General features: G+C 35.8%; 1 non-coding gene and 2 pseudogenes across 1 annotated transcript; 2 read left to right on the top strand and 1 right to left on the bottom strand.

Annotated features, from left to right (window-relative positions):
- Positions 1-5779: 5779 nt before the first annotated feature.
- On the bottom strand, positions 5780-98754 carry LOC123634843 (annotated as a pseudogene).
- Positions 87010-87171, top strand: LOC123636055. Its single transcript, XR_006734297.1, has one exon. It is a non-coding gene; the product is annotated as a U1 spliceosomal RNA (small nuclear RNA).
- Positions 98755-103166: 4412 nt separating the features above from the next.
- LOC123634844 lies at positions 103167-109397 on the top strand (annotated as a pseudogene).
- The last annotated feature ends 34782 nt before the right edge of the window (positions 109398-144179 follow it).

Below are 144179 nucleotides of genomic sequence, written 5' to 3' on the forward strand. Positions count from 1 at the left end.
TCCCTTAGCAAGGCTGTGCTATGAAGTTACCCACAATATTCCAATAACAAAATCAATTACAATGCTATAGTGTAGTGTTTAGAGCAGTGTTTCTTGAACCACCTGTGATGAAAGACAACTTGTTATTTTTTCAATCCATTGTAGATCAATATTTTGTAAAATACAGTAAACACAAATTACTATAAAAATGATCATATACTTGGATGTTGAGACAATATAAAAAAGCTATAAAAGTTTTCAAACACTTGTGCTCAATTTCCACACTTACCTTGTGGACAGGTACCAGTTGATGGAACACTCTCTGAGTGCCATTGCTTTAGAGTATAGTCTTGTGTATTTGATTGCTTGAGTTCAAATTCCATCTCTGCCATATTCCATTTGCCTTGTAATCTTGTTCAAGTTAAATGTAAAATGAAAATAATAATTGTGCCTTCTTCAAAGTTTGCCTTGAGGATTTAATGAGGTACTATACGTGAAACATAGAGAAGAGTGTCTAGCACACACTACGGAGTCAATAAAAGTAAGTCATTATATTATAATTACTGCATGCAGTTTTACAATACACAAAGTACTTTCCCATATATCATGCCATTTATTTTCTACAAAAATCTCTGTAGGGGTAGGTTAAAGAAGGTATGATTATCCTGTACTGCACAGTTGAGAAAACCAAGGGTCAAGTGTTTACATTGTTGCTCAAGTGTTTAAATGCTTGCACAGCTGGTAAATGGTAAAGCCAGGAGTTAAATGTGATGCTAGTTCTCCCTTATTCCATCCTCCCTCTCAAAGCATGTCAAAGGCTACATGAAGTAGTTCCTTTCATCCAGAACAAAGTCTTCCTGCTCATTTCCTGAGCCTCTTGGTCCCATGACATAGCTTGACAAAAAACAGGACCATCTCAGCAATAGCAGGATCTCTGATCCCCTCTCAATTAGTAGACTTCTTCCATAGGAGGGGTTCTTGTTGACCTTGCACTATGTTTCCTTTTCACAGCTACTGAAGAGCAAGGTGTGTACAATTTATGCTTTCAGCTCAGAGTGCTGTATATCTGGTTAATGTGATGGCAGCTATATTTCAGATGTTAGAAATGTCAGTTGGAAAAGTAATTCCCAGCCATAAGATGAGAGAAATGACAGTCTCTTTTCATGTGTTGGTGGATGGTCAGACTTACATTTTCTTCTTGAACATGCCCAGATGATATGAATGTTTCTTTGGTTGAGGTTTGAATATTTTACTTCTTATAAATCCAAAGAAATGTTTATTTCTTCCTGCGGTTAAATCATGCATATGAATTCTCTGAGAGTAAGGCACATAAGAAATTCATAAGGGGCATTAAATGTTCTAGTAATTATGATCTCTATTTGATTCAGAGACAAAAGAACGAACCAGTCCCAAGATGTGTTAAGAGTATAAAATTTCCCTGTGTTAGTAAATTTAAAAGGAGTTACAAAAAGCAAATACTGCAGTTGCATTTTCTCCAATAATGCCTTCAGGGAAACTTACATTCAGAAAAGAAAACTCTTCAATTACACTGCAGCACAAAATGAGCTTAGTGTAAACAAACCATCGTCCACTACTCTAAATAAGTAAATGAACATCCCATTAGCTATCTTAACAAACAAATGATAAAATGAGTTAAAAAAATTCTGTAGAATAAAGAAACGTAAACCTGAGGCATTCACAATTATGTCTAAGAGCTACACTGTGTACAGGCACACCTCATTTTATTGTACTTCATTTTATTGCATTTCCCAGATATTGCAATTTTTACAAGTTGAAGAATTGTAGAAACCTTGTATCCAGCAAGCCTATACACACCATTTTTTCAACAACATATGCTCACTTTGTGTTAATTTTCACAATATTTCAAACTTATTCATTGTTATTATATGTATTATGGTGATCTGTGCACATATAAGGTGGTAAATTTTGGGCCGGGCACGGTGGCTCATGCCTGTAATCCTAGCCCTCTGGGAGGCAGAGGTGGGTGAATCGCTCGAGGTCAGGAGTTCGAGACCAGCCTGAGTGAGACCCCGTCTCTACTAATAGAAATAAATTATCTAGACAGCTAAAAATATATATAGAAAAAATTAGCCGGGCATGATGGTGCATGCCTGTAGTCCCAGCTACTCGGGAGGCTGAGGCAGTAGGATTGCTTAAGCCCAGGAGTTTGAGGTTGCTGTGAGCTAGGCTGACTCCACGGCACTCACTCTAGCCCAGGCAACAAAGTGAGACTCTGTCTCAAAAAAAAAAAAAAAGATGATGAATTTAATCAATGCGTTGTGTGTTTTGACTGCTTCCCCAATTGGCTATTCCTCTATCTCTCACCTCTTCAGGCCTCCCTATTCCCTGAGACACAAAAATGTTGAAATTAGGCCAATTTTTTTTATTAGTAATCCTACAATAGTCTCTAAGTTTTCAAGTGAAAGGAAAGGTTGCATACCTCTTGGTTTAAATCAAAAGCTAGAAATAATTAAACTTACTGAGGAAGGCATGTCAAAAGCCGAGTTAGGCCAAAAGCTAGGCCTCTTGTGCCAAACAGTCAGCCAAAATGTGAATACATAGGAAAAGTTCTTGAAGGAAATTAAGAGTTCTGCTCAGTGAACACATCAATGATAAGAAAGCAAAACATCCCTATTGCAGATATGGAGAAAGTTTTAGTGATTTGGAGAGAACATAAAATCAGCCACAACATTCCCTTCAGCCAAAGCCCAATCCAGAGCAAAGCCTTAATATTCTTCAATTCTGTGAGGGCTGAGAGAAGTGAAGAAGCTACACAAGAAAAGTGGGACGCTAGCACAGTTTGGTTCATGAGGTTTAAGAAACCAAACCACTTTCATTGCACAAAAAAAAAGTGCAAGGTGAAGCAGCAAGTGTGGATGCAAAAACTGTACGAAGTTATCCAGAAGATCTAGCTAAGATAATTGATGAAGGTGGCTACACTAAACAAGAGATTTCAATATAGACAAAACAGTCATATACTAGGAGAAGATATATCTTTCATAGTTAGAGAGGAGAAGTCAATGCCTGGCTCCAAAAATTCAAAGGACAGGCTGACTCTCTTGTTAGAGACTAATAAAGCTAGTGACTTTAAGTTGACGCCAATGCTCATTTACCATTCTGAAAATCCTAGAGCCCTGAAGCATTGTCCTATATCTACTCTGCCTGTGCTCTATAAATGGAACAATAAAGCCTGGATGACAGCACATCTGTTTATCGCATGGTTTACTAAATATTTTAAGCCCACTGTTGAGACCTACTGTTCAGAAAAAATGATTGCTTTCAAAATGATACTGCTCTTTGGCAATGCACCTAGTCACCCAAGAGCTCTGATGGAGATGTATAGGGAATTAATGTTGTTTTCATGCCTGCTAACATAACATCCATTTTGCAGCCCATGGATAAAGAAGTAATTTTGACTTTCAAGTCTTATTTAAGAAATATATTTTATAAGGCTATAGCTGTACATTGTTTTTATAGACATAATGCCATTGCACACTCAGTAGACTACAGTATAGCATAAACATAACTTTTACATGCATTGGGAAGCCAAAAAAATTTGTGTCACTCACTTTATTGAGATATTCACTTTATTGCATTGGGAAAGTAAATTGAAAGCCTTTTGGAAAGGATTCATTGTTCTGGATGCCATTAAGAACATTTGTGATTCATGGGAAGAAGCCAAAATATAAACATTAACAAGAGTTTGAAAGAAGTTGATTTCAACCCTCATGGATGACTTTGAAGGGTTCAAGGCTTCAGTGGTGGAAGTCACTGCACATGCGGTAGAAACAGCAAGAGAACTGAATTGTAAGTGGAGCCTGAAGATGTGACTGACTTGTTGCAGTCTCATGATAAAACTTGAATAGATGAGGATTTGCTTCTTAGGCATAGCAAAATAAATATCTTTTTTAGATGGAATTTACTCCTGGTGAAGATGCTATGAACATTGTTGAAATGACAAAATTTTTTAAGAATATTCCATAAACTTAGTTGATTAAACAGTGTTTGAGAGGATTGACTCCAGTTTCGAAAGAATTTCTGTGGTGCACAATATTCTATCAAATAGCATTGCATGCTACAGAGAAACCATTCATGAATGGAAGAGTCAATTGATATGACAAACTTCATTGTTGCCTTATTTTCAGAAATTACCACAGCCCCTCTAACCTTGAGCAAGTACCACACTGATCAGTCATCCACATTAAAGACCCTTCCACCAGCAAAAAGATTACAACTGACTGAGAGCTTAAATGATTATTAGCATTGTTTATCAATAAAGTATTTTAAACTAAGCTATGTGCATTTTTTGGACATAATTCCATTCCACACTTAATAGACTACAGTATAGTGTAAACATAACTTTTACATGCAATGGGAAGCCAAAAATATTTGTGTCACTTGCTTTATAGAGATATTTGCTTTATTGCGGTGGTCCGGAACTGAACTTGCAATATCTCCGAGGTATGCCTGTATATCAAACCTCTACAGGAATGAGCCCTTTAGGACAAAACACTCTGTCTTCTGCCACAAGAGTCAAGTAAACAAAATAATTCAACCACACTTGTTTGGGAGCAGCCCTGTGCACTCAAAATTCTAGGCTGGGGTCAGGAGTGCTATAGCAACCATGATGAAATGTGAAATTCCATCGTGTCCTAGACTCTTGTTTACTGCACATAAAGGACTTTGCACTAGACAAATATAGAGAGTTCCAGGCAGTGCACTGTTAGTGGCCAAAAAACAAATAACTTTTAGTTGAAAGCCTAATAGATAGGGATTGAGAGCTGACTGCAGCGAACATAGTGGAAACTCTATTTCTTTAAAGAGAGAGTACCAAGGTGGATATAATATTGCCTGCAATCTGCTTAATAAATATCTTTGCTATACACTCTCCATAGGTGATCCAAAATTTTGAAGCCAGAATAAATGCATGGACATTTATGAAAAAGAAGAAATCCATGATTCATTTGAGTTCCTTTGGAAGTAGACCCTGAGGCTGAGGCTAGGACTTGAACAGTAGTAGTTTATTTGGCAAGTGATCACAGAAAACACCATATGGAGAGTGTAGAAGTGAGGCAGAGAAGGAAAGATACAAGATAAAGAGTACATTTTCAAACCATTACCACAGGGGCAAACTGGATGGTAACCTCAAGTGGAAACTCTGGGGTCCCTATTGCACAAGTGCTTCAAAATTAGCTCATCCCAGGGACTAAGGAACTGGGGATTTGTGTACTAAATCTATCATTGGTTCAGAGATACCATGGGGGTGGGGGTGGAGAGTGTATTTTAATACTTCTGATCTGATGTATTGACATCTTCAGGCAGTTACATGTCCAGTAGTGCTTCAAAATGGTGAGGACTCATGGATATAATTAGGGCATCTGCTACAATTTGTGAAGTCAGATTTCCTTTTGATTTATACAGCAATTGGCTCTATATTCTCAGAAATATAAACACACATATACACACATTTAACTTAGGAAATATCTTCATTTGCTTTTAAACATAGAAATATGAGTAACATAAAGACAAAGAACCTAAGTAGATTGATGCACAAGATGATAAAGTGTAAAGAATAAATGCTCTGGAGTTAGATAGATCAATATTTGGATACTGGTCTTACCAGCCAAGTGAATTTGAGCAAGTAATTTAATCTGTTTCATCTTCATTTTCTTTATCTGCAAAATAAGTAAATAATTGGCATTTTGCTGAATTCTGATAGCACAGTTCAAGCCCCTATCTCAATATTTAGAATTTATTAAGAGTAGTATCCCAATGAAGATTAGCTATGATCACCAACAGCCCCACCAGGACTAACACCACCACCACCAACATCATCATCATTATCATCTTTTGCTTGCACAAATGCTTGAAGTTTTCTCTGCAAAAAAGGAAATATACCTCTTTCAATGTAATAGGAAGTAAATCAGAACAATCTAAAATCTTCAAAAATAGGTAAGAAGGACTCAGGTCTTCTCTGAAATGAGATGTGTCATAGTCATATTTTTATTGCACTTAGCATTGAGTGTGCAGTTGCTGTGTTAGAACATTTAAGACAGGCACTAACAGCTTCAAGGGAAAAGAGTGATGTAAATACTTATTTAGGAAATATTTAAGGTACTCATTACAGAGATTCTTCAAATTACCACATATTTCATGGCAATCTCTTTTCTAAAGTGAATCAACAGGACTAAGCCATTCTGTTAAAAAGCCATTTAGTAACACCCCCATACAACTGGCTATACCATTGTATGGCTCCGGATACAGATTTAACACAGTCATTCCTTTTCCTCTTTTCTGAAAATTATAGTATTAAAGAAAATACTAGTCACTTGCATAAAGGAAATTACACTAACTGGGTATCACTGACTGGGCTTACAAACATGAAGAATTTTGGATAATTTAGGTTCTTAAAGGTGCAGTGACTTAAACATATTGCTAACTGAGGAGGCCATGTTTTGTTTTGATAACTTAATGCTTCAGATGCAAAACCCCCAGGAATTGTTCTACCTTAACTGAAAAAGCCAAAGAGTCTCATATTATTGATTGTAACTAAATTCTTGCCTTTATTGATCTCATTTAATTCCATGATTTTAAATACCATTGATGTGTTAAGTCCTCATTTTTATTGCCAGGCCTAAGTTGTTTATACAATTTCTCTCCTCAACCCATGCCCAACTTTGACTACTTATCTGGATGACTAATAGGATCTCAATATTATGCAAACAAAAAACAGTGAGGTTTAGTTCCCCTCTTCTACTACCAACTTGCTCTTTCTCAAGGCAAATCTTTGAGAACCATCTCTGATTTTTCACGCTCTCTCTCTCCTTGTTTTTAAACCATCAGCAAGTTCTAAAAGTTTTGCCTCCAAAATATTTCTGGACCCTGTCTATATGTTGTCGTACCATTGCTCCCATTTATTCCAAACCATCATCTTTTTTTGCTTGAACTGCCACAATGATCTACTCATTGGATTCCCTGCTTCATGCCCTAGAATCAGTTATCAACCAAGACAGAAAGCCATCTTTTTAACAACTTGAATCAAATCCTATCACTTTTCTGCTTCAAATTTTCCAGTGGTTTTAGCTCATATTCCAAATCAAATTTAAAATTTCTACCCAAACATACAAGGCCCTCCGACCCTTCACCTCTTGGAACGCTTTTCCCAGTGCTCTCCCATTGACTTTCAAGGCACGTACCTTCCTGTTTCGGGGACATATCAAGCTTCTTCCTGACTGTGAACTTGCCTTTTTGCCATCTGGAATATTCTTTTCCCAAATCCTTTTTATGACTAGCTCCTTATAATCCATCTCTGAGCTCAAATATCATCTTTTAAAGGGGCCTGCTTTAACAATCCTATTTAATATCTCCCACACACCCTCTTCAGTCACTCTCTAGCCATAACCCATTTTTTTCTTCATAACACTCACAACTCCTTCAAATGGTTTTGTATTTTATTGTCAGCATCATCTACTAAAATATAAGATCTGTAAGAGCATCCAGTGACTGGAACTGCATGACTATAACTGGCATAGTCTGGATGGGGCAATGTGCCCCTACCGTGTAGTTCTTTCTGTGTAGATAAACGATGTTCCCCTGTCTGCCTCAGGGGACTCTGGTATGATGCCTGGAATTGGTTATCTGGCAAATCTGAGTTTTCAAGATCTTGTTTCCTGGCCTCTATAGTTCAAGTAAGCTACCTTCCTGAAGGAGACTGTGGTGATAGTGAAAATCAAAATATTCTATAATCTCAGATATATTTCATTTCCAGGTAGAGGTGACTGGTCTTACTACAGTATAGAATTTGTAAGTCATGCTAAGTCAAATGCCCATTTAGATAGATAGTCTGGGACTTGAAGGCACAGTGGACTAGCTAAGACTCTTTGGCAAAAGTAGTTTTATATAATGTAAGGACTTTTCACTATGGCCACCCAAGGGGTGCTACCCCCAACCAGTATTATGTTTTATCTAGGTTATCCTCAAGTGGGAAAGCAGAACAATCATTGTTCTGCATGTCATAACTGGCAGGATGTTTATTTAAAGCACCCCAGTAAGAATCCTGGGGTCTTTTCTCTTGTCTGGGTGAGGGGTCCCATGGTCTGATGTATAGGAGGCCTTCAGGTATTATTCTTTGAATTGTTTCTTCTGCTGTTTACTCTCCTATTCATCCTCCAGAGTCTACCACAGTCATCTCTGTGACTAGCATTTCAACTATTATGGATTGAAATAGTACAAGTTGCTGACATATTAGTGTATGATCTATAAAGTCCCCCTTTTATGATCAGTGGGAAGGTATAAACTGAGAATCAAAGATTGGTTTAAAACTTCTTTGCAAGTTGCCTTCTACAAATGCCATGAAAAAATGGCCATAGCTGAGTGTTTAAGGCAATAAATTTTAGCAGAAAGCTGAGGGGGTAAATAAGCTCACCCACCCACCTTGCCATATACACTGTACCTACAAGGCTTGAACCTTAGCTCTCTGATTACACTAGGTATATTAGTTATCTATTACTGCATAAAAATTAATCCAGGACTTAGCAACTATAAACAACAAAGACTTATTGTTTCTCCATTACTGTGAGGCACAAATCTAGGAGTAGTTGAGTTGAGTGGTTATGCACGGTTCAGTGTCCTGTGAAGATGTAATCAAGGAATCATACTATGCTAGTAATTTCAAGCTTTATTGGGGGTGGATTCACTTCCAAGCTCATTCATATGGCCCTTGGTGGGATTCAGAAGATCTGTTTCCAAGTTCACTTATGTAGGCTTCTCAACAGGGCTGACCCATGACATGGATGCTAACTTCCCCCAGGGCAAGCACTCCAAAACAGAGTGAGAGGGAGAAACGAAGATGGGAGCCACAGTCTTTTTATAAGCTAATAGACGAAGTTACATTCTACAGTATTCTATTCTTTAAAAGTCAGCCAATGCGTCCAGCCTACACTCAAAGAACAGAGATTAAACAAAGATACCAGCACCAGAAAGTACAGATCATTGATGGCCATCTCAGAGGCTGCCTGTAATACTTTAGAGGGGTAGGCAATCCCCATCCATAAACAGTGTGCTTAGAAAGCAGGAGTGGTTTCCATATTATTTTGCTGCTGGAAGCTAGTCTGGTAATGCAATTAAGGGCCAGTATCTCTTTAAATTGCATTGATCAATCCTGCAATTTAAAAGTCGCTCACCCAGAGTCTGACTTCCAGCTCAATTAGATCCCTGTGTTCTATCCCATAATGCAATGAACAGTGAGGAATCGAAATTTCTGCTACTGCTTCTGTCTCCATAATTTTCATGATTTCTCCTTGTTAACTAGCTTCATTGCTAAGAGTGGCTTGTTGATATTTTAGCAGCCATGGCATGTGTTTTGTCTGGTCATTTGCCTTTTTTAGTACACCTCTGTATTAGCTTATAAAAAGACTGTGGCTCCCATGTTTGGTTTTCTCTCACTCATTACCCCTGAAGATGGCACCAAGCCATTCATGAGGGATCCACCCCCATGACCCAAATACCTCGCATTAGGCCTTACCTCCAACATGGGGGAACAAATTTCAACATATTTGGAGGGGTCAAACAAACCAAACTGTAGCATCCAGGCACTATGCTATTTATTTACATTTTATAGTTTAGTTGTCACCACAGTGCAAATCATATTGATTTCAACATTAAAGAGGAATAAGAGAGTACAGTGAGCTACAAGTGTACTTTAGTCAGGGCTGTGGCACCATGTGTCTGTGATTCTCTTGGCTCTGCCCTGCTTGATGTGTCAGCATTGTCCTCAGGAGAGCTTACTTTACAGGCTCATGAAGGCTAATGAAATTCCAGGCTTCATATCCACTGTCATGAAGATGAGAGCATTAGTGTCTCAGAATTCTTTTATAAAGTCTTTATAAATGTGCTGATTAAGTCATCCCTTAGCTAATTCCTTAAATAAGATAATACATGTAATGAGCTTAGTTTAGTACTTGGCACATTATTAACACGTTAGCAGTTGGTACCATTGTTTCTTTCCCTTCTAACTCCTTCCACATTCAGGTCACTATTTTTTACTCTGTTCTCCCAAAGCAGGTGAATCAGGATCTTGATTTCTCCGGTATTTTAGTGTGAATGTATTTTACCTGTTTTCTCTGCCAGAAGTAATTGGTTGGGAATGGAACCAACTTATGATAGTAGTGATGCTGATGAAGGTTGTAATCAGTTTCATTTGTTGAGTGAATAACGGATTACAAAGTTTTTGTATCTGCGATCTTATGTAACCCCTATACCAAATATGGAAAAATGAATTTCTCTTGGTGGAATGCAGGGCATTTTGGAGCCTGACTATTTATGGAAATACAGGGATTGCACAGCACCTGAGCCAAATCATATATAGGCAGTTGCTTATTCTGCATGTCTAGAGAACAGCCTGCTCAGGACTCCATGAACCTTAGAATCCCAAAAGCTATCCCATCTACCTGTGATTGTCTCAGAATCAACTCACTCTCTGAGTGGATACTCTGGATTAAATTTTGTTCAAGAATGTTGTGGATATTCCTGCTTTGTAACTGGAAATCTATCCCTGAACTGTCTTCCAAACTTAAGATGAATCACAATTCAATTGTTTGTTCTTAGGTAAAAGTTAATGGGCACTCGTATTTTTTGGATACTACAATAAAAATTAGGTATATTTTATCTCATTTATAAAAAGTTCATTCATATATACTGTCTCATTTGATCTTCACAATTCCATCACACAGGAGGAGGGAGTGGGATAAATATTTGTTAACTGCATAATATGTGCCAGGTACTAGACATTAAAAATATAAATATAAATAACTCTGTAACTCATATATATTCATCATATCAAATGTGTGACTTATAAATTCTTTATTTAGGCTTTAGAAATTAGGAAGTTAAGGCTCAGAGAGGTTAAGTGACTTGCTCCATAGCATGAAGCTAGGAACAGGTGGAGCTACAACTCAATCTGGGTCTTTATCTTAAAATTCCTATGGAATTTGCATTATCACAATGCTGCCTCTGATACTAATAGTGCACATTAGAAATGAATTTCCTCAGCTTCTTCTATTGGTTAGCATGTTGACAGAGACCCAGAGAATAATGTAATGTCTTCTTCTGTGCGTGGGGTGTATGTGTGTGGAAAGTCTCCATTTACATATGCTTCTATTTGCAGATTCACAGTCTAGACAGCCATGACTGTGAGTATTCACTGGTGGGCCATTATGATGATGTTTACTCTGTCTCACGAATATCATAAATGGGTGTAAGGTTTGATAACTCTAAGAGACAAGAAATATTTTTATAGGTATAGCAGATACCCATGTCTTTGTAATTAAGCTTGCCTGAAACGAGACCAAATGCATCAACACATTTATGCCTTGTATTGTGCAGCATCTTTTCATGTTATTTTATTAACATAAAGGTGCCTTTAATTATACAGAGCTACAAACTATATTATTGATATTCTCTAAACGTTACAACTGTGTCTAATGAAGCAAAAACAAAATTCGGTCTCTTATTTTTCAAGATTCTTAGAAAGACAGAAAGTCTGGGGTATAAAATGAAAGGATTTGGAGGTATTATCCTAGTTGAACCATTACTATGTATAGCCAGGGTGTACAGTAGTCCCTTCATCCACTGTTTCACTTGTCATGGTTTCAGTTACCTACAGTACAGTATGATCTGATATCTTGAGAGACAGAGACCACATTCACATAACTTTTATTGCAATATTGTTCTATTGCTCTATTTGCTTATTAGTTGTTAACATAGGTATGCATGTACAGGAAAAATCATAGTATATATAAAGTTCTGTAGTATTCATGGTCTCAGGCATCTATCAGAGATCTTGGAACCTATATCCCTCAGATAAGGGGAGACTACTGTAGTCATTTTTACTGTTAAAATTTCCCAGCTCCATGCCTTTAGTTCAAATGTTCCTGAATTGTAGTAGTATATTTTTTAAAATATATTGGATTCTGGAGATTTTTCCTCTGATTCCACTTGGCACAATTTTATTTTTTAACATAACTTATTCCATCTAGTCTACTGGTAGATCTAAAAGAATATTTCAAAAGGGTTGACTTCTACTTGGGATTTGATTTGGGACTCTGAAACCTATCAGTCATTAAATTCTTAATTGATTTGAAGGAAATAGCCAGTTTCCAGGATCAGGTGCCTTTAATAGGTTCACTGATATTTGTATTGCTTTGTGTTGCTTTACCAGTTATGAGAGAGACAGAGAGAGAAAATAATTGGCCAATTGCAGTTACATACTCTTAACATTAATATTCTACTATAGATAAGTCATATGAGCTGTATTACCATTAGAAAATATTGGAGATGTTTATGAATAAGAGAATCATATAAAAATAATGAATACTCTCTTCCAAGCTTAAAGAAATTATAAGAATCTAAAAATCAAGAGGCTTTGTCTTGCATCATTTTGCTCCATCTATGGAACTACCAGCCAAAAGCTCCTTCTATATTGAGATCAACTATAAAAAATTAGAAATAGCTGGAACTAAATGACTTCCATTACTATCAGTCTAGTAGTGAAAAATATATATGCCATTAGAACCATATTTATATTTGGGGCTTTGTCTAAAACTTTGTTACAAGTGTATTTATGAGCATTTTTTATGACACTGCTCTTGTAAATCTTATGGTACTTAGGTGGTCTGATCCTTTGTTCATTCTATCACCCAACAAATCCATATTAGATATTTTCTCTCTAGGTAATGAAGAGAACCAGCCATAGAGCCATCTCTGTGTTCTAAAATTTATGGTTTATTTGCATAGAAAGACATTTTAGAGAAAGCTGCAAAAACAATTACAGATATTGTGATTAGCAGGAAGGAACTTTAAAATAATGAAAAAGCTAATCAAATATATTTAAATAATCTTTAAGAAAAGATGTATATAATGGGTAAAGAGATGAAGAATTCTGGAGAGAGATGAAAATTGAAAAAAAGAGAACAAAATGGAAATTCTGAAAAATACAAATCATTCAAGGAGGTTAAAAGTAGATTGAATGCTTCAGAGAAAAGGATTAATGAACTTGAAGACACAACAAGAGATACTCAACTAAAGTGCAGACAGCAGAGGGATAAACAAGAAATAACAAACAGAGCCTGAATGACCTATGAAGGCAAAACAAGCCATTGTACATATGCAATTGGAGTGCTAGAAGGAAAAGAGAGAAAATGGCGTAGAAAGAATATATAGAGGAAAACAATGGCTGAAAAATTTTTAAATTTAGTTAAAAATTTCAAAGCACAGATACAAGTGATCCAACAAACCCTAGGTAAAATAAATACAAAAAAACCCATACCTACATCCATCATAGTCAAAGTGCTGAAAATCAATATGGGTGTACCTTGGAGATACTGTAAGTTCAGTTTCAGACTGTCACTGTGAAGTAAGTCTCAAGAATTTTTTGGATTCCCATTGCATATAAAAGTTATGTTTACACTATATTGTAGTCTATTAAGTGTGCAATACCATTATATGTAAACAAAAAGTACAAGCCTTAATTTAAAACTACTTTATTGATAAAAAATGATAATGATCACCTGAGCCTTCAGGGAGTCATAATCTTTTCACTGGTAGAAAGTCTTGTTTCAATGTTGATGGCTGCTGATAATCAGGGTGGTGGTTACTTAGAGATTGGGGTGGCTGAGGCACTTTTTTTAAAAAATGTCAGCAATGAAGTTTGTTGCATCAATTGACTCGTTCTTATCATGAAAGATTTCTCTTTAGCACGCGATGCTGTTTGACAGCTTTTTACCCACAGTAGAACTTCTTTAAAAATCGGAGTCAATCCTCTCAAACCTTGCTGCTGTTTTATCAACTATTCATAGAATATTATAAATCTTTTATTGTAATTTCAACAATGTTCACAGCATCTTCACCAGTAGTAGATTCCATCTCCAGAAACCACTTTCTTTGCTCATCCATAAAAAGCAACTTCTCATCTGTTCAAGTTTTATCATGAAATAGCAGCAAGTCAGTCATATCTTCAGGCTCCACTTCTAATTCTCCTTCTCTCGCTTTTTCCACCACTTCTGCAGTGACATTGTCCACTGAAGTATTGAACCCTTCAAAGTCAATCATGAGAGTTGGAATCCATTTCTTCCAAACTCCTGTTAATGTTGATATTTTGGCCTCCTCTCACAAATCATCAATATCCTTAGTAGTATCTAGAATGGTGAATTCTTTCCAGTAAGTTTTCAATTTACTCTGTCCAGATCCATCAGAGAAATCACATTCTATGGAAGCTATAGCCTGACACAATGTATTTCTTTAAAAAATAAGGCTTGAAAGTCAAAATTATTCCTTGATCTGGCTCCAGAATAGATGTTGTGTCAGCAGGCATGAAAACAACATTAATTTCCTTATACATCTCCCTCAGAGCTCTTCCATCACTCAACAAATCCATATTAGATATTTTCTCTGTGGATAATGAATAGAACCAGCCAGAGAGCCATCTCTGAGTTCTACAGTTTATGGTTTATTTGCATAGAAAGACATTTTAGAGAAAGCTGCAAAAACAATTACAGATACTGTGCTTAGCAGGAAGAAACTTTAAAATAAAAATAAAATAATAAAAAAGCTAATAAAATATATTAAATAAGCTTTAAGAAAAGATGTATATAATGGGTACAGAGATGAAGAATTCTGGAGAGAAATGAAAATTCAAAAAAAGAGGTGCATCTTCAATAAGCAGTATTATTTTGAAAGCAATCAATTTTTCTGAACAGTAGGTCTCAACAGTGGGCTTAAAATATTCAGTAAACTAATATGTAAACTGATGTGCTGTCATCCAGGCTTCATTGTTCCATTTATAGAGCACAGGCAGAGTAGATATAGCACAATGCTTAAGGGCCCTAGGATTTTCAGAATGGTAAATGAGCATTGGCTTCAACTTAAAGTCACCAGCTTTATCAGCCTCTGACAAGAGTCAGCCTGTCCTTTGAAGCTTTGAAGTCAGGTATTGACTTCTCCTCTCTAGCTACTAAGTCCTAGATGGCAGCTTATTCTAATAGAAGGCTGTTTTACCTACACTGAAAGTCTGTTGTTTAGTGTAGCCACCTTCATCAATTACCTTAGGTAGATCTTGATAACTTGCTGCAGCTTCTACATTAGCACCTGCCACTTCATCTTGTACTTTTAAGTTATGGAAAAGATACTTTTCTTAAACCTCATAAACCAACCTCTACAGCTTCAAATTTTTTCCTATAGCTTCCTCAGTTCTCTCAGCCTTCATAGAATTGGAGACTATTAGGGCCTTGCTCTGGATTGGGCTTTGGCTCAAGGGAATGTTGTGGCTAGTTTGATTTATCCAGATCACTGAAACTTTCTCCATATCAACAATAAGGCTGTTTCACTTCCTTATAATTCATCTGTTCACTGGAGTAGCACTTTCAATTTCCTTCACAAACTTTTCCTTTGCATTTACAATTTGACTAAATGTTTGGCACAAGAGGCTTAGCTTTTGGCGTGTGTTGGCTTTCAGCATCTCTTCCTCACTAACCTTAATCATTTCTAGTTTTCAATTTAAAGGGAGTGACATGTAACTTTTCCTTTCACTTGAACACTTAGAGACAATTGTAGGATTATCAAATGGCCTAATTTAAATATTGTTGTATCTAGGGAAATAGAGATGCCAGGGGAAAGGGAGAGAGACAGGGTAGTGGAGCAGTCAGAACACGCACAACATTTATCCATTAAGTTTACTGTCTCTTAGGGGCATAGTGCCCCCAAAACAATTACAATAGTAACATCAAAAATTAACGATCATGGCTCACCATAACAGATATAATAATAATGAAAAAATTCTAAATATTGTAAGAATTACCAAAATGTGACAGAGACATGAAGTGAGCACGTGCTGTTGGAGAAATGGTGCCTCTAATAGACTTGTTTGATGCAGGGTTGCCCCAAACCTTCAATTTATAAAAAGCAGAATGCCTATGAAGCATAATAAAGTGAAACACAATAAAAGGAGTTATGCCTGAAATCAGACAAGGAAGAGTAGGAGGAGGGAGAAAAATGTTAGTGGGCATGCTCTCTGTCCAATTCAGATATAATTAATTGTAACAATTACCCCAGCCCCCACAAAAAGTACAGTTAAAATAAGAATAACTAAAATAATATCAACTAATATATATATATATAATTCATACATGACCTGAGTTGGATAACTATAAGCCAAGAAGACTCAATTTCATTACTTTTGACTGTGTTACTAGGGAGGCAGAAATTTTCTTCTCTGCAGGATTTGAATCTAGAATTATGTTCCTCCTGGAGCAATCAGTTTTGAAACATAAAATCTGTTGCCCAGTGCAAAAGAAATCCATAGAGCAGAGAAAGAAATTTTGTTTCACTTGTATCACTTGAGCTACTGATGCACACCTAACTTGGAGCAATATTCCTTTGTTTGAGCTAGACCTATTAAATTTGCTTTAAAGCCATCACAAGGTTACGTATTTTACTTTCATTCAAAAGCATCCAAACTGATAGACTTCCTTAGAATAATGTCTATTCATAGAATTTTTTTTTAAGTTAAGGATGATATAAGTTTAAAATTTTGATAAATAATTATTACAAACAGCTCTTAAGTGCTGTTTGTAAAATATTTTGTCCCAACGATAGCACATTGGACAGTTAATTTCTCTACAGCTTCATATAATAGAGTTGTTATTTTTATAATTATTGAAACTCTGAGATTTGTATTTTATTATTGATTTGATTAAAATATGTGGTTACTATTGAAGCTGAACATTTTTTTTTTCTGAAACTTATTGGAAATGTAAATGTTTTCTTGTGAAACTATTCTGTCAGCCCTTTGTCTCATGTGTGCATTGAGCCAGGAAAAAAAATAGGGCTTTGCCCTCCCACAGAAGATTATTAAATATTAAGGATTTTGATCCATTATATCACATTTGTGCTTACTATAATTTACCAGTTTTCTGTCTGCATTTCTGTCTGCATGTTTGTAGTGTGAGATTTGTATTACAATTGTTTGTTATTTTGCTTTTGTCAACTAGAAGTTGTTTTGAGGTAGATTTTCTATCAATTTAGTATTCATAGACTACTCTTCACCATCTAAAACTCTAGTGCTTTGATTATTTCTTTTGTGAGTATTTAAATTCTAATATAAATTTATTTTGAAATATAGTACAAGCTAGGAGTTTAACAATTTCCCAAGAACATTTATTGAGCAATTTGATCTTTTCTTATTTGGAAATAAAACTTTCCAAAACACTTATTTGGAATAAAATTCTTAAAGTATGTTACATTTCCATTTATTCTGGTCTGTTTCTATAATTGTATTCTGTTCCATTTGCCTGAGTGCCTATTTTGTGCCAGACTCACATTGCTGTAATTACTGTTTCCTTACAAGCAGGGCGTCTCTCTCTCTCTCTCCCCCCCTCCCTTTACTTTTACAAATTTACTCTTTCTGAACAACTGCCAAATATTTAGTCACTCCTCCACCAAAGTACTGAGATTTCGATTGGAAGGGTGTTAAATTTATAGATCAATTTGGGGAAAATCAAAATCTTTACTTCCTATCCAGTAACATGCCTTTGCACTTGATTTAATCTAATTTTACGGTAGTGGTCCATAAACTTCTTTGCCAATATATTTATGGTATGTCAAAAGAACATACCATAGTGTAGTGATTAATGAGGGTTCAAGTCCAAGTTTGTCTGCCTACTATATTTTGAGATTGTAAATTATTCTTTATCTAGTAAACAGAATTTTTTTAGGGCTGCCCATATGCCAGGCAAAGCTCTAAGGACTTTGCACTGATAATATTGTTTAATTCAACAGAATTCCATAAAGCAGGTATTAATAATTCCATTTTACTGGACAAAATGAGATTTATATAGGATAAGTGATTTTTTCCAGATTCATATAGGTAGTAAAGAGTGCAGTCAAGATACAATTTTAAATCTAATTCAAAAGTCTTCATTCATTTTCAATTGGCTTTTTGGGTTCTGAGCTTAGTTAATTGATTTATAAGATGAGGGCAACATTAATATCGAATGCATAAGGTTTTGGGAAGTTCATTGTCTTCTGACTCTACCAATAATTTCCAATCTTTATTTGAAATAAAGTAAGTTTGTATGAATTTTCCTTTGAATATTGCTTTAGCTGCATTATGTAGTTTTTATTATGTAGATTTATTATAATGCCTAATTTAAGCAGTCTGCAATTTCAGTTTCTATTTTTTTGTAAATCAAGAGTAAATTAAAGTGCTAATTTAGATTTTAACTTACTAGATTTTTGGTTAATAAGTGGTTAGCACTTTATTAATTTAGCTGTAGTTTTAATTCCTTATGGTCAAAGAACCCTATTCCAAGATCAATTTTTATATAATGTGAATTTGTTTTTGTTAAGTATAAATGAATTCATTCAAATCAAATTATTGATTATATTATTTAATTATTCAATATTAGTATAATTTATTTCTTGCCCACTTAGTCTAGAATATTCAGAGAGAAATTTTTAAAGTCGTTAAGTATGATAATGGTTCAGTTAAATTCTCCTTACATATCTAATGTATTCTACTTGATTTATGTTTAATACTATATTTTCTGTACACTAGTATTATATTGGTCATGTAAGTTTTGTGGATTTACTTTATTTAGCATTAAAAATTCTTCTTCTTTTTCCCATTTAGCAGATTTTTTTCATAAATTCTGCTTTGATTTGTACTGAATCTACTATTAATATTTCTGCTTCCTTTCATTTACAATTCCCTATTACATGGTTGTTTCACTTTTTACTTTAAAATTTTTGTTTAATTTTTTTCAGCTACACCTCCATGTAAATAGCATAGGGCTCAAATTTTCTGTTTGACTTCTGTGACAGTCTTTCTCTTTTAATGAACAAATAAAACCCTTTCACTTTTTAAAAATAATTATTGATATGTGTAGTCTTATTCCTGACATATTACTTAGTTTTCATTCTAGCAAAATATTTTGTTATGCCTTTTAAGAGCTCACCCATGCCTATTGCTTTATGATTATCTCCACATCAATGTCTATCACCAGCCCTGATATCTATCTTGAGTTCTATTTCTAGTAATAATAATTTGTCACTCAAACAGTATATCTTTGATATTAAAAACTAAAAGCATCTTTTTTTGGTCCAAATCTCTTTTCTTTCCTGAATATCTTCCAGTAATGAATGACAACACATTATGACAATCATTCAGGCTAAAAAAGTCATTTATCCTCAATTCTTATCCTTCATAGCCCATTTGTAATCATTCCCCAAAACATTCTATATATTTCTCATATCCATCTACTATCCCCATTGTCAGGCATCCATGTCTTCTCACTTAAACAATCATCTCTCCAACCTTTTTTTTTGTTAATTGTTGCAAATTATCTTTATATAGTATACATCTGATTATCTAATTATATAATATATGTCTAATTATGTCACTCTTGTAACTTAAAAAATCTTTAATAGTGCATTGCAAAGAATAGGGACCATGGATTCAAATATACCTTGGTTTTAACACCAGTTCTGTGATTTGTGAGCAGGGTAATGTTGGGCAGGTTTTTCTGACCTCTCTAAGCCTCAATTCCCTCAACTGCAAATGGGAATAATAATGCTCTTTGAAGGGGCTTGACATGAGGACTAAATGAGTTTCTTCATTCAAAGATGATGGATGTGGGTGTTCAAGAACTGTTGTTATACCTTTTCCTCCCTCCAACACATACATACACATGTGCGCACATGCACTGCATAATATAATTTAGACTACTCATCTACGCATGTTAGCTTGTCAAGCCCACATAATCTGGTTCTATTATACTACGTCTATAAGCTCCTGTTATATTGCTGATCTCACTCCCTGCTATTTAGATGATTTTTCTAGCCTCATCCTTTTACAAATACCCCATCAGAGATTTTGGTGGTGACTTTGCACATGCTATTGGTCCTACTAGGAATGCCTTCTTTATCCTTACTACCTGACAAACTATACAAATCCCTAAGACCTAACTGAGTCCTAAAGATGTATTTCTTGCCTCAGACAAGCATGGTTCCTCTTTCCTCTATTCTTCCACATCTGGGACACTTGTAGAACATACACTGTGTTCTAATCTAGTTTGGTTTAAATATATATATGTCATGGACTACACTGTAAGTTCCAGGAGAATAGAGACCAGGTTTTTCATGTTGCCCCCCACTCAAAGCTTACTATGAGCTTGACACATAATATGTGTCCAACAAATACTCTCTGAAAGCATGAATAAATGGATGAATGAATACTATTGATGAGACATAGAACGAGTTGAGGGATCAGCTATGATTTCAGCTCAGAGGACCTAATTTCAAGTTTGGGATTTGTGAATTCCTAACTGTGTGATGCCTTTGCCATGTTACCTTATCTCTGTACTATAGTTTTCTCAACCGAAGAAGGGCAATATCTTCTTTCCTGGATTGTTAGAATTAAATGACACTCGATACATAGAGGTAGTTCATAAGCTTTAAAATAGTGTGTATATTTACATTACATTATGTTACTTCTTTATTGAGGATTAGTAAAATAAATTATTTAAATGATTTTTAAAAAGGATTTCCCAAAGCTAGATTTGAAGATAGCATCTTTATGTAACCCAACATTCTGTTCATCATGGTTCTTGGGACATACCTTGAGCGTACAGTGTTTCACCCATGGTCTCTGCTCTTGAATGAGTGAGTAAGTGGGTTAGGAGCAGCCTTGAAAGGAGGATAAAGTTCGAGATTTCTGTGAAACATCTTTAACAAAGTGAATAAAGATTTGGGACAAAAAAAAAAAAAGACAAAACAGAAGAAAAAGAATGTCCAAAGATGAAGAAACTTTTTTGTTTCATTTTTCTGGCAGAGAATTTAAGTGAACACTTGTTTAACCATATATGTGTGTTTTAATTGTGTGCCACAAACACATACACATACACACAAACACACTCACACTTTCACATACATTTTTCTATTTAATTCTTAGGCAGAAAAACCTTGGGTTAGATATTCTTCCATTTTTCCAAGTATCCAGGCCCCAGTTCTCTCATCTTTAAAATGAGAGATGATACATTAATATGACATCAATCTCCTAATGCTTTTGTGTGTATTAAATGAAATAATTCATGAATGTGCCTAGATTCATGATAAAGGCTGCAGCAAATAATTTCTGTTTTGTTATATCAAAAAGATAAATATTTTATTTTTTTATTTATTTTTTTTTTATTATATATATATTTTTTTTTATTTCAGCTCATCATGGGGGTACATAAGTTTAGGTTATATACATTTTCCATGTCCCACCCATCCCCCCGAGTCAGAGTCCCAAGCGCGTCCGTTCTCATTCTCCCGACAGTGCACCTGGCACTCATCATGTAGTCATACCTCCATCCCTTCCCCCCCCCACCTCCCCGGGTCTGCACCTTCAAGCATGACCATTCCCCAGAGGGTGTGCAACGCACTCATCATGTAGGCATACACCCATCCCCTCCCCCCACCCCCCCATCCCAGTCTGATATCCAATTGGTATCCTTCCCTGATGTACATTTAGGTGATGATCAGGGAAACCAGTTTTCTGGTGAGTACATGTGATGCTTGTTTTTCCATTCTTTGGATACTTCACTTAGTATAATGGGTTCCAGCTCTCTCCAGGAGAACCAAAGAGATGTCGTATCATTGTTATTTCTTATAGCTGAGTAGTACTCCATGGTATACATATACCACAGTTTACTAATCCATTCGTGGATTGATGGGCACTTGGGTTGTTTCCACATCCTTGCGATTGTAAATTGTGCTGCTATAAACATTCGGGTACAGGTGTTTTTGTTAAAGAATGACTTTTGTTCTTCTGGGTATATGCCCAATAATGGGATTGCTGGATCAAATGGTAGGTCTACTTGAATCTGTTTAAGGTATCTCCATATTGCTTTCCATAGGGGTTGCACTAGTTTGCATTCCCACCAGCAGTGTATGAGTGTTCCTGTCTCTCCGCATCCACGCCAACATGTGTTGTTTTGGGATTTTTTGATAAAGGCCATTCTCACCAGAGTTAAGTGGTATCTCATTGTGGTTTTGATTTGCATTTCCCTGATGATTAGGGATGTTGAGCATTTTTTGATATGTTTTTTGGCCATTCTTATGTCTTCTTTTGAAAAATTTCTATTCATGTCCTTTGCCCATTTTTTGATAGGATTGTTTGATTTTTTCCTGCTGATTTTCCTGAGTTCTAAATAGATTCTTGTTATCAGTCTTTTATCTGATGTGTAGTATGCGAAAATTTTTTCCCATTCTGTAGGCTGTCTGTTTATTTTCATGACTATTTCTTTGGCTGTGCAGAAGCTTTTTAATTTAATCAGGTCCCAGTCGTTTATTTTTGTTGTTGCTGCGATTGCCTTAGGGGTTTTCTTCATAAATTCTTTGCCTAGACCAATGTCTGTAAGAGTCTTTCCTACATTTTCTTCTAGAATTCTAATTGTTTCCCATTTAAGGTTTAAATCTGTTATCCACCGTGATTTAATTTTTGTGAGAGGTGAAATCTGTGGGTCCTGTTTCAGTCTTCTACATGTGGCTATCCAGTTTTCCCAGCACCATTTATTGAATAGGGACTCTTGTCCCCAGAGTATGTTTTTGTCTATTTTGTCAAAGATTAGATAGTTATATGAGGATGATTTTATATTTGGGTTTTCTGTTCTGTTCCACTGGTCTGTGTCCCTGCCCTTGTGCCAATACCAAGCAGTTTTAAGGACCACAGCTTTGTAGTATAGTTTGAAGTCTGGCAAATCAATACCTCCCATTTTGTTTTTATTGCTTAAGATTGCTTTTGCTATACGGGGTCTTCTCTGATTCCATACAAAGTGTATAATTATTTTTTCTAAATCTGTGAAAAATGATGTTGGTATTTTAATAGGAATTGCATTGAATCTATAGATTACTTTGGGTAGTATAGACATTTTAACGATGTTAATTCTTCCAATCCATGAGCATGGTATGGATTTCCACTTATTTACGTGTTCTGCAATTTCCTTCCTTAGCGTTTCATAGTTCTCTTTATAGAGGTCCTTTACCTCTTTAGTTAAATATATTCCTAGATATTTTATTTTCTTTGTTGCTATTTTGAAAGGTATTGAGTCCTTAATTTGGTTCTCCGATTGAATGGTATTGGCATATATGAATGCCTCTGATTTGTGTGTATTGACTTTGTAACCTGAGACATTACTGAATTCGTTAATTAATTCCAGGAGTCTCTTGGTTGAGTCCTTGGGGTTTTCCAGATACAACATCATGTCATCAGCAAAGAGTGAGAGTTTGATCTCTTCTGTCCCTATTTGGACACCTTTGATTCTGCTCTCTTGTCTGATAGCTCTCGCAAGGACTTCCAATACTATGTTGAAAAGTAATGGGGACAGTGGGCAGCCTTGTCTGGTTCCAGTTCTGAGTGGGAATGCTTTCAGTTTTTCCCCATTCAGTATGATGTTGGCTGTGGGTTTGTCATATATGGCTTGTATTATTTTTAGGTAGGTCCCATTTATGCCTATGTTGTTAAGTGTTTTTATCATAAAAGGGTGTTGAATTTTGTCAAATGCTTTTTCTGCATCTATTGAGAGGATCATATGGTCTTTATTTTTGCTTCTATTTACGTGGTTAATTACATTTATAGGTTTTCGTATGTTAAACCACCCCTGCATCTCTGGGATGAAGCCTACTTGGTCATGATGAATTATTTTTTTAATCAGCACTTGGATACGATTTGCTAGGATTTTATTGAGAATTTTTGGTCTACGTTCATGAGAGAAATTGGTCTGTAGTTTTCTTTTTTTGTTGCATCCTTTCCTGGTTTTGGTATTAATGTTATATTGGCGTGGTAGAATGTGTTGGGGAGAATTCCATCCTTCTCAATATTGAAGAATAGTTTATGTAGGATGGGCACCAGTTCATCTTTGTATGTATGGTAAAATTCAGGTGTGAACCCATCTGGACCAGGGCTTTTCTTTTTGGGAAGGTTTTTTATTGCTGTTTCAATTTCAGTTGTTGATATTGGTCTATTCAGGAATTCTATTTCTTCCTGATTGAGCTTGGGAAGGCTGTGTGATTCTAAAAATTTGTCCATTTCCTCCTCATTCTCCAATTTGTGTGCATAAAGATTTTTGTAATATTCATAGATAATGTCACGTATCTCTGTGGCTTCGGTTGTGATTTCTCCTTTCATGTTCCTGATGGAAGTTATTAAAGATTTTTCTTTTCTGCTCTTGGTTAGTCTAGCCAGTGGTGTGTCTATTTTATTTATCTTTTCAAAGAACCAACTTTTTGTTTTATTAATTTCCCTTATAGTATTTTTGTTGTCTTTTTCATTTAATTCTGATTTGATCTTAATAATTTCTCGCCTTCTGCTGGGTTTGGGGTCAGTCTGTTCTTCTTTCTCCAGCTCTTTGAGTCTATTCATTAAGTTGTCTAGTTGTAAATTGTCTGTCTTTTTGAAATAGGCATTTATGGAAATGAATTTTCCTCTCAGGACTGCTTTAGCTGCATCCCATAGATTTTGATAAGTTGTGTCACCTTTGTCATTTAATTCAAAGAATGTTTTGATTTCTGACTTAATTTCTTCCTTTACAAAATTGTTATTCAGGAGAAGGTTGTTTAGCTTCCATGACTTTGCGTAGGAATGAGAGTTCCTGTTAAGGTTCATTATTATTTTTATTCCATTGTGATCTGAGAAGATGCAGGGTATGATTTCTATTTTTTTAATTTTTTTAAGACTTGCTTTATGACCTAGGATATGGTCAATCTTAGAGAATGTCCCGTGAGCTGATGAGAAGAATGTATATTCAGTGGTTTTCGGGTAGAATGTCCTGTAGATGTCAGTCAGGCCCATTTGTTCTAGCATTCTGTTTAAGTCTACTATGTCTTTACTTATTTTCTGCTTGGAGGATCTGTCCTGTGCTGTCAGTGGGGTATTAAAATCTCCAACTATTAAAGTGTTGTTGCCTATGATTTGGTTTAGATCGAGTAGGATTTGCTTTATGAATCTGGGTGCACCTAGATTGGGTGCATATATATTAAGTATGGTTATGTCTTCTTGTTGAATTGTGCCTTTCACCAGTATGTAGTAACCGTCTTTGTCTTTTATTACTTTTGTTGGTTTGAAGACTAAGTTATTGGAAATTAAAACTGCCACACCAGCTTTCTTTTGGCTACCATTTGCTTGAAATATCAGGTTCCATCCTTTTATTTTCAGTCTAAATGCATCTTTGCCGGTTAAGTGAGTTTCCTGAAGGCAGCAGACACTTGGTTTGTGTTTTTTTATCCATTGGCCCAGTCTATGTCTCTTGAGTGGGGAATTCAGGCCATTGACATTTAGTGAGAGAACTGATAATTGGGATAGATTTCTGTTTATCTTATTGGGTAGAACTTCATTGCTATGTTTTCTCTCTTGAGCCATTGTGGTGGCTAGAATTTGATCTTTAGCTCTTGGGTGGTTTTACATTCGTGGGTCTTTGTTGTGATGATCCATGTGTAACTCTCTTTTGAGTACTTCTTGGAGGGGTGGCCTTGTCTTGGTGAATTCCCTCAGTCCTTGTTTATCCGAGAATGTCTTAATTTCTCCTTCATATAGAAAGCTTAGCTTAGCTGGGTACAAGATTCTAGGCTGGGCATTATTCTGTTTCAGAAGAGTGAGAATGGGGCCCCAACTTCTTCTTGCTTGTAAAGTTTCAGTTGAGAAATCTGGCGTAATTCTAATGGGCCTCCCTTTGTATGTTACTTGTTTCTTTCTCCTTACAGCTCGAAGAAGGGTCTCTTTAGTGGATATTTTGGTCAGTCTGACGACTACGTGGCGTGGTGTTTTCCTATTTGCTATGAATCTACCAGGGGTTCTTTGAGCTTCTTGAACCTGTATATCTAAAGTTTTAGCAAGGCCTGGGAAATTTTCTTCTATTATGTCTTCAAATAGTTTATCCAGCCCTTGCTTATTATCTTCTTCACCTTCAGGGATGCCTATAACTCTCACGTTAGGTTTCTTCACATAATCCCACATTTCTTGAAGACTCTGGTCTTTTTTCTTATTTCTTTGCTCTATCTCTGTGACTGTCTTATTTAATTGGAAAGAGTTATCTTCGATTTCTGAGATTCTGTCTTCTATTTGATCTACCCTGTTCTTGAGACTTTCCACTGTGTTTTGTAGCTCCCTGAATAAATCCCTCATTTCTAGGAGTTCAGTTTGGTTTTTTTTCAATACGTCTATTTCTTTAGTGAATTTTTCTTCCAAATCCTGGAATTTTTTTGCGGTTTCTTTGCGGTGGATATCAATTTTTTCTTGTATATCATTCAGCTTATTTATAACCCAAGACTGAAATTCTTCTGGTAACATATTGGTATTCTGAAACTGGCTTGTGCCAATTGGAGGAGAGTTGGTATTTCTCTTTGGGGGCGAGGTTTCCGTTTGGTTTTTTGTGCTCCCCATATTTTTCCGCTGAGCCCTTCCCATCTGGCTCTATCGTTAGATCTTTTCTCACAGCTTTAGTCTAGTTAACAGCACGTCTTGTACTCTGTTCTTAGGCTATGGAACAGTCTAGGAATGTTGCTTCCTTTATCTATAGGGGGAGACTGTTGTGTGCTGTTTAGAGTTTCTTTTTTCTATCTCAGTTGGGGGACTGCTTCTGATGGGTCCACCCCCAGAGGGTTGGCTTGACCTAAGACCAGTTTGGCAAGTTAAATCATTGTGTTGCGGACTTTCAGTTAGTAGGCAGGATTCACACGATTTGCAAGCAGAAAGCCTCTTCTCCCTCTCTTTTTTTTTTTTTTTTCCTCCCCCTGGCTTTTTGGTTCTTCCTCTGGATGTGTGGTTTCTGTCTCCTTCAGCAGGAAAGACACTGGCTAGGCCGAGGAGGCAGTGCCCTCACTCCCTCAGTGCCCCAGCTGCTGCAGCTCCCACGGGCAAAGGTCTACACTGTCCCAGTGTTCCCAAGGTCCGGGCTCCACACTCTTGCGTTTAGGGAAGCACTCAGTGTTCACACCTGGGAAGGGGACCTGGAGAGGATCTATGGATCAGGGGATGGAGCCTCCTGAGGAGTTGCCTGGCACCCTATGGCTCTGCAGCAATTAGACCTGCACTCATTAGGTGGTTATTTTTCCACATCAAGATTAAATGCAATCTGTCATCCTTTAGTCATCTGTGTTGTTCTCACCAGGAGGAAGAAACAAAAGTTAAGGAAAAACAATTCCATAGTCTTCCATATGTAGGAAAGTTGAAGTTTCCTCATGGGACTGCAGAGATCTGAAATAAAAGTAGGGATAAACAAGGGAGCTAGAAACAGGGAAAAAAAGAAAGCAGTATAGAAAGGACAATAATGACAGACTATAGATATTGGGGAAATAAGAGACAGAATTTATGATGGAAAAACACTGAATAATTCTGGCTTTGTTTCTGTCCCAAGGCTACAGATAGTTTGTCGTAAGGGAATAATGCATGTTTCGCTGTTCTAATAGAAACCATTTAGGTGACAGCAGAATGGATTATTAGTTGAAGTAGAGTCTTCATACCTTCCCAAGAGGGCTCTAGGTGTGAAATGCTTTAATTAAAAGTAATCTGATTACAGAAATGATTCAATCTGACTTTTTTGGCATTAAAATGGCCCATTGAAGGAAAATATCATGGACTTTTTTTTAATTGCTTAAAATTTTTTTGTAAGGAAGAAGCAAATACAAATAACAAAAAACATATAAATAAAAGACTTCACTGTATTGGTTATTAAAGAAATACAAATTAAGATGATATTTAACTGTTTTTCTATGTATCAGAATGACAAAAATTATAATCTTTATATTAAAAAACGATAATACTCAATATTGGTGAAAAAAGGGAAAATAAACATGTTTAAACAGCACCATTGAGTATATTCATGGAGACTTGGGAAAGAATCATCAAATTCTAGGTGGAGTGAGGTAGAATTTGTAATATCCATCTAGACATAGTCTATCTTTCTTCATGAAATTTACCTTAAGGGAATATATTACAGCAGAACCATACTATTAAACAAAAAGAATACATAAAAATCATGTTGTAAAAGAATAACTTATGAATGGGGAAATGTTTATAATTCTAAGTTGTATAAAAAATTAAATAAATTGTAATTTTTAATATAATTTTTATAATGGTTTTTCCTTGTATGTGGTATCATTGATGTACATGCATTACATGTCAGTATCCCTTTAGATATAGGTAGAAATAAACCAAATGATGAAGGGTTATTTTTGAACAGTGGGGTTACTGATGACTTTTATTTTCTTTATTTTGCTTGCTCCCCTCTCCTGCTAACACTTCCTACTACACAAATGAGTAACTACTATGTTCATAAAAACAATATATTTTTCATGAGGAGAGTGTCTATATTTGCACTTCAAACCTAATTTTTACATCTTACCTAAATCAACTCATTATTTTTATTTTAACATGTTTCTTGTAGTTCGTTTCAGCAGATTTGGAATCCCTACTTTATAGTTGGACACAGAGAGCTATTGGTGATTTGGATGGGTTAAAATCATCCCAGTACATTTTTTTCCCATAAACTAAGAACCAAAGGCTCACTTTTTAGTCATTCAAATAAGGAAGTGATTGTTCACAGGAAAAAGAAAATACTATCACTTCTTGCAGTGCAGAAGTTTTTGGGTCTTGGAGCCTTTAATGGGGAGCGTGGAAAGAGGCATAAAAAAGTAGAACAAGAGCCTGCAGTGTGTCAGTGAAATGCCAACGGATGCAAAGCGACAGCATAATGCAATGTGATGTGTCTCTGCAATGACATGTCAAGTCTGTACAATTCAAAGGCTGGGGTTTGCCTAAAACCTTGGCTAAAGCATGGTTCCAGTTAGTTAAGTGCAAGGGACCTTCAACATTACAAAAAGAAAAAAAAACTGTTTATTAACAAAATGCTTTTACTATGGGAAAATTTTCCTGTGACAAATATTTCCAATAGAAGAGAATGGTTTGAATTTCCATTCTGTAAATGAAGCAGATCCACCCCAAAGACTGCATTCCAATCAGGAAGCTTCAAAGCAAAAGAAGACACCGCTATTTCTGTCTTTTCAGTGCCTTCGTTCAAATGTTCTTCCAAACTGATAACAATATCTGTTTTCTGTTCTATCTGTTTCACTTTGAGGGCAAGAAATCCTGAAAGTTTGCTTTTCTGGTTATTTACCTTATATCACATTATTTTAAAATCAAACAGTATTATGCCAATTTTAGTGTTAGTCCTTCAAGTTTTTCTAGTTTGTTTGTCCTTTAACATTTTCAAAACTGTACGAGAGATTTACGCTATGCTTTCCTTTTTCACTGGCACGTTCATATCAGGGCTTCTTTTAAAGTTGTTTTATCAGAAAATACCAGAATTCCATCAAATGACGAATAGCTAAACATTTTTCCCATTCTTTCTACTATCTATATTGATGGGAGTCTCTTTTCATTGTTTCCCCAAATATAACACTTTGTTGAAACCATTAAAGTTAGTGACTCTTTCACTCACTTAAAGTTTCTACAGACATTTTATAATGTGGTCTCTGGTTATTAAAGCAAATATTGCACATTTGCAAAACTCCATATGAGAAATGTCCATGTTTAAGTTTTTGGAAACATCTCTTCCACTTGTGATTCTTTTAATGTGGTCTTAAAAATATATGTAACAGACCACAAGGAACATGTTTCTTAAGAGTATGTACATTAACTACTTAGAAGTGAGTAGGTAATGCTATGCAGATGTTGTCATGGTAAATACTCAGGATAACATACATGAAAATGTCCAGAGCTCAAGTTTAGATCTAGCCCAGTCAGATTTAAATTACTGGCTGTTATTTTTCAAAACATTTTCCTTTATTTTAGTCTTAATGAATAAATGTTTTCAGATTTGATACAATAATGTTTGAATTCTGTTGAAACCACAATTTTCTTCTACTCCATACCCACCGTGAGTTCTATAAAGACAGAACTAAGAGGTTGTGTTTCCCTGGAGATCTGCCTTTAGTACATTTACATAGTTTGGGTTATTTTTCTAGAAGTTTCAAATTGGTCTGCTAGAGAAATCTCATAAAAGTGGTCTGGAACTGTTTCCTTAAAAAGAGGCCTTTTCTCTTTAAATGATTTTCATCCAGTTATTTATTGGAAAAATAGAAAGGAATACTAACTAAATGTAGAGTTGCATTTAATTCATGACAGACCTTCTCTAGTTCAGAAAAACATATTTTAAAAATCACTATATAAGAAAATCACTGAAGTTCTAATCTTCCTGAATCTTTTTTAGCTGAAATGGAATCACTGGACTCGTATTTGGGCTTCACTTATGCCACCATGTGAAAGGCAATGAACAATCTTATTATGTCTATTGCTTAAAAATTGATGCTTTATGCTAGCTTAAAACTCATATTTGGAGTTATTAGCCAAAGGTTCCCTGAAGTTCTTAAATGCAAATAATACTAGTCCCAAAAGAATAAAACTGGAAGGCTAGTTTGTGCCCAAGATGTCTGTTTGATTAAAAATTTCAAAACTCCTGGATTATTTTCCTAGCTTCTCATTACATAGAAGATAGAGTAATGTCCTTGTTCAAACTTCTTACAGACTTCATATCCTTGATCAAGTCTCTTAATTGGCAAGGACCTTAGTTGTTTTAACTCTTAAAATGGGACTCATGTTTTAGTATTAATACATTTCTAAGAAATATGGCAGATTAGTGATTTACTGCCTCGAATTCCTAACTATTTTATGTCACTTATGAAATATGATATAATATATTGCTTCTCAGCATCTGACATAGTGCCCAGCACATAGTAGGCACTCAGCCAATGTTTGCCATTGTCAGCGGCATTCTGGAGCTTACTCTTACCTTAATCTCAGAGAGCAATGCTATAGCTGACATGCATTAGCCTGCCTTATCTAAAATGAATGCTTTTCTCTTGCCTTTAGTGATAACATGCTGTTAACAGCATGCCCTGTTACCTAATATAATATGTGAAGTTTAATCACCAAAAGTAGCTACTTCAGAATATACCTAGAGGAATGACCTGATTAACAGGGCTTATTCCCAAAGCAGAAGCTATGCCTTCAACAAATTCTAAAATGCAGAACATGAGTTTACATGAGCCACAAGCATCAGAATACAAGTCTCCATTCTGTTATTCATTTTGTTCAATCACCTGTGAAGAGAGCCTTAATCTGTGATTGTTTATGACAAAACACATTATAGTATGTTTATGTCCTTCAACTTCAGCACTGTAGCAGTCAGTCACTTTGTCTTAGGCAATCAGTGCTTGTAAAAAGCAGCTGAAATATTTCTCTTCACATGAATGCAAAAGTCCTTCCAAAGAATCCCCTCTGGGAATGTGCACAATAATATCAGAACACGGACTAGCTTGAAGTCACAAATGCTGACAGTTCCTGCCTTTGGGGAGAAAAGAGACAGTGGAGACTTCCTGACAAATGTGCACTTGACTCACTTCCCCGTTATCTGTTCACAGAACAAGGATCACACAAGGGATTACAAAGCCAATGGTGACTTCCCTACTTAAACACTATATGTATCAGGCTGAGTTCCACGATGGGAGGAACTGATCATCCCCTAACTCTCCATGATCTGTCGGGCCCAGAGCAGCTCAACCCTATTGTTAAAAGTAGTATTTATGTTCAGCTCCACATATGGCTGCCAAAAAAATGAAAGTAGTATTTATCACGAGGGCTTTAGTTTTTAACACAAATGAAACTGATATATTTAGAAAACAACAAGCAGGATAAGCTTGCTCTATCGACCCAGGAAAAGGAAACTTCTGTAGAGATCAGTTCATTAGTGACAGTTTTAGAATGTACTGTGGAGAGTTGCTCTGTTTGGTTTGGTTTTCTATAGAAAAACAAAAACAAAAACAAATCAGACATATGTGACAAAGTAGATTGCATGGCTCAACAGTCTTCTCTAATTGACCAACCTGATGTCCAAGACAACTGGTGTAGCCAATGCCTTTTTCCTGGACCGTTGCTATTACAAACGTACACTTGACTTCAGAACATATATAAGGTTGGGAAAGTTTACTGTTGACAGAAATCCAGCAAATAATACCATGGTTTCTTTCTGATGACCTGCAATTTCACAGGTTTTTAGGCATTGCAGGGACAAAGACTCTTCCTTTTAATAAAACTCATCTATTCTGTGAAACTTATGTTGTACAAATTTCCCTGAGAAAAATTAGATGAAAGTATGGTAACTTACACTTCTTCCCCAAGTGTATTTGGAAATGCATCAGATTTAGAAACCAAGGAAATACTTACCATATGTTGGGGAGGGAAAGATGAAATGAAATTGGATGTTTTTCATTTGTGAATACAGTTTTGCTTCAGTTCATGTAAAAAAAAAAAAATCATAGAGGAGCCAGTATATTTCATTTAAAATATCTTTTTTGTTTTACAGAAACTTGCCCTTAAACTTGTACTGAGCAGTTGTATAAATTTTCATGTTTTATGCTATAAAACCAACGTGTATAAAAATTCCTCTATGGGAATGAACACCTGAAAAACAGAACAGGTAGGCTTGGCCTTCCAATACATGTTACTCATTAGAATCAAACAAATAATGGTTTAAGAAATATTTTTTGAAAAGACAAGTACAACGCAGAACCAAAAGCATTCTAGGGAGAAGATTGCTGTAGTCAGAAGATGACTACGTTGCTTTGATTCCTGCCCTTGTGGGGCTTCCTGCAGAGGTGAAGGTGTTGATAATATGAATACCCACATAGCTAATTTACAGAACCTTGGTGTGGAACTCCCTAATTCAAGAATCCCAAGGAAATGCTGGCTTCCCTGGTGGAAAAGCTATAAAATGACTGCTTACTTAAATGAGTTAATCTCCAGCTCTTTAAAAGTATCTATGGGATTCTCATTTTGAAGCCTACTCCTTCTTCAAGGTATTGGCTCTTTCACAAAACAAAAGTTCGCTGTTTTTGAGTAGGTGCATAATAGTTCCAGAGCATTACACTTTTAATTACCTTTATTTAAATAACAAGCAATTTTGTTAAGCAGTTAAAGGCACAGCTTCGCAAATTCTTTCCTATTTCTAAACTTTCTCTTATTTCAATCAATTGGCTTGAGTCAAGTAACTTGGCTGAAAATATTTCAGTTGGCAAACTCCTTACTAATGGTTAAACACGCTTCCCGTTTGATGCCTGGCCTGACACTCAAATAAGACATTATCTGACTTCATTACCACAAAGCTCACCTATTTTATCAGATGAGTTGAGCTTCAGTAATTCAGACAATGATTAGATGAAGAACAAAATAGCCCCCAGCAATTAAGAAGCATATTTAAAAGCACTTCAGACCAAATGCACCTCTTGCAGGATTTTTTTCTTCATTCTCTTTAGAGCATTTTCCAGACTTGGTCTTATAATTGAAAGAAAATTTAATCCTGCATTAACCATATAATCATTTTGCAAACTAGATTCTGGAACTATTCTTTGTTGAAGTGGGTTAGTCCAGAATTTGTGGATTAATGATATTAAACCCTATTTAAAATCTTGTAGATTTAGCATCCCTCACAAACTCCCTACTTTCACTCTTAATAAGTCATTTGAATACTAATTCTTGGCATTTGGCACCTTTCTTCTAAAGACTCAAGTGTTATAAGAATGCTAGCAAAAGACAGTGAAAACTGTCTGATGAGGTAAAGGAAATATATTCCTACTTCCTATTTAGCAATTGGATAATATAGAAACAAATCCATAGCTATTAACTATGCTTCTTGACCATGAGATAAGTCAAGCAAGTTTTCCTAAAGCCTCAAGGATAAGGGTGGACAGAATTGGGTGTTTTGTAACTGCTTTTGATTAAGATAGTGTTTATTTGAATAATAATGCCAACATAGTATTTATTCTTATATAAAAGTATTTTTCTAAATTTTATTGTAGAAAAATTAATTTAAAAATAGTAGCAGTCACCTATTTGCATTTTAAAAAGCATTTTTGCCTCCTTTATCTCATTAAAAATTTCCAAAAATTTTCTAAGTCAGTAATTTCAATGTTTAGTGATACAAATTCAAGGAAAATTACTATTTCAAGGAAAAAGAAAAAAATTATTGGCTCATGAAACAAACAAAAAAATAGGCTTCAGGCATTTGAATTCTAGGATTCAAAATGAAATGTTCTCTCTCTCTCTCTCTCTCTCTCTCTCTATTTTCAACTTACCTTCATTCTCACTACGTGTAATGTCAAGATGGCCATTGGTAAGCTGAACTCAAATCTTCTCATTTCTCACAATATCAGAAAAAGGTAGTTTTCTTTCTGATTAACTCCAACAAAAGTCTTAGGAGCATAATTAATTGGTATAGCCTGGGTCAAATGTGTATTCCTGTAACAATTGCTATGGCTGATCACTGATTGGCCAGGCCAGGTCTTGGGTCCCCCCTTGATAGAATTAGATCAATTTCTCTCAAATCGACTGAACTAATGAGCTTAGGGTGGAACAGAGATGGCCAGGGTTGGGCAGGACGTCTCTTGGCCCAGGCTGCTTAACTGGATGGATAAGGCTCTCTAAATCTGAGTTTAAGCGTTCGGAAGCCCATTTGACTCTAACACTTATAATTTGCCTTAAACTTAGCTTTTATTAATAATAAAGGTGATATTCCAGGCCCCATCTGCCACTCCTTTGTGCACTAAAATGGGTGCAGGTTTTGCAAGCCTCTGCCAGGAGGGTAGGCACCATTCTCCAAAAAAGGGCTCCAGAGCTGATATGCATACACTCACTATTAGTGTATTACAGTTCTCTGTTACAGATGAGAAACCTAAGAGCAAAGGGGAGGAGATACCTTGATTTCTGTTTTCAAACACCATAAAATCCTATCCAATAATTTAAAACTGTGAGTTATATACCTAGTTACTTCATTTACCAAGGAGAAAACAAAGACTTTCTAGGAAAGGTAAAGTTTGAAACTTACAGAACCAAAAGAAGACCATAGGTTTCTGAGTGCCCAGTTGTATGCTATTTCTTTCATTTCAGGCTGGTAAATATATTCTTCTTTTTGAAAATTAATAATCCAAAACTGTATATGGGCTGGCTCTATATTTCCCAAAATATGTGAGTCTATAGCAACACTCTATACAATTAGTGTGACAAATAAATAGTTCAGTGCTTTATAAAGCATAGCAGAAATAGCCCAAAAATGTGAGATTGTTTTTTTCTGTGCTGATATTTTGAGCACTAATAATTTTTTTTATGATTAGTAATTGAAGAGTAAGATCTTTAAGTGATGACTTACACATGACAGTCTTAACGGCTCTTTTGGGATCTTTGATATCTAGAACAAAGGTGAATTATACTAGAAGAGAAATTAGAAGCATTTTCTGCAGCAAAAATTATCTAATGGCAAGTATCTATTAATATTGCAAGGTTTTTCCAAAGGTCTTTCTTCTCTGGGCCAAGCATCAACTCTCTGAAATCCTGCCATCCAGCAAGACTCTGTCTATACCAAGAGGATACTTAACAAGAGGACTGAGTGGTCTACATCCTCTCTTGGGCTTTAGAGATTTACAGTTCTTGTATAGATCTTTTCTTCCATTTCTGATTCAAAGATGTATTTACTCCTAAAACCATTAATTTTTACCTCTCTTCAATCCCCAAATATGACCTTATTAGTGGGAAAAGACCCTACTGTCTAAGAAGCCTTTCCTGCTTGTGAAGGGGCCAGACAAAACCTAAACTTCATTTGGAGCTGAATTCAGAAGGAAGCTCCTGGTCATATTTGGGAATTTTATTTTGTAGGTGTAGTGTGCTAAGAACATCTTCTTCATATTTAAGCCACGTTCCAGGCAAATTTATAAAAAAGGGACAGTTTTTAATGGGAAAATATTTTATTTTTTGCAGCTTGAATGAGTCCTTGTAGAAGAAGATCCACCTTTGTTGGGAAAATTCTTTGATGTATTGTCTGGAGCAGAAACCAAGAACTTTTATGTTCCGGGAGTGGGTGAAACTTATCTGCGCAAAACAAAAAAAGAATTTGGTAAGTGGCTCTAGACAGGTACGAGGAGATAAGAAAGAAAACAGTGTGGGTGTGCAGCTATTTATACAGGGCGGGGGGAACTCATACTCCCTTTCTGTGATTCCTTAAATCGTCTGGGAAATCACCAACATAGAACTCTTCGTGATGGGTGTGTGTGTGTGTGTGTGTGTGTGTACACAACTAGTGAGGTGGATGGGCTGTGACTGAAAATGGCATGTACAGAATCAAGAGGGAGTATATAGAGAAAAATATTAAGGAAATAAATTCCTAGAAAGTTGCAGAAGAATTTGGCAAGGGCATAGACTTCTCAAAGTTGGTAGAGCTGGGATTCTTGCCAGGTGCGGCCACCTCTCCAAGGACAGGAGTCTATTCTTCCTACTTCATTATTCTCTGATTTTCTAATGGGCCTGCTTCTTTGGCACCAGTGTCATTTTGGCCCATACACTGAGTATTGGCAAACCCCTCCCCCCCCCACAAGGCACTGTCCAATAAGAAATTTTGTAAAGCTCTTAAATCTATTAATCTGCCTTGTGCTGTAAGTACCCAAACCTGAAACAGTGACTGTAAAGAATAATTCACTTATTAGTTAATATAATAGGAAAGCAAGGATGGGTGGGGTTTAGTGTTAGTTGATCCAGCTGCTTGAAGATCTCTCTATCTCTCAAGTGGCTTCACCCTAACTCTCATTTATTCACAGATTTAAGATAGATCCCCAAAGTAATAGGGGCTACACGTTTCCTTATCTACAGCCATGGGGGAGAGAGAGAAAGCTTTCCTACTCTCTCTTAAAAGCAAGAACTTTCCCAAGGGCTTCTCATAAACTTCAAAACATGGCTTATTGGCCAGAATTGGTCATATGACCGCTACTAAAACAGTATCTGGCAAGTGGGTTGTGATTACCCTAGGAACAATTCAACCCACCTCTGGATCTGGGGGCAATTTCCCAAGCTGCCACCCTGCTATTTGAGGGGGCTATTAACGCAGCCACGCTGTGTCATCTGCTGGGTATTATGTTAGATCAAACTGGTACCCCCTGCTGTCCACCTGAGAAATGTCCAAATAACTGCATAATAAAATTTCAACTGCTAAGACAAATGTGGAAACCTGATTATAAAACTGATCTTTTTTCCAATTGCAAATACTCTAAAGAGTCCTACTCACAGTGAGCAGGACTGAGAAAGTGATTCTGAAGAAATGGTAGAAATTCTTGATGAACTAGTGATTTTTTTTTAATTCTATGAAAATATTTTTTAGATATACAGGATTATTTCTTTGAAACTTGATAAAATAAAGGGCATTTCTAGATTGTTCACCCATGAAAATGACAGAGTTCAAAGTTGAAACTTTGATGTAAAGAAGGAAATCAGGAATGTTCATGCCTACATCACATTTTATACAGTAAAATGGTCCCTAATGTAAAAGGAAATCAAGATGAACATTTTCCTTCTCATCCATTCACATTGACGCTGTTTTTGTAAGAGAACTCATCAGGAAGGATTATGTAAAGTACTCTGAATATTTTTACAGACCAAAGAGGGAATCTACTCAAGGAATGCCCTGGTTAATGGTTTGATCTCCAACAGAGAACACTTTCTCTGTTGACCGTTGGCTGCACCCACGGGTTATGGGTTTGTTTATTTTTAATTGCTCCACAGTTGTCCCCGAGTGTGACAAGTCGAGTTCCATTGAGCTGGCACTTCCAGTTTTAATTTATGCATGAGTATGTACATTGTTTTTCTCCTGCAGTTCTCAAAGAATTTTATGGGCCATTACTGAGTGACTGAAATGGGTGCAGATTTTGCAAGCCTCTGCCAGAAGATGTTTATTACTGTCATCATTCTTAGGAAAATCATGTTCCAGCAGGTTCAGGCAGTGTGCAAAACGTGGCACATGTGTGAATTGGCCATTTCACACCGCTCTTACAATATTGTCAGTAATAATAAAACCAAGAGAAAGACCTTGGGGAGGGGGATAAGCTACACATTAATTTGGTCATGAAGCTTTGATATGTGATCTTTGTTAGACCCAGAGATGCAAAGTGCAGCTGGTTTTGTAAACTTCCCACCAAGGGCTAAGGCAGTAGCTTTATTTTAAAGGTTCCCACTTCTGAGGGAGGTTCCTGTCTGGTGAATCCATGTCCAGAATGTAATATCTCTGAGAGCTTCTCCATGATTCTGTCTCTGTTCTTGTTTTGTTCATTTTGAAAAACAACTTTTCACATGGCATCTCACACCACAGTGATAAGGAAAGCAGAACCCACTCAAGGTGGTATTTCAAATTATAGTACATCACTATCCGTATAAAGCCTGCCGCAAACTCTTTCTTATTCATCTTTCCACCTGGCATTTCCACATTTCTAGAACAATGTTTTGTCTTCTTTTGGGATGGCTGTTTTTGGTGGTTGTGGACAGAGTTCAGACGTGAATTTGTACACATGTTCCGCTAAATATCTCAAGTCTGTACTTTTGACTATTGTGCTCTATGTCCCTATTTCCCCTTTCACCTAATGTTTCAGTGCCGCTTCTTCTCTGATTCCTCAGAGTAATCCTCGTGATGCAGCCATTTTTATACACCTTCAGAAACACTTTCAACATTTATATTCACATATTATATACAATTCATTTATTGTTATACATTTTAAAATGGGGAATATATGACTGATGTTATCCCAAAAAGGTTAAGCTTCATTTCAAAAAGTCTAAGTTGATCAAGACTCCAGAATTCACACCATTTATGTAAACAGGCAGCGTATTTTGGTAGCCTCTTAGTTCTAGTACATGTATATCCATTAACAGGCATGATTTGGGTTGAGTTTTCTAGGGAGGGTCTATAAACAGTGTATCTTCTCTTTCAAGGTCTGCAAATCAAGGGTGAAAAAATAAACATCACAAAGGAGTGGCAGATGGGGCCTGGAATATCACCTTTATTATTAATAAAAGCTAAGTTTAAGGCAAATTATAAGTGTTAGAGTCAAATGGGCTTCCGAACACTTAAACTCAGATTTAGAGAGCCTTATCCATCCAGTTAAGCAGCCTGGGCCAAGAGACGTCCTGCCTGCAACAGCAAAGCCTGCCCTTTGATATATGAGAGGCAACTTCCTCCTAAAAAGGAAGCAGGACAGAACTGAGCAAGCTGTTTCCAATTTTAGCAATCAGTAAAGAGGCAGAGAGAGACCTGCAGTACTTAGAGATGAGTCCTCCTCCTGGAAACCAGGACCCTTGAACTGACTTTCCTCCCTAACACTTCCACACAGTTGTTGACTGTATGCAGGGTCCCTGGCTGGGATCATCATCTGAAAACTATAGCCAGTCTTAGTCTTATTTTTATTTATTTTGTTTCCCATATAAAATGTTGTCTTCACTTTTTTTTTATTTTGGATAAATCATTCAGGTATTGCAGTTTACGTGGGATTTCAAGGACATTTTCATAGAAAATACTTATACTAAAGTTTCCTTATTGTTTATTTGAAAATCAAATTTAAGTGGGTACCATGTATGTTGATAAATACAGTAAATTTATCAGCCTTAATTTCAAGGGATTCTATTTTTTGTTTAAAAATGTTAGAATTCATCATTTTTAGTTCTAGTTATAAATTTCCCTGTTTTATCTCCAAGACTCACTTTTCTTCCCGGCTGTTTTAAAGTAGCCTGGTTTAGGGTTAAGGGTAATTACCTCACTGCAAGCTTCCTGAGAGGTCTAATGCTCTTGAGGTAACCCCATGCCACTTACCATAGTACTTGATTCAGGGACCTAAAGTTCATGCCAGTTGGGATTTGCTGTTTCTCTGTCCACAGAGAATTTTTCTGCGATGGGCATATGATCAACTAAAGGGGCCAAGTTGAGTGAAGATTCAAAAAGAATTATACATCTAGGAGAGAGGATTTTAAAATTTCTCAGAGAGCTATTTGTAGCCAACTTTTCTTTCATTCTGAAAGATGTGGTATAGTATGAAGCCTGGAACCATAAGTCATTTTGATACCATGAAGGAAGTCAATGCTGGGATAATGCCAGTACTATGGAATATAGGGAAATAAAATTAAGCTGGGGTTTTAATGGTGATACCAAACTGCTAAGTCAAGCCAAATGTAATTTATCCTTCCTCTGGAACTTCTGGTTATGTTAGCACCAAAATCACCTACATTGTTTAACCTTTATTATCAGATTTTTTTTATTTGACCTGGGAAGTCTTAATTTATAAAAAAATCTATTTTTGTCTAATACAAATTAATTTTCCTAATGGATGCTAATGTTCTGGAGTTTGAAGGTGAAAAGAATCACAAAATTTCTCTATCATCGATATGAAATATATTTGGACACAAGGCCACAGTATATGCTCAAATCACTTAGTGGACCATAGTCAGAATTTAAAATTCAGTTTGATGTCTAATTGCTATGTTGTGCTCACTCTGTGATCAGCTGCTAAACTGAGAATGCAGAAGCAGTGAGGTGATCACTAAGATGATTAAGGCTCAATTCTTAAAAGGTGTAAGGACTAAATTGAATATCTTGAACTGAATCCAAAGGTAAGAACAGTTCTAATTTGGATGTGCCAAAAGAAAAATGAGCTTTTATGAGATGTTGGAAATATGTCTGTTGGCATTAATTTCCCACCATTTATTATTGAATACACACTTTTATACTTTTGGTTTTGGACAAAAATATTTTAATAGATGTCACAATGAAAAGAGTTACAACTTTTCTCATGTTCCTTTTTACTAGAATCACATAACAGCATGAGATGATGTTTCTTATTATTGATAAAGGCTTGTAGGAAAGGTACAGCTAGAAAGCTTAGAGGTCTAAAACGAAATGCCAGTGAAATCAAGAGTGCCAATTTGATTATCACATGAGTAATGGTTTTAATTATTTTATTCAACAAATACATATTGAGTAGTTAATATATGCCAGGTGTTCTACTACACCCTAGTGATTAAAAAATGGAAGACATGATATCTGTTTCCAATAACTCACAATCTAGTGAGCGAGAAAAAGAAGTAAAGAAATTCCTAGACCATAGCGTGATATTTTATCACAGAACCATGAGTGTACTGGCTGCTATGAAAACAACAAGAAAACACACCAAACTCAGCCTAAAACAAACAGATGCCTGAGCTGCAGCTTGGTGCAGAAAGAACAGTTTGGCAAATAAGTGTGTAGTAGAGAAAGTGAGAGAGTTGGTAGTGGGATTGGTTGGACAGAGGGTATTCCAGAGAGAGAAAACAGCGTATTTAAACAGTAGAATGTGTGCTGCATGCAGAACAGTTCAGAATGGCTAAAGTTTAGAATATTTCTTAATAAAAAAGAGATGAAAATAGAACTAGAAAATGATATTTTGTGATATATTGAGAAGTTGAGAATTTATTTAATTTCAGTGAGAATTAATTGAGGAAATTTAAGTGAAAGAGTGATAAAATATGATTGAGATCCTTCTGACTGAAATGACAATATGCAGGAAGGGAACAGACTAATGGCAAAACAACAAAACATAAAACAACAACAAAAAAACAAAACTGGTTAGAAGGCTATGACTATCTGTAACTTGAGTTAAACCTTAATTAAGGAGTCAGAAGTGCAGAAGTGGAAATATGAGGAGTTTATTTTTTAGGAGTTTTTTTTTTTTAGTCTGTATTTATGACTCTCAAAAATTTTAACATGAATTCCCTAGAAAGATATGATCTATACATAGTAGCATTCTACAGCAAAATATTAACTATACTCATCTAGGTATGATAATATAAAAAGTAAATTTTTTAAATCTATATATTCTAATTTTTCCACTATGACCATATATTTCTAAAATAAATGTGTTATAAAATTTTTAAAATGTTCTACTGATCATAGTTGGAATAAAGTTAAAAAATCTTAGGATCAACCTTTTAATATAGCAAAAATATTTGCTCAGAGCCAGGATTAATGACAAAAATTCAATTTATTTTTTATTTATGAAAGATTTTACTTCTTGAGAATATACCATATTAAAGTTAATTCTGCTTTTGATCATGAAGGAGTAACTCATAAAGGGCTGACTTGCACTACTACTTTAAATAACTGAGACAATAAAAAAAAAATTAAAAAAAAACCTCTTTAGACATTGGGGAGTAGGCAGAATAAAACTGGAATTTTTAATAGAAGTTAAAAGGATGAGTGAGCTTTATGATTATCATAGCTTTTTAACTAGAAGCACTAGAACACTATGAGAACAATAGCACAAAGAGGGGCAGGGGAAAAAAAGTAAACTATTTTAAGTTTTATATATGTGAAGTGGTATAATAATGCTTAGAGGTAGATTTGATAAATTAAAGATGAAAATTTTAAACCCTAGAGCAAACACACATACATATACATATGTCTAATTTATCAGTCATTAGAGGAGATAAAATGGAATTATAAAAAATACAGAATTAAAAGAAAGAAAAGGAGCAAAGAAAAACTTAGATACACAGAAAATCTGTCTATTATCTATCTACCTATAAACCTATTTATCTATACAGACACTATTAATTACATTAAGTGTAAATGGTCCAAACACTCCAAATAAAAGGCAGAGATTTTTAGACTGGATAAAAAATCAAAACCTAACTGTATGTTTATACAAGAAATTTACTTTAAATAAAATATCTGACTATCATTTAAATTAAAATTATCAGCACACTAGGCTTAGAGAGAAACTTTTCCAACTTAATAAAAGGCATGTATGAAAATCTTATGTGCACATAAAACATTCTTCAAGTTAGATCATAGATTATAAAAAGTGTTAATAAGCTTTAAAAAAGATTGAAATAATGCAAAGCATGTTCTCTGAACACAAAAGAATTAGTAATCAATAACAGAAATATGTAGAAAATCAACAAATATTTTGAAATTTAAAAACATCCTAGGAAATATAACTTCTTATAAATAATAAATACAAAAACACAGGTAAAGCCTAATATTTCCTTAGAGGAAAATTTGTTGCAAAATGCTTATGAATCTAAAAAAATGAGAGAAATTAAACTTTAAGTAAGTTTTATTAATAAAAAAGGAAATATTGAAGAGCAGAAATTGATCAAATGGAAAGCAGACAATATAAAAACAAGTGAAAGCTAAATTTGATTTTATGAAAAAGCTGATCAAGAATAGGAGACAGAAAAATAACCAGTATAAGAAATGAAAGAGTGAACCTCACTACAGATCCTACAGACATTGAAGGGACAATAGGGGACTATGATGAATAAATGTATCCCACTAAATTTTTCAACTGTGATGAAATACTCAAACTCATTAAAGAGACACATTTTTTAAAATTGAGACAAGAAGAAAAAGAAAACCCAAAGCCCTGTATCAATACATATAAATTGAATGAATTCATAATTGAGTCCTTCCTACAAATGATAGTCTCAGCAGTGATGGCTTAAGAGGGAATTTCAATAAACACTAACTATGCACAAACTTTTCCAGAAAGTAGAGGAAAGGATGATACCAACTTATTTTATGAGGCAAGTATATGATGATACCAAAACCAAAGATTTCAAAAGAAAATTACAGACAAATACCCCTCATGAACACAGACAAAAAACTTGCTGAACAAAATATTATCAAGTTGAATTTGAAAATATGTAAAGAGGATAATTAGGTTGAAGTGGGGTATATAAGAACAAACAGCTGATTTGATATTTGAAAAATAATCAATGTAATTTGTGATATTAAATAAGAATTTTTAATAAAGAATAAAGGAGAAAAAACATTTGATCATCTCAATATATGCAGAAAAAAATTGAAAAAAATCCCACACTCATTTAAATTAAAATTATCAGCACACTAGGCTTAGAGAGAAACTTTTCAACTTAATAAAAGGCATGTATGAAAATCTTAAGTGAATACCATACTTAATAGCAAAAGTCTAAATGCTTTGCCTTACAATTGAGAACAAGCAAGATAGCTGTTTTCTCCACTTCTATCCAATGTGGCACTGGAGGTTCAAGCCAGTGCAAAAAGAAAAGGAAAAAGAAATAAAGGACATAAAGATTAGAAAGGCATTAATAAAACTGCCCTTGTGAACAGCGGACAGAACTGTATACAAAGGACATTCTAAGGAAATCATCATTGACGACAATAATGAAACTATAAAAATAAGTGTGTTTAACAAGGTCACAGTATACAAGATCAATATATAAAAATCAAATATATTTCTATACTAGCAAGAAACAGTTATAAAATAAAATTTCAAATAAAACATACCATTTATAATGGCATAAGACATAAAATATTTAGGGATAAATCTAACAGAATACATTTAAGATGTACACAGTGAATAATTGAAAACATTGTTGAAACAATTAGATATTTTATATGTAAATGAAATATAAATTAATATATAAATTCTATACAATTATGATAAAATCCAATCATGCTCTTTTTTTTTAACATGGACAAGCTGATTCGAAAATTTGTGAACCTCAAATAGCCAAAACCATTTTCAGACAGAGAAGTGGCATTGACTGATTTTAATACCTACTAAAAAGTTGTAATAATCAAGGCAGTGTAGTATTAGTGTAAGGAGAGATATAGATCAATGGGACAGAATAAAGTCCAGGTATAGATAAACAACATTCACAGTAAATAGATTTTTTAAAAAGGTATTGCATTTATTCAATGGGGAAAGGATAATCTTCAAAACAAATACATATCCCTATGGAAAAAATAACTGTAACCTATACTTCATACCATACATAGAAATGAACTCAAAAACTTTCAAGAAAACTTCAAAATTTTCAAAAGAAAACATAGAACAAAATTGTTGTAACTTTATATTAAGTAAATGTCTCTTAGGATGCAAAAAACTATAAATAAAAAGAACTAATAAACTTGACTTCATCAAAATTAATACAGTGCATCTATTCTTTGAAGACCATCATTCAGAAAAAGAAAAGGCAACCCAGAGATTGGATGAGCATATTTGCATTACTTGTATCTGACAAAGGACTTATATCCAAAATAGTAAAATCATTTTTATTCCTTCACTGTCTGGAGAATGGCCACGCTTGAGGCTCTGACTCAGGGGCATGGGCGGGACATGGACAATGTATATAACCTGAGCTTTTGTACCCCCATGATGAGCTGAAATTAAAAAATAAATAAATAAATAAATAAGAAAAATCATTTTTACAACTAAAGAAGAAAAATAGCGACCAGATTTTTTTCTAATGGGCAAAAGAATTGATTAAATATTTTACCCAAGAAGATGCATGAATGGCTGACAAACACAAAACAAGAGGTTCAACACTTCCAGGCCTTATGGAAATGAAAAGTAAAACCACAATGAGATATTGCTATATACTTACTAGAATGGCTAAAGTTTAAAAATACTGAAAATAGCAGGTGTTATCAAATATGTAGAGCAACTAGAAGTCTCATATATTGCTGGTAGGAATATAAAATCAAATAATCACTTTAGAGATCAGCTTGTCATACAGACAGTTTCTTAACATACAACTAAGCAATTCTACTCCTAAGTATATACCTAAGAAACATGAAAAGCCTTGCATTTAAATGCTCATAGATTTACAAAGGCAAAAACTCTGTAAACCATCCAAATGTTCATCAATACGTGAATGGATAAAGAAAGTGTAGTATATCCATTTGATGGAATACTACTCTGCAATTTAAAAAAAGACTGTACTAAGATACCCCAGCTACATGAATGAATATAACAAGCATTATGGTGAGCTGAAGAAGCTGTGTGCTATATGATTTCATTTACGTGAAATTCTAGATGAAGAAAAATTAAACTATAGTGACATAAAGCATATCAGTGATGTCTAAAGCAAAAAATTGGGGGATTGACAGCAAATGAGTACAAGGAAAATTTGGGGGTGATGGAAATTTTCTGTGTCCTGATCATACTGCTGACTACACTAGCATAGTCAATTCATATAATGATTTATGAATAACAACAATAATAACAATTATTCTAAGTAAATTATACAAAATATACAAAAAACTGATTGAAAAAACATATATCATTTAAACTCATACAAATGAAAAAAGAACTTTGTGATTTGGGGCTAGTCTCTTTTTTTCTATAGGTCTTCATTTCATTCTATATTACATGAAGAAGAATTAGAAAGTCTTTAAGACCTATCACATTACACATTTCTAAATAAAATCTTACATTTTTTGTCTATTTTTGCCCCCAGAATTGGAAGCTTGATCTAGAAGACAGAAGACAGTCTTGGATCAGGATAAACATTTGGGTTCTCACACTTATTAGTCTGATGAGAAGAAATTTAACTTATTATGATTATAGTTTCTTCATCTAAAAAATTCAGATAAAATTTTATGCTTTACAGATTGGTTGTGAAAAACCAAATGACTAAAAAATTGATGAAAACCTTTGGTCCTCAATAGTTGCTGAATAGATATAAATTTCCCTCCCCTTTCTCTGGAGAAAATGTCAAGATTCAAAACTAAAAGTTAAATAGAATACCAACTGAATCCCTTATCAACTAACTGAATCCTCCAGGGAGGACATTTGAGTTTCCATAGAAGATCTCGTCTTCTACTAACTGCTTTTGCAGATGCTCTGAGCAAAGCACCTGTCATGCTGTTGAGGGTGAGAAGACAAGCATTAAGCAATGGCACAGCACTGGGAATAAGATAGGCCATCCTAGGGGAGACTTCACTTTGCACTGGTTTCTCATGCTGAGTACCCTTAGACAGCCGAACCACATGAATCTTTTCTTACTCTCTGATTCAACTGAAGGACTCCCAAGTGAGCTATAAAAGTTATTTAGTGCACTTTCTTGGGTATCTCATATGTGTAGTTGAATTTAGGGCAGTGCAGGAAATTCACATTCTAAAAAATCCTGCTTGATTTTGCTTTGGTTACTTTTCCTCTAAATTAAAAAATAAAATACAATCCCTAGCTCCTTGTATCTATTGGAGCCCCAAAGCCACAGGTAGAATGATTTAGTGTCATGAGAGCATTGTGGGAAACAAAATGTGACATTTTCTTAAGCATACAACAATATTTTCTTTATGAGCAAAGACTTAAGGTTTTTACCAGAACGCAAGGGGACAAAAGAGTTTAAATTAAACTTCAGTGATAAACCAGACCAGGACAGAAAAAGGGTAGATATCTCTAAACTCAACTACCACCTATGGACATAGAACATTTCACAACCAATGTATCAGCCAACCACTGCCAATGGGGTAGCTTAAACAACTCCTTTAGGGCCAATTTAAAAGGGTAAACATGAGAGAAGCTTTTATTAATGCTTCCCTTCATCACAAAAGCAATTTCCCACTGTCATCTGAGCCTTTTACAATGGCCCACTACCAACACAAGCCATTTTAGTTTGCCTCTGACTGTGCACCACCAGAGATGAAAACAAATCAAATAATTAAAATGGTCAAAAATGTACCATTTCAAAATGGCTCAATCCTTTTAAAAAATTTATAAGAACCTGTTTTTGTTTTGTTTTGTTTTGTTTTGTTTTTGAAGAGAAAAAAGTGTGAAGGAGGAATAGAGCAATGACTTTCTCCTCTTCTCAAAATAAGCAAGACAATCCTCAATATCTTCTTTTCTAAGGATATTTAAAGGTCTTCTGTCATGGCTACTGAACCAGCTGTTGCATACCTTCATCTTCCCACATCTAACTAATAGCTCTAGTTATAATCCCGTGTTCCAGTGCTTGTAGGACTAGAATTCTTTCTGACCAATTAAAAAATCCATACTGGTTGATCATGGTGAGAAGTGAAGGTTGTCCCTTATTCAGGCATAAGAGTAATGAATCGGGCTCTTGTTTCTCTGCTCAGTGCTGGCATTTGTTAGAACTTTTGTTGCAAGAGAAACAATGTATTGCTACTGAAGGGTGGGTTCTGGCAGAAACGGGGTTAATTTTCTTTCCCCTGAGCCAGTAGCTCCCACACCTGTCAACCATCAAGGCTGGGCTTGCCAGGAGCCTAGGAGTAAATGGGCATGGGCGCAGCTGTAGCAAATTAGAGTATCCTGAGGAGGTCCAGTATAAAAGATGTGAACTCTTGCATATGTCTCTGTGGGGTTTTGACTGATCCAAAAGCTATGTTGCTATGGGGATCAAGAGAAAGGGTAGTAGGCTCAACCACAGCCTTCCCTTAATAATATATAATATGTAAAATTGTATATGTGCCCATATTTGTGTATCTATTTTTCATAAGGCTCTTTAGGATTACAGCAGAGAAATGACATTTATTTATAATTTTTTTAATTATAGAAAATGATTTAGAAAGGAATATAATGATGAAAATGGTCTTTCAGCTATCTCCATTGCCAGGTATGGAGACCACATAATTATTGATGAAACAATGTTTAATGATTTTCATTAATGCCCTTTCTCAGGACTACATAGGGTACCACAATGTGGCAATCATATGTGTAAATGTTTTAAAAAAAAAGTGACTAAAAATGAATTTGGAAGACAGATACTTGGCCTAATTGTGACAGTATCTCGGTATCTGTCAATGCAAATGTCCTCGTTATTTTGAAACTTGAATTCTGATTTGGGTTTTTTTCCTAATTTAAAAAGAAAATATGGACAATATCCAAAAAGTTGAATATCATAATAGGGTCTCTTGTATTCTTGCATGAGTATAATAAGATATTCCAGGACTTTGAGCCCTGCCCATTTTCAGCTTTGTGTGTCAATTAAAAGAAGTGGAATTATAGGAAAGGGAGGGAGGTTATACAGTGAGAGAAACATAAAAGGTGAAGGGAACATAGAGAGATGCTTAAATGGCACTTTAGATTCCTACATTCATTAAATTTCTCTAGTGAAGTAGATATTTCAAGCAATAATAGAATAAAAACATTGCAGAATTCTATGTGTTCTCTTTGCACTGAGCAGGAACTAAAACAAAAGTGAGGGTACAGGGATACATCTTAGTGCTTCCACAGAGCTAGCACATATTCCTAGCAGAAGAGCAAAGAAAAGACAGTATCTTTAATTGCTTGTGAAAGTTAGGCCCATTGACTATAGTTTAATTACAGTCTAGCACCAAATCCTACATTAGTATAAAAAAAGTGCAAACTTAAAGAATTTAAATGACATTTTGGCTGAGTTAAAGTTCCAGAATCCTACAGGGTTATGATTTAATATCTCACACACTATAACCATCATTAATTGCAAAGACACAATGACATTAATTTTGAAAGAGACTGTCTTCCAGGGCTCTCTGTTTAGATGTGAAGTTTTTGAAAGGGAAGAGGGCAGTTGATGGGATAAACATCAGAATTAGCCCAGCCCAATCACTCAAAGCGGATTTTTAAAAACTACCTAAATCATCATTTGAACATTTAGAGATCTTGCACAGGTTAAATTGATTTAAAACTTCTCAATTCATCAAAATACCTCAAGCACCTTAAGAATAGGAGTTGCCTTCATTACACTGGCGATTATTGGACATTACAGAACCCGTTCTTAGGACCTGCAGAGTCTGCAAAGTCCTGCTGAGCAGACCTCACTCTGCAGTGGAGATGGCTAGGGTCCTAACTGGTTCAGCAAGACCTCACTGACCTGCAGAATAGAAAGTGCATGCCCTCACTTTCTTTATTTCCTTTGACACTGACCCATGATTGCCCCTTAAGTCTGCACTCATCTCTTGAAGGATGGGGGAGTGCTTAAGAAGATTGTATTAACTTTGGTCATTCACCAGGACTGCCCAAAACATGTCCTAGCACATACACACTGCAGTATTTTGTGATGTGTGCATTTTCAGTCACATTGAGATCTGTACTAGGTGAGCAACTTATTTCACACGTGCTTCTGGAAATGTCATGAGTTGGAAGGTTTGTTTTCATTACTACAAGTTGAGTTCAATATAAGACATTGACCTGAGCAGACTGTACTCATACTATTTCTTTTGCTTGAGGGCATTCCCCACTTCTGTACTATAAAACCATAATTGAATGAATAAAATGGATCTCCAAATTGGAATTCTGATTTCCAAAATTACTTAATTCAACAAATTGCTTAAAGGTAAGAATTATCCATACTAAACTTAATTGGTTGACTACTAATGGTCTTAAACCAATGGTAACCAAAGGGTGTTTGTGATAATCTCCTACAGACAACACCTATGTCTATAAATATCAAAAATTTAATTATATATTAATGATCATGCTGCTCCCTAACCGAAATGTAGGTATGGGTCGCTCTCTTGCTATTAGTTGTCACAGCCAAGCCAATATCCCTTCTGGTGTAGGAACGGGGTCAACAGTAATGAATCAGCCTCTTGTTTCTCTGCTCAGTGCTGACATTTGTTAGAACTTGGCTATAAGAGTAATTATGTTTTATTACTGTAGGGTAGGTGGTTAAATTTCACATATGCTAAACTTATATTTGAAAACAGTAACATTCTTTTTATCTAAAGCTATTTTTTATTTATCTGAAGATTGGCTTCTCTTTAGTAGTGTTAGGAAGAGTTAGGATAGATGGAATTTAAATATAGTATGTAAAGGTAACTCATCTCTTTCATTTTTAAATTGTTCGTTTTGCTTTTCATTTTCTTTTAGCCAAGATGGTACCTTGACATAGCATGAGGCATCAGAAAGGCTCACTTTGAGTAGTGGTATTATTCCCTAGGATATCCTTTGCCCTACTTGGTCATTGTTCATCCTGCTGCCATCTATCTACTTTTGATATCTGTGGATGACGAAAGTCATGTTTATGTTTTATTTTGTTTTCTCTGTACAGTCAGTGCCTGCAGGTCTCTTTCCTTGTACAAACAGGCTCCACTGCTCTAATGTAGCCCCACCCAACCTTCCATGCCACTGCTGTTCTCCATAATGTCAGTCATGATATTTATCTGACCTCTCCTTTTATGACCTCTCCCTAAAGAACCAATGAGTTCTCTGTTCCCCTCTGCAGGCATAGAGTGACTTTGAGGCATTTCTCTCATTAGGTTCAGACTGTGTGGAATCAAAGGTAAGAGCAGGGTGGGGTGCCATCTGTGGCCATTTAGCCATCATTACTCAGAGGCAGTTGCCCAGTGTTGCTGTGGGACATTCAGCCAAGGTGCCTCCTCCTTAAGACTCAAGAGGTTGTGGGACCCCGGCCTCCTTTTCTTTCAGCACTTACCCGCATCCATCTCAGGGGCTTTCTGTCGTTGCCCAATCTTCATCTTGAGGCTCCTCCTAAGGGGAACCAGATTGGGGTGAAACAGAGAAATAAAGACTGGTGTCTTTTCTTCTCTTCTTTCCCCTGTCTCTCCTACTCTGTTCACCCCACAGGCTGAGATGTGTGTTTTCTCTGTAATATCCTGTGGTTTCTTTTTTTCTACATACATTTTATAAACTGAAACACAGATTTCAGGTCTCCAAGATTTTTTAATATGTAAGAGCAACTGGATTTTATAAATTCTCTTGTCATTCATTTAATCCTGGATTTCAAAACTGTTGGTGTATTGGAACACTGAACCCTAATTTGCCACAAACACTTGACATCTTTGTTCAGATTATTTCAGAATTTCTCCAGAATCGTGGAAACTTTATGACTTAATGAATGAATGTCAAAGAGGTTGTAATTTATAATGAATACAAAACACATGATTTGATCTTTTAAAGATATTACAACCATTTTTGAGGCCACAAATAACTGAAAATTAAATATAAGTCTTCTGAGATAAGTCACAAACCAGGTAAAAAACTGCATCAAGTCCAGAATTACATGGAGTTAGGGCTCAATAATATACCCTGGAAAACTTCAACTGTATTTTCTCTTATTCTCTATGTCTTTTTATGGCTTTCATCTTCTATCTCTTTTATCAGTTTTTATCTTCATGGACCAGCTTTCTCTACATCCTAGTCTACAAAATAGAAAACATGAAAGCCATGTTAAAAAATCTCCAGCTTTTATATTTTCATTTCCTCTTCAAGAATCCAGCTGTTCCTGGGACTGGAATACCATTGTGCACTTCCAATTTACTAAACAAGAAACTTCAAGAGCCTTAGCTTGGGTCATGAGCATATCTTTCATTTAACCTTTGGCCAGGGGAACAAAATAGGGTAGCACAAGTGTAGAGTCATTCTTCATATGGGACAGGGTTAGAAGTGAGATTTCTTTTTTCTCTCTCTTTTAAGAGAAAGAGTGTCAGGCAAAAATCTACGTATGTTAACTATAATATTTTTTGTAACATTTTTATTGGCTTATTATATCTATTTAGGTATTAAATAAATCTGACACTTTGTGCAGTTCTCCTAAGATATACATGAAAAGAAATTTTTTCCACAGAATTTAGCTTTTTTAATTTGTGGGCTTAAAACCTTTAGCATTTATCTTCCTTCTGAAATTTCTCAAGATTATGTGTCAAGACATTTTTGACAAATTCTTTATGATTAAAACAAAAGCAAATACAAACAAAAAGGCCTTTGTGATTATTAATCTTTTCCGGATAAGGGTCACAGTTATTCAAGGTGCATTTTTATTTGGGTTGTCTAGGACTTTGAAATTCTTCAAAATCAGTGATCTATTGGAATATTTATCTTTTTCATTGTACATTATTGTAACAAATTAGTTCGCCTTGCATTCAGTCTGGTGTCACTTTAAGGTCTTATAGTTTAACTTGTGTCTTGATTAATACAATATTATGTGAAATTTATATTTTCTACTTTAACTTGTTGGCATGATGAATTATTGTGAGTTCCTAATATTGAACCACCCTTGCATTCCAGTAATAAACTTTTTATGGGGTATTATTATTTTTAAAATTCTGGTAGATTATCCTATGTGTTCATTACAATCTAATTTTATTTTGGATTGTGAATTACAGTTCAAAAATAATCCTGAGGCCATGCACTGTGACTCATGCCTATAATCCCAGCTACTGAAAAGGCTGAGGCAGGAGGTTGGCTTGAGCCCAGGAGTTCCAGGTTACAGTGAGCTATAATCACACCACTGCACTCAAGTGTGGGCAACAGAATGAGATTATGTCTCAAAAAAATAACAAAAAATAAATGAGCTTGAAGTTTTCTTTACTAACCTGCCTTTGGCAGATGTTGGTGTCAATGTTCTTCAGCTTTCAGCAAAGATGTTTGTAAGCATTGTGTTTCTTAGTTTTATGTAATAACTTAAGTACAATTAGCAATACTGATTGGTTTAAGTTTTGAAGCTTTAAGAGTTTAACTTAAAGCTTTCTTTACTTGCATTTTGGGGAGGTTTCTCTTTGTCTAACTTCCCAATTTCTTCTACTATAATTTTATTTTTTTCTTTAGGTTTCAATGTTTTCATATTTTTGTTTTCTTAATTTTTTTAATTAATCAATTTTTCCTAGAAAATCATATTTTCTTTAACTTGTCATATTTATTAATATAGAATCAAAGTATTCTCATTTAAAAACATTATTCTTTTTATTTTTAAATTTTATAAAAGTATAATAAAACTAGAATATTGCTTGTTAGTAAAGGTGAAATATTAAAGACATTATAATCAAACACAATTAAATAATCAGTGAACATATAATATGTAACAGAATGAATAATTTTGTCCCATGGAGTCACATGGATTTGTTGTCAATGTTCAGTTTTTTGCTTGCTAGTTTTCAAATCATAGCCAATTTATTTAATCTTCCTGAATCTCATCTTTAAAAAATACTGAGGCAAATATGCCTGTCCTGTAATGTTTGTCAGGCTTAGTGAAATAATAAAATTGCCTACTGTAGTGCCTATCACAGAGGTAATTCTCAGTATATTTTATTTTCACTCCAGATAGGATTTGCCACCAGATAGGGTTTAGGTTAGAATTTTAAAATGGTTCAATATTTTTAATTTAAATAAAATTAAATAAGGAAAATCAAGTGACCATCATAATGGATAATGATGTCAACCCTAATGCCTCATCCTAATCCCCCCAAATACTGAAATAATACAGAGAAATTTATTGAATTTCTCCTTCACAAGAATTTTTCACATATGTGTAAAAAATGACTTTCCCTAAAAGCCTAGTGATGCAAAATTATGTTACATATTTTTAAATTATTACATTTTAATTAAGTAAAAACATTAATTTAACTAAATATTAATTTAATGCATCACTTAAATGAAATTATTTAATTAAATTAAAATTAATTAAAATAAAATTTTAACTGATTGAATACATCATTTTTTATTTTAGTAAAAATAATCAGTGTAAAGTAAAACATTGTTTTCTCTGAGGTTCAATCTGGTGTAAATCAGAAACTCAGTGTCATATCTCCATCCAAGAAAACTTTTTGTTAGTTGCATTTCATCAGAGTAAAGACCAAAAGTCTAGTCAGAACTTGGAGTTTTGTTATTCTGTTCTATTCCTGCTTTCATGGCTGCATGTTATGACTGTTAAAAACAGGAAATTTAGGTTTCCAATGCAAGCTCCAGTTTAACAAAAAGGCCCCAAGTTAATGATGGTATAACAAAAAATGACCCAGTTCAAGCAGTGCAATTGTCTGATGCAAAGTCCAGGCTGCAGCAGGACATGTGGTGATACCCAAGGACCAACAACATTGCTTATAAAATAGTATTTCATGAGATTTCAAATGAAGGGGATTAAGCATTACATCCAACTGTAAAGCTCAGCATCAAAGCAAGTTGGACTGAAAGTCACACAGTTTTGTGATTACACTCCTCTTACAATTTTTTACACACATACATGTGCACACATGCTTACACATACACACACATTCATATCCATTTTACCAAATGCACACCCATGTTATTAGGATTAGAAAGAGATTTCAGGATGGTGACCAGATTAATTCATTTGAAATACATCTACTGAATACGCACTGTTTAACAGACATTGTCCTTGGTACTACAGATTAAAACAAAAAAGCTGACAAAAGAGATCCCAATTTGTCTTTATCTTCTTGTGATCATCTGTAGCCTAGACTACTGCAACAGCGCCTAAACTGCCTTGGATTTCATCCTTTCCCAGAGTACAAAGTTTACTACTATCATGTCATTTCCCTGCTTCTTGGTGGTTATCCATTGTCTTTCGTCCATTTGTGGTGCTATAAAGGAATACCTAAGGCTGGGTAATTTATAAAGGAAAGAGGTTTATTTGACTCACAGTTCTACAGGCTGTACAAGAAGTGTGGCACTGGCATCTGCTTCTGGTGAGGTCCTCAGGCTGCTTCCACATGTGGTGGAAGGCGAAAGGGAGCCTGTATGTGCAGAGGTCACATGGAGAGATGGCAAGTGAGAGAGGGAAGCAAGGGGTGGGGGGAGGTGCCAGGCTCTTCTTTACAACCAGCTGTCACAAGAACTAATAGAGCAAGAACTCATTACCACAAGGACAGCACCAAGCCATTCATGAGGGATCCACCCCCATGACCCAAACACTGTCCATTAGGCCACCACTTCCATCCCTGGGGATAAAATTTGAACATGAGATTTGGAGGGCATCAAACATCCAAACTATAGCACCCATTTTACTTGGCATAAAGTTCATTGTCCTTAGTTTGCTTTACAAAGACCTTCATGATATAGCCTCAACTCGAGGCCCACTTGAGGTGTAGAGTCTAATGTTAAGAGCTGTGGGCCCTGGTGTCTGTCACTCAGCTTGGGTTAGAGTCTTGATTGTTTCTCTCTAACTAACTGTGTGACATTGGACAAATATCTTTTCTCTGCCTTTGTTTCTTCTTCTGTAAAATGAGAAACACAACTATACCTATATGATAAGTTGTAGAAATTTAAATAAGATAACTTTTGTAAAGTGCGGAGAACAGTGCCTAGAACATAGTGGGCACTCCATAACTTAGACTAGGATTTCCTATTCAATTTTAGTCATTCAGATTCTTATCCCCTCCCCCAGGTTTGTTTGTGCTGCTGAACAATCCAGACCAATGAACGTGATAGATGCTTTTTACAATGTTCTTTCTGACATCCCTTCCCCTGGCTTGCCTGTCCTGGTTACAACCTACTAAAGTTCTTTCTGTCAAGAACTTTAAAGCATCTGAGATTTTACTCTACTTGCAAGCTAACAAGTTAGCCTGCAACAGTTTCATGGATGCTGGCAGAAGACAGGAGACTTCTGTGTCAAGGACAAAAAATTTATTACTCATAACAATAGCAGTAGCAGATTTTAGTATTTGTTCTAGTTCTCTGATACCCAATCCCCCCAGGGTGATGCAAAGACGGCTAATTGACACCTGCACACACAGTGGGTTGCATTACAGAAGAGGAACCTTGAGCAGAGGCTGCCTGACTCTTATAATGTGTCATAAGCATGTCTCCCTTTTGCTGCCAAGGGAGAAGCTATATCTTCCAAGATTGTAAGCAAACTTGCCCTTTGCTCTGGTGGGAGACACTATTTCTATTTTCCAAGTCTAGTCACTGTACAAACATCATTGAAAAGGCAGTTAGGTAATCAGTGCCCGCGCTAGCAAAATGTAGAGTAGTGCATGAATGCCATGGGAAAATGGTTTCTCAACAGTTACAACTAGAATTCTTCCATTCTGCCCTTCCTCAAGACAGGGTTATTGGCCCATGTAGACTATAAGCTACTTAAAGAGAGATTCTCTATGTTTTTCACGACTTATCACAATTCCTAACATAGTTCCTTGTACATAGTCAGCACTCAAATATTTTAGGATAAAAAAGATAATTTAGTGTAAATGATATTATTTTTATTCCTACCATTCCTGTCATAGCCAGTTGGAGAATAAAATTTAAAATTAAGTCTCATTCATATCAGCAACAAATTTATAAATACTTCAGTAATGTGTATACTTTATGAAAAGCATGCACAAACTATTTCTACAAACTAGGAATCTACAAAATTATTTTAGTAACATGAAGGGAGATTTTGGCATATAAAGCTACGTGCATAAAAATGGCAGCAGCACAGATCTTGAATTGCAATGAGAAACATAGATTTTATTTACATCTTTGCAATTTAGCAAGCTACGTGCTTTTAGAAAAAAAGTGGAAGCCTTCATCATAAATTTTTGTGCCTTTATTCAACAACTATTTACTCATCTCCTGGTGGATGCCAGCCCTTTTTTCAACAGCAACTGTCTCTATTACTCAACTCTCATTATTAAGAATGTCCCCTTAGTGTTAACCTGTAATTTGATATAATAAAAACAATTGCTATTTCTAAGCTCATCTATCATAAAGGAAAAATGTTTTCGGGTCTTCATAATAATATATTGTTACATATAATATTACATGCTGTATGATATAAAATATGTGAATAGTATGTTACTATATGATTAAATGATTAAATCTCACAAACATTATTAACTCTATTTTCATTGGTTTTATTTTTTATGTTTCCCCACAAATCCTACTTTCCATTTCAAATCATCTCTCATTTATATATGACTACTAATTAGTAATCATCAAAATTCATGCCAATCACTAGGTGAGCAAACTTGTTATCTCTTTGTTTTTAATAAAAGAAGAGATTCACGGTGTAAATTCTGTATTTGTTCTGAAAGCTAACAAAGGCAGATAGTTAGAAAACTTATTAATAGTCATGGTACAAGTCTGAGTTACATCAATAAAGCCCATAGCTGTACACAATAGTTTTTTCCACTATGGAAAAAAATGTGGATGTAGACTCATAAAAAACATGTGACTAATTCATTATTTTACACCAGACAACTAAATGATAATGTTCAGTATTGGTGCAATAACCAGACCCTTGGACAGGACAGACTCATTATCACTCTCAATAAAACAGCACTTCCGTATTCTGCAAGACTGCCGTCACTGTCAAGGATCATTGGGTGGTGTTTACAAATAGTTAACCAGCCTTCTTCACAGCTGTTCAAAATTGAGCGTTCATGAACACTTGTGCAAGCAGGGTAAAATCTTACAGGCACAGATGAGCAGGAAGAGTGGTGGCACGCCAAATGCATAACAAATAAGAATTTTAATTCATCTCATCATGAAAACAATAAGAGATGCAGAAAGAGAGGACAGAGGCCTTGGATGCCCAGAATTAGAGACTTAACTCAGATCAACAGTGCCTGTCAGACTTAATGGAGATTGTTTATAAACACAAATTTGGCATATTTCAGAACTGAGTGTAACTACTACTCAAGTGCTATTCTGGTTGTGTGACTAATGTTTGAGGACACTTTTAATTTGATCATTAAATTTAGTCAATTTAATGGAGAATGTAGGCCATCAGGTATTTAGATAGTTGTATAATTAAAGTTTCTCAGGGATACGTTACAGTGACATGTTTTAGAAGATGTTTAACACTCTCCTAAGATTCAGTTACTTAGTCTGTATTTGTGTTTGAAATATACAGACCAAAATCCCTAGATAATAGTGTTTCTCTATTTAACTCATTGTAAAAAAGCCAAGTGGTGAAACCTCAGTCATTATTTGTGATTTTAGAACTTAGTCCAACCTCCTCATTTTAGAGGAAACTGAGACAAACAGAGATAAATTAAAAGTTTTACCCAAAGACCCAACATGGTAAATGGCAGAGCAGGAAGTACAGCTCAGGTCTCCTGCACCTTGATCTGGAGTTATTTTCACTCACCATTCTTTCAAGGTGAGGTCCTTCCGTAAGTGAGAATACAAAATGTAAGATTCAGAAAACTGACTATCTCAATGGATATAGCATCAATAAACTCAGTCTGTACATGCTACTTCTGAAAAGCAGTGGACCTTGATATTTCCACTTCTTCCACTCTTGTTTAGCAACTGTGCCATGTTCATGTTGAGGAAGATCTAGCTACATGTGATAGATGTGATAAAACACTAGAATTCCATCCATATCTTTTTTTAAGACAGAGTCTTGCTCTGTTTTCAGGGCTAGAGTACAGTGGCATCATCACAGCTCACTGTAGCCTCAAACGCCTGGACTCAAGTGATCCTCTTGCCTTAGCCTCCACAATAGCTAGGACTACAGGCATATGGAACCATGCCCGGCTAAGTTTTTAATTTCTGGTAGAGATGGTGTCTTGCTGTGTTACCTAGGCTGCTCTTGAAGTCCTGGCCTCAAGCGATCTTCCTGACTCAGCCTCCCTAAGTGTTGGAATTACACGCTTGAGCCACCGTGCCTGGCCCATATCTTTGTTTTGAGAGATATAATTTAAAATTTACTTTAGTTCTCTTGCTGATAAGTCAATTTAGATTTTTATAAACTTATAAAACTGATTTTTAAATTTATTTTCTTGGCTAGGTGTGCATTGATTAATGACTCACAATGAGATGACACAAACCCATAGTTTGAGAGAGTTCCAGGGAAGAAAATTTGCAATCAAATATTAGCTTTATTTTGTAGGAGATTTTAGTCATTGTGTTTATTTTCCTCTAATTCCATTAATGGTAAAATGACAAGAATAAATAACACTTTTATAACTCATTTTCATTAGCCAGAAAAATTCAATGACCCTCTCCTCATCCACAGGTGAGGCTTAAGAAACACATAAACTGTATAATACTTTTCTAGACTTTTACAGTATATACTGATTGCAAAGTTAACGTTAACCTCTCTAATACACTGAACCTGGGTAGTACCACCCAACTGTGTCCCTTTTAAATGCTCAACACTTTGCTACTATTTTAACACCTTCAGAGCGCAGTTTCATGAAGACATTACTTGCCTTCGCTTCTCCTGCAGAAAAAAAAAGTTTATAAGAAATCTCTTAAGAATTTTCATCATTTCTCCTCATCTATTACAATTCTTGTTATTCTTCAACATAAATTTTCTTCCCATATAAGCAAGTTGCTTCAGTAATTCCCCATAGCAAGATCAGTCATTTCTTCAACAAATATTTATTAAAACAACATATGTAAAATAACAGTAATCAATTAGGCAGGTGTGAAAATATTAGTTATCCCTAATATAGAATAATACTAAGTACAGTAATTACTATATGCAAGTTTTTAATGGACACTGTTGGAGAAAGGTGAATATGATACAGTCTCTTCCTTAGAGAAGTTTAATGTTCAGGGAGAACATTAACTGTATTAGAACCATAATAAGTACAGTCATGTGTCATTTAATGACAGGGATACGTTGTGAGAAATGTGTCAGGTGATTTTGTCATTGTGCAAACATTACAGAGTGTAATTACACTAATCTATGTGGAATAATGTATTAATATTGATTCACTAATTTTGATAAATGACCCATACAAATGTAAGATATTAATAATGCAAATCTAAAATTGTTCTAAAGTTAAAAGTTTATTTAAAAAATTATTTGGTAATATGGTAGACTTCCCATTTATTTATATACCTTCCCTATGATAAGATTATACTTCTTGAAGCACTGATATTAAGCTTTGTTATGTGACTTGCTTTGACCAATGAAATGTGAGGGAAGTGATTAGGGATCCAACTTCACAACATCTGTAAGAAGCATCCGTTATTAAGTTGTTAAGTTTCTCCCTTCTAAAAACAGCAATATCTCAAATAGAAACTGCTCTTTCAGCGTGGATCTCAGAATGAATATATCTCATGGAACTGAACCATAAGGAATTCAGTCTATATTTATCTTGTAATGTGAATAAGAAATAACCCTTCCTTGTAATCAGCCACTAAGATTTTGTCATCTTACAGTGTAACCTAGTGAAACTAATTAAGAAAATAGAACATGTATGTGGTGTTCTGCTGAAACAAAACACCAGTATAGGTGCCACTGGCTTTCAAACCGGGTAGTTGTTGAAGAGGGTATTCACTGTTGATGGGACGAATGACAACTTATTATGCATGTGTACAGGTGGAACATTTAATATAATTGTTGCCTCTGATTGCTTAAAAGACAGGTAATATATTGAATGAGCTTCAGCTGTAGGTGAAGATGTTGGCAAACAGAAAGCCACTCGCGATGTTGGGTGCATTTGATAAGGTACTCAAGGAGATGAGCTCAGAAAAGAATTGGACAGTTTACTCAAAGGGACAAAAGATGTAATTCCTTTTCATTTTCCCCTAGAAAATATAACATTGGGAAATTTTAGTGACAGAGGCCAATTAACACTCAGCCTTATGTCAAAGACCAAATTGGGGATTCAGGGTATGAAAATCTGTTATTAAAACTCAGAAGTAACTAATGTGGCGCCCATTAAATCTTTTCAATGGGACAAAATGTCTCGTGGAAAATAGACTCAGAGTGAGAACTTTCCATGGAATCCTGCTAAGTTTAAAACATTGGCAGTTAAAACTAGAGAGAAAGGCATCTTTAAGAAAAAAAGATAAAAAATCTGTTCTTACAGAAAACTGAGTAGAAGCGAATAAATAAAAATCTTACTATGCTTTTGAGAGAGTTGTGCCAGTACTCGAAATTAAATAGACTATAATTATTTAAGACATTAAATTTCCTTTGGATAGTAGGGTTGCCAGTTAGTAAATAAAAATACAGGATGCCTAGTTAAATTTGAATTTCAGATAAACAACAAATAATATATATTTGGTATAACTATGTTCCATGCAATATGTGGGACGTGTTTATGCTAAAGTATTATTTGTGGTTTATTGAAATTTCACAGAGAGTACTATATTTTATTCCATAACCCCATTTGGGGATCCACACTTTTATGGGCATAAAATAGACTGAAAACCCTTCTGAGCCACCCAGAAGGGCTATTCTTTAACCTCCTCTTCAGATATAGCCAAGGAGAAAAATGGAAAAAGAAGGTCCTTCTAGATCTCAGATACAAGATCCATGACAAAAGACTGAGGGCCTACTACCAGGGAATAATACCTACTCCAAAAATGTCCTACATCACATCCCACCCCCACCGTCTGTGCCATGTAGTCTGCAGTATTAGGATTATTCCTTCACCCCACTGCATCAGGTCTGTCCATGTGACTGACTTTGGCCAGTGACATGTGAGTAGAAGTAACTTGTAGCATTGCTGAGCAGCAATTTACAGCATAATCACAAAGTTATCCAATTGCTCTTTTCCCTCTCTGCCACCAGATGAGCAATGTCTAAGTTAGGAGCCTCACCTTTAGCCTGGATTCCATAATGAAGGAAACACATGGAGCAGGCCAACACTCATCTGCAGCTAACATGTAATGTAAACAAGATGCCATTTGGGGGGGAAGGGAGCCGGGGAGGGAGCAAGCCACTAGATTTTGAGGTATAGTGTTGTTTGTTAACCTTACCAATGTAAGTACTAACAGGTTCTGGGAAAACATTCATTCATTTATTCATTCATTTATTCCAATCATAGAGCTGTAGTTTATTAGAGCTATAAGAGTCTTCTGTGTTGCAGTCAAGATTAAATGGTTTGTCCAAGGTCATAGAGTAAGGCAAAATTTAGATTCACTTTTTATTTGGCTCCTTCTATGAGCTCGTTTCTGTTTAAGACATTGAGATATGCAAGAGAGTAAAACAGTCTTTGATTTCAAGAAATGAATCATGTTACTAGGAAGATACGTTTTATAGATGTGTTCATACACACGTCTGCACCCTCCATGCTATGTGAGTTACCTCCCTTCAATACCTCACATGGCTTTCACCCCTCCCTCCCACACCCTCCAGCAGCTGTGTCAGAATGCAGCCTGCATGGGCATGCCTTGGATGCCTCTCTATTCACACTTAAAGACCATCAGTGTATTTTCTTTCTTTTCCAAAAGAACTCTGCCACCTGCTTTATGGTAACATATTTTTTTTTATTTCTAATGCAAAATAATAGGATGTAATTTTATAAATGTATCTTAGGCCTGATATACTAAGATTTTTGCCAAGATGCATACATTTATCTAAAAAAAGCAAAACAAAAAGAAGTCATTTTGGTTGTAAAGAATAAACATCCATTCAACATATTCCAAGAAAAATAGGCTGGGTGAGTTTTCAAAAGGATTTGAAAATGGAATACGGACCTATGGGAACCAGCACATCTTAAAACAAGTACTGCAGCCTCACAATTTTCTGATCCAGCAGGTATCTTGTTTCTTAGAGTCTGTTCCATTTCTGTAGTCTGCAGTTGAACTTCCCTGTCCTTTTCTGCTTATTCATCATTTAGAAGGTTGCTTTAATTTGCTGTGATGTCATCTCTGTTCAAAAATTTTGTATAACTTGTCCAGTCCAGAACACTTTGCCTTCTGACTATAGTTTCTATGCCTCTTATTTCATATAATTAAAGAAAAAAATTGTTTGACTATTGAGTGTGTACCCTAGGATCAGATATCCACTCCAGTCTAATTACAGGCATACCTCAAAATTATGGCATGTTCGGTTCCAGACCACCAGAATAAAGCAAATATTGCGATAAAGCAAATCAAATGAAATTTCTTGACTTCCCAGTACATATAAATGTTATGTTTACACTATAATGTAATGTATAAGTGTGCAATAGCATTACATCTAAAAATGTGTAAACTTTAATTTAAAAATACTTTATTTTAAAAAATACTAAAAATTATCTGAGCTTTCACTGAGTCATGATCATTTTGATGGTGGAGGGTCTTTCCTCAAGATTGACGGCTGCTGACTGATCAGGGTGGTAGCTGCTCAAGTTTAGGGTGGCTGTGGCAATTTCTGAAAATACAATACCAGTGAAGTTTGTTGCATGGATTGACTCTTCCATTCATGAAAGATTTCTCCGGAGTATGTGATGCTGTTTGAAATTATTTTACACAAAGAACTTTAAACAAATTTTGAAGATTGACTCTTTCAAAAGTGGAGTCAGTCTTCTCAAACTCTGCTGATGCTTTATCAACTCAGTTTATGTAATATTCTAAATCCTTGGTTGTTATTTCAACAGTGATCACAGCATCTTCACCAGGAGTAAACTCCGTCTCAAGAAACCACTTTCTTTGTTCATCTATAAGAATCAACTTGTCATCTGTTCAAGTTTTATCATGAGATTGCAGCAATTCAGTCACATCTTCAGGCTCCATTTCTAATTCTACTTCTCTTGGTATTTCCACCACATGTGTGGTTACTTCCTCCACTGAAGTCTTGAACCCCTCAAAGTCATCCATGAGGGTTGGAGTCAACTTCTTCCAAACTCCTCTTAATATTAATATTTTTACCTCCTTCCATGAATCACAAATGTTCTGATGGCATCTAGAATGGTAAATCCTTTCCAGAAGAAGGTTTTGAATGTACTTTGCCTAGATCCATCAGAGGAATCACTATCTATGGCAGCTATGGCCTTACACAATGTATTTCCTAAATAATAGGACCTGAAAGTCAAAATTACTCCTTGATCTATGGACTGCAAAATGTATATTTTATTATCAGGCATAAAACAACATTAATCTCCTTATACCTCTCCATCAGAGCTCTTGGGTCACTAGGTGCCTTGTCAATGAGCAGCAATATTGTGAAAGGACTTTTTTTTTCAGCACTAAGTCCCAAGAGTGGGCATAAACTATCCAGTATACCATGCTGTAAATAGATGTACTGTCATTCAGGCTTTGTTGTTACATTTATAAAGTATAGGCAGAGTAGATTTAGCATATTTCTTAAGGGTCCTAGGAGTTTTGGAATGGTACGTGAGCATTAGCTTCAACTTAAAGTCAACAGCAGCCTGTAAAAGAGAGTCAGTTTGTCCTTTGAAGCTTTGAAGCCAGGAATTGACTTCTCCTCTCTCTAGGTATGAAAGACCAAGATGGCATCTTCTTCCAAGAGAAGGCTGTTTTGTCTACACTGAAAATCTGTTGTTTAATGTAGCAACCTTTGTTAATTATCTTAATTAGATCTGGACAACCCACTGTAGCTTCTCAATCATTTCACTTTGCATTTTTATGTTATGGAGGTGGCTTCTTTCCTTAAACCTCATCAGTCAACCTCCGCTAGCTTCAACCTTTTCTTCTTCAGCTTCCTCACCTCTCTCAGCCTTTGTAGAATTAAGAGAGTTAGGGCCTTGCTCTGGATTAGGCTTTGGCTTAAGGGAATCTTGTCACTAGTTTAATCTTCCATCCAGACCACTAAAGCTTTCTCTATACAAGCAATATGGCCATTTCACTTATATCATTATTCATGTGTTCACCAGAGTAGCACTGTTAATTTCCTTCAAGAACTTTTTTTTTTTTTTGTGAGACAGAGTCTCATTTTGTTGCCCAGGCTAGAGTGAGTGCCATGGTGTCAGCCTAGCTCACAGCAACCTCAAACTCCCAGGCTTAAGCGATCCTACTGCCTCAGCCTCCCGAGTAGCTGGGACTACAGGCATGCGCCACCATGCCCAGCTAATTTTTTCTATATATATTTTTAGTTGTCCAGATAATTTCTTTCTATTTTTTAGTAGAGACAGAGTCCCGCTCAGGCTGGTCTCGAACTCCTGACCTCAAGCGATCCACCCGCCTCGGCCTCCCAGAGTGCTAGGATTACAGGCATGAGCCACCGCGCCCGGCCTTCCTTCAAGAACTTTTCCGTTGCCTTCACAAGCTGGCTAATTGTTGGATGCAAAAGGAATAACATTCAGCCTATCTCGACTTTCAAATGCCTTCCTCACTAAGCTTAATGATTTCTAGTATTTGATTTAAAGTGAGAGACTGTATCCTTCCTTTCACTTGAACGGTAAGATGTGATTGTAGGGTTAATTGGCATAATTTCAGTATTGCTGTGTCTCAAGTAATAGGAAGGCTCAAGGAGAGGGAGTGAGATGAGGGAATTGCTGGTCGGTGGAGCAGTCAGAACACACACGACATTTATTGATTAAGTTTGATGTCTTATCTGGGTGTGGTTTGTGGTGTCCTGAAACAATAACAATAATAACATCAAAGATCACTGATCATGGATAACCATAACAGATATAATAATAATGAAAAAGTTTGAAATATTGTGAGAATTACCAAAATGTGACACAGAGACACAAAATGAGCAAATGCTTTTGGAAAAATGGCACCAATAGACTTGCTTGATGCACGGTTGCCACAACCTTCAATATGTAAAAAATGCAGTATCTGTGAAGTATGATAAAGTGAAGTGTAATAAAACAAAGTATGCCTATACCTATAACCATTCAGGTGGGGTCAGCTGGTATGTTGGATATCTCTTTCAAGAGTTCGAAGAAGACAAGTTATGTTAAAAGGAATTGAGTATGGCAGGCAAATTAAATTATCATGTTCAACATAAAGACGTAGTGTTTAAAAGCAATACACACACGTATACACACATACATACTTATCAAGAGATTACATGTATACATACAATTGAGTGTCCCTTATCCAAAATGCAAAACAGAAGTTTTTGGATTTACTTATTTTTTCAGATTTTGAAATATTTGCATATATTTACTGAGATATCTTGAGAATTGGGACCTAAGTCGAAAGACAAAATTCAGATTTTGGATTTTTGGATTAAGGATGCCTCCACTCCAAAATGCTGCAAAATCTAAAACTTTTTGAGCACCAACATGATGCCACAAGTAGAAAATTCCACATCTGACCTCATATGATAGGTTGCAATCAAAATGTAGGCAAAAATTTGTTTCATGCACAAAATTATTAAAAATATTATATAATATTCCTTCTGGTTATATGTATAAGGTGTTTATGAAACAGTAAATTTCATATTTAGACTTAGGTCTCATCTACATATCTAATTAGATATATACAAATATTTCAAAATCTGAAAAAAAAGATATGTATATAAGAACTTCATAAATTTTAAAACTTTGTCCAAGAAGGCCAATGGGCACAAATATGTTATATTTGAACACTATTTTTCTTCCTGTAGGTTCTAATATTAATTTTGTATTAATTTAAATTTCATATGAGATTTAGTTATTGAAATTCAGGAGGTAGTTAATGCAATTAGAGGCATTTTTAATTGCTTTTGCTATGTTCTAAACTGTTGGTGATTTGAAAATCTTAATTTCTAAGTAGATTATAAGGATAGTAGTGTTGCTTCAGTTTATTTTTCATATAATTAAGATGAATAATTTAGCTTGTATCTTTTCTGTTGAATTGAGTTAACTATGTCTGCTGAAAATACAATCCTATTGGCTGATTTGAGAGAATGTCTACATTTAACTTGCTTATTAGCACAAATTGGACAAGAATGACTTTTATCCTAGTCCCCCTACCTTTTGAATTTCAGTGTGAACTAGTACCAATGAATAAGAAAATACTTTGAAAAGAGTTAGCATTCTTTGAAAAAACCCTAAGGATCTAGTAAATACATTTACATTAATGGTGAGCTTAAAAAGATAAAATATAAATCCAAAATATTTTAAGAAATATTTTGGTGTGAATAATGTGAATTTGAGAATAGAATTCTATAATTATTTTAACCATAGTATCTAACTTAAAAAGTAAGATTGTATGAGATATGTGATGTTATTTTGTACTTATCTATTAAAGTCTATTGAACATATTATATACATAAAAGGCAATGAGAAAATGTAGGTAATGTGTTAAATAGTAAGAACTCAACAAATGTTATCTTTTATCATCATGATCATCATCCTTATCATTATTTTCATCATCAGTTTGCTCTCCGGATATGCGGCAGCATAGAAGGTAATTCAAGGTAATACATATGTTTTACATTAAGTTTAAATGTTCATTTTCAAAATATTATTTTTTAATTCTAATTTCTAAAAGACCCTATGAATGATACCACAGATAAATATAGTTTTGAATCTATATTTATGTTGGAAATAATATCCACCCAATTCCAAAATTTTTTCTTAGCTAAAGTAAATTCTCTTAGTTTTTTTTTTTTCCCCTCTCTTCATGTACATACACAATTTTGGAAAACTTTAAGGTTGAAGAATTTTGGTAGCAGATATACAAAGAATGAAACTGCTAATTTCTTTCTGGTTAAACATTTATTTCTACAGAACCATATATTTTGATCACTTTCTGGTACTGGTTGATCAAAAAGGATTTTCTAGTTTCTCTTTGTGATGAATTTTATATAAACAAATATGCATTGTATGTGAAGGCATAAAAATTATCTTGATTTCTCCCAGTAATCTAGCATTATCCGTAACATACACACACACACACACACACACACGCGTGCACACACACACACACACACAAAATTCTAATTCATCTAGTAACATTCAAAACCTGGAAGAATCATTATTTCAGGACACAGATCTAATTGAAATGCAATGAAATACAGGTAAAATTTTTATTAATACATCTTCTAAGGGAGAAAAAAAATTAGAAAAGCTTAAAAAAATAAAAAATTAGAGAGACATTCAGAATTTTGACAATGATAACCAAAAATGACCATACCAAATTTCTTTAAAAAGTGAATGACAAAGATATATCCTCTGTAAGTATAAACTGGGGAAGAATATCTTTCTCTAATCAACCTGAAGTAAACAATAGCAAGCTTATAATGCAAATTTCAGGCAGAGAATATCACAGGATATCTACAGCTAAATTTCAATTAAAGAATTAAACTTCAAGAAGACTGGAACACTAGATTTTGATTTGAAAACTAAATGTAATGAGAGTTATCTCAGAGAAAGAAATCAAATTGCATATTGGTTACCAACACTAAACATGTAAATGCTCATATAACGATGGAGGCATAAAAATCACATATGAATCAATCATTTAAAATTGAAATTAATGGAAGACACTTAGGGATACCATATTTAATTTTAATTTTCACAGAAATGGATTTAAAGCTATTTAAACAAAATACCTTTCAGAGATGAGAGAGGCTCGAGCCTTATAAAAGATTGAATTGCAGTCAAGCAAATCCATTCGTGAAGCCGATATTCAAAACCATTGTAAACTCTGTAGCTTTCACACTTAAGTCCCCAGCTCTTTCATTATTTTGATACCTGTGTTAGAAAGTATTCTCAATTACTGTAGAATTACCAGCTGATCAAAGTGCTGGAGGTAGGACAAACAAGTTTGTGAGAAACCTGAAAATAATGATGCTTTTCTGAAGACAAACTCTTTTGGAGGACTTTGTTTTTCATTTTCTTTCTTATAAATCTCTAAGGTCTCCATTGAAATTTATATCGTGTCAAAAGTGAGAAACAAAATGGAATAGCTATTTTTTCCAGCTCATAACTTTCATGAGTAAAATATTCATCTTTCTTGCTGAAGGGAAGAAAAGATGCTACCTTCATAATAATTCTTAACTTTTTTTTCATGATACTTTGCATCAGAGAAGACAATAGATGGATTATAATGAAAAGATTAAAATAAAAGTTCCAAATATTTTGATAAATGATGAGAATAATCATTTATTTAAGTCTCATCACACAATTCTTGGTAAACAACAAAGTATATTCAGTCCAGCTCTGATAAATTTTAGTTGAAAAGAGTCTCCCTTGGTTTGCTAAGTTTTCAATCTTATTCCAAATGGATGAAAATCACAGGAAACACTCATAATATTGTTTCTTAGCCATAGATCTGGAGATAAAATGTACTAGAAAATATTTGGAGCTGGATATTGATATGTAGGAGACTACTTTGAATACCCTTATAAATAACACTCTTAATGGCAAAGATATTCCATGAGCCAATTGGTTTGAGTCATTACACTGTATCTGCCTCTTGGTAATTATACCAATTAGATCAGAGAACCATTTATCAGGGTGCCAACTAAGTAAATTCTATACGTTCTGGAACTTAAAAAAAAAGTCTAAATTAGACAGACCAAATAACTCCTGTGTTTGTGGGCACTTTAGTTGACTAGGTCATGTAACATGGAAAGAATTTAGCTTGTTTTCTACTCCATGTACTAGGATTATAGACAGTGAGAGTCATACTTTATTTATTTAGTTTGCTTTGTCATGTGAATTTGAAAGCTAAAAACCTTAACCAAGAAATATTGGCTTGGAATCTTACTTTTAATTTTGTTTAAAAATTGATTTCAATGAACATTTCCTTTTAGCTGATGCTTGAATTTAAAGGTTGATTCATTTAATGATTGTTGATTTGGTAGACCCGTTGTGGTTGATTGGAAAGCATGATTTTTTTTTCAGTGCCATGTTTTTCAGAAGATACACAAGATTGAATTAAGAATTAACTGACATTCAATAACCATGAAAAGTAACTTTTTAAATCCTTATGATAAAACTATTGCTAAAAAGGAGACTGTTTAAAAAAATGTGAAATCTAGAGAACTTTCTGAAGTAATTTTCTAACCTCTAATAAAGAATAGAGCTGTTGCTTAAGTAAATAGTTTAATCACTCCTTGAAGAGAAGGGTGTGAAATTCTACATAGTCACCTAGAGTGACTCTACATAGTCACACCATTTAGCACTGGGCAGGGTACCAAGATGTGGTGGAGTAAACCTTCAACAACTCACCTCCCATTTATTTTTTAGAATGGACATTTAGAACATTATAATTATATAACAATAAAAACATGATAATGAGAAGTTCTGAAACAGAATAATTTTTCTGAATAATCTCCAAGCCAGTCTTCTGTAGCCACGTTTCACTAAGTCACATGAAATGTTGGTGTTGGTCAAAAAAATCACCTCAGTTGTTTTAAGTAAAGGATATACTTAGATATTAAGTAGCTGGTTAAGTAATTATTTCATACTCCAACTATCTCTTTTTTAAATTATGCAGGTTAATACTATGGATGTCAATATAGTGTTTTTTTATGAGAATACATACTATAATGCAAATATACATTCCAATAGTGTAGGGGAGTTCTTATACATTTTACAAAGCAATAAGGTAGTATTCACAGGTTGGGGAGACGTGAGAAGAATTCAAATCCTGATTGAATTTAAACAGATATATGAGGGCTGTCTGGAAAGTATCCAGCCATTGTTAATATAATCTCTAGTAACCAGAATGGTTACATGGCTGGATACTTTCCAGACAGCCCTCATATATAATGAGCAGTTATGAGAGACAACCATGGAGGAGATGAGTGTTACACTAATTGAAGACATGTTTGTAAATCAAGTTGGGAGACCTTAACATACATCATAATGGCAGATAGAATATCAGAAGAAACAACTGTTGCACAAGAGCCAAAATAAGCAAATAAATAATTCCAGATCATAAGGTTTTGATGAATTGTACATTGTATACAGGCAAATTAGTTTGTTAGTGAAAGTCAGAGAAAACCTATTACACTTAATTATAGTCCTTGTAAACATTTCCTTTCACATCTATTTACTCTTATGAGTTGTATGAGCAAGAAAACTCTCTGAAGTCAATATACTTAATATCCATAAGGAGAGAGGACATAAGTTAGTTTTTAACTGATTTAATGCAGTTTAACATATACTTGAGGATTTACTACATTCCAAATGTTGTCCTGAGGACTTGAGGGAGTGTAAATGTGAACATGAAGCACTCCGTCCTCGTAACAGCTTAAAATCTGAGAACTAGGGTAGAAAAAGTTTACACATGAATGAATTACATTATAGAATAAGGTGGGTGCCAAAGTACAAAATTGTGTAAAAGTGTTTACCAGAACCTGTTAGGGATTGGTGACTGCCTTAACAACATAGTGCAGTGGAGATGACACTGAGTGACTTCTGAAGCTGGGTTAGGAAAGGCCATACAATGTCAATTTCTCTTAGGGCACTTGCTATGGGAATCTTTAGCTGCCATATGAGAAATTTAGCCACCTTGAGGTTGCCATGAGGAGAGACTACATAGAGTGTATGTGTGTGTCAGTGTGTGTGTGTGTCTGTCAGAGACAGAGAGAGAGAGAGAGAGAGAGAGAGAAATAGAGGCTATCTGATTCAACTAGCCTGTTCTCACTTGTAGTCTCCCATGTGGTTGCAGTCACCAAGTCCCTAACAGGTTCAAGGGAAAGGACATATACTCTATCTCATGATGAGGATAGTAGTCAAAATATTTTCAGACAAGTTTTAAAACCTCTACTGCTTGTCCTCTGGCTAAAAATTGCTTACATTATTCCCACATGGAAAATACACTCACCCCTTCCTAGGATCCTGCAAAAATTTCATCTATTTTGGCATCAGGCTTAGGTTTGAGGTCAGGTTCTTATCCTTTAAATCAAGACAGGGTACAGATGAGGCCTGCGATACAGTTCCTTGGGTACTAGGATCCTTGATAACTGTTCTGCTCAATCTGAAGCCCTGTGAATTAAAGAGATAATTTATCTACCCCCCGCCCCACTATACCTCCATAGTGGGAAGTCAGGCACAGGATAATTGCATCCATTCATAAAAGGGGGAAGCAAGGGACACACAGCAGACTCTGGTTCATAGTAATTCCGTAACCCAGCTGGGCACATGCTGCCAGTTCCTTGATGAGGTCTCAGTTCTAATCCAGGAACTATCTCTTCATGGCTCTTGGGTCTGTGCTTTAAGTTCTTGGTTCTGCTTCTGAATTATCCTTTCTCTTCCATATTATGTAGCATGTGTTTGCAGTGAAGTAGCTTTCTTGACCTGCTTCCTGCTTGTATAAATTTGGGGTCCAGAGACCCCTTTTTAGTTTGTAATGTCTCTGCTCTTACAGTCTTAAGCAGGCAGTGTTACTGCATGTACACATCTTTTAAAAATGTTGAGTTTGCACCATCATAAAAAAAAAAAAACATATCTACACATCACCAAATGGGATGACTCATCTGCATCCTGAAGAATCTTCTTCCAAGATGGTTCACTCACATAGCAGACAGGGTGGTACTCTGGCAGCTGGAAAGTACAGGAGTAACTGAGGAGTAGGAGCTTCTTCAGTTTCTGTCAACATGGGCAGGTCCACATAACCTGGGTTCCTTAGCTCAGTTTTAAGGGTGATCATTTTAAGAGAGAGAGAAAGTGCAAGTGCAAGAGTGTGCACCAGGTATATGCCCTATTACCCTTTAGTGCCTAGCCTTAGAAGTCACACAGCTTTGTTTCCACCATTCTCTATTAATTGAAAAAGTCATAAAGACTCACCCAGGTTCAGAGAGAAGGACATAGACTCAACTTCTTGGTGGAGTAGTGGCAAAGTTCTAGAAGAGAATGTGGGTCCACACGTGTGGTGGCCATTATTTTTAGAACACACATTCTGACCCCCAGTGGGCTTTGAGGCTGAGTATCTGTCCTAGAATGAAAGTGCAAATCAAGAAATGCTTGAGAGAAGGCAATATTTTAGCTTTATTATATTTAGCTGTATAATTGAATATTAATAATAAATAATTAATTAATGTCAAACATTTTAAGGAGTCCTTTAGGCTTCATTTCATTTAATGCTGATAATAATCCAAAGAGGTAGACATTATTCTTTTTGATAGATGAGGTAACTGAGGCTTAGAAATGCTATTTAATTTTCTATTTAATTACTGAAGTTCACACTACTATGGTAGTTTCTAGAGTATGTTCAAATGCTCATGGAACTAATCCTGCAGAGATAGAGATATGCATATGTTCTAGGAAACATGGATAACTGTAGGAATGAAGTTCTTGAGGTGACAAGGGATGTGAACCAGTGTGTAACTGGGGGTTTGGCCATCGCAACAGCAGAGAAAGCTCATCAGTTGTAATAGGTGAAAAAATTGAAAAAATTGAAGTGTATGGGCCTACGTTGAGATAATTGGGTAGATTTGATAGTGACAAGATGAAGTATTCTGTTTTAGGATTGCATCCGTTTTCTCAATGAAATAAGAGGCCAGGCTGCCAGCTGAGACATGGTTATCGAAGTTTGACCATGGGGCATTATGTATGAAATAGGCAAGTTTGGGAGAATCCAGGGAGCAGGAAGAAGGGGGAGGGCAGTGCTCAGCACCTGCTTGAGATTCACAGTCGTGAATTTATCTGAGAGTAGTCAGCATAGCTGGGTGTTTTTCTCTGGCAGTCCACTGCTGGATTTAGATGCAAAGTAGAAGGAGAGTTTAAATTTAACCAGTGTTGCAAATTTTGAGATGATTATGAAGAAGGGGAAGGGGTGAGAAATGTGTAAATAAATAATTTTAGTGATTGGTCTCACAATATAACTAAGGTAAAGTAGGAGGTAGGAAGTGAGACATGAGAAATGATGAACAGAAAAAAGAAATGAAGGCCCCGTGTGGTGAAAGAATTTTTGGAATAAAGTAAAATAAACTCTGTAGTCATATCGAAGAGATCAAGGAATATCTGTAAGGTCAATGCCTGAACTTTATTCCTTCCCTTACCCTTTCTTCTTACCCTACTTCCAAATGAAAGCACATTTTATGTGTGAAAGTGTGTGTGTGTGTGTGTGTGTGTGTGTGTGTATGTGTGGACTTTCTCTCCCTTTGCAAGCTAGAAATGTAAGAGAATTAACATCCTTATGAACAGACCTCAACCAAAGACTAATGGCAGTCGGTATACATACTCCAAATCCCTATCCCTTAGGTGAGATAAATCTGAGACTTGAGTTCTATACCATTTTCCAAACTCCCACAGTTGGATTAAGCTTCAGCTACCCAGGTGGGAACTTGCTTGATAATTCACTTTTAATTGACTATCCCTTTCCTGTCCTACTTCCCCACTCTTCTACTGAAATCATTTCCCAAATAGACTAATTATGCCCAAATCCTATCAAGGCCTGTTTTGAGGGGACTCAACTAACAAAGCCCTGTTCTTTATAAAACTTTTACTGACCCCTTCTTTGAGCCCCTAGAGCTCCCATCCTAACACTTATCAAAATATGTTTTGTGTCTCTTATTTGTCCTTCTCCCTTTTAAACTATTTCCCCAAGAAAGGAAAAGTATATCTCCACCTTCGTAGCTCCTTCCCCTAGCACAGTTCCTGTTACACAATAAAGACAAAGTAAATATACAGTAAATTGAATTGAATGCTCAATTTAAACGGATGGTTTTGCTGACCAAGGATTTGAAATATCTTTTTTAACTCATGGAGATAAAACTAGATTGAGTTCAGTATAACACAAAAGACATTTGTAACATATTTTTGACATTTTAATTCTTTGAAAATTGACAATCCACAGCAGTTAGCATGTCCGCTATAGAATTTTGGCTATGCAGCATATATCACTACTTTTCGGTTGTTACACTTGAGGGAATTGAATAGCATAGTATTATCTCTTCAAATACATATTTAACAAAGTTAAGGAGTTGTGTGGTTAAGCATTTATCATTTTTCTCTGTGCTCTTTATACTATGAATTATTTTAATATCAGCAACTCAGGAATAACTAGGAAACTTTTTATTTTTTGCATCGTAAATACCTAATATAGAGGATCCTGAGTAAAATATTCATAGAATAAATATTTTTGTGACAAGAGATTATCTTTTTAAAATGAATTATTGTTGGAACTGTATTTTGAATTGAGAAATGAAGGGAAGGTAATAAAACTCTTTACATCTTTTTTTTATAAATTGTGATTTGACTATCATCTAAGTAACTGCCATTTATGTACCTGTTTGCTGCTGCTAATTACTTTATAAAGTTCAATTACTATGATGGCTAAATATCACAATCATTGTGTAACTAACTCCACCAAAAGACATAGTAGCTGTGATATGGATATACTTGTGAGGAAGCTTATTTGCATTTGCAAATCTCAACAACTGCTCAAGTATCTGCTTTCTAGCAATTAGGCAGCTGCTACTTAAAATCAATAGGGGTAAACTCTGGTTGTGTTTGGTTTGGAAACAAAGTGTTGTCTTGTGTGACATTCTGGTACTTTGCGGCGTATTAATGAAGCCATTTTGCTTCATGCTGTTGTATCACAGCTACTTGGCATCGTTTCCTCCTCAGCTGGCTATTGCATTACTTCATCTATTTTCCTTTCATCCTTTGTCTTATTCACAGGCTTTGGCTTTGAATAGTTTCGAATTTCCCTTGTCAAGAGTTAATTCACGCTCTTTAAAATGTATAGCTACGGAGTCTGACCTGGTTGAAATACTGTTGGATAATTTATTAACAAAAGCTGTGTGTGAAATATTTAGGAGCTCCATTTGAATTTCCTAAACAGTTGGGGAATTAGTTTCATGGAGGGCACAAGGTATGTATGGTGAAAACTGGCAGGCAAGTGGACATTAATTGGCTCAAGAGATAACTGCAGTCATATTGGCTTCTGTACAAGTAAAACAATCAGTTTTGAGTGATGAGTTGTATCTAACCATGTACTAACAACTGAAATATGTATAAAACACTCTTATATCAAATCTCTTGTATGCACTGACCTTGTGATTTTATGGCTCACACTTTAATGCCAAATTTTGCCTTGTTTCAGTGTTTGTGTAAGATCTCTTAGCATAGGATTATGTTTTAGAAGTGTATTAGAAAAATAGCTACAAAATATAAATGATAAAGTTAAACTAAATGCTATTCTAATACTGCTCTACAGTTTTTAAAGACACCATGATCTTTCATACTGGTATACTTTTACACACATCACTTTGTTTAAAATTTACATCCCACTCCTTCTCCCATCTAGTGTCCACCCTAGGAAATTTTGCATTTTTTTCAAGTCTCTACACAAACTTCACCTGAATCTCTCAGGCGAGTGAGACAGTCCATTCATCCTCCTTAATCCCATTGCACTTGTCTATGGAAGGCCCGGTAATACATGCCATGGAATTAACTATGTGCTAAGGGCTTTAGGAGAATGATAAATGCTTAACCTCACAACTCTCTAATTTTGTTAAACATATATCTGAAGAGACAATATTGTACTTTCCACCAATTCTCACTATTTTACATAATTAGACTAAATAAATATTTCTAAAGGCATTGCTTTACAGACGTCTCATAAAGTTGCCTACATCATTTCACTTTAATCCTGGGTTTAATATTACCAAGTTGCTCTACAGCCATTGGATTGTATGCTTTTAGAACATTTTGTAACTCTTTTTTCTCTGTCACATGAAGTCTCACCATTTTTCTTCTGGATCTTCACTTCTTTCCCTAAGGCTGCCATATAAGCTACCTTAAATATAGGGAGAACTATAATGAGAAGCAGACAAAACTTTCTTTTCTGCTGTAAACCCAGGAAGTAGTTGCATGGAGGTAGATTTGGTTAACCCTATTAGAAAGCCAGTCTTAATGCTCAGCCCAACAAAATGAGATGCTCTCTGCTCATAGGGGGGAAAAAAAAAACCTTTAAAAATATACAGACTGTACAGACTCATCCTATATATTTGATTATGTCAGTATCTATAGTTTTCCACCCTAATTTAAGGATGTTCAATAGAACATTAAGAACTTAAAGAAGATATTTGTTTGCTTTTCATTGTGCAAGAAATTACATTACAGTGGCTATTATAAAAAATGAATTTTGGTTTGCTGAGTTTTAGAGTTGCCTTGGGTTTGAAGATTTTAATGCTTTATAGACATAGTCTACTCAAATTATGCCAATTCTCCACACCATGTTTTTAGGGTAGAAAAGCATGCCTATCATAGAACCATGACTATAATAACTGGAAAACAATTCACTCTTTAACTATTCTTCTACTATTTCTCAAGCTATAGATCTGTGATATATGTAGACTTGAATGACCAAAAACTATCATATGTTAAGTTTTAGAGGTGAATAAACTTGAGTTGAGTTGGACTAAGAGTCTCCCCTGAGTTTAAAGACTAAAAGTCTTCCACTGACAATATCATGATGATTAAATCAAAACACTTAAATTTGGGGTTGAGCGGAAAAATAATTCAACTAGAAAATTCATAGAAAGGAGAAAGTAACTTTTAGGCATTTGTTAACCAAATCATTTCTATTCTCTATATGTATCAGTAGCTGCAATTTGGAAAGTATCTGGTTTAGAAATATGTCTATATTGTAATTAACAGTTCCATGGTTTTAAAAAAGGTGGGGAAGAGGGAAAAGGGGTCTGAGACTGATTCACTAACACCTCAGACTGTAGTACATCAGAAATGCAAATTTGAAATTACCTCAATTTATGATAAGCTCCATAAACAAAACAATGATTTTCATTAGAAGATAATTTGAAGCATTGGGAAATTGGGGACTTTTAGCTTTGCATTAGAGAAGCCAAAAAAGAAGGCAGAAGTATCACTCTGACTGAAGGTGTGTTTTATTCAGCTTATGCGAATCATACCCAGCCATCTAGCAGGTTTTAATGAATCTTAGTTACCTCAAGTCTAAAATATTCTCACTGCATATAGCGTTAACTTTAAGTGTGTGCGTGGGGGGGGGGTGTAAATCTGACCATATTAAAATGGAGGTGGATGTTTGGCTCCACTGTGACCATTTACTTAACCTTGGCACTCGCCACACTAAGCAACTCACCTCTTATTTCCATCTAACTTGCAACATCAGGTTTCTTTGAGGTCTATGGACCTGGCTGGCAAGGTAATTCTTGTTTTGGGAAGTTTCACATAATTTAGATACACAGTTGTATGTAAATAAAAGTTAAACATTGAGTTAGGAATAGGTTGACAGAAGTAAGGAATTGTCTGAGAAGTAGTAAAGACTACAGTGATTACTTCAGGGACAATTTAAGTTCTCTGGATTTAAGCTTTGAGCTGAAGGATTGACAGAATAGATTTTATTCATTCAATATTTGCTTAAAGGTGCTGCTTGTTGCCCTGGAGAGAGGGATAAGCTCCAGAGGCTGAGAGCCAGGGGTGGGTGGAAGTGGGTGGGTGGTGAGGCAGGTGGGACAAATACCCAAACACTTGGTTGCACTTTTGTATTTACATGTGTAGGTCAAGATAAGAGACAGACATTCTTCAAAAGATGTAGTCTTACAAGATTAACGTGTACACTGGAAAATTATGTCAGGTAGAGATGGCAGTTTTTCAGCAGAGGAGAGAGTATTGCTGAAGTCATGGAAGCTTTCCATCATTTGGTGTGTCAAGGGATAACTATAGCAGGTTCCTATGGGTGAAGCGTGGGAGGGCACAGGAACAGGTAACATTGAGGAACTAAGCACATGCACATGTCACAGAAGTGCAATCCCCCCAAGTATAAGTGCTGAGGCTTTCCCTGATACGTGAGGCTTTTTTAGGAGTTATTATACTCCACTCTGTGCTTCTTGGTCTTCTAAATGTTTTGGACCATTGAAAAGGACTGGAGAATGACCATGCCAAGCAGTCTGTATAAAAGTTAAACAAAGTCTTGGGGCAAGAGTGTCATCTTCCTTAATGAACCTCAGGTGGCATGCTGTAGATAGAAGCCCGCTGCAGACGGGAAGAAGAACAGCCAGTATGGAGGTAAACACAAAAAGCAGACGTTGGCTTGGCTTCTACTGTTGGTGAGACTCCCATTCAGTGTCCCCACCCAGTCCCTAGACTGACCACCAAAAGTGTCCCCTCAGTTCTCTCCATGCTGACCTCCTGTTTCTCTCAGCCACTGTTCATTTCTTCTTCTCTAGGGTACCAATATTCTAGAAGGTCACTTTTCTTCGTTCTTCCACACTGTCTTCAGCCTCAGTAATAATATTCTTCCCTTTTTCTTTCCTGGAGTGGAAGCTGGATTTTGGTACAAACTGTGCTGATACTCTCAGGTTTCCCAATTTGATTTTCAATGCCTAATTGTTGACAATTTTCTTTCATTCTATTTCAATCTTACTATTCTACCAATGCAAATGCTTTTGCTTAACGAAAAGTTACTTAAAAGGATAAAGAAAAGAAAAGCATAGTGATTAATAAGTAAGATATTATATAGCTATCCATGTAAACAGAGCACTTTCTGTCCTGAGGGTAATGATGAAACATCGAAGTATTTAACAAACTAATCTTGTCTGAGTAAAGATATTATTTATCCTTATAGTTCTTCAAAGGACCTGGACTAGAAATGCATATTTGGACATCAGCTACATCACATGCTTAATTGGTGCTCTGGGTGAGAATGAGATAAGGAAGGGAAAGCTTATAGGTGAAGCAGAGAGCCAGTGACAGAGCTTTTCTGCTCTCCTTTTTTACCTTCTCTACAGAATTATGTGTCATTAAACAAATCAACTTGCCCTGTGTCCCTCAGTCTATTTCACTGGGATTGATGAAGGAAGACATTTTCTTGATCCAGTGTGAGGAATTCTTTAAATCAATAACTATGAATACTTCCCAGATAGCTCAAAAGGAGAAATACCCAGTTTGGGGTATTGCCTGAATTCAAATTTCTATAGATCTATTGATGTGGTCAAATATACATGGACAGTGTTGGGATTGGCGCTTTAATCAAACTAATGTCTCTGCCTGCTTTGCCTATGATTTCATTCCCATGTGTAGTAACAGAACACAACACCAAGAAATAATCTCAGTGAAACACGTGCAGAGAGGGAATTAAAGCAGACTTAAAAAGTTGAATAGATACACCTTGCTTTAAGCAAAAGGGATGCATATTTAAAGATATCTTTTCATTTTCAATTATTTTATTTATTTAATACGATTTCATTCAAAATAAAAAATGAAATAATTTGGGGGAAACTTGAAATTAATAATTTTATATTAGGAGAGCTAGTTTTCAAATAAAATTAAAGAGGGGAGCAAGATTTATCAGACATTAAATAAGTTACAAAACTATAATATTTAAATGAGCATGATGCTAACACAATTAGATAGATATAGATTAATATCACAGAATATTCTTATAAAATTAGACCTTATCTTCCATGAAAGCTATTACAGTCATAGAGATATCACAAACCAATGAGCAAGGAAAGGATTATTTAATAAAACTGCTTCTTGGCAATCAGTTTGTTGTTCAGAAAATAATGAATTTATACCAAAATAAGATATGAAATGCAAAAATTCAAACACGAATTCAGGCATAAATAAAAATAATAATGCATTACATGCATTGAAATAATGAGATTTTTATCAATTTAAATATATTACAATAAAAGTGAATTTTTTATACTTAATGCAGTTTGATCTGGTTAATTCCATTTCTGGAAATCTATTGTAAGAAATTAATCATAAATTTGGAAATAAAAACAAAAAGATAAAATAGTCACAAATACTGATGGCAGAATAATTCCTAATAATGATAAGTGAAACAACCTGTGGTTAATTTCATGTGTCCACTTGACTGGATCATGGGGTGCCCAGATATTTGCTTAAACATTATTCTGTGTGTGTCTGTGAGGGTGTTTCTGGATGAGAAACAGGGTTTGAATCAGTAGACTGAGTAGAGCAGGTTGCCATTTCCATCACCCAATCTATCCAGGACTTGAATAGAACAAAAAAGGTGGAGGAGGGAAGAATTCACTCTCTCTCCCTAAATGAATCACCTGGAACATCCATCTTCTCCTGCCTTGGACTGGGGTTTATATCACTGCTCTCTAGTTCTCAGGCGTTTGGACTTGGGCCAAAACTTACACTATCAGTTCTCCTGGTTCTCAGACCTTTGCACTTGGACTGGAACCATGTCATAGGCTTTCCTCAGTCACCAGCTTGCAGAGGGCAGATCATGGGACTTCTCAGTCTCCATAAATGCATGAGCCAATTCCTTATAATAAAACTCTTTACACATCCGTATCTATATACCTGTATCTGTATATATCTATATTTGTTCTATTTCTCTCAAGAACCCTAATATACAATCTCAATGTTTAAGATAGGATTGTGATTCAGTAATGTACAGCATATACATTCAGTGAGATTTTATGAGGCCATTAAATATTATTTAAGATGTGTAAGCTTCTGGAAAAAGTATTTATCAGTTTCATAAGTAAAAAGGAAGGGTTTAAGAGTTGCATAATCACTGTAAAAAGCAAATATATAAATATAAGAAATAAACACAGAAGTGAGTATAAAATACATTTGGATTACTATCTGATGGTGAAAATATGGGTGATATTTTTAAACTCAACAGTTTCCTAGATTTCCCCAAATAAGTACTTATTAATTTTAAAATGGAAAACAATTCACTTTAACAGAGGGTTTAACCAGCTAAAAATTATTAACCAGCTAAAAATATTAAGTAAATGTGATAAGATGTATGCCTTGTCATTCCCTGAAAAGAACACAGGAATACACAGTGGGGACTCACACATAAGTACACACACATGCCATCTACCACCCAGATACACACTTTGGAAAATGGAAAGCACTGGCCCATTTGTCCGCTAATGTTTCCACCCGTTCTGGAGTACTTAAACTTCATTTAAATACAGCCATTCAAACAGAATGGGGGATTATTTAACACTAAAATGCCAAGAAATCACTTCTCTTGGCATAAAGTGGCTCCTAGGCAAGAAACAACACAAAAGGGGCTAGAATGGCTCATTCAATGGATTTCTTACTAGACTGTGCCCCAGTTTGCTCCCGTTAGTGAACAATGGTAATTTCCTCACCCACTAACTTTCATATTCACATGCACATGTACTTTTTTCTATCAAAAAGAAGCATGATATATCATGTGGAGAAATTTTTTAAAAAGTAAGAATTTTGAGGCCGGGCTTGGTGGCTCACGCCTGTAATCCTAGCACTCTGGGAGGCCGAGGCGGGTGGATTGTTTGAGCTCAGGAGTTAGAGACCAGCCTGAGCAAGAGCGAGACCCAGTCTCTACTAAAAATAGAAAGAAATTATATGGACAGCTAAAAATATATATAGAAAAAATGAGCCAGGCATGCTGGCGCATGCCTGTACTCCCAGCTACTCGGGAGGGTGAGGCAGGGGGATTGCTTAAGCCCAGGAGTTTGAGGTTGCTGTGAGCGAGGCTGATGCCACGGCACTCACTCTAGCCCGGGCAACAGAGTGAGACTCTGTCTCAAAAAAAAAAAAAAAAAAAAGAATTTTGAGATAAAAACCAAAGGTGAAAAAAATCTGACCTGGAAAGATCAATATTCAATATTCACACATGAAATTTGTTTTACAAAATTAATGCTCACTCTTTCAGGAAATGTCAATAATTTGTTTTTCTTGCATATGTATTACAAGAGATCTCTGGCGACTAGAATTGATTTCTTTTTCACAAACATGTAATATGGGAATATTTTTGTAAGATACTGACATGCAGTTATGTTTTATGATAATGAATGTGGGTCTATATTAAATTTCACTTAAAAATCATAGATAATTAAATATTGCAAAATACAAACCTGTTTGCTGTTTCAGCTTTGCTACATTTTGGTAGCTACTCACGCTTTTTCTCTAATGTCTGATGCCGACTTCAGGCCTGTGCTGCACCAGAATCTTATCATCCCCCATTGATTCTAGGGAGTCTAATTCCAGAGCAGTTTCCCCTCCATCGACCCTGGCTTAGAAAGGACATGGTGTTGGTCCGGTCCTCACTAGCTCATCCTTTATTGATTCACTAAATGGAGAGTCCTCTGGGCTCTCATTGGGAAAATAGGTGAGACAGAGAATAAATTCATTCTAGTGTGTCCCCCTCTCTAAGCATTTTGAACCCTTCCACACTATTCTGCGGAGGCAGTTCCAGCATCTCCATCTATTTATTGGAGGCCAACATATTTTCCAAGCTTCGGGGAGCCATCCCAGTAACAAATTAGAGCAAGCTCCAGGCGTCCTTGCCAGTATGTTGAATACCAAGCCATTAGATTGTTCCCTATGTGCACAAACACTCCCTTGTACAGACTTATACTCCGCATGCCACTCAACACTTGCCCTCCATTCTTGGAGTCATTTTGGTATATATTTACAAGAACCTGTAATTTGTTTGGGAGGGTAAGGAGGAAATAATCCCCAGAGGATGTACAGTAGTTTACTAAACTTTATACCAGCTATTAGTCTAGAAATGACAAGTGGGGGTATATAGGCAAATCTTGAAGAGGTCAGTTATCAGCTTGGGAAGCCTCCATCTCAGTAGAGGCCTGTTCAAGGTCCCCAAGCAAGGGAAGGCTGTCATCATCTAGCTAAAGATGTGGGTTTCAGCAGCCTTCGAGGGTTCAAGGGAATGGGAGCTTCAGCATTCTCAGGTGTATCCACTCAGGTGTTTTCATCCCAGGTAGCCAGGGTCCATTCCCTTTGTACCTATGCCTTTTAGAACTGATAGGAGATGTATCAGTACTAAAAATCATGTTTTCTCTGTATTTCAAGTACTCTCAAAATTATGTGCTACATCTAGTTTTTGGCCTGATCTGCCCTCCAGCTGCAGAAGATGAGGGACTCTAAATACTATCAAAGATCCCCTTTGGCCTCCCCTCTGTGCAAAGGTATCTATTTTCTAGTTTGAGACTATCATTATTTTTATGTAGCTTATTAATAGAATTTAAAAACAACTAAAGAATTCTAATCTTTATAATTACCATTGCCACCATCTCTCTCAAATGCCAGAGATACTGCATGAGTTAGTGCATCTTCCTCCACAGATATTCCATTTCAGTTTACTACAGATGAGAAGCTTATCACTGGCTATCCTATGGAATGCCAAGGATTATCACTATCCCAACTGCCACCAGCAGTCTTTTGCTATTTGGCCAGCCAGTGACTCAATCCCAGAGTCCCCTCTGAGGACATATTTCCTAGAACCATTTCAAATTCCCTTAATTAGGTTCCCCTAAGGGAATCAGAACCTGAGAGGAGGACAATGAACCCTTTGTTTATTTGGGAGGTACAGGAAAAACAAATAGAGGAGTATGAAGATGGTACAGGAAAGGAAAAGCAGCATGTCAAGCTGTTATTAAGCATATTCTCTAGGAAAGCTCTGGGAAAAGGTGGAAAACACATGGGACTCAGAAGTATTCTTTCCAAAATCGAAGTCTTAGGGTATTATATTCCCAAATCCATTGGTTTAGGGCTGCTTTCATGAAGATGTTAATTCCCAGACATTTCTGGTTAGTTGTGCATTGGTAAAGAAGGTTTTGGCAATAGTGAACAGCCTCCTCATAAGATAGTAGCATGGATAGGGAGTCAAGTTGCCACTTATAGAAGAGATAAGGGATCCAAAGGGGTATGCATGGGGAACTGACCATGACAAAGATAAGTTTGATGTATTTTCTACTTATTGAAATAGTGGTGAGCTAATCATAGTCTTAAATTCCAGAGTAAAATATATAGCTTTATAAATTAAGAAGCCACATAATTCTGTTAAGTTACTTCAATTATCACTAATAGAACATAGTAATTACTCCACATCTTACACATGGTAATCAGAAAGACAAGCTTTTTTAAAAAAAAGTTGCAAAACACCCCCAGAGTAGAATGGTTGCAGGAATGCCCATTTATTTAAAAATTATTTAGCAAATGCCTTTTTCAAGGGTGAAGATATATAGATACACAAGCACAATCTCTATTTTCAAGTACATTATAGGTGATCAATGAGTACAAATTTGTGTTACTACTGATTTACCTAAGATATTTAATATTTTAAAGAAATCCTTTCAGAGTAGTGTTTTTTTTCATGGATTAGTACTTAACTACTAATAACCAAACCAATAAATGCAACAACTGGGAGAATTTTTGCTTGGAAATTCATTAAGAATTGATCCACATTTTGGAATATCACATCACTGACAGCAATGCTGCTAGTGGTATTTAAACTGGCAGAAAACACTTGAATTCATTCTTTCAATTTCTTATAATGACTGCTTTTTATTGTTTAAAATTTTTTATTTTGAAATATTAATTATGGGGGTACAAGTGTTTTGTTGCATGGATACTTTGTATAATGCTTAGGTCAAGGTTTTTGGTGTACTCGTCACCAGAATAGTGTTCATTGTACCAAATCGGTAAGTTTTTTCCCCCACCCACCCTTCCACCCTCCCCCCTCATACTTTCAATTACATAATAAAGTATTTACTGAGCACATATAATGTGCCTGGTGCAGCTCTAGGGATGGATGAAACAGCAGTTAAATAAATAGAATAACTCCTTGCTTTTCTGGATTTTACACAAACTTCACTTGTAGCTGTAGCTTCATTATGATCAAACTTAAGGGTTCAAGTATCTATCATTTCATTATGTCTTCTAGTGTTGTTATGGCTAAGCATTTACATAAAAAAATAATACTTTTATTAGATATTGCCTTTATTCCTCCTTTATACTAAATTTAGGGCATTGTATTTTTTTTAACTATGTCTGTAGGCATTATGTTTGAATTTAATTTCAGGATAGTAGCGAGAGCATTCCACATAGTTTATTATTGATAACAACTTCATTAAAGTACATACAGTCTTTAAGTTCTTACAGTCAGTAAAGTGATAAAGTTCTTGGAATCCCTTATATGGATGGCAGCCCGAAGATTCCACAGTAAGTGTCCTTATATCTTTAACAAGATGTAATGCCCACTAAAAATAAATATGCTTTAATTGTAAAGTCACTTTATCATCAAAGAGAAAAATACAGTATAAACATCTATGCAGTTTCTCAACCAGAAAATATCTATTTGAGAACCAATATTGATACATTATTATTAAACTAAAGTTTACTGTTTACATTATGGTTCACTTATTGTACATTTTTTCTTTGTTTCTGGTACTTCAGAGTAAATTAGAAAATTGCATCATGTATTTTATATATGTAAAATGAAATTTTTGAATATTTGAGCCAAAATGTGAGCAATCACTGGTGATACTGGTCTAATATACTTAATTCACTAAACAAATATTTGTTAAATACCACAAATATAAGAAGTACAGTACTAGTTTCTGAGGGCTCAAAGCTGAATGAGGGAAGGCCTTGCCCTCACCGAGCTCCCAGTTGTGGAAGAAAAGCTGAAAGAATAACCCAAATATGTGGGTCAGGGTGGTACATCCCATGAGGGGGGCATCTACAGAGTGCCACTTCAGTGAAGGGGAGGGTTTTTAAAATCAGACTGCATGGAGAAGGTGACTAGGGAAAGTTTGCCAGAGGATATGATAGTTTGAACTGAAGGTTGACGTTGGAACAGGATTTAACAGATAAATAAGGGAAACAAGACATTCCAATAGGAGGAAGAGCACGTGTGAATTCATGAAGCCTAAAGCAATAGAACATGTTTTGGTGGCTAAAGAAAAGAAGAACAGAAGCTACAAAGCAAAAGAGAGAGAGGCATAAGTCAGTTAATGAAGGACCTTCATTTCTAAGCTATGGTTTTGACTTTTACCTTCAAAAATAGGAAGAGTAAGAATATTAAGTGGGGAAATGAGATTATAGGTTTTGTTTATTAAAATGATCATTGTCTATTGCTACTGGAAAATAAGCTTGAAAATACAAATTTGTGTAAATGTATGTATATATCTAAAATTTTAAGATAATCACTAGTAGGATAAATATAAAGGATATTATTCTCAAATCACTAGAAAACAAACACTATAGAAAACCTGAGTACTATAGCAAAAGCAGTCAACTTCGGGGGGTGGGGAATAGAGTGAAAGTTTAAGAGCATAAAATATACATACTTACCTGGCAGGGGAGATACCATGATCACGAAGGTGGTTTTCCCAGGGCGAGGCTTATCCATTGCACTCCGGATGTGCTGACCCCTGCGATTTCCCCAAATGTGGGAAACGATTGCATAATTTGTGGTAGTGGGAGACTGCGTTCGTGCTTTCCCCTGATATTGCTAAAAAAAAAAAAAAAAAAAAAAAGAAGAGCATAAAATATAAAGTAGACTAAGTAAGTCCAAATAAGGAAAATGTGTTAAACCCCACTGCTTGAAAACTCTGAGTTTAGAGTGCAAAACAAAAGACAACTAAAAGATATGCAGACCTAAATAATATAAACAAAATAAAACAAAATGTGATGTGAGGAAAATTAAAAATGAAGCATTAATGACAATATAAATATCATACAAATGATCACCATTGTCATCACCATCATTATAACCATCCTAGAAGTTCTATGCTTAACATGTTGTCAGGTATTATATAATAATGAAAGGTATATAGTACAACATGAGGATTTAACAATCAAAAATATTTATGAGACAAATAATGTATCTCTGAACTATATTAAGCAAAAACATTGAAAATAAAGATAAATAGAAAAACATAATTATGTTTGGAAACTTTATGATGATCACATAATTAGAAATCAATGAGAAAACTGAGAAATTGAATAATATAATCAATATTTTAGTTTGTAGGCAACAAATATATGTATTTTAAAAAATATTCAAGTATTCATAAGAGATTTATAAATATTTATTATATCCTAGGTCTCAAAAAATTCTCAAAAGAAAAAGAATAAATCATACCAATCCTTTTTACCTTATTTGAGTGAAACAAAAATTAAGTTTAATAACAAAAGCATTACTTAAGGAACATAGTAAACCACATAGGAACCAAAAATAATAACCTAAGGAATCTTGAGTCAAAGAGGATATCAACTTCTCAAGTCAGAATATATCAAAAAGTAGTGAACACAGATAAATATGCATTCTGGAAATTTTACACCTGCAAAATGGGAAAAATAAAAATAAATTAACTAAATATTACACTCGCAGACATGTAGTAGGCAGAATTCTATGTGACCCGCAAGCTTTCTGGCCCCTGGTAAACACATACTTTTTTCGATTATTCAATCAAATACCAATTTAGTTGCTGCTGTGAAGGAGTTTGTAAATGTAGAAATGTAATTAAGGTCCAAAACTAGTTGACCTTAAAAGAGGAAGTATCCTGGGGTACCTGGCCTAATGGCATGATCTCATTAAATCTTGTCTAGAGGTGAGAGACAAGAAGTCAGAGATACAAAGCATGGGGAGGATTGAACACATTGTTGTAGGGTTGAAGATGGAGGGGCCACATAGCAAGGAATGTGGGTGGTCTCTAGAAACTGAAAGAAGCTACTGGGTGACAGCCAAAAAGGACAATAGGGACCTCATTCATATAACAGTAAGGAAATGAATACTGCGAACAATTAGAATGAACTTGGAAGCAGATGTTCCCTCAGAATCTCCAAAAGAAGAGTCAGCATGACCAACATCTTGATTTTAGCCTTATGATACCTTGAGAGCAGAACCCAGTAATGCCATGCCAAACTTGTGACCTACAGGGAGCTAATAAATGGGTGTTATTTCAAGCTGCAAAATCTCCTGTAATTTGTTTTGCAGCAATAAATACTAATACAGAGATACTAAAAGTTCATTGAAATAATCCCCTTGAAATCAGTAGAAAAGATGTTCAAAGACGACAAAATAACTTAAGAAAAATTAGAAATGAAAATATATCTAATGCTAGTTATTTAAAAACTATAATGAAATAGATAAACTTCTAAAATATACTCATGGTAAAATGTATGAGAATAGTAATTCACAACATTAGGCAAATGAAAGGAGATATAACCTCAGACATAGAATATTCTTTTTCAATATTCTTTAATTATGTGTATAAAATTAGGCTCATGAAATGTAAACATTCAGTTAAATAGTAAACTTTTTGTGATAAAGTTAGATTATTATACTGACTACAGAAGTGGCTCAAATAGTTTCACCACCCAGATGATTTCATAGGTGAGGTTCTACAAACTTTTTATTTTTATTATATATTGACAAATTATGGTTATATATTTATGGAATACAAAGTAGTGTTATGATTTTTGTATACAATGTGGAAATATTAAAGTAAACTAATTATCATACCCATATCTCAAATATTGAACATTTTTTGTGATGAGAACATTAGAAATTTACTCCCTTAGTGAAGTTGAAATGTACAGAACTCAATTATTAGCTATATTCACCATGCTGTGCAACTGATTTTAAAAAAATAATCAAACATTTCTCCTATCTAACCATGGTTTTGTAACCTTTGACTATCATCTCTTCATTCTTTCCATCCCCAGCCTCTGGTAACAACCATTCTATTTTCTGCTTCTATGAGTTCAATTGTTTTAGATTCCACAAATAAATGAGAACGTGTGTTATTTGTCTTTCTGTGTATGGATGATTTCACTTAGTAAGATGTTCTCTAATTTTAGCCATGTTGTTGCACATGACAAGATGTCTTCCTTTTTTAAGGCTGAATAGTATTTCATTGTGTATATATCACATTTTTGTTATCCATTCATCTTTTGATGGACATTTAGGTTGATTCCATAACTTGGCTAATGTGAATAGTGGCTGAAAACTTTTAAGAAGGCACAATTTCTTTGCTATTCAATCTCTTCCAGGGTACAGGAACAAAGAAAAACTTTCCAATTCATCTTACTAAGCTAGTATGATGCTATTAACCAACTTCTAGCAAATATTAAATAAGCAGAACAAAACAAAAATAATACAGCAAACTTCAGACAAAGTTATGTTATGGATAAAGATATAAAATGAGAGATATTAGTAAATAAAATTCAGCAGAACATCAAATTCATAAACTACTGTTATTAAGAGATGTTCTCTTTGGAGATTCAAGGTTTTTTCATTATTAGAAAATAGATTGCCATAACCAATCATATTACATGGGCAAAGGGAAAAATTTGATGAATTTTATGACAGATGCCAAACGATTTTAATAAATTGAACTCAATTTCTGATATAAAGGAATATTTCCTTATTAAATACTTTCATAATATTTTTTGTTAAACTAGGCAAAAAGGAAACATTTAAGCCAACAGTGTGCATCAGTGAAATCTTAGAAGACTTGCCCATTTTAAAGGTAATCAGAATGAAAAATGAAACTGAGAAGTAATGGAGTTAAAATGCCTGTGGTTCAAATAGTATCTGGAAAGCAGTAAAATAATAACTTGTTTTAGATTGTAATAAGTAAAGAACCAGTTCTATAATCTCTAGGGTAATCACCACAAAATAATTGTAGTTAATAAGTAAGTATAGCAGAAAATTCTAATAGTATTTGACAATCAAAAGTCAGCAAGAGAGCAGTAATGAAGGGTAAAAATGTAAACGCAGGTATACCAGTTATTATTGTAAATGTAAGCAGCCTAAATTCGTCAAGTAATTGACTGTGATAGTCAAAGTAAAAAGCAACAGTTATGTATTGCTTATAAGAATACACTTTAGATATAAGAACACAGAATAGTTGAAAGTGAAATGACAGAAAAAAGACAGCATGTAACACTAATCAATAGAAAGCTGGTGTTTCCATACTAATTAATACAAGTCAAAGTACATGTTAAAATAAGAACATGACTAGAGATAAGGGGCATTTTAAAATATAAAGGAGTCAATCCAATAGGGAGATACCACAATACCAAATCAGCATTCATGTAACATCACAGCTTCATGCTGCAGAAACTAAAGGAATAAAGAAGAAATTTGCAATCATTCAACATACTCCACCCTATAACTGATAGAAAAAGCAAACAAAAAAGAGAAGATATTAACAATTATATTTTTAAATATGAATTAATTGACATATAGTGAACACTGTACCTGAGAACAACAGAATATATATTAAGTCCACATGTATGAACTTTAACCATATGCAAAGCCATAAAGACAGCTTCAGCAATATCCAAAGATTGATGTTACTCAGTTATGTTATGAGTAGGAATTAATCTAGAAGTCAATAATAAAAATAAAGTTAGAAAAATCCCAACTGCATGATATTAAATAATATATTTCTTAATATTTCATGATTCAAGCAAGAAATCGAAACAAATTAGAAAATATTTTGGAATGAATAATAATGAAGATATAACATTATAAAATGTGTGTGAGATACAGAACTTCTGCTTTCAGCCAAGCCTGAATTTACCCCTCCTTCTTCAACAACTAGAGAATAGGGGGAAAACTGTGAAACAAACTTTTTCAAACATGGAAAAACAGATAGTGCAGTAATGTGACCATGAGAGAAGGACAGCAAACAAAGTGAACACTACAGTTATGGCAGCTAACTCTCTGGAAGTAGCATCCAACCAGCAGCACCAGAGAAAATCAGATAGACTTAAGGTCTTAGTAAATTAAGGAGCCCCAGAAGGGAGTTCAAACAGCCACAGTAGCAAGAATTTGTGGGGAATATTATTTCTCTTATTACATTCTATCTGTATATTATGGTCTGTGATGAAATAAATACAGAAATGAAGATCAAAATTTAGAAATTCATTAATCCAATTGACATTAGGTAAATGAGGAAGCAAGAAGTTCATGTGTCACATTTAAAAACTTTAAATGTTAATATACATGGTGTTCATTCAAAGTATGCAAAAAAGTATTTGGTATGGGAATTGTTTTTACACATGACTATTTCAGTTATAATTGAGGAAAGAAAGAAATTATGGGTATTGTAGTGATTCTTTGCCTTCATACATATTTTATTTTATTTTATTTTATTTTATTTATTTATTTTTGAGACAGAGTCTCGCTCTGTTGCCTGGGCTAGAGTAAGTGCCGTGGCGTCAAGCAACCTCAAACTCCTGGGCTTAAGCAATCCTTCTGCCTCAGCCTCCCAAGTAGCTGGGACTACAGGCATGTGCCACCATGCCCGGCTAATTTTTCTATATATATTTTTAGCTGTCCAGATCATTTCTTTCTATTTTTAGTAGAGACGGGGTCTCACTCTTGCTCAGGCTGGTCTTGAACTCCTGAGCTCAAACAATCCGCCCGCCTCAGCCTCCCAGAGTGCTAGGATTACAGGCATGAGCCACCGCGCCCAGCCCATATTTTAAATGAATAATTTGCAGTTTGTATATTTCTCTTTTTCTACAAAATGATTTTTCTGGTTATATTTCTTGAAATGTTATTTTATGGACATTAAATCTAAAAGTAAATAATTTATATTTATATTTTGGATATCTTTGCTTTTTCATTTTATTTTTATATTAATTCACTTTTTTTTTCTTTATAAAAATATTGGTCTCTGGGGGGGTTAGGAAAAGCAATCAAAAATCTGATTCTTTATCTGTTTGAAATGCACTGTCCTGGAGACAGAATATATTTTTCTTGTCCAGACTTTTTTAGTATTACTTATATCTCAAAATTAATTCACTACAGTACATACACTGTGCTCAATACATGTTTCTGGTTGAGGCATCAGGGAGAATTCTAGGTAATTAGATTAAATAATTGCAAATGCCAATGATGGTATCAATATAGTATCATTTTGATACCTGATTTAGATCAAAATTATTTTATAAAAATTTCACCTAAAGTATCTTTTTTTAAAAAAAAATTCTCTCCCACAAGACTGATGAAATTAATTAGCTGCCTTTGAATTATGGGCAGAGTCACTATCATGAAAAAGATAATTTTTTGGACTTAATTGTCCAGATTTTTAACTCAATTATTCTCCATTTGTTAAGAGACACAAATGACATAGATTGAGAAAAATGAGCACGTACAACTCTGTAAGTGTACTGATAGCATTCGAGTACCTGGCCCAGATACCTCGGGCTGGAAACTGATGCTGCACTTCACCTGGCCTTAGCACTTTTAGTTTGACCAATCATTCTTTTTGTCCTAGCTAGTGGAAGAAGTGTCTCTGACAATTGCAGAGTCCTGAGGAATATGATAGACATATTTTCCCCTTAGTTGCTCAGGTACATAGAGCATATCTTTTTGTCTGTTCACATATTCACGTATTCAGATAAAGTCCTTGGTGTTTCAGTCTGCACTGCATAACGTTGGCATGTTAGGGTCAAAGGATGCAAGTGTCAAAAGGAAATTTATGACAGAGGTCTGAAGTTCCTTAATAAAATCAAGTTCTATTCCCCCGATATCCCCACAAATCACACACACACATGTGCGCATGTGTCATGCACACATACATGCACACACACACATCACCAGTATGGAAGGAGGTCTTGTCTGAGTTTAGCTTCTCCAAAAGGTCTTATCATGTTTCACGTCTAAATTTCAAAAGAGTATTCTTGGAATCCTTGTGCCCATAGAATGTTTATAAATGTTTATAGTGATGTATGGTTAATATACGTTCTGAGGACCCTTGTGAGAATAAAACTTATCTGTTTTTCAGGTCAACTATGGGATCATTTATTATTCTCATGGATAAGAATCAGGCAGTCTGACAGAAGTAGATTTGCTTTTATTTGTGATTGTATGAGTTAACTGGTTCCTACTTAGGTATAGGTGATTCATCATTCATTCTCTCATTTACCAACAATTGTACTTGAACTGTGTTGGAATAAGCCATAATTCTTCCCCAGAGAAGCTCACAGTACAGTGATATTAATATGCTATTAACATTAACAATTTGGTTAGCCATAGCAAAATACTGTAATGATTTCCCTAAAAAAAGTAATATATTATAATGGTTTTAGAGCCTAGATCTGGAGCCAGACTACCTAAGGTTGAATCCTCACTCTACCATTTGCATGTTGTGTGACATTGGCTAGGGATAACAATATTAATAGTAATTATTTCTATAACAGGGTAGTTGTGAGTTCATACAAGACAATATATGTAATAGTCTCAGACACTGCCTGGCACACAGTAAAAACTCAATGAATGGTAACTTTTATGCCACAGTGGGATAAGGAAAGGAACGATCACTTCTGCTTAACTGGTGTATGTTGGGGGTAGTGGGCAACTGGGGAAGACTTCATGGAATCAGAGACACTTGATTTCCTTCTTTTGTTCATTCAAGTACCATACATGGAGTGCATAATCTGAGCTACACACTCCTCTAAGCAATGAGGAGAAAGCAAAGAATAGATTAAAAGTTGTTACTCTTCAAGCATATATTTTAGTCCAGGAGATGGACAATAAAAGGTGAAAAAAACCCAAATAATATAATTTCAACAAGTGGTAAGTGCTATGTAGAAAAGAAAGCAGGCAAACAGGATGGACAGTGACCATGTTGTGTACTACAATATTTTAGACAGAACGGCAAGCAAGGAAGGCCTCTCTGAGGAGATGATACTGAACAGGAAACCTAAATGATGTGATTGAGGGTTACCAAGTCCTAGTGAGAGATTGTTCCAGAAAGAAAGAGAGAATTTGACACATTTGAGGAACAGCAAGGAGGTGGGTTTGGAGGGATGGTGATGGCCAGATTATAGTCTGCAGGGCTGTGGATGGCATTCTAAGGATCAAGAGAAGTTCCTGGAAACTTTTAAACAGTTGAGCCATATCATTCAAAGATCCCTCTGGCTACTTTATGGAAAAAGATGACAAGAGAACAAGAGTGAAAGCAGAAAAACCACTTAGGTGGTACCATAATGGTCCAGGACAGAGGGGATGATGGTTTGAACTCAAGTACAAAGATGGGGAGAGTTTGCGGGGCAGGCGGATGCTTAAGGTGAGAAGTGGAAAATCTTCCAGAATGGAAACAGCAGGTACAAGTGCATGGACACTAGAAACATCGTGACTGTTTTAGAAAATTAAAAAAAAAAATCTTGCATAGTTTAAATAATTCTCTTCTGCAGGTCATACAATAGAACCTTCAAAATAAAATTAGGCTTGCTGGTGGTTTTAATGTGTAGGGATATTAGTACGTTTTTTTACAGATCTCTATGTCCAGATTTAATACCAAATTCACAGTCTCTTAATGGCAACAAATTAGCTGTGAGATCTGTGAAGAACAATGCTCAGTTAGAAGGAGCAAAAGTAAAGGGGTACTTTCACATGCTTTGGGGAAGATAGTTTAGCTCTAGAAAAGTTCTCCTTTGCCTTGCAGAATGGTTGTTTAAATAAGCCATCCTTCCAAAAAGTTTGTCCAATAATTTCTTTCTAGAAATAGGGTTATAGAAAGTAGCCAGAAATAAAGTTTTTGTTACCAAGAAGGATGCTTGACTGTAGCACAAAAGAGCATTTATTCATAGGGCTGTTTGCTATACTTAGAGTATCAATGTTTTAAAATTTTTATTTTTCTAGCATTTTGAAGGTCTGTTTGAAAATAAAGCAAATGCTTTTTCAATGTAGGCAAAATTACCAATAAAGACGCATTTCACACCATTCTTCATGCAAATAAATTTAACAACCCCCACTTCTCCCAGATATAAAATGTAGAAATAGTTCCCCAATGTGAATAATAAAATATTAAATGTGTTTTAAAATATATCACAATATGCGACTTCCTTCTGATTATTATCAGGTCTCGATTTGGCAAGGACTTTTTCTAAATTCCTAGACATGTTACCTGTTCTCATTATATAATTTATATTTTCATGTTAAATTTTCCCTAATAAGAAAAACTCATTTCCTTTTACGAAATATATTTTTCCCATTTAAAATTCTTCATTTAGTAAAACATCCTTTTTTAACAGAACTTTTTTTGTGATGCTTTTTTTTTTTGGAAATAATGTTCAGAAATTACGTTTCTTCAAAACATAAAAATACTTGATCTTTCATAAGCAACTTTTCTTTGTTTAAAAAGAAACAGCTTTTAATATTTGGACTTATGAAGTACAGTTCTTGTTACAATTACAACCTATATCTGTATAGATTAATCTTGAGCAGAAAGTAAACCACTTACACTCTGAGGGCTGACTCCCATTACTAGGCCCAGATGGAATAATTTAGATATTGACATAATAAATTAGGTTTATAAATAACTCCATGTTTTTCACAAAAGGTTAAGTTTTTCAACCTGATAAGTCAATTATAGTAAACCCAGTACTTCAATGATTTTCCCCCCTGCCCTCTGCCTTTATGGTAGAAGCAAACAACAATATAAAACCACTATAGAAAAGTATTTAGTAATGATCAAAACACCTTTCAGTTTATATCCAAGGGTCATTTCGTCCAATCTATTTTATCTTCTAAAGCTACATCTATATTTTCTATAATAATTAATTATCAAAATGATGACCATAGGCATCACAGTATTCTGAATCATGAAAAAAGGCTATTATACGGGCATGGTGGCGCATGCCTGTAGTCCCAGCTACTCGGGAGGCTGAGGCAGAAGGATCCCTTGAACCCAGGAATTTGAGGTTGCTGTGAGCTAGGCTGATGCCACGGCACTCTAGCCTGGGCAACAGAGTGAGACTCTGTCTCAAAAAAAAAAAAAAAAAAAAAAAAAGGCTATATAATGTCTACTATCATTGCACTTCTTAAGGAAGGAAAGAATACTAAGACTTCTCTGAAATATATTCTGCAACAATGACTGAAATTTATAGATGATCTACTTAACCACAGTATTTATTTATTTTATTAGAATGGTATAAGGATCCTAATTAAGCCAAAATTTATTAAACCCTTTTTTCAGAGTACCTGAAAGGTTAAATTAAAATGGTGACTTATTCCTTACCTTTCATTTCAGAACCCTAGAAAAGAAGAAATTCCCATGAGAATAACTGCTGATATGATAGTTTATTGTCTTTCCCTCAACCTAACAGACTGATATCAGATTGCACATTTTTCTCCAAATAGTGAACTGCAACAGTTTGAAGGATACCTGTATAATCTACACCCTCCAAAATACCTTGACTTTTATTTTAAGCATTTGTGAGCCAGCAGGCACATCTGTTCATTAGGGTATCATTATCATTGTTCTACATTATTAATGTATTCAACCAATATGTATTAAAAGTCTTCTACTTGCTTAACACATCAGCAAACACTGTAGAAGCAAGCTAACTGGAAACTTAAATGGTCTCTTGTCTTCATATAGTTTATATTCCAGTGAGAAAACACATATCCATCAATGAATCATGCATAAACAATTATAAAATTTCAACTCTGACAACAGCTACAAAGCCGAAGTACTCAGTGGTACAAAATCCTGTTGAAGGAGGATTTGACCTAGCCAGGGAGTCCTGTAAGACTCCATAAAAAGTAGTGAATGAGATGTGGCTGAGAGATGAGTAGAGGTAAACTTCACTAACAAGGGGAGGAAAAACTTTCTTGGTAGAGATAATTGCACGTGTGAGATCCTCAAGAGGGGAGAGAGCATGGCTGATCTAGGGTGGAGGCCCAGGGAGGGAACTAAATAGGATAGAGTGAGAGAAGAGCTAGAGAGGTAGACAGGGTTCATATCATTTACAACAGCAGTCCCCAACATTTTTGGCACCAGGGACCGGTTTCATGGAAGACAGTTTTTCCATGGACAGGGGTGGGTTAGAGGGATGGTTTCGGGATGATTCAAGGACATTATATTTACTATGCAGTCAGACCTTTCTGCTAATGTTATTCTGCATTTGCAGCCACTCCCCAGTGCTAGCATCACTGCCTAAGTTCCACCTCAGATCATCAGGCATTAGATTCTCACAAGGAGCACACAACCTAGATCCCTCGCAGGCACAGTTTACAGTAGGGTTTGCACTCCTATGAGAATCTAATGCTGCTGCTGATCTGACAGGAGGCGGAGCTTATGCAGTAACACCAGCAATGGGGAGCGGCTGTAAATACAGATAAAGCTTCTCTTGCTCTCCACCACTCACCTCCTGCTGTATAGCCCAGTTCCTAACAGGCCACAAACCTGTACTGGTCTGCGGCTTGGGGGTTGAGGACTGCAGATTTACAGTATTTTGGGTCATTTTATCCTTTTATCCTGAATTTCTTTACAGCCATCAATTTAAGGGGATTGGAAAGCCATCAAAGGGTTTTAAGCAGCAGTGGGGATTATATGAGCAGATCGGCAGTTCAGAAAGATCCCTCTTGCTACAGGGTGGAGAATGGACAGTGACCCTCATGCCATTTTCTGCATAGCCTTCCTGAATTCACACTTCTCTGGAGGCCTTTCAATTCTGAGAAGCACTGAGAATGTTCAGTGACATCTCTTATTCACTTTCAATTCACACAGATATTCTGTGCCTGAGGCTGACCTAAGAGTCAGAAACATTGCTGCAAAGGAAAATACAACTGTCTATACCAATTCCTCAGGAGTGAAGGCATCGTGAAGCCGTGCCAAGGATTCCGACAAAGAGGTTCACTCTACTGAAATGGCTGTGGAATTAGCAGAGGCACAGTACATCAAGACACACTCCATGCTGCCTCTGGTTCGCATCCTAGAAGCCTAGGTGATAGAAGACTTCACTACTGTCATCTCCACATTCTGACATGAGACATATCATTTTAAAAGCTCAACCTATTTTTGTCACAAACTTCCTCTTGTGTCTTAGCCCTCTAGCATTTATTCAATTGTCCATAACTTCTTACTTCCTCCGTAAGTATATTTTATTCTATCAGGGAAGGGACATCCATCAAGCCACCCACCAAGTGTAAAGAACATTTAGGTCTGTATCATCATGTGACTTTCACCCTTAATTGTGCCTTTCATTATGCCTTTTACCATACCTGGGACCCTGATATAGTTAACAGATCGTTTGTTTGCTTTATACTTACGTCCATTGTTGGTCTTAGACTCTAAGCTCTCAAAGCAGAAGGAACATGAAGAAAGGGAGAAATTTCTGTGCAACAGAAAATTAAAAGCTTAGAAAATGATTTTTAAAGATGATAAATTATTTAATATGGATAATATTAAGTACATTATTGCCTATATATTCATTAGGAGGATAGAATTATGTCACCATTCATTATATATCTTAACTTTACTATTTTCTTCTTTACTTACCAATATGTGTCAAACATATATTTATTTATCAATATATGTCAATATGTTTGTCCAAGCCTAGATGAAAAATGAACTTCCCTTCTCTTAATCTGCTCTTTCATTCATGATAGACAACTTTGTAGCCTGCATTGATTAGTATAGTTTAAACCATGTGGCATAACAAACAATCCCTATCTTGGTTCTTGTTCATGTTCAGTGCATCTGGATTATGGATCTTTGGCTCAAATAATCAGATTAATGAATGTTCTAACATCGTTTGATGATTCCTTCTCAACACTAGTCTTAGAGGTTTACTATGGCAGGAGAAAAAAAGAATTGGAAAATTAAGTCCAACTAATTAAATGCATTATTGCAAGAGATACCTCTACGTACATTGTATTGGCCAGAACTAATCACTGGCCACACCTAACTTCAAGTGGCAAGGAAAGCATAATTCTCTATGTACTAAGAAACAGAAAAAAATTATTGATCAACACTGTCTACCATTTAGTGTATTGTGATGACAGCATTTGTCAATATTTTGGATACCATAATTACTTTTTTAATTCTATTTAATTTTTTTATTTTTTATTAAAATAATTTTCACAATAAAAATTATGTCCAATTTTTAAAGATAGAAATCACTTCTCTCTATATAGCCTCTATAGTCTATAATCTTTAGCTTTTTGATGATTAACAGTTTTAGTCCTTTTCCTCCAATTACTATCGGACAAAAGCATTTAAATTACTGTACTTACCTTTTGTAAGTAAGACTATTAATATTCTTACTTTATAGATGAGAACATTTATTTCTAGAAAGACTAATTAATTTGACCAAGTGCTTACAGCCAGAAAGAAGCTGAGTCAGGATTTGAACCCAATTCTATTACATGTTTAAGTAGTAGATAGCACAGGTTCTCTAGTGTAGATTTTAACCCATCTTCTAAAGTTTAGATCAAGTTTCACCTCATCCATCAGGCTCCCAAACTTATAGTTTTCAATGATCAATTTTTTCCCTCAGCTTTTCAAATGCTTGTCTATGCAAACATTACGTTTTAGTTTTTTCTATGCCAGCAGTTTTACCTTAAATTCTACTAAATTGAACTAAACCCAATAATGGTGAATATATTAATTAAATTAATTATAAATCAAGTTCATGTCTCTGGTTCCAACAGTACTGTATTAGCTGATTTATTTGTAGTAGGGCTGTCATTCTTTTCTTCAATAAGTGCTCCAGTCTCTCCATGATTAGCTACAGCAGAATCACCCGCCAGAGAATTTTATAGATGACTCCTTGTGTGCATGGGCACAAATACTAGGATGCAGATACTAATCAAAACATACTTTGTACCGTGAAAGCATCTGAATTTCAAGTGAAATCTCAGCATGAGCACTGGAAAGGTGGAAACACAGAGTTGAGCTGCTAGAATCCTCTCTTCCAAGGACTCTCACTGTAACTCCACTTCAGCCAATCACCCCCACAGCCACCCATGCACTTGTCATCACCAGAATTTGTCTACTGAGTTCATAAATTTAGACTTCCCACTCTCTGAGCACAATCTTCTACCAACCCACTCCTCCAGCAGTTGCTCCCCCAAGCTTGACCATGTAACTTATGGAGGTTTCCCCTCTCTTTTCCTCCTACCTTTCACCAAACTTCCTCTTTCTAATTTATTCCCATCTGGCTTATATTCCATGGTCCACTATTTGAATTTGCATTAATTACATGTACATCTCATAAGAAATCTTAGCAGGTCCACAGCTGAAATCATTTTTACTATCAAAATCCACTCCTTTTCCCATGTTGCAGCAAATGGCATCGCCATCCTTTCTCTCATCCTGACCAGAAACCCCAGTGCTATCTGTGGATCTCCCCCTCCCTCACCTCACACAGCTAGCCATGTACCTGTTGATTTTACCTTCTAAATATCTTTCAAATCCACCTGCTCCTTGCTCTCGCTACCACCCCAGCTGCGCCCTAGATCATAGCCTATGTGGGCTGCTGCAATAGCTTTTTAAGTAGTTTCTCTATTTTCAGTCTTGTCTCCCTCCAGGCAATTCTCCAGACTGCAGCAAGATTGACCTTTGAAAAATACAAATCTGCCCATGTTAAACTCCTATGCAAAACCCAACATGATTTCCTATTGCCCTTCTGATAAATTTGAAATTCTTTAGCATGGCCTGCAAACCCTTTCAAGATTTTCTATAATTTACTTCACCGGCTAGTGTCCTTTTAATCGATACTGCCCACTTAATTCCCAAGCTTTAGTCCTATTGAACTTTCATTCTCTCTTAATTGCAACAAGTAAAAAAATGAAATAATCCCCCAGGGTCATAATACGTTGTTTCCTAGGGTGAGAAAACTCTTTTTCTTCCACCCTGCCCTTTCTACCTTCATGTCCTTAATTATTTCTTCTCCTTAAGATCCTAGCATAGTTTTGTTTTCTCTTCTTTATACCCTTAAGGCTGATTAGACGCCCCTCTCATATGTTTTAATGCACATTGAATCTCCCAAAAGATTTCATATGGAATTATATTTGCTGGTTTTCCTAATCACTGCCAACACAATTCACCCTGAAAATGGTCCCCGCCGACCCTCCACATATATATTCCAATAAATTTTCCATTAAACATCTTCATCTATTTTTGTATTTCTAAGTGAAATTCCTTGTGTTACCTCCAAACCCATTTCTGAAATAATGTTTAAAAGGTACTTTCAATATTTCAGATCCCATAGGAAATATATAAATTTAGAGAGTACATATGAAGCATATCTTTGAAGTATACTTCCTCTGCAAAAGTACTTGAATGACAGAATCACAAAATAAGGTACAGTTCTGTCTTTTTCCAATTGCAGGTAGCTAATTATATGGTAGAATTGCAAGTGCTGTTAAGGGGCAAAATATGCATTTTGATAAGAAGGGGTTAATGGGATATGTTTATAGTAAGTTGTAAAGTCACCTAGGAGGATGACATTTTTAAGTTTCTATTTTACTGTCGGTGACATCCATTTCAATTTTGCTTAGCTTACAAATTGAAACAAAAAGGAAAGTTTTTTTTTCTTTTTTCTAATTGCTCACATTGCAAAGTTTGGAATCTAAAAAATCAAGCTGTGTTCTCTCTGGTTCAATATCACCTCAAGTAATAAAGTTTCTGCAATTAGCAATTTACTGACAGTTCAGTTGATGATGCATGAGGCAGGATGAAAGCCAGCTCAGTCTTCCATAGCTGTAATATCACAGCATAGCTAAGGGAAGTGTAAATTTTGAAAGAAAAGCCAGCAGATATGTTTTGAAGACACCCAGGGAGCTAATATGCTGAATAAGAAGGTGACTTTTTTTATGTATATAACTTTTTTGAGTACATCCAAACTGTGGCTGCAACTCGTGGCTATCAGCATTTTATTCTTAGCTAATGGAGCTTGAATCTTTTGGGTTCTTATAACTACAAATCGTTACAATTACCATTTTATAATTTGTAATTTGCATATGCTTTATAATTGTTTCCAAATTAACCTGGATCAATTTAACTAAAATTAAAATATTTCCTAAAGTTTGTACCACCTCTTTGAAACTGGGCTATTGCAAAACAAATTTCTTTTCTTTTCTACCCCTTCATGAAGACAAACTAATTCTGTGTTTACCAAACCAATGCAGCAGAACATATCCTTAAATGCAAGCTAAAAAGCTATGTGAGAAATATTTGAAAATTGGCTATTTTTACTCATGCTTTACTGACCTAATTTTAATCTGCATATATTATCATAAGAACTCTGTGTAGCATTCACTTCACAACATAAGACACAGTATCTTAACCTTCCCCCAATTTACTCTTACTCTAGATTAACCGTTCTTTAATGATCTGCTCTTAGCACTTTATTATAACACTTACCTCACTGATTCACAGGTGGTCCCAGAATTTCATTTGACATTCAGACTGTCCTCTTTTTCTTCATTATACAACACCTGAAAAATTGGCTTTCATTCTCCAAAGAGGACCTGTGTGTGAAGTGGAGCCATGATGAATTTGAAACATCACAGGGAGGCACTGCCTGCCAGCCAACAGTTTGACTGGCTTTTTTTATTTTTATTTTTTTGAGATTCATTTATATTTAGGTGCAAAGCTACATGGTTACACAGCATTCTAAATAGCATATATAACATTTATCAACCTTTCTTATTACCTTTTACTTCCCATACAATTAAGAATAATGCACCTACTGGAAAAAAAGTCCTCCAAAATAAAGCAGATTTCAGTGAGAAAGAATGGAAGTGTTATGCTCAGGAACTTACTGCAGTCTGGAGCGTACTTAAGTAAGAAAGCCACTTTCAGTTAGTTTGCACAGTTTTAGTGCTCAGCTGTTCTAAGGTCTTTCCAACACGAGTGCTGGCATGTTTCCTCCCGTTAGCCAGAGAAAGAAGACAGGCTAAGAAAACTGTGAAAAATACGGTATTAACCTATTTGAAATTTACATGCCTTATTATAATAACTGTGTTTTATAATTCACTTCAAAATATTCACTCCAATAATTCAGCTCCTTTCTCTTTTTTGTGTGTGTAGCTATTTTCAATGTCTATTTAAGAAAGCCTGCTAAAAATCACTTAATGCTCCACCCTACTGTTCAGCACATATCTCATAGCAGGAAAATACTTAGATTTTCAGCTTCAATTTCTATAAAATAAATGTGTGTACTGCGTTATCAATTTTTGAAAGTTCAAATTGCAAATAGAATCTTTTGACTTGGAAGGAGTTTATCTTTTTTCCTAATCTCTAGTAAATATTTCATGTAGATGTTTCAGAAGGAATTATAAATAGAAGTTTAATTTTGATAAAATTTCCTAGGCCTTGTGTTTGGAGATAATTTTTACATTATTTATACAGGTATAACATACTTTAATATAAGACAATTTTTTGAAAAACTTTAGTACAAGTGAGGGAAATTCTTTATTTCCATACCCAACATTCTGAATAATACTGAAGAAAGGCTTTGGAGGAGAGAGGTTTTCTATTATCTTTTATGTTTCAAAAGTATTCTTAAAATACCTTTATTTTCTATGTCAATTAAAAGTTGCTTTCTAGTAGTGTCGTATATTATGTGGGTTACTCAATTTACAGGTATTTTCATAGTACTCAATTACATTATGGAGACTGGACAACGCATGAATTTTTCTAATGGTTTTATATAAAGCACTTGAAGTCTCTATTATTTTATAATAGGCAATACCTAAATGAATAATGAGTTGGACTCATCTTTCTTATGTGACTCTAAAGGTCAAATCATACCACCTGAATATTTTTATCCTCTATGAATATTTCCATTTAAGAGTTTACTTAAAAGAACTTTTAAATCTTCTCATTATGTCTTAACAGCATGATATCATACTCTACTTTTTGACTTCTCCATTTGATATGGAATAAAATTGCATCATATGGCAGAGGCATACTCACTTAAAGTCTTCAATTTAGAAGCTTTCCAGAACCAAACTGAGTCAATCTATGCTTTAGAAGGTCCCCCACAAAAAGGATCCTACATAAATTACTGTGTGTTCAAAGGTTTCTGATTTTAATCTAATAACTGAAATATCAAAACTATATTTTAATTCAGCATATGGGCACCACTACCAGGTGTTCTCATCAGATTTAGGAACCCTGCAGCAAGATTTATCAGTGGCAAAATGCTAAAATCCTAAATTTAGTGCCAGAATCCCTTTTAAATGGCATTTATATGTTGATATCTTAACCTACTTTGAATCCCCTAAGCATCTTGTCTATTTTTATTAGTTGATTTGCTGATCTTTTTTTAAATTTACAAAGGCTCTTTAAATTATCCTAAAGTCATATATTTACCACGAGAAAGCAGGTGTCTTTTTAGAGTGTAGATGCTTAAGTTGCTCATAAAATTAATTTCCTCAGGTTAGGAGAAGGTTTTTAAATTCTAATTTGAAAACTCTAATCCGGCTTCTGAAAACACTGCATCAGCATTCAGATATAAGAAAAATGGAAACATAAAAATAAAATAAATTTAATTCAATCTAGCATAGCATAAGAGTATGACAGCTTTACATAATCAGCTAGATGGTTTTTAGAGTCAAACACAGAGCAACGGAGTCTTTGTTTAGGGAGAACCATTGTTCCAAGAAATAGATGTTGCTTTGATGATTCTACACTTGCTTGTCTGTTCAGTCTCACTTCCTGTTAGCACCAGCTCTGTGTAACTTTGCCTGTGCTCTGTACAGACAGACATACTGGACATTTAATGGATGAACTCAATACATTTTTAATTAATTTTTAAATATGTAGCTTACTAAATAAATAAATAAATTTAAAATTGAAATTGTTCCAGAAACCAGAATTCACGTTTTTTTTTCCCATAACCATAGCATTTGTGGTTTTCTTTTATATAATTAGAATGCAGTCAAATACATTGAACAATAAAATTATTCTGTATATAATTTGATCTTTAGTGATTCACATGGCACTTTAAGCTATTACAGTTTCTCAGAGTCAACATCATGTACTTTATAATTTTTATATTGTACTGGTAAAACATGGTGATATTGATTAACAGAGTTCTAGTAGACACAACGATTTACATACCAGTTTTATTATATCTTTTCTTAACATTGAAATGATCAGAATACAGACAGACTTCTATATATGCACATATACACTAGGTATTTGTAGCTAGACTTCAAGTGTCTCACTTTAATGTTTCTAAACATAAACTGAGCACTTTGTCCATAAATCTCTTCCTTCACCTTCATTTTGACTGAAGTTTTTATGTCCAAATACCTGGTCTCCAAACCTCAAAATATCAGTGTCATTCTTATCTTTTTCTTTTCTCCTTCTCTGAATTTGAATGGTAATGAAACCCTCGTCTATTACTTATTAGAAGATACTTGCATCTGTCTTTTTGCCTGAATTGCCCACTGTCTTTCATCACACTTCACTTTGACTAGTAATAATCATAGTTGATGGTATTACACGTCTATCACTAGCCAGAATCTAAGCTAAACCTTGAACGTTATTATACTTCAATCCTTAAAGTAATACTGATTTTTATTCTCACTGAAGAAATGAGTCTACAAAAGGTTAGACAAATGAGGTGACCTGCCTGATTTCGGAGAGCTAGATCTTGTTAGAGTCAGAATTGAAACCTGCTCTTAACTTCTACACTGCACTTCACCAACAACTGAACTGCTACCTTCTCATTCAGGGTAAAATCCTGACTTTTAGCATGGTACCCAAGCCCTTTAATAAAAATCTTCCTTTCTCATCTCAACTCCCACTCTCCACTGCATGGATCTGATACATCTGTGACAATAATTTTTTCTCTAAATCTAGAAAATGTCACCAACTTACAGTGCCATTGTCATTTCATGTCCTTTCATCAAAATTCTACTCATTTCTCAGCACTCAATTCAAGATCAGTTGAGATATCAATTCCAACATGATAACTTCCCAGACATTAGGGGGCATAATTTAATAGGTTATGAGAGGGTAGAATATAATGTAATGACTTTGGAGCCAGACTTCCTGGGTTGGAATACTGGCCATAATCTTAACCAGTCTTTTGACCTTGGCAAAGTTACTGAAACTTCTTATATATGTTTCCTCAACAGTAAAATGAAGCAAATACGTGGAAAGAACTTAGAACAGTGCCTGGCACATTGTAATCAATTTCTAATGGTTTGTTGCTACCATTTGTTCATTTCCACATCTCATTTCTAAAGTAATCTAAAAGGCGTTATGAAATTACAGGTAGTATGACAAGGAAAAAATGATAGAATAATAAGTTAAATAAAAATTATAAAAATTTTAAGAAATGTAGAGTAACGTTTATATACTTTTTAAGAGAAGACTTCTTAAACATATAGAAAATTAAGAAGTTATTAAATACATGATTAACAGAGTTGCTTGTATATAAACTTTAATTACTTATACAGGCATACCTCATTTTATTGCTCTTTGCTTTATTGCACTTCACAGATAATGTTTTTTACCAACTGAAGGTTTGTGGTGATCCTGCGTGGAGCAAGTTTATCAGCATGTGTTCACTTCATGCTTCTGTGTCTCATTTTGATAATTCTTGCAGTATTTCAAATTTTTTTGTTATTATTATATATGTTACGGTGGTCTGTGATCAGTGATCTTTGATGTTACTATTGTAATTGTTTTGGAGCATTACAAACTGTGGCCATATAAGATGGCAAACTAAATCAATAAATGTTGTGTGTGTTCTGACTGCTCCACTGATGAGCCATTCCCCTCATCTCACTTGTTCTCCTAGGGCCTCCCTATTCCCTAAGACACGATAATATTAAAATTAATCCAGTTACTTACCCTGTAACAGCCTGTAAGTGTTCAAGTAAAAGGAAGTGTTGCATGTGTCTTACTTCAAATCAAAAGCTAGAAATGATTGAGCTTAGTGAGGAAGGCATGTTGAAAGCTGAGATAGTGTGAAGGCCTTTTAAGCCAAATACAGTTAGTTAAGTTATGATGCATAGGAAAAGATCTTGAAGAAAATTAAAAGTGCTACTCCAATGAACACATGAAGGATAAGAGAGAAAAACAGCCCTATTGTTGATATGGAGAAAGTTTTAGTGGTCAGGAGAGAAGATCAAATCAGCCACAACATTCCCTTATGCCAAAGCCTAATCCAGACTAGGCCTTAACTCTTCCCAATTCTACGAAGCCTGAGGGAGGTGAGGAAGCTGCAGAAGAAAAGTCTGAAGCTAGCAGAGGCTGGTTCATGAAGTTTGAGGAAAGAAGCCACCTCCATAACATAAAAGTGTAAGGCAAAACAGCAAGTAGCAGGAAAAAGCTGTAGCAAGTTTGCCAAAAGATCTAGTTAAAATAATTGATGAAGGTATCTACGCTAAACAAAAGATTTCCAAATAATTTTGTAGACAAAACAGCTTTCTCTTGGAAGAAGATGATCTAGGGCTTTCATAGTTAGAAAGGAGAAGTCAATATCTGGCTTGAAAGCTTCAAAGGACAGACTGACTCTCTTGTTAGGGGCCAATGCTGCTGTTGATTTTAAGTTGAAGTCAGTGCTCATTTACCATGCTGAGACTCCTAGGGCGCTTAAGAATTATGCTAACTATACTCTACCTGTGCTCTACAAAGAGAATACCAAAGCCTGGATGACCGCACATCCATTTACAGCATGGTTTACTGAATATTTTAACCTCACTGTTGAGAACTACTGTTCAGAAAAAATGATTCCTTTCAAAATATTACTGCTCTTTAACAATGCACCAGCAGACCCAAGAGCTCTGATGGAGATGTATAAGGAAATTAATGTTTTTTTATGCCTGCTAATACAATATCCATTTTATAGCCATAGATAAATGAGTAATTTAACTTTCAAATATTATTATTTAAGAAATATATTGTGTAAGGCTATAGATGCCATAGACAGTGATTTTTCTGATGGATCTGTGTAAAATATATTGAAAATCTTCTAGAGAGAATTATTCACCATTCCAGATGCCACTAGGAACATTTGTGTGGGTGGGCAGGGTTGTTCACATCTGTAATTCTGCACTCTGGGAGGCTGAGGCAGGAGAATTGCTTGAGCTCAGGAATTTGAGACCAGCTTGAGCAAAAATGAGACCCTGTCTCTACAAAAAAATAGAAAAAATTATCTAGAAATGGTGGTGCACACCTGCACTCCCAGCTACTGGGGAGGCTGAGGCAGGAGGATTGCTTGAGCCCAGGAGTATGAAGTTGCTGTGAGCTACGATGACACCACTGCACTCTACCCAGGGTGACAGAGTGAAACTCTGTCTCAAAAAAAAAAAAAAAAAAGAATATTTGTGACTCATTAGAGGAGGTCAAAATATCAACATTAACAGGAATTTGGAAGAAGTTGATTCTAATCCTCATAGATAACTTTGGTGGGTTCAAGACTTCAGTGGAGGAAGTCACTGCAGATGTGACAGAAATAGCAAGAAAAATAGAATTAGAAGTGGAGCCTGAAAATGTGATTGAATTGCTGCAATCTCATGATAAAACTTGAACAGCTGAGGAATTGGTTTTTACAGATGAACAAAGAAAGTTGTTTCTGGAGATGGAAACTACTCCTGGTGAAGATGCTGTGAACATTGTTGAAATGACAACAACAGGTTTAGAATGTTACGTAAACCTAGCTGGCAAAGCAGCAGTAGGATTTGAGAGGATTGATTCCAATTTTGAAAGAAGTTCTATTGTGTATAAAATGCTATCAAACAGCATCACATGCTACAGAGAAATCTTATCTGAGAGGAAGAGTCAATTGATGGGACAAACTTTATTGCTGTCTTGTTTTAAGAAACTGCCGCAGCCGCCCCAGCCTTCATCAACCACCACCCTGAATACTCAGCAGCCATCAACATCAGGGCGAGACCTTGTGCCATCAGAAAGATTATGACTCACTAATGGCTCAGAAGATCATTAACATTTTTTAACAATAAAATATTTTTAAATTAAGGTAAGTCCAATAATTTTTAGTCATAATGCTTAATAGACACACTTAATAGACTACAGCATAGTGTAAACATAATTTTTACATGCGTTGGAAACCAAAAAAAATTTGTGTGACTTGTTTTACTGTGATATTTGTTTTGTTGTGGTCGTCTGGAACCAAACCTGCAATATCTCCCAATATGCCTGTGTAGTAAAATGTGACACAAACAAAACTACAATAGAAGTGACAGATTAGACTAGCATATTTTTAACATATATGGTAGATAAGGGTTTAATTCCAACATCAAATAAAGAACTCCTATAAGTCAATATCATTTGAAAAGAAAACCAATAAAATAATGAGCAAAAGTGAAATAAATGATATGCAAATGTTTAATATTTAAAAATACTAATTTATACAAACTTCAATAATTTTCCCCCTTACATAATGTAAATTTATATAGATCAGTATTAATTTGGTTTTGGTAAGGATTTAAAGAAGTATTAAATCTTCTATATTGTTTATGATGATGTAAATTGGAATATTATTGAAGGATATATAGAATCTATTAAAAAGTTTTGGAAATAAATATATTTTTTGATTAATTTGATTGATACAGCAATTCCTCTTTCGCATGTCTTAGCCACACACACACATAATTCACACATTTGAACTGGGATCCTGGCTGCTGCTTCAACCTCATGTGATTTCCCGTTACTCTTCCTCTAGCTCCCTTTTTGCACACTTGTCATGCTGGCCTTCTTGCTGTCACTTAAATAGACAAAATGCTTTCATGTCGCAGGGTCTTTATATTTGCTATTACTTTGCCTGCAACTGTCTTCTCCCAGGTATTTGCCAAACTCACTTCCTTATTTCATTCTAGTGTTTTTTCAAAATTCCTTTTCAAAGCACCAAACACCTCAAAGAGTTCTTTCTTAAATACCATATATAAAATAATACTCATTACTCTTTATCTCCTTCCTCTAGTTTACTTTTTGTAGCCATTACAAGTGATATTATTATCCAGTCATTTATTCTGTTTCCTTTACTTAAATGTAAGTTTCATAAAGTAAGAACTATGCTTTTGTTAGAGCTGAACGCTTAGCACCTATAACAATGTATGATATGTGGTAGGTGCTCACTGGATAATTGTTAATTGAATGAACTAATCCCCAGGCTTTCATGCTTCTGTGCTGCCGGGTCAAGAGGGAATGCCAAGTACCCCTCCTCCTTGTTAACCCACATTTATAGACCTGCAGCCACCCTATGTCTAGAATCTACTGGAATTCATTTCTTTTGTCCGTTTATCCCTATATAATTTTCAAGGAATCTCTCACTTCCCAAAACCTAGTCTCTGTAACACTCTGCTCATATTTATACCCCCTTTTATTATCCCTCTCCATCTTCTGTTAGTCTTCCCTTGTGCCCTCCAGTATTCATAGTTGATCCTTAGTAAAATTCGTTATATCTATGACCTCTTTTCTATTGTTTAATTTCCTCTCTTCATCTAATGAAAACTTGGCTCTCTCCCAATGGTTCTGGTTTCCTTGCAAACCCATCAGATGATGGTTGTTTTTGCTATCATCACCTTTTTCTTACTGGACCTGGAGTTGGGGTAGGTGCTTTTTTTTTGTTCCTCATTTTCTCTTTTCAAACCATTTCTTCTGTCCTCCTCCCTGAAATTCTGTAAAGTTGAATCTCATGTCCTCTAAATATATCATCCAGTACCCCTCAGTGCTATCCCTGCAGTCCCCAACATCTCCTGCTTGTTTCTTAAGTCTTTTAGCTTCTGGCTCCCTTCTCACCGACAAAAGCCCTGTTTTCGTTCTTGGGAATCTCAATATTTCACGTAAGATGTTTTCAACACACTAAAGTCTCTGATCTTTGAATTTATCTGCCAAGTGTCTTGTCCTCCACCTACCTTTTAGGTACCCTTTTATGTGTCATTATCAAAAATGGCAATTCTCCATAGTTTCAGCTGCATCTGTCCTTCCCTCTGACCACCAACATCAATCTTTCCAGTTTACTTACTCTAATTCCAAACAACAAAACTTCTTTAATCCACTGGGATCTCTAATCAATTGTTTCAACCAACTTTTCACTGCCCCTCACCCCTCTGATCTTCTCATTCCTGTCCTTACCCAGCTTAAATTCCACTGGTAATCCTTACAATGGCTTCTTGATATATACCTTTAACTGCCTGCCTTCCCTTTTTATTGCTTTTACTTGTTTGGCAAGATCACAACTTAGTTGAATCCAGATCACCATTCTCTATGCCTGCAATTCTGCAGCTAAACGTAGGTAGAGAACAACACACAGCCATTGTCACTCATCTCAATTTATATTCATAACCACAAACCTCATGAGATCTCTTAATGTTAGTCAGGCAATCATACTTTTTCCTATTCCATTAATTCCTCCACTCTTCTATTTCAAGTTTATACTTTCTCCTCCTTTCTCATATGTACAACACCTCCTCCCTGTCCTTATTCTCAGCTGATGACTGTATATCAGATTTCATGAAGAATATTGAAACAAGTAACAGAGAACATCACAGATCTTCACCACTGTATCTGCCCACTCACCACTTATAAACCCACACTCTCTGCCACCCATCTTGTTGCCTGAGGTGAACTGTCTGTGCTATCTAAGGCCAATTTCTCCTCATGTGCACTACATTCCAGCAATGTCTACTTACCAAAGAACACTTTCTAGCAATTCCCTCCTCTGTCCTACAACGCCATTTCCCCCCCTTCCCTACTGGATCGTTCTTATCAGCATGCAAACAAGCCAGTATTAGTTGTCTCCTGACCTGACCACATTTTCATCTTCCATTGTTATTACTCAGGTCTGCATTCTATTATCTCTTCCCTGGATTACTGTGATGGCCTACCGGGTCTTCTTCCACTTGCCCTGCACATCCTACACAATCTATCCCAACATAGCAGTCAGAAAAAATCTTTCTTAACACAAGTCAAGTTCTGTGCTTCCCCTTTTAAGATCCTCCCTGGATCCTCCCCTCATGTCACTGACAGTAAACCCTCAAGTCCTCAAATGTCTTACATGGTCTTATATAACTTACCCCCACCCAGCATAGGCCTCTCTGACCTTCTAGCCTACCTCTCTCTTCATTGATCACTCTGCTCCAGCCAAACTGTCTATTGCTCTTCCTCCAACATACCTGTTACTTTCCCACATGAAGGCTCTTATACTTGTTTTTCTCATCTTAGAAATGAGCTTCCACCAGATGGTTCACTTCCTTATCTCAATCAAGTCTTTGCCCAAGTGTCACCTTTTCAGTATGACCTGTTCTAATCATCTTATTTAGAATTGTAACCTGCACTCTCTCCCTACGCTTCTGTGCCTCCTTGCCCTGCCCTTTCTTTTTCCATAGGATTTGTCACATTATAACACACAATATGGTTTATGTTTATTATTTACATATTTTTATTACCTGTCATCACCACTGCATGGTAAGCTTCAGGAGGGCAAGAATTTTTGACTGTTTTGTTCATTGCTGAATCACAACAAAAAGCCTGTAACAATATCAGCAAGGTTGTTGGCATCAATTAATACTTATTAATTGAATGAATGTATTTGTGCAAAAGACATATGCATAAAGATGTCTGGTGCATCTTTGGTTTAATATGAAAAAACTGGATGATATCAATATTGGAATGGTTAAAGGTTTTAGTTATTATATTGATATTATACATTCATTAGAAGATGACATGACAAACTTAAGAAATACAACACAAAATAGGATTCCATTAGCACATTAAAATTACATTTGTAACAGATGTTAAATAAGTATATGAAAAGATTCTCTTCTACATCATATGTCAACAAGACAATGCAAATTAAAACGAGACACCACTACCCACCAACAGAATGGCTGAAGTCCAGATCATGCTGGTGAGGATGTAGAGCACCAGGAAATTTGATTCATTGCTAGTGGCGATGCAAAATGACACAGCCACTGACAAAACTACACAAACTCTTACCATGCGATCCAGCAGTCACACTCCTTGGTATCTACTCAAAGGAGCTAAAAACTATGTCCATACAAAATCTGGCATGCAGACATTTATAGCAGCTTTATTCATAATTGCCAAAACTTGGAGACAACCAAGATGTCTTTCAGTAAGTGAATGGATAAATAAATTGTGATACATCCAGATAATGGAATATTACTCAGTGCAACAAAAGAAAGGAGCCATCAAGCCATGAAAAGATATGGAGGAACTTAAATGTATATTAATAAATGAAGGAAGCCAGTCTGAAAGGGTATATATTATTTAATATATGATTCCAAATATATGACATTTTGGAAAAGGCAAAACTATGGAGACAGGAGAAATATTAGTGGTTGTCAGTGGGAGAAAGGGATGAATAAGCAGAGCACAGAGGAATTTTAGGGCAGTGAAATTATCCTGTATGATACTATACAGTGATACATGTCATTATATTAAAACATTTGCTCAAACCCATGGCATGTACAACACCAAAGTAAACCCTAATGTAACTGTGAACTTTGGGTAACAGTGATGTCTCCATGTGGGTTCATCAACTATAACAAATGTACCCCTCTGGTGGAGAATATTGGTAACAGGGGAGGCTATGACTGTGTAGGGGTAGGGGTATATAGGGACTCTTGGTATTTTCTGCTCCACTTTCCTATATAACAAAAACTGCTCTAAAAAATAAAATCTATTAAAACATATATATATATCTCTCTGTAGATAAATAGATATATGAATAAACAAAATAATTTGTAATAGTGCATATAGTTAGGCAACAGAGGAGGTTTGATGAGATAAAGAAGGGTGAACATGGAATTTTAAGTTGATTTTAAATTGTTTGAATTCTTAAAATGATATTCATTCACAGTGTTTATGAATTTTAAAAATCAAAAAATTAGGGCAAAAGAAAACTAAATGAGGAAAAGCACAATGAAATTAATCATCAAAATATGCATATAAAATTCTGTAAATTTTCTAGCTGTGGGTCACAAATTGGACTCTGATCTTTTCTCCCAACAATGACCAATTAGATCATTGTATCAACATGATGAAAAACAAACACATTTTTCAGGGGATACACACCATTTCTGGCACCAGTACTTGCAGAAAATATGCTATTTTGAGTCTACTGAGTGATGTGTGAGCAGCAACTTTATAGTAACTTCCATGCATTTCACTGAGCTTTTTCTTTTAAAATGTCTCATGTGGACTGCCAAAGTATGGCTTGGCCATACCAATCTTGTAGGTCTTGAGGGCTTATAGATAGAGACTGGCAAGGGACCACAAAACAATGTGATCATCAAACATAGCTCTGTTACGGTCTTGTTTATTCCAAAAGCCATATTCAGAGCGTCCTAAACTAAAACATCATGTTTTTTTATTCTGTAAAAATAGATTCCTTGGTCAAATATTTGAGAAAATTTACATCAAACCAAGTTAGATGTGTTTCTTTGCCTTTGGGACTTCCTAGATAAGCCTTTATTATGCAAGTATGCATTGTAAATCTTTAAGAGTGAGATTAAAAAATATTGTGTTTGTCAAGCAAAATTAAGTCTGGAGCCCTATTTTTGAAGGTCTCCAGGGCTTTGGTTCCACAGAGCACACTTCTGGGGAGCAATGTGAACAGATGGTTCCTCCGTTCAAGTGAGCCTCTACAAATAGGGTTTTGTTGTTGTCCTTCTTTGTTTTCTTTCAGTGAGGGTATTGACAGGCCTTTTCTTGATCCCATATTTGATTGGTAGCTCTATTATTACATTTTCCATTTTTGCTGAATTTGACTTTTCTTTACCAGTTTGTCTACCACTTTGGAAATGTATCAAGAACAATTTTTGTTCCCTTAGTACCCAATAACGTCAATGCCTAGCATAGTGTTTATTGAATATTTGTTAAATGAAAAAACTAAAAAAAAAAAATGTTCATAGGAAGACTGCAAATCATGGAGCATTACACATACTTTTAAGGCATTTTTCATATTCCAAGGCTACATAGAAAATCAAATGATATGTTTGTTGCTGGAATTATATCAACCCAATGTGTCCATGATCATGCTGATCAGAAACTATGATTTGGTAGCTACAGAAACCTTTAATAATAGTTGGAAAACAAATTAATAGACATAGTTTGTTAATAGAAAATATCTTTTAAAATATGAGGTCTGTAAAAGAAAATTAAAGTATTCTTGGTGAAAAAAAGGTTGAAAAATGAGTTCAACTCTTTTACTTTACAGCAGAGGAAACTAAGACTAATAAGGTAAAAGAGATTTGCCTAATATCCCACACAGCCTTTAAGAACTAAGTATTAAAACTCACACTTAGTGACTTCCATGCAGCAGGTTTTTTTTTTCTTTTGTAGACTCCCTCTTTTGCAAGTTTCACTGCAACCTTTCTCTTTCTCTTTGTCGTATCCTCTTTCATTTACACAGATGCCGTACATTCTCTCGCATATATCAGGTACTCTTGCTATCTCAGGACTGAGAGGACCCAGTAAACTAGCAGTTGGGTAAGCTGAACTTCCCTTCATTTGGTGATGGGAGGAGGCACTGCTTCTGACAGAGCTGATGCGTGATGACGGGGCAGACTGGCTGAAAACTGCTAGGAGGACTCTGCAACAGCTCTGGGCCAAACCGAGTCCACAGGCCATATGTCTGGCTCCTCCGTCATAAACAGACGACCAAGTGTGCTCGCTCCCAGGTGGAATGTCACTGGGATCTTATTTGCAAACATATAAACGGATGACATTCAATTATGTTCAGAGGCAATGTTGTCAAAACCACTGAGGAAACAATTTACTGCTCTTGCACAGTATGTGATTCAGAGTGCGTTAGCAAGCTTTCATTGCTGACTTGTTCAATAAGCTTCTGAAGACGTTCTTTTGCAGCCTGTTGTATAGGCATGATACCTACACTTACATAGCATACACAGATATGATTAAATTGAGGGTGGTTAAAAAATTAGGTCAGGTGAAAAAACTTTATGTGTTATAAAATCTACTAATCTCTCTATAGGCAGTGGCCAATGAAAGGGAGAAAGGCAAAGTTTCTGCAACTAGTGGAGTAAAGTTGTTTGTTGATGTCAATGGATATTAGTGGAAAATTGATGAAAGATTTTAAATTTTTGGCTCCATGAGATTCCATTTTTGCTAAATGGTTATCACATTTTCTGTGGTGGAAAAGACAGAGCTCTGGTTTATATAAAATGTGGGTACAGAACAAGCAAGAGTGTTTTAACTTTACAAGAGGCCTCATAACGCTCTTATAATATTCTTGGAACAAATGCTATAAAAAAAATAGGAAGTCTCATTCCTAGGTTTTTGTATTGACGCTATTACTAGCACTAATAGAAAGCACCCAGAAAATTAAATCAGAGAGATGAACTATAGCTTCACATCACACCTAGCAACAACCACCACAATGATAACAAGTGTCCTTTGCATTGTATTTTACAGTGTACATAAACATGAATTGTGCCCTTCAATTTGATTATATTAAATGAAATACAGATGGAGTGAGCAGCTTCAAAGGGAGTATCATCATTGCTATCATCATTTTTATCATTCTTGTTTCAAGATTACAAAACTAAAATTTAAAGAAGTTAAATGACGTATCCAAGGTCATCTCCCAATAGCATTAGAATCAAAAGTAGCTATGGATGAGTCTTTTGAATTCTAGGGCAGTGTCCTCTCACATATGATACTGTTTCACCTAGCAGGAGGTCTATTTTATAGCCACAATGACTGTAGGTAGCAGAAAAGGGAATGGATCAGAAGGGCAGGTGGAGTTCAATCATAGAAGTCTTGAACTTTGAAAGACGGGTAATGCTTAACTGATAGAAGAAAAATGAAAGAGATTCTGAGCAAAGCAACAGCTTGAATAATGGTTAGAGAATTAGAACCTATTGATTTAACAAATACTAAGCACTAATAGATACCAGCTAGTGTTCTAGGTACTGTGATTTAGCTTTAAGCAAAAGAGGCAAGAACTTCAACCTCATGGAGCCTATGTTATAGGAGAACTATAAACGAATAACACATTTTAGAAATTGGTTAACTTTTATGAGGAAAAAAAATAGGATCAATGGATTGAGGGTGGTAGAGAGTATTTTAGACCAAGGGGTCAGGGAAGGCTTTCTTGCAGATGACCTCTAAGCAGACACCTGAATGATAAGGAATATTCAGTCATGCAAATGTTCATGTGAAGTGTTTTTTTCTGTAGATGAGACTAGTGATTTAACCAGGGAGAGCCTTCTAGGCTATGGTTAAAAAGAAATTTCTTTTTTTTTTTTTTTTTTGAGACAGAGTCTCACTTTGTTGCCCGGGCTAGAGTGAGTGCCGTGGCATCAGCCTAGCTCACAGCAACCTCACACTCCTGGGCTTAAGCGATCCTACTGCCTCAGCCTCCCGAGTAGCTGGGACTACAGGCATGAGCCACCATGCCCGGCTAATTTTTTTTTTTTTTTGTATATATATTTTTAGTTGGCCAGATAATTTCTTTCTATTTTTAGTAGAGACGGGGTCTCGCTCTTGCTCAGGCTGGTCTCGAACTCCTGACCTCGAGCGATCCACCCGCCTCGGCCTCCCAGAGCTAGGATTACAGGCGTGAGCCACCGCGCCCGGCCAGAAATTTCTTTTTAAATGTGACAAGCCATTAGAGATTATGATTTACGTTTTGAAAAGATCCTTCTTTCTGCTTTTATCCACATGTCCAGAGAGTATCATGAATGGAAGCAGAAAGAGCAGAATCAGAATTTTTTGGTTGTTTGGAAGAAGTAAGAGAGGTTTATTTTGAGGAGGAAATGGTGACTCCTAAACTTTTGGCTTGCGTACTTAAATAGATGAGATGAAGAAGATTATGAACCTATTCTGTGTACTAAAGTCAACAATGTAGACAGGTTGTGAGGCTGCCACTGGCTACTGAAAGAGCACGTGAAGTGGGAAACACCGGCTGGCTCCCTCAGGGCTGGTTTTAATGCGGTTGGACTCTCTTAGACTGGGCTGTGATGAGGCCTGGTGCAGAACTGAGAGCAAGAGGATCTACAACAGCACAATTCACAATTGCAAAGATGTGGAAACAACCCAAATGCCCATCAATCCACGAATGGATTAGTAAACTGTGGTATATGTATACCATGGAGTACTACTCAGCTATAAGAAATAACAGTGATACGACATCTCTTTGGTTCTCCTGGAGAGAATTGGAACCCATTATATTAAGTGAAGTATCCCAAGAATGGAAAAACAAGCATCACATGTACTCACCAGAAAATTGGTTTCCCTGATCATCACCTAAATGCACATCGGGGAAGGATACCAATTGGATATCAGACTGAGATGGGGGTGGGGGGAGGAGATGGGTGTATGCCTACATGATGAGTGCCTTGCTCACTGTCTGGGGAATGGTCATGCTTGAAGGTGCTGACTCGGGGAGGTGGGGGTGGGGGGAGGGGATGGAGGTATGACTACTTGGTGAGTGCCAGGCGCATTGTCTAGAGAATGGACACACTTGAGGCTCTGACTCAGGAGGATGGGCGGGACATAGACAATGTATATAACCTGAGCTTTTCTACTCCCATGATGAGCTGAAATAAAAAAAAAAAAAAAAAAAGAGGATCTACAACTTAGCCCCACCTTCTACAGCAGCACCCTAATCTCTTTGGTGCTCATTTTCATTGCCTGTAAAGTGAGGGGTTAGGCCAGACTGATAACATTTAACTTATTTTAGGTTCTGAACTCTTTTTAGAAATCTCAGGATGACTGATGATTCTCCAAAAAAAGAAATTGTCTATATATTCAAAATTTCTATACAACACAGAGACTTAAGGACCCTTCAGCCACTAAATATTATCAAAGATTCCTCCAGTTTGAAATGTATGATTCTATACAATATCAAAGTAAGCCCCAAATTGTAACAGTCTATTGAAACAATATGTGCCCACTGTAGTGTGGCAAAGAGTTTGCTACAAAGTTTGACAAGGTATGTGGGCTGATGAAGGCCCTCATTTCGTAGGTGCAACATCAAGAAGATTCAGCCTCTTTGTTTATTGCATTGTAAGAGAGAGAACCAAGAAACACCTATGGGATTTTTACTGCCTCTGACTGGAATTGACATGCATCCCTTACTAATTTTATGGCATTATTAATAGCAAGATCTAATCATCTGACACCTGGCCCATAACTGCAAATGGGACAGAAAGTAGAGGAGAGTATACTTGGTAGGCATTATATTTTCTTTCATATATGCTTTCTCTTTGCACAGATATTTTCCTAGCTCAAGTAGAAACTTTTGATTAAATAAACACAGACATATCCAAATAATGAAATACTATGAAGCTGTCAAAAGGTTTGTAAAGATCTCTAAAACATAAAATTATTTGAAAAATCAAAGTACAAAATCGTGTGGATAGTATGCTGCCACTCATGTTGGAAAGAGGGAAAATAAGAATTTATGTTTGTTTTTGTTTGCATTTAGATAGAAAATCTCCAAAAGATAAACTTAAAAAGCTGGTAGTGATGGTGATGGGGCGCTTGGATGAAAAAGAAGAGAGAGAATGAAAGTAAGACTTTTTAGTGCATCTTCTTATAGTATTTTGATTTTTGAACTGTGCAAATATATTACCAATTCAAAATATTAAACATTGATAAAAGAGTAGAGAATAAAAAAATGTTTTCAATCCATGTGTGATGCTTTTATTTTCAGTAGTGGAGGGCACCAAGACGTCACTGGCTAATTTCAGAGCTCCCGCTACTAAAGAACGACAGCATCCAATGGAGTAGGATGTTCACGTATCAGCAAAGAGCTCAAGCGTGGCTTCATTACAATGTAACATGCATCATGTCATGTCATGTGTTATTGCTTACTTAACAAACCTCACTCTGTCACATGGATTAACCAAGATAAAGTAGCTAAATATTGATGGAGATTTCCTGTCTATAGGTAAGGTTTCCATTTGTCAAGATGAGAAGTAAAACTAAGTAAGAGATTGGTAGACTTTGTGCTCATATGATCTCAATGCTGAAATAGAAATTTATAGGGGATTTTTGGTCATAGTTTGATATGCTTTAATGTTACAAAATTAGTAACTTTGGTGAACAAAAAATTTTCCAAGGGGAGATAATTTATCTTAGTCAAGTTATTTTACATACTAGTCCAACTTGAAATGCATGAAAGAAATGTTATGGTAATATCTTTTATTATTAATGGTTTATAATTTTCAAAGCAAAAACAATATAAAATTGTAGTAAATGTTATAATATTTGGAAATAGATATAGATTCAAATACTATCTCTACTGGTTATATTCCCAGGGGCTTTTTGCTTAATCCTTTGAAGTTTCCATTTCTCCACCTATAAAGTTGGAATAACTAAATACTTTATGTTGTGAAAATTAAGATTAGGTATTTAAAATACTTAGTACATAACAATAAAGCATGTTCTATAAGTGGTTGCTATTATTAATATTACATTTTGACCAGTTAATCACAGTTTAGTAAAATTTATTTTGGATTCAGGGCTATAACAACATTTAGTAATGAGTTAGCTATTATTTTTCTTTCCCAAAGACATGGTGAGATTTCAGGGCCTTTATCACTTATCATAATATATGGAATTAGAAGGAGTTTCAGGATGTGCAAAGACCTGCTAAAACAGCATAGACCAGAAAGTCAAGAAAAACTGACATCTGGAACTGCCATTTTGGAAATGTGGCTTATTGTTCAGATTGATTGAAATACTTGGAAATTCACCTATCATATTTTAAACTTTGCTAAACGAACGTTCTTATCAACACTTCATGGCAAAATGAGAAGACGTATAACTGAGACCACTAAGTCAAATCATGATTCTAAAAAAAAAAAAAAAAAATCTGCCATCTAGGAAATGGTTCACATTTGGAGGAAGTTAGTGGGGAGTGAAAATGTTTGGATAATTTGCCATTTTAGTTCAATTTTTTCACTATATTATTAAACTTTAGTATTTTGTTTTTTGAAATATTTCCTCAAAGTTGTGGGCTCTATATAACCTTAAACATGTTTCTTTTTTATTTTTAAGCCCAGTGTATCTCAAGAAAAATTTAATTTGTATGTTTCTGATTCTTTTATACTTAACTCATCCAAAAGTTATTTTGTAAGAATTCTTTGATGTCTAGAAAGCCTTATCGTTTTCTTATAATATATTCAAGGTTTTTTCCTTTGGAAAATAGAAATCATGCCTTGCTTAAAGTAAATAAACTCAAACACCCAATATTGGGAGAGTATATGAAATCATTCTCTCTCTCTTTCTCTCTCTCTCTCTTTCATTCTCTTTCTCTCTCTCTCTCTCTCTCTCCTGGTATGCTGGCTTACAGCAATGACCATTCTTGTTCAGGAAGGAATTGAACAGTTTAGTCTCCTTCAAGTCAGTTCAATTCAGAAAACATTTTTTGTTGCCTTTGATATATGGAGAAATATGCAAGTTTCTATGGGTGATAGCAATGAAAATGATATAGGAAAATAATATACAGCACATATCCTCAAGGAGTTTATATTCTAGTGGTAGAGATAGATTATATTAAAGAAATCATAATATTTGACTGAATAAAGTACTCTGAAAGGGGTAAAAGCACCACTTTATGTAAATAGCATAAGAAGAATTATGAATTGAATCTGAAGAACTGAGGAAAGATTTTTCACAAAATAGATGGAATTCATGCCAGCCTTATTAGCATTTCAAGGATTATTAGAATTTCAATGAGTGAAAAAGTTGGGGGAAGGTGTCCCTGTTTCAACAAAGCCACTTGGGCATAACACAGTAACTTTATAACTTCATTACTTTCGAAGCCACAAGTTACAGTAGCACTTTGAATGCTAAGCTAAGAGTTTGGATTTTGTTTTCTAAGTAATAGAGAAGTCTTTGGAATGCCCTTGAGAAGGACAAGTTATGCAAATGCCATTTGGGCTTTAGAAAGATGATGCTGGTGGAAGTGTGAAGGATGAAAGAGAGAGGAGGGAATCAGAAGGGTTTGAGGCCAAGGCTGCGAGTATCTCAGTTCAGGCAAGGGTTAATGGAGACATGAGCTACCTTAGGAGAACAGAAGAGTTAAGGAACAAAGAAAAGCAGTAAATTAAGATTCCCGTGTTTTTAGTTAAGGTGTATATTAGCTAGGATATAGACCAAGCTGGCTCTCATACAGAGACCTAAAACTAGAACTAGAGTTCAAACAAGAGAGAATTTTATTTTCTTATGTAATCATCCAGGGGCAGGGCCATGGCTCAAGGTGGAGAAGTGACTCTACTTCACAAGGTCACGTGCAGCGTTGTTGAAATAGCGCAAGCTGTTTCTCAACTACTTCTCATTGCAGGCTTTGAAAGTTGAATGAGGAAGTCAAAAACAAGAAGCTTCCTTTTACAGAAGTGACCCTAGAGTTGTATGTATTGCATCCATTCACATCTGGTTAATGAGGTGACTCTAAGAGAATTTTCAGTTCAGAGTCTAAAACTTGGCAACTCAGCACCCAAAGGTTGTTTCTTGGCAGCTTTTACTTATATCCTAAGTAGTGTTTGAAATTAACTTTGGTAATGTAAAGAAGTAGGCTCTAGATCCCATGAATGGGAGAGTGACTAGGGTCCAAAGGAATGGGAGAAAAAGAGAGAGAAAAATCCAGGTGAGACACTTTTTTTCTTGGCTTGAAGCCAGCACACCAGCCGTGGCATGGAGGCTCTGAAGCTGGGCAATCATTCTGCCACAAGGATGCCAGTGCTGGACTGTCCTGGAAGAAGCATGGGTCCATATGGATACTATAAATACCCCAGACTCATTTATCACACTTGTCAACACTGAATTTAAAAATTGTGTAAGTATTAGTTTAATGCCTGTTACCAACACAATATCTTAAGCTCCATGAGGGGAGGAACTACATCTTTTTTCTTTAACACTGAATTCATCCAGTGTCCAGTAAAGTACCTGATGTATTTTAGAAGCTAGATATATGAGCATTTTTTAATTAATTTTTTATGTCAGAATATTAAGGGGGTACAAACGCTTTGGTTACATAAATTGCCTTTGCACCGCCCAAGTCAGAGCTGTAAGTGTGCCCATCTCTCAGACAGCGTGCACCCCACCCATTAAGTGTGAATTTACCCATCCTCACGTCCCCCCTCCTACCTGCCTGACACCCGATGAATATTACTTCCATGTGTGTATATGTGTTGATCTATTTGTACCAATTTGACAGTGAGTACATGTGGTGTTTGTTTTTCCATTCTTGTGATACTTCACTTAGAAGACTGGGCTCCAGTTTCATCCAGGATAATACAAGAGATAGTTCACCACTTTTTTTATGGCTGAGTAATACTTCATATTATACATATGCTACATTTTATTAATCCACTCATGTATTGATGGGCCTTGGGTTGTTTCCACATCTTTGCAATTGTAAATTATGCTGCTATAAACATCTGAGTGCAGATGACTTTATTATACAATGTCTTTTTTCCCTTTGGGTAGATGCCCAGTAATGGGATTGCTGGATCAAATGGTAGTTCTACTTTTAGTTCTTTGAGGTATCTCCATATTACTTTCCATAGAGGTTGAACTAGTTTTAGTTTGCAGTCCCACCAACAGTGTATGAGTGTTCCTATCTGTCTGCATCTACCCCAACATTTGTTGTTGTTTTGGGACTTTTTGAGGAAAAGCCATTCTCACTGTAGTTAAATGATATAGTGATATCTCATTGTGATTTTTTTTTTTTTTTGGAGATGAAGTCTCGCTCTGTTGCCTGGGCTAGAGTGCTGCGGTGTCAGCCTAGCTCACAGCAACCTCAAACTCCTGGGCTCAAGCGATCCTCCTGCCTCAGCCTCCCGAGTAGCTGGGACTACAGGCATGCGCCACCATGCCTGGCTAATTTTTCTATATATTTTTTCTTAGTTGTCCAACTAATTTCTTTGTATTTTTAGTAGAGATAGGGTCTCACTCTTGCTCAGGCTGGTCTCAAACTCCTGACCTCGAGCAATTCTCCTGCCTCAGCCTTCCCCAGTGCTAGGATTACAGGTGTCAGCCACCACGCCCAGCCTCTCATTGTAGTTTTGATTTGTATTTCCCTGATGATTAGAGATATTGAGCATTTTTTCATATGTTTCTTGGCCATTAGTCTATCTTTGTTTGAAAAGTTTCTGTTCATGTCCATTGCCCACTTTTTAATGGGGTTGTTTGATTTGTTATTGCTGATTTTCCTGAGTTCAATATAGATTCTAGTTATCAGTCCTTTATGGGATATATACCATGCTAATATTTTTTCCCATTCTGTAGGTTATCTATTCGCTCTCATGATAATTTCCTTGGCTGTGCAGAAGCTTTTTAATTCGATCAAGTCCCATTTGTTTATTTTTGTTGCTGCTGTGATTGCTTTTGGGGTCTTCTTCATAAATTCTTTGCCTAGGCTGATGTTTATAAGAGTTTTTCCAATGTTTCCTTCTAGAATTCTTATGATTTCATGCCTTAGGTTTAAGACTGTTATCCATAATAGGTTGATTTTTGTGAGAGGTGAGAAGTGCAGATCCAGTTTCAATCTTCTACATGTGGCTATCCAATTTTCCCAGCACCGTTTATTGAATAGGGAATCTCTTATGTTCACTAATTTGTAACTTTTGCTGTATTTATATATTTTTCTCTTTCTTTCTTCATCCTGAATCTACTGAAAGTGAGATGCAAATATTATGACACTGCTCCTAAATAATTCAGGAAAGGAGGAAAGAAGGAAGAGAGAAAGAAATAAAGACATACCAGCCTGCTATCTTTTTAATTACTTTACTTTTAAATTTATCATGTCTTTGTGTTTAATTATCATTCCCAGAGTAACATAGCCAAAAATCCTATGGGAAAGTGTTTGTTTCATAGATACTTTTAATAAGATAAACTGAGGTCATTTACATGAATGTTATTTCTGAATATTCCACAAAATAGATTCAGTTTCAGAACCATTTCAGAAACTATTCTAAACCAAATGAATCTTAAAATTAAATTTTATAAGTGTTTAAATGGATACGTTTTCCCCAAAGTATAGTTATTAGCTAAACAAGAAGAGAAAAATAGAAAGGGCCAAAACGTGAATGGAGTAAAATTATGATACAGTAGCTTTTCTTTCCTTTGAGCTTTAAAAACAATCTTCACTGGTTACCTTTTTTTTTTTTTTTTTTTTTTTTTTTACCTTGAGAAGAATGTTTTAAAAATTGAGTTACTTGTAAACAGAGGTAAAAAAAAAAATCATTTTTCAGAAGGTTCAGCATATCCTAGAGGATTTCTTTCTGCTAGAGGAATAAGTTATCGACATTTTGATGACATTCATAGATGGTCCTAGAGAAAGTTAAATATCAATAAGTTCAAGACAATACTATAATTAGGCTGTAATAAGTTGAAAGTCAGATTAAAAATAATTAAACGAGAGACTTGAAAGCATAAAACTGATGTTAGGAAAATCTATAGTTGGTGCCACCAAAAATACAAAGAACACTGTCATTCACACAGGACCTACTAACTTCCCAGGGACCCAGATCTAATAAATGGCAGAGTAGAGATAAAAGCTTATTTCTGAATACAAAACGGATACCTTTTCTCTCCCTTAATATACAGTCTTCCATGCACAGAGAAGAATACAGAAAAAAACAGAAGGGGAAATCCTCTGTCCTCAAATTAAATATAGACCTTGTATTGTATATGAATATTCAACATCAGAGTGTTGGCCAACAAATTTGTTCAGAGAGTGCTACAGCGTATACTCGTATTTGCCTTATTCCCATACAAGGCTTGAAAGTTTCATACATTTCTATAGATACATGAACTGCATAAATGTTTTGGTTTTTTTTTTTAGTTATTCTATTTTATACTCACAGTAACCTTGCAGAGGAAGTAGAGAAACTCCTAGCATTCTCATTTCAAGGCAAGGTAACTAATCGAGACATCAAGATGAAATGATTTGTCCAATATCACGCAGTTTGTTAGCACTGCTGAGCTATAGGTAGCCGTGTCCCCAGACCACTGCCTGCAGTAAGTACTTTATTACCAAGGAATTCGGAGTTTTCAAGATCTTTCCTGCTGTTATTAATGGAGAGATTAAGTTCAACTGAAATTACGAACAATTAATCAGCTTTATTGTCTTGAGGAGGTTAATCTAAACTTTAATGTTATAGATCATATTAACCTTTTCTAAATAAGATCCCCTTCAATCAGAGATGAGCCCGGTCCGACCTGCTCTTCATAGCACCGGGCCAGCCACGACTGCTCCCTAATCCTAATATGCAAAGGCGACTTCAGGAGAGAGTGGAGGTGTGCGCACCATCACTCTGTGTTGTTACAAAGATCTCAACTGTTATCCGAGATGACTCTTCTTAGTATTTGAGGGATTCCTTTAAAAATCTGATGGAATATGTGGTCCTCATTCTCATAGAATAAAATAAAACAAAAACAAAGCAAAACTGAAAAGATCAGGAAATAAAAAGTTAGGGCCGATACAGAAGGGACTGTTCATTCAGTATAGGATAAGAAATCCTGGCCTGGGAATATGGGATTGGATCAACGTACCAGCTTTGGAACATAGTAAGAACTGAAAGACTAATAGATGACAGAGTGTTACAGATGAATTCACAATGAGTCACGAAGGAACAGGAGACCAATGGCAAGGATGCAGAAGAACCTGGGCCAGAAATATGCTATTCCTTCAGTAGCATGACTTAGATAGCAGTCTGTATCCCTGGGCTCCCCATTGCTTATGGGGACTATATCTGGCCTATTTCATTTACCTGAATATCTAAAATAAAATTCAAGGGAAAAGCAGTTAGTGTACATAATCCAGAAGAAAATGAAGAAAAACTAAAAGTACTTTAGATCTCCCCAAAATGAAAAAAGTAAAAATGTCTATAGATAGCTCTAAATTTTGAAGAGAAAAAATATATTCTCACCATAGTTAATGGAGTTATAACCAGAAATAGAGAAAACCATGTATGTGGATTCATTTTTGTAAGAATGAGCATATGTACTCTCTCCCTCTCTCTCTCACACACACACACCCCTTTTCTTTTCTTTGTGTTTTTGGTGATGTCACATGTGTGTGTGTGTATGTGTATGATATATCATTTATCCATATTTCTAGTTCTCAATATAAATTCTTTGATGATCTCATTGCTAATAGATTCAAGTACTGTCTCTCAAGAGAAGTAGTGCATAATATAGCTCTTTCTGTAGTATGAAAAAATAGACCAGATATTCTATGAGCAAACTGGTGTGCACAATTTCCAAGTAAACTCCAAGGCAGTAAAATACAGAGATAATAAAAAATATCCAAGTTGCCAAAAAGGTCATGGAACTCTTGAAACATGTCCATATCACAGAATATATTCCTACATAATCAATTATTATAAATATGCCTAAAATATTAGCTATTAATTAAATCAGAGCTATAAAATAAAAGAGTTTTGACATGGTATCTCTGTAAACACAATTAAAGTTCTAACCCATCGTGAGACGAAGAACAGGCTGCCTAGCAACTGTTGTAACTAATTCCCCTGAGGTTCTCAAGCAAAAAATAGGTGTTTGGCTAGGGAGTACTTATTTTTGTTCTTGTTCTTATATCAAAGTTTCAGGATGATTTCTAACCAGTCTCCCTCATCTTTTTCTTTCCTCTCATCATTATCTTAAAAAAAAAAAAAAAAAAAGATAAGAAGGAAGGAGGGGAGGAAAGAGGGAAAAAAGAAAAAAAAAAGGAAGATGGGATCAATGTGGGCTATTTCAAGAGAAATAGGGCTATTCCCTGAGAAATTCAAACATAACAATGCAAATCAAAGTCAGATGCTTCTGTTTATCATATACAGGCACATACATTGTTTTCTGTAAAACTCACAAATCAAATTCAGAATAATGACATTGGCTTGACAAACTACTGGTTCATTGAAATGAATGACAGGAAAGAATATTATGTTGGTACCATTTCTTGACCCAGGATTCAAGGGCAACTTTGAAACTTTATGTCTACTTCATGAAACCATAGATCACTAAGAAGATGTTCTCATAAAGAAAATGTGGCAGGTTAGGTCATTCTCCTCCTTCCTGACTTCCTGGTTAAGGAAAAGCACACTCATAAAACACTCACAGCACATTTTCATAGGATGTCCTAGCAGGTAGGTCCCTGCCAGCGGAGGGGAGAGAAAGTGGTAGTGATTCAAGAAACAGTAAGCTATGCAGAGAGCTTTAAGTGTTTCCTTGGGGCAGGGGGAACAGAAATAAACCCAGTTTTGTCTATATATCTGTCATAAAGGCTTTGTGAATTTGGGAGGAAAGAGTAAAGAATGGATTTCAGGTTAAATTCCAGAGTTAATGATGTGTTAATGAAGATGCAGGACGCAAAACTGATTAGTTAGGTCAGAATATCAAGCATAGCAGAAGAGATGGTAGGTCTGGAGCATGATGGATAAGTTATATAAATGAGATGTTTATGAACGTAAATTACCTATTATATTATACTTTATGCAGTTATTTTTATAGCCTTTGACTCCACTCTAAAACTCTATTGCCAGCTGGGTTCAGTAAACATAGTTTTACAAACCTACACTACAAGTTTCAACCATACGAATTGACCTTTAAAATCGTAACATAGAAACACTGTCCCCTTTAAAATTTATTTAGGAGTCCTGAGTTCATTTATAGTTTCATTGGTGACTCAATATGAAACATAACTTTTATTTTCTGTTTAGTACTTTCCTGAAGCAGAGAGAAGAAAATCATCACATTGCTTCAAATTACCTGAGAAAATGCCATAATTTGCCACTTCACAATGCAACTCTGGATTTTCAAAGTTAGATTCTGATCTCAGTGATGAATTTAAATGCCAGGATGATATTTTAACTGTGCTAAGCATACATACATGAAACTCCATTTGTTTAGATCATAATGAAGATTTATTGTGGCACATTATTCATTGTATTTCAGCATCTTATCATCTACTAAGATATTATAAAAACAAAACCGAAAAAAATTCCATCCTTTTGAGAGGTAGGGAGGCTTTTTCCATTTTCATATTTTTTGTAGTCTAGTTTTTCATGTTTCCTAAAGGTAAATAATGCATGAGAAAGCCTGCACAACCTTGACTAGCATTTTTCTTTAAATATTAAATATTATTTTTGAGAATGAACTGTGAATAGTTGTGCACAATAATTTTCCTGTTGGAAATAAAGCCTGATATTTATCCATTTTTCCCTTTGATGTTCTAGCATACTAATGCTGTATAGAGTGGTTGACTACTGAATTCCTCCTCAAAGTTATGAAACTCACAATGTCACGAAAAAACAAGGATATAGAACACTCTTTGAGGGAGTGATTTACATGTTTAGCAGAAGGGGTTTTTTGTTTTGTTTTGTTTTTGTTTTTGTTTTTTTCAGGCACTCTGGATTTTTGTGGATGTAGGTTTCACAACTAAGAATATATTAGATTTTATTTTTTCATAAATGTCATGACAATCCTGATTTTATTAATGTATAAATAAAATGATTCCATGGAAAATAGAGTCTCAGAACTTTCAGAGAGCACTTTATTTAAATTGTTTTAAACCTTCCAAAGGACAGTTAAAATTGTTCCTATATAAGGTGAGTGTCTTATTTGAAAGAGTCTCATATTCACTGCTTTACTCATATTGGTTTCCTACAGAAATTGGGAAGAATCTTCAATTTATATAGTTAAAGATTTTATAATGACGAAAAATTACAGTAGTTTACAAGTCAGCTAAAACAGGTCCAATGACAGATGTTGCTGAAATAACATGAGTTGTATTCTAAAAATGCTCCAAATCATTAAGAATTTCCAGGACAACCGTCTTTTCCCTTTTTTTCCCCTTAGGGTGAAGATCCTATGTCATGGTCTCACAGCTGGCGACATCTTCACACTATTTCATGGAAATCCTATAAATAGCATCAAAACAATGGTGACTGGGTGTTGGTAAAATACATGCATACTGGAGCCAAACTTACCAGCCATCTGACCTGGGCAAGTCAACTGATATTTCCATGTCTTAGTGTCCTCATCTCTAAATGTAGATAATAATAGCGCCCACTTTGAGGACTACTGTGATTATTTATATATATATATAGAGAGAGAGAGAGAGAGAGAGAGAGGACCAATGGTGTCTGTTCAAAAAATATTCCCTGGATTATGACATGACATTATGGCAAACATAATATGTTGACATAATATTTTATCAGTCTTATAATTTATTGCTTTGGGGCCCACCAAATATAGTTTTTAATTTTTTAAAGATGCATGTTTGGGTTCTGATGTAGTTAGGATCAATTCCCTGAAATTATTGGTGTTATTGAGGTGTCCAGAGTTATGGTGAAAGGAAGTTGTCACTATTGCCAATGTCCCACACAAGTCACTTAGGATGTGGGAATGTCTGCTGGACAGAATTAAACTTCTTTTGTATGGAACTATCTTTTGCGGGGAAATGGACTCATCTTTGAAGACATTTTATAATCCAAGTCAAATCATAGCCAGGGTCCAACTTTAATAATTTGGCCAATTAGAATATTAAGAAGTTAACCAATCTCAGACTCTTTAAAGATGTAATGTGAAATAATATCTTCATTGCCAAATATAAGCAATACTCCTATTAGAAGATTTGCCAGATAGTCTGTCTTGTGTGTTTCCTTATAAATAGCTTCACTGACAGTCCCAACAGGAGTCCATTCTGTTTTGGCCACAGTACTGGGGCCACTCGTCCAGAGACGTACTAGGAGCTACTTACCCTGGACCTGTTCCTCCTGGCAGGATGCTCACAGTCTCAGGGGGCGAGGCAGATGAACATAAAATCAATATTAATATAAAATTCACTGCTAGACTTTTATAAGGCAGTGTTTGGATTACACAAGTAGTAATAAAACTCCAGTTGGCTTAAGCAAGAGTGTAGGTCACATAAACTCGAAAGGTTTTCTGTGTGTTCTGGGCAGAAAAGCATCCTAACAGAATATTCCAGAACTTTCTTAACCATCCCAGAATGTCTGTGTCCTGTAACCTATGCTCGGTCACATCCCCTAATTTGCCAAAGACCAGCGATCTCCAAAGGGCAGAAACTGAATTTGGCAAACTAAGTTTCCAACACGCACAGATGTAAGTGCTGTCTTGGGGTGCCGCAGAGGGCAGCCTGGGAGGAAAGACGGAAGGGCCCCCCAGGGAAATCGCCTCAGGTGAAGGCCAAATCCAGACTTATGGCTGAGACTAAACAAGGGGAGGCCTGCCGGGGAGAGGGAGCAGCGCTTCCAGGGACCGTGTGAGACGGCGTCTGGCCTTCCCGGGGGCGCCCACCCTCCGCCCCTGCACTGCCTGCCAGGAGCTCCTCAGAAGAGCTGCAGCTGCGAGGCCACTAGCAGGAACCGGCCGAGAGGGAGGAGAGTGCAGAGAGGGAGTAGATAGAAACGTTTACGGTAGGCCGGCGGCAGCCTGGGCAGGCTCCCCGCGCACGGGGGCAGGGAGGGCAGCGCAGGGAGCCGCTGCAGGGCAGGGGCGGCCGGGTGCGATGCGAGGGCCACCAGCCTGCCTGCCTCGCCGACACTGCTCTCGCGTCAACCTCGGCTCCACCACCTCCAAGGGATTCTCAGGGGAATCACTGGAGTGTGTTAAAGTCCACCAACCGCCTACACACAGAAAAGGAAAAAAAAAAAGACAGGGTCATCGGGCTCATTGCAGCAAGGGAAACACAACGGGGGAGAACTGCAGGGGATCTCGGGGAGAGGAGTGACAGGAGGTTTCAATAGGGTTTAGGCTTGTGCGGAATTATTTCAGGAGGGATCGGGGATATGGCAGCGGCTCTGGATAGACGGTCAGCAGGAAGGGGCCGCTCAGTCACTGGGCGCCCCAGCAATCTTTGCTTAGGAGGTGGGGTTGGCTAAGCGCCCCGGGGGTCAGTGAGAAAGCAGCCTCAGCTGTCACTCGGAAGCAGCCGCAGTGTGATCTTGGGCATGTCCTGTTAGAAACACGTTTTGTTTTCTGTTGGCCTTGTCAGTGGGCTGTTGCAAACACTGCTGATGTTTCCGCGTCAGCATCGGAGTTCCGTTACTGACGGTGCTGCTTTTCGTGGTCTCCAGCGGGAGAACCCTAGAAAGGACAGCGCTCCGTGGTATTAAAATGAGCAAAGGAACCTGCGGGGTGGGGGGAGATGTCAGAATCTTGGTATTTTGTTTCTTTTTGTGAGTATGTCTGGCTGGGAAGGCCAAAAGACGTACAGATCTTGTGTCACCAGTGTGAACAAAGGGTTGCAGTGCAGAGTTTGGTATGCGGGGCAATCTTGCTGGGGGACGCTATGTCTTTTGGGGAATGTTTCATAAAATAGGGAACGCTTGGAAGAATTAGTAGAAGCTTGACGGGTCCCATAAAAGTGAGTTGATTGTTGGCTACGAGTGGGGACAGCACGGACCAAGTAGAGGGGGTGGAGAGAGAAGAACGTGTCCCAGGAGAACTGAAGGACTGTAATATTTCAAAGCACTGGGATCTGAACATGTTTGGGGTTAGAGAACATTGAATCACGTAGAGGAACAATATACATGCGTGAAGGTGAAAAATGACTGGGTGAAGCTGGAGACAGAAACTGAGATGGCATTCTACATTTTCCCTTGAAGGATCAAAAAAATAGTTTCGTTTTTTAACTTTCCCCAAAATAATAAATATCATAAAAAATACTTCTCTAAGAAAGTTGATGTGTATGCAATTAGCAAAGTAAAACAGATTTGAAAGAAAACAGAAATATTACAAAATTGGTAAACTGTTAGTCTGTGTTCACCTAAGACAAGCTTGCTAAATCACTCCAGAGAGTATTTTTCTCACTGTTTACATAGTCCGGAGAAAGCAAAGTTGAAAAGTTAATTATGCTTTATGCCTCAATAGGCCTTCCTAGCTGTCTCTATTATGTATTTGTGAGTTTTAAAATTTCAAATACAACATAAAATAGATATTTCTATTATCCTCGTTTTACAGATGAAGAAATTGAGAGTCATTGGGTATAAATTTTCACAGGAGAACAGCAACTAAATGCCACCACAGTGAATGGAACCCAGGTATGTCTATTTCTTATTCAATACTATATGTCTCCTCAGTATCAAATTCCTCTCCATCCCTTATGCCCACTCAGTCACTAACTCCTACAAGTTCTAGGTTTTATGTTTTTGAGGCAGGGCCTCTCTCTGTCACTCAGGCTAGAGTGCAGTGACATCCTCATAGCGCACTGCAACCTCAAACTCCTGGGCTCAAGCAATCCTCTTGCCTCAGCCTCCTGAGTAACTGGGACTGCAGGTGCATGTCACCATGCCTGGCTAATGTTTCTGTTTTTTTATAAAGATGGGTTTTGCTCTTCCCCCTGCTGGTCTAGAGCTCTTGGCCTCAAGCAATCCTCCTGCCTCGGCCTCTCAAAGTGATAGGATTACAAGTATGAGCCACCACCCCTAGCCTAAATTCTGGCTTTTAAATATTGTTATTTCTCCAACACAGAGGAAACACACAGAAATTTGTTTGTTCTCTCTTCCTCCAACCACTGCCTCATTCTTTTATTACCTTTTATTTTAAAAAAGCACCTCTAAAGAGTTGCTCCTTCCACGTTCTCACCTCCCATTCTCTCTTTTCTTTTTTCAGGCAGATGTTTTTAATAACAGGTTTATTGCAGTATAATTGATGGTATACATCATTAATGTATATCGTCTGATAAGCTTTGACCTATGTAGGCACCTACTAACCATCACTACAATTATGATAATAAAAACATCTGTCACCCACAAGAGTTTCCTCGTGGTTCTTTGTTATTCCTACATCCATTCCTTATTATGAATTGTATGTTTCTGCTTTTCTTTTGTATTTATGGTAATTTTGGGAAAGATGCCAAATATTTGTGAATTTTACCTTTTTACGTACCAGTTATTTTTGTATTTCTATAAATATTCTTGAGCATCCTTCTAGGATATAGTCAAGTTACATGGGTCCTACTTGTAAGCTTTGTTATATGAGAACAAAGCAGCATTTAGTTTAGGGATAATTATACTGCTCTATTTAGATGAAAACCTTCTGAGCAATCTACTTGACATCTTGTGAATCATGAGGTTGACCATTCTGGCTTGTAGGAACAGCACTATTCCTGTCCTTCTGTGAGCTCTGAAAACTTTTCTGTCATATCCTTTCAGGTGGTTCTTTCCTCAGACTCAAGTAGTTTCCTCTCATGCATTGAGCAGTGCTCAGATGAATGCACATGGGGGACTCTGAAGATTTCTGAGGTTCTCCAGTTATGTAGCTCTCTCTGCTTCAGTACTGCGCTGTATACACGCCAGCTGCCTTGATTTCTCTGGCATTCCAGCTCCTTCTCCTCAACTCAGGGGGAGTTCTGTGCTCTGCCTGAGTTCTCACTCTGTGGTAGAATAAGAAATGTACATTTGTTTGATCTTTTTTCCCAGTTCCTGGCACAGAGCTTCTAAAACCCTTGGAATTTCCTGAGTGATAGGACTGATAGGAGTGTCTTTTGTTACTCACAGCAAGCCCCTTTCAACCATCCCTGACTTTATGCTAATGAGGTGACTGCTGGAGAGCCCCTAGATAGCTTTAGGATGGGGGCTGGTTGCCAGAAGAGCCAACCCTGTGATTAGAGGGTTGGAAATTTTAGTCCCTCAACCTCAAAGGAGACGAGCAGGGGCTGGAGTCTGAGTTCACTCACCAATGAGCAATGATTTCATCAATCATGCCTATGTAATGGAAACACTAGAAAACAACATCCAGGCTGGTGAACACACTGAGGTGCTGGAAGGGTGGTGCACCTGGAAAGGCCATGGAAGCTCTGCACCCTTTCATCCATACTTTGACCTGTGTGTCTCTTCCATTTGACTCTTCCTGAACCTTATAGTAAACCAGTAATAGTAATGTTAAATGATTAATTGGGAGGCCATTAGGGTGAGATAGGTTTGAGGTTTTTTCTATGTAAGCAAACAAAAACCCAACACCATGTAAACAGTAAAATGAAACTTAAGCTTAACCCATCAGAAAACACCAACTAATCTCTAACTAAGGACTTTCCACTTTAACCAATCAAATGTTTTCTTGTCTTGCTTCCGTGAATACCTTATAAAAGTTATTTCCTCCTTTCTCCTTGAGGGAGTCCTGAACTGCTTGTGGTCTGTGCAGCCCAATTCATGAATTACTGTATCTCAAATAAACTCGTTAAAATTTTAATGTGTCTATATTTATCTTTTAATCATTTGTAAAATTATTGCTGGAGTCTGAAGCATGGACAGTCTTGTAGGACTGAGCCTTTACATCTATGGAGTCTGATTCGAACTCTGAGTAGCCACTGTCAGAACTAAATTGAAATTGCAGGACATCCAGTTGGTATAAGAGAATCAGAGAATTTGAAGATTGGTTGTTGGATGTTGGAAAACACCTCAGAACCTCCTTGTACCATGACCTGGAATCCTTCTCCTAGAAGTAAATGGGGCAATTTTAAGGTCATTATTCTTCATTTTTTGTTCTTCTATACAATCAATGTATAGAAAATATTTTTACCTGCTTTTTTAGTTGTTTCATATGGAGGAGTAAGTCCAGTCCTTGTTACCGCACCTTGTCGACAAGGGTAATTTCCTTTCTCTCTTGAACCTGCACCACACAGCTTTTCATCCACAGTCCTCCTAGGGGCTCCTACAGCCCCGCTCACTTGTGATCTTCAAAGTTCAATTCTCATTTCTCACTCATTTGATGTTTCACCATCATTTCCCACATTGTTCCTTCTTTCTTTCCTCGCTTGCTAACTTAGTTTCCTCAGGCTGCCTTTAAAAAGTACCACAAATGGGGGATTTACAATAACAAAAATTTATTGTCTCCAAATTCTGGAGGTTAGACGTCCAAAATCAAGGTGTGGAGAATACTTCCTTGCCTCCTCCTAGCCTCTGATGGTTGATCAACAATCCTTGTCATTTCTCGGCTTGCCTCAGCAGCAGCACTTTAACCTCTGCCTTACTGTCACATGTCATTCTCACCTCGTGTATCTCTGTCTTCACATGGCACTGTCCTCTCTGTGTGTGTCTATCTCCTCTTCTTACAAGAACAGCAGTAATATTGGATGCCTGTCCAAATGACCTCATTGGAAGTTGATTACATCTACAAAAACCTTTTCACACAAGTTCACATTCACAGGCACTGGAGCTTAAAGACTTCAACATATATTTTCGGGTGACAACATTCAACCCATAGCCCTGATCATTCTATCATACCTTTCCTCAGACATCTGAAAGTTGGAGTGCCCTAGCTCAGTATTCAGAAAACCTTCTTTTGTACACTTACTCACTATTAATTTCATCTGGTCCCAAGTCTATAAATGCCACCTCAGCATTAAAGATTGCAAACATTGTATCTCTGGCGCCAATTTATTCCCTGAATTTGAAACTTTTATTTCCAACTGCATAATCAATATTTCTAACTAAAGGCATCCAAAAACAGAGCACTTTTGTCTGATTCCTGCCCACCCCCCATCAAACTTGTACTTCTGTCGTTTTTCATCTCACTAAATGACGACACTATTCCCCTTGTGCTCACGTTAGAAAGTTGGAATCACCTTATACTTTTTTAAAACCAAATATAGAAAAACAAGATGGCTCGCCAGAGACATTAGCTGCCAGATCGTCTCAGAAAGATGGAAAAGTTTTAGAAGAAAAAGAAAAAAGAAAACAACAACAACAGCAAGCATAGATTGGGTATAATTCCGAAGGAAAATGCCAGAACCTATCAGAGATTCCACAGGAAGATACTGTGGATCAGAATAAGAAGGAGCAAGATATTGGCAGAGATCAATCCCCTAGAGAATTGGAGTCTGGCAAAAAGGGTAGGTAGAGCGGTTTATTTCTCCCTCCCACACATCTCTAACAGTCAGCAGGCTCCCGAGATGTTGGAGAGCCTTTCCACCCTCAGGATCCCAAAAGCTGCTATCGCTGGTGAACTGGGAGCTTCTTGGGGACAAAGCACCAGACTGCCAGCCCCTTGGGGGTGCTTTCCATCATGAGACAGCAGGTGCCATATTGCTTTTCCACCCACGGTGTGCCTTTGTCCCCCACAGGGAGCTTCAGCCCCTCAGTTTTTGTCATGCTCATTCCCACACAAACATTTCCCCCCACAGGGAGGCCATGCTCTCCACCCAGGGTGGGATCCTGGACAGGGATGCTCCAAGCCCATAGTGCCATCATGGGAGAGCTCAGCCGGTTTGAGCTTCTGCCTGTTGGTGGATGCCGTAGGGACATGGCAGAGCAGGGGAGAGGAGACAAGAGCAAAACCTGCTCCTGACAGCCAGATTGTGAATCTCAGATGGCCTTCCTTCACAAGCAGACTTTTTGCCTCAGCGGGGCCACTTGAGCCCTCCCTCCCCCAACCCCAGGAGGCCTGGGAGGCCTGGGAGTGGACTTTTGATCCCTGCCATGACAGCTACCTTACAAGCTTTTGTGGAGCACCTCTCACCACTCACAAAAATTAATTCAAGATGGATAAAACACTTAAATGTAAGGCATGAAACCATAAACATTTTAAAAGAAAATGTACGAAATACTGTTCTTAGATATCGGCCTAGGCAAAGAATTTATGAAAAAGAGCCCAATGGAAATCACAGCAACCACAAAAATAAATACATGGGATTTGGTTAAATTAAAAAGTTTTGCATGGTTAATGAAATAATTAGCCGAGCAAATAGACAACCTACAGAATGGGAGAAAATATTCACAAGCTATACATCCTATAAAGGGTTAACATTAATAACCAGAATCTACAAAGAACTCAAGCAAGTCAGCAAGAAGAAAACAAACAATCCCATTAAAACATGGCCAAATGACATGAACAGAAGCTTTTCAAAAGAAGACAGACAAATGGCCAATAAACATATGAAAAAACACTCAACATCAGTAATCATCAGGGAAATGTAAATTAAAACCACAATGAGATACTACCTCAACCCAGTTAGGATGGCTTTTATTAAAACGTCCAAAAATAATAGGTTCTAGCATGGATGCAGAGAGAAAATAACACTTACACACTGTGGGACTGCAAATCAGTACAACCTCTGTGGAAAACAGTATGGAGATTCCTGAAAGAACTGAAAGTAGATCTACCATTCAATCCAGCAATCCCACTACTGGGTATCTACACAAAGGAAAAGAAATCATTTTATTAAAAAGACACCTGCACTCAAATGGTTATTGCTGCACAGTTCATAATTGCAAAGATGTGGAATCAACCCAAGTGCCCATCAATTCATGAGTGGATTAACAAAATGTGGTACATATACACCATGGACTACTACTCAGCCATAAAAATGAAGAATTAATGCCTTTTGCAACAATTTAGATGGAACTGGACACCGTTATCCTAAGTGAAGTATCTAAAGAATGGAAAAACACCACATATACTTGCTACTAAACTGGAACTACACACATGTGCACAGAAGGAAGTAAAACTCAGTGGAAATCAAGCAGGGGGGAGGATAAAGGAGAGGATAGGTAAAAACCTACCTAATGGGTACAATGAACACTATCTAGGTGATGGGCACACTTATTGCCCTGACTCAAGCATAACAAAACCAATCCATATAAACAAAAACATTTGTGCCCCCGTAATATTTTGGAATTTAATAAAAAGAAAAAAAACACACAAATATATCTGAAATTCTGATACTTAGCATTCCCTTCCTCTCTATTATCGTAGACTACTCACCGTTTTCTTTTGTCTTTAATTTAACTTTAACTACTGCAATACCTGCTTCCACTCTTATCCACTATAATCTATCATCCACAAACTAAACACAGTGGCCATTTTCATGCTCAAAACCATTATTGGCTTCCCATTACTCTTAGAAGAAAATCCATGTTTTTAAACTCTAAACAATATTGTTCTATATGACCTGGCACATTTATTCTCTTCAATCTGACTTCCTTCTATTCTTCCCCCTGCTCACTCTGCTAGCTTTCTAGCATCTGATGGAATAAGTCAAACACATTCTTACCTCACAGCCTTTGCACTCGTCCTTTCCTTCCAGGCACCATTTTCTCCACCTTCTCACAAATTTCTCCCCACAGATATTCCAGAGTTTAATCTCTCACTTTGTTCAAATCTTTGCTCCCAAAATCACCTCTGCAGAGAGAACTTATCCTGACCACTGTGATTTAAATTGCACTCCTATGGTTTCTCCATCTCTTCTCTCTGCTTTATTTTTCTTCATAATTCTAATCCTTCATTGACTTTATTTTAGAGATCTATTTATTTGTTTATACTGTTTCCCCCGTTCTCCATCTGATTGTAGCTCCATGAGTATCAGGGTTTTTATCTGTTTATAGCATGTTAAAAAAATGCCTGCTTAATACATAGGAGATATTCAAAAACATTTCTGAAAATTGAATGATTTTTATGTATTGATATATACCTAGTATTTATTAGAACCTGGCATAATATAGGTTTCAATAAGTATTTGTTCAATGAATGAGGAGTTTCTTCATGTGAATTGAATAAACAGAAACAATTCATTAGGAAATGCAATTAGATTTAAAAGACTTCTAACACTTACAAATGAATTCTAATCAGGTAGGTACTAGCAGCTCCTCGGGAAGGTAAAAGCTATCATTTGGGATAGCACTGCCCTTTCTGAGTAGCTTTTTGTTTTTCTAATCATAATGGCAGGCAAACTGAGGATAAAATAGTACCCATGCTAAGTCTGGCCTTGACAAAGAAAGAGAGAACATTGCTCTTCAGCAGTTGTTCAATATTATTAATACTGAATTGATTATTGATACAGGATTTATAGCTCTAAATCTGGGGCTCTAAAGAAACTTTTAGTTTTGAAATAACTATAGGAATATGTAACTCTTGAGTTCTTAATGCTATATCATTTCCCCAATTTTTAAAAGTTAGAGTCTCTTCTCTTTTATCCATAAAATGATCTTTGAGTACTTGAAGTTGATTATGATCACATATCTCACGTTAAAACAAAATAGACTATAACCCCTGAATTCATAATTTTCTTTTCAATTCTTATAGTACCACCTTATTTTGCATTTTCACCTCTCACTCAGACTGCTGCAGTAATCTCCAAACTGTATTTTATGCATCCTGTTTTTCCTCATCCTATTTATTCTCCACATTGCTTCCTAAATTTTATTTTCTAAAAGAGAGATGTCAAGCTACTTACTTGCTTGAAAATCCTTAGCAAGCAGCTGGCTTGTCATTGATTTTAAGATAATCTCCAAATTCTTCATCATATTAGTTATCTATAGCTGCATAACAATATTACCACAAACTTACTGTCTTAAAACAACACACATTTACTATGTCAGTTTGTACAGGTCCCAAGTCCAAGGATGGCTGGGCTGTATACTCTGATTCAGGATCTCACAAGGCTGCAGTCAAGGTATAGGCTGGGGCTGCTATTTCAAGACCTATAGCTTGACTGGGGAAAAATCCACTTCCAAGCTCACATGGTTGTTGGCAGCATTCAGTTCCTGTGAGTTCCTGGCTGGTTGTTGGCCAGAGGCTGCCTCAATTCCTTGCCCTATGAACCTTGCCAACATGGCCACTTGCTTCCTCAAAGCCAGCAAGGGAAAGAATGGGCTTGCAAGATGTAACAATGTAGATATAAACAATGTGTAATTTACAATCATATGTAACACAATCGCATCACCTTTGCCACATCCTATTGGTCAGAAGCAAGTCCCAGGCTCTTCCCAAAGGGGGTTGCACAAGCACATGAATATCACAAGGCCATCTTTAGAGTCTGTCTGCTACACTCATCAAGCCATACAATGAATGCCCTTAAAATTTGGCTTCAAACTTCCCTTTTCCTTCTACCCCAGTACTGCATATTTTAGTCATACTGGACTATTTATTTTCCTAAGAATTATACTGAATCACACAAACATCTATTGTTTTATTGCCTCCATGTTTTTATCCTGTTGTTTTCTGTGTCTGACTTAGGTTTCTGCATCTCACCTGGAAAAATTTTACCAAACATCTTGTGCAAATTTCAACTCTTCTTAGAACTCCTCTGGTCCTATCAGGCAGAATTAGTAGCTCCTTCTTCATTGTGTTCCCAAACCTCTCTCTCTCTCTTTCTCTCTCTCTGTTCTGATTTAATTGTGGCATAATTTGGGGTGCCTGCTGTGAAGTTTTAAGTCTGTTAAGAGTAGATAGCGTTCTATCAATCCCGAATATCCATAATCTAGCACAGGATCTGGAATTAGGAAGGACTTGTACATTTGCTAACGAAGTGAACAAATATTGCTTTAATTTTGATGTTCATTGAATTGAATTTCTGAGCACTCTGCAGACCCCACTCTAGCAGGGAAATGGTCATTCTTGAAAAGTTATACCTTTGCATTTAAAATACAAACTTGCCCCCTTCCCAAAGTTCTACAAATTAAATAAAATATTCATACAAATCAATTAGTTAAAACTAGATAAGGACTCTGATCAAACATAAGTTATTTTCCTATCTGACATTTCTCTCACATTCCATATCTACTTGAGCATAGTAAAAAATATTGCTGCTTAAAGAAGTTGTGTGACAATCTGTTTTCATTCCTATGCTCTAAGAAAATATTAATAATTCTTTTAATATCATTCTATTATCTTTAATACTTTAAATCAATGTTATTAATTTTTCTCATATTAATTTATTTTCATGGTATATATATCATTTCAGGGTTTGAAAAACTGAGGTAGCAGGTCAAAGTCTTTTTAATTCTATCTCTTCAATTGAGGCTTTAGGAACTTGGAGTAGACATTGCTCTAGGCTTTACATTAGTCATTAAGTTAGATAATAAAGAATGGTAATATATTTTTCTATTTTGGAGGAATAAAGAAAGTCACAGAAGAACAATTTCTCAGGTAATTGAAATTAATATTTATTATTGCTAAAAATGTTTTTATTTTCATCACTGGGAAGAAAGCATTTCTTAATTGGATTATCCATATTCTGGCTTCCTGAACCACAGGTTAAGGTAATTTGAATTTCTAAACCAAATATCAATCATAGCACTATGGTGTGATGTAATGATGCTTTTAAACCCTGGTACAGGGAATCTATGTACAGATCCTAACAACTACAATTTTCTTGTTTACACTTGCTTTGTCACTTTCTTTTTTTTTTTTTTTTTTTGAGACAGAGTCTCACGCTGTTGCCCTGGCTAGAGTGAGTGCCGTGGCGTCAGCCTAGCTCACAGCAACCTCACACTCCTGGGCTTAAGCGATCCTACTGCCTCAGCTGGGTAGCTGGGACTACAGGCATGCACCACCATGCCCAGCTAATTTTTTTTTCTATGTATATTTTAGTTGGCCAGATAATTTCTTTCTATTTTTTAGTAGAGACGGGGTCTTGCTCTTGCTCAGGCTGGTCTCGAACTCCTGACCTCAAGTGATCCACCTGCCTCTGCCTCCCAAAGTACTAGGATTACAGGTGTGAGCCACCGCGCCCGGCCTCTTTTTAAAATGTACTTTCTTTCTATCAATGTACCTGACTCCAGTATTGCCCCCAACTCTTCTTAGGCATTTGGAAACATATAACCATTAAGGGTAAATATGATCCTGATGCTAAAATAAATTTAACACAATTTTATTATTATTACAAATAATAGTGAGCATCTACTGAGCTCTTCCTAAGTGCAAAACACAACTCTAAGTCTATAATGTGTGTAAACTCATTCATCCTCACAAAGACTACGGGTAAGGTAAATGGTAGAGAAGTGATAATTTACTAGACAGATGAAATACATTGTGTAAATGAAGCCCTGGGGTATAGAGCTAGTAGACAGGAAAACAAGAAGTGTTTGGGGAGAAATGGATAAAAATAAGAATTAAAAGGTAAGCAAGGGCCAGGTCTTTTAAATACTCTGGTTCAACTTTATCTCCAGAAAAATTCTGATACCCATTAAGCACAAATAAAGCTTCGTTTCACCTTGGTTTCTTAAAAACGTTGCTTCCACTTTGAATTATGTTTGGTTGTTTCTTTAATTTTTTTCCACTAGTTTGGCAATTCCTTAAGGATTGGAGAACACATTTATTTTTATATTTCTATTCTATTTATAAATATTTATATTTATATCTTGTTTAAAAAATACTCTCCAACATAGGTTTCAAAGTCTTTTATGAGATACGTGTGCAATTAGTGTTGCTAAATTTACATCTGCATTACTAAGGGTTCAATTTGCTGGATGTGTGGTTGTCAACATAAACAGACTTCCTTGTTTCCTCCTATGTTTCGCGTGAGTGTGACTTTCTTACCTCTTTCCTGAATACCTATTTACATCTCCCTCCACTTACTGTACCTCTCCCCTCAACTTTCCACACACATGTTTAATCATACTTTTCACTAGATATTCTTACAATTTTCTTTAATAATAAAATCTAGTTATGAAAATTATTCAGCCCTAGAATGCATTGACATTGGATTCTCCCCTAAAGTGAATCTTCTTGGTTTTCTTCTTAAGACATCAATGTATATTTTTCCCTTAAACATGAAAGCATGTTGCAATTCCCTTTGATTTGGTTGCCTATTTGCAAAATTAAATGAAAAGTAAATGTAGCCTTGTAAAAATCACCTTGCTCATAAAGCAAGATAATGTGAGAAAAGAGGAAACAACATAACAATTAGAAGCAAACCGTCTTAGCAAGGTGATGGATTCTTTGTACAATAGAAATGTAGAATCATCAAAGACTTTTATCTCCCTCTGAATGCTACATCACACAGGCATGTGTAAATGCCAAC

The sequence above is a fragment of the Lemur catta genome, chromosome 3 (assembly GCF_020740605.2).
Source record: "Lemur catta isolate mLemCat1 chromosome 3, mLemCat1.pri, whole genome shotgun sequence".
NCBI classification, from domain to species: Eukaryota; Metazoa; Chordata; class Mammalia; order Primates; family Lemuridae; genus Lemur; species Lemur catta.